A 137,977-nucleotide genomic window follows, 5' to 3' on the forward strand; every position below is an offset into this window, starting at 1 on the left:
CTTGCTTATAGGGAATGAGAAGTCCACCAGTGTTGCTGTAAAAAAGATCCTAGGGAAGACTGCCTAGGATGACTTTCTGCATTCTCAGCAGCTCTGTAGGAGTACAGTGATGATACATAGCAAATATCATCATAGGTGGTATTACCTGTAAAGAGATGGAAATAAAAAAGATAAGATTCCTACCAGGGGATGTGGTGGTTTGCTTTTTTTTCTTTTTAAACGCATGTGCAAAGGGTGTCTAGTTCTCTGAATATATCTAGTCTTGTTCTCTTCTCTCCCCTGCCCCTGCCTAGTCATCCTTAAACTTTCTTAAAAAGAAAAACTAAAATTGGTCTTGGTTAATGGGCAGGTCTACCCTTTGACAGACATGCAATCCCCCAACTACATACAGCAGCTGGTTTCCTCCGAACCACGTCAGAGTTCTGACTAGTAGGATGGTTGCTCATGGTAAGACACCAGCCCCACCTTTTTTTTTTTCAGCAAATAGGAGTTTTCAAAATTTGGCTGTACCATCTCCTTTAAAGTTATGGGATACCTCCCGTAGACGTTAAATTATCTTGACTTTGCCATGATTGTCTTCATGGTTTTGTAGGGTCACAGATTTAGAGCTGAAGCGGATCAGAAGTGATCTAGTCCAATCCCTTCATTTTGCAGGTGAGGAAACAAGGCACACAGACGTTAAGTAGCCTGTCCAAAGTCAAGAGAATAGTAAGTATGAGAGTCAAGATCCAAATCTAGGTCCTTTAACTCCGAATGCTGTGATCTTCCACAATACCACATGTTTGAAAACTCTTTTAGAGCTCTTAGGCAGTGTTATATAGCGGATGCAGTGCCAGGCATGGGGTCAGGGAGACCTGGGTTCAAATCCTACCTAAGCTCAGTCTGAACTCACACTCATATTCCACCAGCAGCAGCAGATACTCATCCTACTCAGCCATATAAGAGGAAGGGAGAGTTGGGATGGGGTTTGAGGGGGAGGTGAACTGAAGCATGTGTGGAGATGGAGGCAGTGTAGGGAGCAAAGCAGAGACAGCTAGAAGACAAAATAGCACTGGTTGCTGAGAGAAAGGGGACACTGGGTTTTCAATTTCCCTCCCCTAGATTTTACTCAGGGCAGAGACTTTGGTAGGCCAACATCTGCACCCTTAACATGAAAGGCTAAAGACAACTACTATGCCTCAAATCCCTGTGTTTTCTCGGACCAAAAAGACTTCTCCCACCCCCTATTCTGAAGCCTCTAGTAGAATAACCAGGGCAAGAACACTAGAACAAAGGGGAGCCTGAAGTTCTGTCACTCGGAACATGCAGAGCTTTCTAGCTACCTGATAGTGACTGAGTTTAGTAGCAGTCTACTAGAACTTCAGCCAGGGGTAAAAAACCATATGTGCTTGTTGACCTTTCTAGAAATGATGCCCCACTCTCTGCTCTTCTCCTTCCTGGTACAGAGACAGTTCAGTCTGGTAGCTAAAATTACCTACTTCTTCTCCCTCAAAAGGACTTGAAGTAGGTTCTCCATATTTTTTCTCATTTTATTTTATTATTTTTTTTAGGCAATTGGGGTTAAGTGACTTGCCCAGGGTCACACAGCTAGTAAGTGTCAAGTGTTTGGTCAGAGACCAGATTTGAACTCAGGTCTTCCTGACTTCAGGGCCGGTGATCTATCCACTGTGCCACCTAGCTGCCCTTTTTCTCATTTTATTTATACTTGTTTCTAATATTAAAAGTACTAAGGATACTTGCTTTCAGATGCCAAAATCACTTATTAAGAGGTCAAAAATTATGGTAACGCAATAATACATACCAGCTGTTTTGAAATTTCATAGCAAAAAGGACCAACCAAGATGGCAGAGTAACAAGACAGTATAGCTGAGTTCTCCCACACAACTATTCCACAAAGATATTAAAAACATGCCAGACAGAGACCTGACTGAAGGGAAAAAAATCAAAATGAGTAATTTTCCCAGCCCAGTTCAATACAGAGACACAAAGAAGTCTAAAGATGCTGATGTAGCATCTTGCCAGGAGCAATCCCCACAAAGCTTTCCACCATATGAATGAATGAGGGAACTTCCTGTGATTGTTCATCAGGAAAAGAAAAGGGCCTAGACTCACACATAGGAAACTACTTTTGTTGAGGGAACACAAACAATTGACAACTGGCAGCTCGGTCACTGCCCAGTGCTGGGTCACAGATCCAGTGCAGGACTGAGGAGAGGACCTATGCCTAGGGAAGGTTTAAGGGCAAGGAGTGGTCTCTGGTCCTAGGCTATATGCTAAGCAAAGAACAAATACAGAAGAGAACACCAGCTGTGTGGCTGTGTGTGTGGCTGTGTGGCTCAAACCCCAGGAGTAAGGTCTGAATTCTAGGTTCTGGCCTATAGAAGAATAACCAAGGAACCTCATAACAAAGGGGAACCTGAAGTTCTGTCACTCTGACCATGCAAAGCTTTCTAGCTGGCTGATAGTGGCTGAGTCTAGCAGCAGTCCACTGGAACTTCAACCAGAGGTAATCCCATAGTTTTGTTGCTCAGAATCAAACCCAGGTCAGGAATTTGCAGAGCTCAGACCAGGAGAGCAGCACTCAGACTTTGCTCTGCATCAGACGAATTTAAGAGCACTTAAAGCTTGCAGGTGCCCAGCCTGAGCTGTCTCTAAGATCTATCTCTAGAAAGCAGTAGCAGGACCCCCCAAAACACACACACACACACACACACACACACACACACACACACACAAGTGTGGCGCGGACATTCCCTCTAGAAATGCACATTGGCTCTTAAAAAAATCCTAAGTTCAGAAATAGTGTGGAAGAATGAGCAAATAAAAAAGAATCCTATCATAAAGAGCTATTATAGTGACATTGACACTCAACCCACAACACCCCCCCCCAAAAAAGAGAATGAGTCCAAAATATAAATAAGCAAAAGCCTCAAAGGAAAACATAGTTTGGACACTAGTTCAATTAGAATTCTTGGAAGAGATGAAGCAAGAGCTTACAAAAAAAAAGATTTATAAATGAAATGAGAGCTCTGGAGTAAAAAATTAGAAATGAGCCCTATAAAAGAAAGGATTGTTAAGAGAATTGGCAAAAGTAGTACAAAACTTTACCCAAGCAAGAAACTGCCTGAAAATTGGGTGACCAAATAGAAGTTAATGACTCCACAAGACAGCAAAAATATTCAAACAAGATCAAAAGACTAAAAGACTGAAAAAATAAAACAAAATGTATGGTAGTGTAAGGAAAAACAACTGCTCTGGAAACCATTGAGGAGAGAGAATTTAAGAGAAACTGTATTGCCTAATACTTAAACCTATGATCAAATAAAGAACCAAGATATATTTAAAGATAGCTGCCTAGATTTCTTACAAGCTGAGGACAAAGTGAAAATAAAAAGAAAACACTCACTTCCTTAAAGAAAACCCTAAATAAAACTCTCTGTAACATTAGAGCCAAAATCCGAAACTTCCAAGTCAAGGGAAAAAAAAAAGACTGCAAGCAACCAGAAAAAAATTCAAGTGCTGAGGAGCCATAGTAAGGACCACACAAAAATTAGCAGCTGCTACTACTATAAAGGAGCCAAGAGCTTAGACTATGATTTCCCAAAAGGCAAAAAATATAGCTTTACACAACCAGGAATAATGTACCCAGCAAAGCTGAGAATAATATTAAAAGGGGGTGGGGGGGAGAGAAGAGGTGTGTGCAGTGGAAATGGATCTTTGATGAAGTAGAGGAATTTCAACCAGGGGTAATTCCACATTATGTTGCCATTTTGATGAAAAGACAAGCTATGTAGAAATTTTGAAATAATAAAAACACAGGAGTCAAGGAAAATATAAAAAGATAGACAAACATAAGCAAGCTATCATCAGAGACTAAATAAGGATAAACTGTTTACATTTGAACATGGGAAAATGATACGTCTCTTAAATTCTCTCTCCTCAATGTTTTCCAGAGCAGTTGTTTTTCCTTACACTACCTTACATTTTGTTTTATTTTTTTCAGTCTTTTAGTCTTTTGACCTTGTACATGTCAGAACCCTATCATCAGGCATTATAGAAGAAGTTGAATGGTAGAAGGCCTGGGGGTGGTTTCGTTATGTTTGGATAATCTTGAAGAAAGGGAGGGGAAGAGGAATACAGGTAGGGGAGGGTAGGAATTGGAAGGATGGGAAAAATAATCTCATAATCAGTATGTGCAGGTAGAAGATCATATAAACAAGGAATAAAGGGGGGAGCAATTGCCATTTGAATCTCATTTTCATCTGTGCTGGCAAAAGGAGGAACAAATACATAAACACGCAGTTGGGTTCAGAAATATGTTTCACTCAGCAGGAAAACAGGAGGAAAAAGAGAGAAGGAAGAGAGGGTAGAATAAGAGGAAGGGTAGATTAAGCAAATTAAAAATTAATTAAGCAAAACAATGACGTCACCTATAAAATGGAAGAGAATAGTAGCATGGATTAGAAAGCAGACTCCAATAACACGTTTATAAGAAATGCATTTGAAACAAAAAAATGAGCACAGTTAAAATAAGTGACTAGAGAAAAATCTATTATGCCACAGCTGAAGTAAAAAAAAAAAAAAAAAGCAAGGGTAGCAATCATGATCTCAAAGCAACCACTGAAAAATAGACTTAAAAGATAATCAGGGAAATTACATTTTGCTGAAAGGTACCATAGACAATGAATATCAATATTAAATTTATATGAACTAAATGGCATAGCATCTGAAAACTTAAAGGAAAAGCTAAATGAGTTACAGGGAGAAATAGTAAAACTAAAATAGTGGAAGGCCTCAATTTACCCTCCTCAGACCAAGATAAATTTTTTTAAAGGCTTTATACTTACTTGGAATTTGAATTCTAGTCCTTGCCTTTTTTTTTTTTTTAGTTCAATTTTATTTTCTGTTTCAAATTTTCTAACTCCCTTCTTTCCCTCCTCTGAGAAGACAAGAAAAACAAAACTCATTACAGATATGTATAGTCAAATACTTTCCCAGGTTTGTCTTAAAAAAAAAATAAAGAAAATATGCTTTAATTCGGACTCTGAGACCATCTGCTCTGAAGGTGAATAAATAGCATGTTTCATCATGAGTCCTTGGTCATTGTGTTTACCATAGAGTTACAAAGTCTTTCAAAGTTGATTATCTTTACAATGTTGCTATTATTTTATAAATTGTTCTCCTGGTTCTGCTAATTTCACTTTGCAAGTCTTCCCAGGCTTTTCTGAAATCTCCATCATTTCTTACAGCACAATGGTATTCCATCATGTTCATATCCCATAACTTGTTCATCCATTATCTAATTGATGGGTATCCCCTTAATTTCCAATTCTTTGCCACTACACAAAGAGCAACTATAAATATTTTTGCACATATGGTCCTTTTCCTCCTTCTTTGATCTCTTTGGGGTGTAGACCTAGTAGTGGAATCACTGGGCCAAAGGGTACGCACAGTTTAATAGCTTTTTGGGCATGGTTCCAAATTGCTTTCCAGAATGGTTGGACTAGTTTACAATTCCACCAACAGGTCATCTCAAGGGAACTAATAAAAAAAAGTCAAAAGGAAGGTAGTTTAGCACATCTCAAGCTATACTACAAATCAGTAATCATCAAAATAGCCTGGTATTGGTTAAGCAAGAGATTGATTATTGGAACAGATTAGTTACACAGATTAGTTGTATAGACATAAATGAGCACAGTAGTATAGTGTTTGATAATCCCAAAGATCCCAGTTACTGAGGTAAGAATGCTCCACTAATTTGCTTATGATGTCACCCTTTATATCTAAATCAGGTATCCTTTTTGAGTTTATCTTGGACCAAGATAAATGTAACCAAAAGATAAATGAAATAAAAAGACCTGAACAAAATTTTAGAAAAGTTAAATATGAGATATCACTTGAAATTATTGAATGAGAATAGAAAGTAGCATACATACTTCTTAGTTGTGCATGCCAACTTCACAAAAACTGACCATGTCTTCAGTCAAAATGACTTCACAAATAAATGCAGAATAGACAGAAATATTAAATGCATATTTTATGGACTACAATGCAATAAAATAATATTCATTGAAGGGCTACTGAAGAAATAATTAAAAATTAATTGGAGACTAAATGACTTAATCCTAAAAAAATGGAAGGGTCAAAGGACAAATCATAGAAACATTAAAGACAACAAAACAACACACCACTCAGTCAATAAACATTTATTAAGAGCAAACTATGTGCCAGGCACTGTGTTAAGAGCTAGGGATACAAATATGAAAAAAGGAAGTCCTTATCCTTAAAGAATTTACAATCTAATTGTAAGGAAGGGGGAAGTCAATGTACAAAAGGAAATTGAAGGGGGTGGTAGGGGCGGGTATCTGGCAGCATGTTGGAACTCTATAGCCTGGTGGGAAATGAAGAGACAGCTAGCCTGGGGTTCCTTTAAAGGAGGTTTGGGGATGAGGTCTCCACCCTCAAGTTAGAGGGAGGGGCCTCAGGGGCATGACTTACTGAGGATGTTTGAGCTGAAATGATCTTGCAGTTATGAGCTGGTTCCTGGGGCATGATAGAGGAGTTCAGAGTTCAGCTAAGAGGGAAATGGTAGAAGACCATAACTAGCTGCATCTCCACATATCACCACCCCCCACCTCAACCTCTGCCTTTCTTTCATGTGGCTGGACAGAATTTGTCTGCTGTTTATTGTAGGTTGTGGGTTTGAGGGGGGCAGAATTCAAATTGAGCTTAAGTGGGATTTGAACTCAGCTCTCCCTAACCCCAAGTCTGGTACTCTATCTTCTAAGCAACACTGGCTAAGAGCTCTAAGAGAGCTTTCATACATATGGTGCAGTGAAAGACCACTGAATTTGAAGTCAAAGGATGAGAATTTGAAAAATTAATGTGAGCAAAATTGCAGTATATATAATAAATTCAAATAAGTCATCAGCATTTTTATATTTATGAAAACCAAAAATAAGAGATAGAGAAATTCCATTTAAAATAACTTCAGAATGTGTAAAATACTTGGGAGCCTAACTGCCAGGACACTTACAGGAGCTATATTCAGAAACATATACAGGAACAAAACATTCATCATACAAATAAAGGCAGATCAAAATAACTGGAGGAATATGAATTGCTCATGGGTAGACTGATGAATTTACTTATTCAGTGCCATACCCAATCAAACCACCAAAGGATTACTTTATAGAGCTAGAAAAATAATAAAAACTAGAAACATAATTTAAAAAATAAGACAAACAGAAGGTCATCTCAAGGGAACTAATAAAAAAAAAAGTCAAAAGGAAGGTAGTTTAGCAGATCTCAAGCTATACTACAAATCAGTAATCATCAGAATAGCCTGGTACTAGTTAAGCAAGAAATTGATTATTAGAATAGATTAGTTACACAGATTAGTTGTACAGACATAAATGAGCACAGTAGTATAGTGTTTGATAATCCCAAAGATCCCAGTTACTGAGGTAAGAATTCATTACGTGATAAAATCTGCTAGGAAAACTGAAAAGCAGTTTGGTAGACATGAGATTTAGACTAATATCTAACACCATATGCCAAGATAAGTTACAAATGAGGAATGATTTTAGACATAAAGAGTGATATAAACAAGTTAGAAGAGCAAGGAAGAAATTGCCTGTCAGATCTATGAATAGGGAAAGAGTTCATGACCAAACAAGGGATAGAGATGACCACAGAGGTAAAAATAGACCATTTTTAAAATATAAAATTTAAGAGTCTTGCACAAACAAGACCAATGTAGCTAAAGTTAGAGGACAAGCAGGTAAATGGGGGAAAAAATCTGAAACAAGTTTCTGAGGTACATAAGAAATTTAAATTTATGAGAATAAGTCATTCCCCAATTGATAAATGGTCAAAGAATTTGAACCAGTGATTTGCAGAGGAAGAAATCTAAGATATTAATAACCATATGAAAAAAAATGCTCTAAATCAGTAGTGACAAACTCATCGAAATGGAACCATTAAACTGTACTTCAGGATCCCTCTGAGACACATAGAGAAAAAAAAACCATACACATAAGAGTGCTATGGCTTACATATGGCCTCTTGGCTGCATATTTGATACTGTGCTTTAAATCAGCAGTAGAGAAATTAAAGCAATTCCAAGGCATCATCTCACAGCTATCAAATTGGCAATGTTAGCAAAAAAAGAAAATGACGAGTGCTACAGAAGATGTAGGAAAATATTTATATTAATGTACTGTTGGTGGAGCTGTTAATTGGGGTAGCTATTCCAGAAAACCCATTGGAAATATGTCCAAAAAGTTATTAAACTTTATACTCTTTGGCCTAGTGATACCATTACTTGGTCTATAAAGAGATCAGTGAAAGAGGAAAAGGACCCATATGTAGAAAAATATTTATAGCAGCTCTATCTGTGGTGACAAAGAATTGGAAACTAAAGGGTTGCCCATAAATCGGGGAGTGGCTAAACAAGTATATGAATGCAATGGAATACTGTTGTGCTTATAAGAAGTGATGAAGGGAAGGGTTTCAGAGAAACCTGGGAAGACTTGTATGAACTGATACAGAATGAATTAAGCAGAAGTAGAATAGTTTATACAATAATAACATCATAAAGACAAATAACTTGGAAAAACTTAAGTACTCCATCAACACAATGACCAAGCACAATTTCAGAAGACTTACGATGAAACATGATAAGTACCTCTTAACAGAGAGGTTATGGACTACGTACAGATGGAGAAACATTTTTTTTGGACATGGCCAATGTGGGAATTTGTTTTGTTTGCCTATATATATTTGTAATAAGAGTTTTGTTTTTTTTTTTCTTTTTTAATGGGAGGGAGGGCAGGTGGGAGAGAAAAAAAGTGGATTTTCATTTGTTGTAACTTTTTTTTAAAAGATGGGACTCCAATTCAGATAATTGCTTGACATCATTAAAAACATTGTACATTTTCTAAAAGGCAATGAACAAATTGTGGTATATGAATGTAATGGAACATTATTTTGCTACCTGGAAAGACTAGTATCACTTCATTCAGAGCAAAGTAAACAGAACCTAGAGAACACTTTATACAATAATGATAGTATTGCAAAGAAAATAGCTTTGAAAGATCTCAGAACTCTTATCAATACAATAACCAACCACAATTCTAGACTATTGATGGGGAATCGTGGTACTCACCTGCTGACAGAATTAATGGACTCAGACACTACTAATGTGGAAATTTGTTTTGCTTAGCTGCATATCAGTTACAAGGGTTTTCTTTTTTCTTCCTTCTTTTTTTTTTGTGGAGGGGAGGGGAGGAGAGAAGGACTAAATATAAGGTTATCATAAATTTTAAAAAGAAAGGAGGATCAATGAAGCATTTTTAAGTACACAGAAGAGAACAAGAGGAAGACCAGAAGGAAATGAGAGAATTATGATAGCTTTAAAAGTTACATGTTGAATGTATTATTAAAGGAAAATGAAGGTGTAATAGATTCACAGTTTCATGTATAACCCTCTCTGTTCTACTATATATATATATATATGGAAATGCTCATTTAACTAGTGTTTGCCAAGTTAAAAAAATTTTAAATTAAATTTTTAAAAAATCTTCAATTAAGAGCTCAGCTCATTGTCCATTTGCATTTATTCTTTATTAAATTTGACAAACACTTATCTTCTTCAAAAAAGAAATCCATGACATTCCAACAAGAATACTATTCACATGCCATTGTAAGGTGGTTGTTCTCATCTGAACTAATGAGCTTCATCTCTTAGATGGCCTTCAGCTAGGTTTCTTGCCCTCCTGTTCTGGGACTCATTTCTATAAGTAAAGTCAGTTTTGAATAAGATGGGTTTCAAGGCCAACAACCACAGAGGCCAGCAACCTTTCACATACAGGTTTATCTACCCAATACATTCTGCCTTTCATTTATCACACACAAACATATACAATCAAGAACATTATAAAGAAAAATAATCAGACATTACATTATAAATGCAGTAACACCCATCATTCTTAGATATTACACATAATAAAAACAGCCTTCTTTTTCCCACTTAATAATATTTTATTTTTTCCAATTACATGTAAAGATAGTTTTCAACATTCACTTTTTAAGATTTTGAGTTCTAAATTTTTCTCTCTCCCTCCCCTCCCTCCTCCCCAAGACAGAAAGCAAACTGATATACACTATACATGTACAATCATATTAAACATATTTCCACATTAGTTGTGTTGTGAAAGAAGAATCAGAACAAAAGGGAAAAACCATGAGAAAAAAAAAAAGAGAGAGAAAATAGTATGCTTTGATAGTATGGCTCCATAGTTCTTTGTACTGGCCGCGCTGACCTTCTGCCAGTCACAAGCCATACCCTCTCCTCCTATAATGAGCAGGCTACCAGAGTCATACTCACTTCCGAGTCTTCGGTACTCAGCCGGATAAACACACAGAGACGAGCCATCGGGAGGTGCCAACACCAGAGCTTTATTCAGAGGCCATCACAGCAAGCCATCATAGCAAGCCCAAGCAGCAAGGCCAGAGCAACAGAGCAGGAGCCAAGAGAGAGAGCGCGTGATCTGACCACGCTTGTTCCTAAATACCTACCTAGCCCCTCCTCCCCAGCCCGCTTACTAGCCAATGATTGTAGGGTCAGATACCAGAAGGGGCTGTCTGAGTTTAGCACACCAAGGGGGAGGGAGTGACGTAGGAGGCTAGGACCGGATACAGGGAGGAGGCATCTGGGATTAATGCATAGACAGAGTACGTGACCTAGGAAGTCAGACTCAGATACTGGGAGGAGGCGTCTGGGGTCAGTGCTACACAAAGGGACCCAGGAAGTCAGGAAGGTCACAAGATGGAGGCGTCTGGGGATGACGTAGCATATAGGGAGGGGACTAAGCAAAGGGAACTCAGTCCTCTGCTGTCCCACTCCCACGTGGCACCGCCCCTTGCCTCAGGAGCACAAGCTCCACTACTTCCTTGTACCCAGCTTATCTCACATAGCACTGCCCACTGCTTCAGGGCTTCTCCGTATCCAGCCCATCCCAGTTCACCACGACTCTGCCTACCACAGCCCCTGTCTCGACTTCCAAAATACCCAGATCTTACCCTACTCTTGCCACAGCGCCCAACCTGGTAGCTGCCAACATCAGACAGTCCCTCACAGTTCTTTCTCTGTATGTGGATAGCATTTTCTATCATGAGTCTTTTGGAATTGTCTTAGATCATTGCATTGTTGAGAAGAGCTAAGTCTATCAAAGTTGGTCACTGCACAATGTTGCTGTTACTGTGTATGTTCTTCTGTTTCTTCTCACTTCACTCAACATCCGTTCATATAAGTCTTTCCAGGTTTTCCTGAAATCCTCCTGCTCATCATTTCTTACAGCATAATAGTATTCCATTACACTCATATACTACAACTTGTTCAGTCATTCCCCAATTGATGGGCAGCCTGTCAATTTCCAATTCTTTGCCACCACAAAAAGAGCTGCTATGAATATTTTTGTACATGTGGGTTCTTTTCCATTTTAAAAACAGCATCCTAACAGCAGGTAGTTATTGTAGGCATGGATATACTTCATATTTTTCCTTCTTTTCTCTATCATTATACATAAGTATCATATGTGTAGCATCCACAGGCAGCCCACAACTCACAGCCCCCACCCCTAGATAGCTCTGTGTGTGAATGTGAATTTGCTAAATCCAAAGGTCATGAATCTGCATGATATCAGTTCAAAACAAAGGCACTTCATGAAATGACAGAGTAAGAAAAGTAGCAATAAAACATTTCCACTATGCCCTTCTCCCTGAAAAAATACACTGTTGCAATAAAAATCAGTGATCAAGAGAAATTGAGGCACAAGGTACTGAACATGATCAATTTATTAGTAAGACTAGCAATTGCTAATAAAAAGAGATCCAAGACTTTTCATTAGTCAAGGATCCCTTTGACAGTCAGAACAGCCTTTTTCTTTTTTATATAGTTGAAAAGATAACAGTCTGTATGAGGTGCTAAAAATAATTCTGTGATGAAAACTAAACTAAGACAGTAATTGGCTGATATCAGAGGAAAGACTACATTTGGCCTGATTCACATAAGGGGATCTTTAGGAACCATGGCAACGGGGAAAACACAGTGCTGACCAACATTTTCTGGAAAGCCATGTATTCGGCAACTCCCTACGCTAGAGTGGTGCGGTACCAGGCTTACGATCAGGTACCGGATCAGATCTTATGACCACATTAGCTCATCCTCACTCCTCCCTTCTGGGGTAAGATGGATTGAATCCAGGCTGTAGTCTAGAAAAATAGGTAAGTTAAATTATAAACTCTAATATTAAGGCCTGTAAAATTAAATCTAACTCTAATCCATAAGAACTGATTTTAGCAATTAGATGCAGTTCTCAATAATGCAAAATAAAGTGGGGTATCAATTTTCAATTTCACAACCCCATCAGTGGGAAGAATGGAACACATAGGGAACAGGTATAGAGGATCACACATGTAGGAAAAATGTGTAGCTACGATCATGGAGGATCAACATACCTCCAATGGATTACTTCCAGGAGATCAACACAATGCCATCTACAAATAGGAACATTTGAAGTATTTTTTTTAATCTGTCATATATTATATACAGCAGATGTGGCAGAGGAGTAAAGTCCTTTTTTGTTGTTGAGGCAATTGGGGTTAAGTGACTTGCCCAGAGTCACACAGCTAGTGAGTGTTATGTTTGAGGCCAGATTTGAACTCAGGTCCTCCTGACTCCAGGGCCAGTGCTCTATCCACTGTGCCACCTACCTGCCTCTAGAGTATTTCTTTTTTAGAAAAAAATTTTTTTAGTAAATAGCATTTTATTTTTTCCAATTACATGTAAAGATAGTTTTCAACATTCATTTTTTATAAGATTTTGAGTTCCAAATTTTTCTCCCTCCCTCTCAGACCCCGTTCCCAAGATGGCAAGCAATTTGATATAGGTTATACATGTGCAATCATGTTGGGCATATTTTCACATTTGTCATATTGTGAAAGAAGAAGCAGAACAAAAGGGGAAAGCCATGAAAAACAAAAAATAAAAAATAGTGGAAATAGTATGCTTTGATCTGCATTCCGACTCCATAGTTCTTTCACTGGATGTAGATAGCATTTTCTGTCATGAGTCTTTTGAAATTGTCTTGGATCATTGCATCACTGAGAAGAACTAAGTCAATCATAGTTGATCATCACACAATGTTGCTGTTACTGTGTACAACATTCTCCTGGTTCTTCTCACTTCACTCAGCATCAGTTCATGTAAGTCTGGCAGTTGGGATATTTTATCACATATACGGAATCCCTCTTAGATTTGGATGCTCTGCTGGATATTATCCATAATGGTGACAAAGATCTTTAGAAAATTACCTGGTAAGTAGTCAAAGAATATGAACAAACAGTTCTCAGAATGAAAATGACAAACTATTAACAATATGAAAGAATGCTCTAAACCATTAACAATAAAAAATGCAAATCAGAACAACCCTGACCTCATACCTAGTAAACTGGCAAAGATGACAGAGGCCTTGAATAGTCAAGGTTGAAGGGGTTGTAGAAAAAAAGGCACATTAAGAGCAGCTAGGTGGCACAGTGGTTAGAGCACTGACCCTGGAGTCAGGAGGGCCCAAGTTCAAATATAGCCTCAGACATTTGACACTTACTACTTGTGTGACCCTGGGCAAGTCACTTAACTGAGATTGCCACCCCCAAAATGGACACACTAATATGCTATTGGTGGACTTGTGAATTAGCATAACTATTTTGGAAAGCAATTTGAAATTATGTCAAAAAATGACTAAAACGTCCATACCTCTGACCCAGTGATTCCTCTACTAGGTATATATTCCAAGAAGATCACTGATCATAATAAATGTTCCATATACACCAAGATATGTATAGTAGAACTGTTTGTGGTAGCAAATAACTTGAAACAAAGTAAAAGCCCTTTGATTAGAAAATGGCTAAACTAATTGTGGTACATGAATGTAATGGAATACTCATGTGCTATAAGAAATGATGAACATGATGAATACAGAGAAGCATAGAAAGGCTACAGGAACTGATGATTCTCAGATCTACCTGTCAAGCCCTAATCTCTCTGCTGACCTTGAATCTCATATCTGCAACTACCTTTTGGACATCTGGAACTGGATGTCCAGTAGAGACCTTAAACTCAACATATTTAAAACCCAATTCATCATGTTTTCCCCTAAATCCCCCCTCCTCCCAACTTCCCTACTGTTGCTAAGGGCAACACCACTCTCAGGCTTACAATAGGTGTTATCATTCATCCCTCATTCGCTTTTCTCTCATGACTCAAATCCAATCTGTGGCCAAGGCCAGTCAATTTCACCTTTGCAACATCTCTCCAATACGGCCCTTCTCTCTTCTGATACTGACTGCTATCAGCCTGGTGGAGGTTCCCATCACTTTATGTTTAAACTATTTCAACTGCTTGTTGGTGGGTCTGCCTGACTCAAGTCTCTCGCCACTCCAATTCACCCTTCATTAGGCCACCAAAGTGATTTTCCTAAAGCACAGGTCCTACCATATTATCCGCCTATTCAATAAACTCTAGTGATTCCCTATCACCTCCAGGATTAAATACAAAATCCTCGGTTTGGCATTCAAAGTCCTCATAACCTAGATCTTTGACCTTTTCAGTCTTTTTATACCTTATTCCTCTCCACATACACTTCGATCCAGTGACAATGACCTCCTTGCTCTTCCACAAACAAGACACTCCATCTCTCAGCTTCAGGTATTTTCTCTGGCTGTCCCCCATAACTGGAATGCCTCTCCCTCCTCATTCCTACCTATTGGTTTCCCTGTATTCCTTTAAGACCTAACTAAAATCCCATCTACTGCATTTCCTAATCCCTCTTAATTCTAGTGCCTTCCCTCTTTTATTTCCTATCTTTCCTTTATATAGCTTGTCTGTACATATTTGTTTGCTTGTCTCCCCCATTAGATTGTGAACTCCTTGAGAGTAGGGACTATCTTTTGCCTCTTTTTGTATCTCCAGCACAGTGCCTGGCATACAGTGGGAATTTAATAAATGTTTAGTAGCTAATGACTGTTGAGCACACAGAAATCTAGTGTAGAAATACACTCAATTCAACAGGGAAATTGATGTGGACAAGGGCAGACGGGTCTGAGAGAGAGAGAGAGTAAGGAATGGGAAGGAAGATTCTTAAGTAAAATAAACTTCAATTTCAGAAGGCTGATCATAGAAGAGAGATTTAAAAGAGAAAAAGTATGAGAACCACTGATCTGAGGAAGGTCAGAGAAGTATGATCCAGCTACTCCAGTTATAGATTACTAGTACTGATTCCATTCCTTATCTTTCCTGAGCTTTTTCTTTATAAAGAGAGCAAAAAGAGGAAAAATTATAATAGGATATAAGAGAGAGGAAAACATGAATAACAATCTTAACTATGAATGGGATGAACTCATATTTATGTGTGAACAAACAGGATGGCAGCAGAATGAATTACAAATACAATCCAACATTATGTTGTTTGCAATAAAAACACTTGAAACAAAGATTTGCAAAGAATTCAAATGATGGGCGAGGGTAGAATTTATCATGGCTTAGGCAAATACAAAAAAGCAGGGCTGGAAATAATGATATCAAAGCAACAGTAAAAATAGTCATGGTTAAAAAGAGATAAGCAGGGATAATAAGACTGAGGTTAGGACGTGATGTGAAAAGTCATAGAGAAGCCCAGATGTCCCACAGGAACCCCAACAAATATCTGAAAATGCCTCCCCCCCACAAAAATGGCCAGATGAGGGTAGAGGCTGGTAGAGGCTCATAACCAGGAAGCCAGCACTAGTTCAAGCAAACCCAGAAGTAGCTAAGGCAGAGATTGGGTTGAGCCAGAAAATCCTTGCCAATTCTAGTAACATGGCAGGAATCTAGCAGAGGAAGGGTAGCCAGTGCTAATTCCCATGAACTTCCATAAACAGTCCTGAAAAGTGCCAGTGCTCTGAAACAGAGTAGTGTTATAAACTGGTGCCAGCTCCAATAATGGAATCTGAAGCCAGATCTTAGCTCTTGCCTGTCAGAACTGAAATAATGACAGACCAACACCTCACAGATAACTGTTCAGGAAACCAGAGCTCAGCAGTGTGTCCCATAGAACACTGAAAGTCAAAGAAGGAGATGGGGCCAATTCAGTGCCTGGCCTTCAGATCCAGAGACTGTACTAAAAGCCCAAGACCTGCAGCTTCTCTGGAAAGCATCTCAGTGGGGCCTGTCAGGGCAACGGAAGAGGACAGTACCTATTTCTTTTCTAAAAAATAGAATGGAATAAACATAAATCAATTATTCCATGACAGCAAGGAATTATTAGAGCAAAGTCAAAAGTATGAGAAAGTAGAAAATGTAAGATGTCTATTATCATAAATAACTGACCATAAGACAGGTTGAGGAGAGATAAGTATCCTTGAGGAATATCTTTAAGGAATCCTTGAAAACCATGAGCAAACATAAATCCAGAATCCGTATTTCAAGAAATCATAAAAGAAAACCACTTCGAACCATTAGAACCAGAATGACAAAATAAAGAATCCACCAATCACTGCCTGAAACCTCAAACTGAAACCACACAGGAATGTCATAGCCCAAATCAAGAGCTTCCCAGTCAAAGAAAAAATAATACAAGCAGCCAGAAGGAAAGAGTTCAAGTGCCAATGAACCACAGTCACAACCACCCAAGACTTTGTTTAAGTCATTTTTTCAGTCGCATCTACCTCTTCATGACTCCTTTTGGGGTTTTCTTGGCAAAGATGCTGGAGTGGTTTGCCATTTCCTTTTCCAACTCATTTAACAGATGAGGAAACTAAAGCAAACAGAGTTAAGTGACTTGGTCAGTGTCACACAGCTAGTAAGTATCTGAGGCTGGTTTTTGAATTCAGGTTTTCCCCGCTCCAGGCCTCCACTTTATCTACTGTGCCACCTAGCTGCCATATGAAACTTAGCAGTAACTTAAGAAGAGAAAATCTCAGAATACCACATCCCACAACTCAGAAAAACAACCCTGCAAAATTGAGTATGATTCTAAAATGGAAAATGTGGATTTTAATAGAATAGAAATGCTGAGTAAAAACTCAGAAATGCAAACACAAGAGTTAAGAGAAACCAGAAAAGTAAATACATTTAGTAATTAGAAGGGGATAAATGATGAAGTACTTACATTATAATAGAAGAAGAAGCAATAAGGTTCTCTTCAGAATTCTAATGTCTTCAAAAGTCACAGAATGAGGTAAATAAGACAAACACAGGGCCTGGATCTGGGTTTGCTTGGTTTTGTTGGTTTTAGGAAAATAAATACAAAGGAAGGGAAAATAATATGCTATGGAAGAAATGAGGAAGAAGAGGGAACATCTTACTATTTTGCATAAGTGGGGGGTATGAGAAGAAGGGAATACAAACATGGAGGAAACGGTAGGGAAACAAGCATGTCATGCCCTTATTTGAAGTATATAAAGATGGGTTGAACATTCAGACTTACAAACACATACAGAGATTTAGTACAGAAAACATATTAAACCCAAAAGTAAAATAGGTGGGGAAACAGGAGATGAGAGTTTAAGGAGAACAGACTTCCAGAGGGAATAATCACCAGCAAATAAAACTTGAACTTCAGAAAGTTAATCATAAGTGGTGATAAAAAAGAAATGAAGAAAATATAAGGAATAGAATTGGAGACCAGATTGGAAGAGATAGGAGAAATGGAGGAATAGGAACAGATCACTTTAATTACAGGTGAGTGGTGAACAGATTCTTCCTCTTTCTCTATCCCTTCTATATAAAAACAAATATTGAAGGGGGCAGGAAGAAAAGAGTTAAAAGCATAAGAGAATATGAGGGAAAAGAGCCCTTATGTTCAAGTAAATTCTGAAAAATAGGAATTATCCTGCAAATCTTGTTACCTTCACTGAGGCCAATAAGAGTTTAAAAATGTTTACAGTCAAGATGGGTTCAAAACATGCCTCTGATGCTTATTTCATGACCTTGGGCAAATCACTTATTTTCTCTGGGCCTCTATTTCCTTATCTTTAAAATAATGAGGGTAGACTAGCAAGACTTCTTGGTTCTCTCCATCTCTGTCTGTGATTGATCTAGACCAAAAAAAAAGAAAAAGTCCTCAGAAGTAAAAGTCTGAGTAATGCTGTCACCCACAAGAGGTGTGTTCTAGTAAATGGAAAGATGGCTTTATTTTAGGAAGAAAACCATTGCATATTTGATAGATTGTTGTTGTCGTGCTGACTTTTTGACCCCATGTGGGATTTTCTTGGCAAAGATACTGGATTGGTTTGCCATTTCCTTTTCCAGATGAGGAAACTGAGGCAAATGGTATTAAGTAACTTACCCAGGGTCACACAGCTAGTATTTGAGACCAGATTTGAACACCTGAAGATGAGTCTTCCTGACTCCAGGCCTGCCTCTATCTACTGTACTACGTAGCTGTCCATATTAATTGAGGTTCTCTATCCACTATATCACCTAGCTGCCCATATTAATTAAGCACTTACATCTTGTTACTGTGCTTGAGAATGCAAATACAAGCTAGCAAGACAGTCTTTGCCCTCAAGGAGTTTGCTTTCTAATGGGGGAAGGCAATCCATAAAAGGGAGCTAGAAAGGGGGGAGGCTTAAGGAGTTACAACTTGACGTGAAGATGATTAGGATGTGTCACAGACACCTGGTTCTGGGCAAGATAAGGCAAAAGTTCATCTATCAGAGCCTGATGTCCCAGGGATAGAGTCCAAGGTTTCAGAGACGGGGTTTGAGTATGATGGCAGGAGTTCTGGCAGAATTGTGTGGAAATGACTGGGAAGTCGGTCACCTAATTCACCTGGTCATTGATCAGATTACAGTAGAAAGAATAGGTGGTGGGTTGAAGGTCTTGGGCCTCTTGTATAGTCTCTGGTTCTGGAGGCCAGGCTGTGAGTTGGCCTTGTCTCCAGCTTTGGCTTCCAGTGTTTGATGGAGCGCACTGCTGAGCTCTGCTTCCTCCCACAGATGACCTGGGTTCAAATCCTGGCTCTGGTACTATCTATGTGACCTTGGGAAAATTGTTGATCTTCAATTTCCTTATCTGTAAAATGAGAGCATAGGACTAGACCATCTCTAAGAGCCTGTCTAGCTCTAAATCTATAATCTTAATATGCTAAGAGAATCAGTTTATAATCTTGGTTCAAACCAATTTTCTTAAACCTGATTACATATTATATTATAGGCAGCTTCTTCATTCTATGAAAAGGTATAAAATATTGCCCCCTTTAAATTCAGCGATGTTAACCTCTGCACTATCAGTTGCCTGTATAAGTATTTTATTATTCAAGGAAGTGTGGTTTGGAATCATCTGATGTATGAACCTATGTTTCAATAAAGGATACTGCATTCAAGTACTCACTTTGTTTTTAGTACATTTCATCCAGTGTCAATTTGTCTTTAGTCCCCAAGCTTCTACTGTAGTGCCAAACTGAAACCTGATCTTTAAAAATAGAAAGCTATCACTGACAAAACTGAATTCAGCCTCTGCTCTTACATATTCATTCCTCCACTTGAATTATGTAATGTATATACATTTAACTGGGTGACAACTGGAAAGGGAGGCTGGAAATAGAGTAAGGATTTCATGGGTAAGGGTAGGTTGAAACTATTCTATTTGGCTCTAGTACTTTGAGTAGGTCAAAATACTTTTTCACTGAATTAATCAGAACTGAATGTGAGCAGGGTCCGTATCCCTCCTTGACACAAAGCCATTGGGTTAGAGATTGGGTCAGCCATTTGTATATAAGGGAGGAACTATCTCAGAATGGGAAAAGGAAGAGATTTTGAGTGTCTGGATTCAATGTTAGAGCAAGCATGAATCGAAGGCAAGACGATAGTAGCAGAGAATGGAGACATCAGCTCTTTGGGTATCTCTAGGAGAGGAGGATGCAGGATGAGAAGACTGCCTCCCCAAAAGGTTTACTCTTTCCTTAGCTTCCCCTCCCAAAGCCTTTCTATCTATAGACATCATAATATAATCTGCTGTTTTGTTACCCAAATGTTTCCAGTAAACTGAGATTTGCCTCAATTACAAAGGGGCTAGAGATTAACTAGAGATAGATATAGATGTGAGGTTATGCAGAGATGCCAACCTCTGCCTGTGTGTTAGGAATTTTTCCTAATTAGGGGCTCAGAGTTACAACTGAACTTAAAATTTTTCATCAAAAATAAACTCCCTAAAGCTGAAGAAAAGAAAACAAAGTGAACCTTAGGGACCATTGTACAGCCCCCCCTAAGCTTAAAACAAGCTAATTATTATAATAGCATATTACCCACAGTAAAACACCTTTTCAGATCTGTTATTACTTAAAATAGAATAAGGCTTCCACCCAAGATGGCTGCCTATACCTACTCCTGTAAAACCTAAAAAAAGTGAATAATGATTAATTGATTCAATGAGAAACTACAGTAAATGGCATGTTCTCCAGAACTGCATAAAAAGTCAGTCTGAGGCTCACAGGCAACAGAAAAGGGGGCTGCCAGCAAAGGCAGTTATCAGTGAAGGCTTACAAACCAGCAGCCTCCTAGCATAACCAGACATAGGCCAAATGTAGCCTGCAGGTCTGTGTCTGGAGTCAGCAAGAGAAACTGGGATGCAAGCATTACAAGATGGAGCTACATAATAATAATAATAATAATAATCATTGCTAGCGTTCATATAACCTTAGAGCTTTACAAATATTATTTTATCCTCAGAACAACCAAAGGAGGTAGGTGCAAATCTCTTTCTGTGTTCTGATGTGTATTATGTAAATGCTCTCTTTTTTGGGTAAGTTCCAAATAAAAAAGCAATAAAGCAATAAAATAAAAATATAGTAATAAAAATTTTAAGTGGAATAAAGCCAGATGCTACTGGAATGTTAACAGACAGACCCTCCCAACTTTGGCACAAGTCAAAAAAACAAGCACAAACCCCTAATTCTGGGGGCTTCTTAGAGAGAGGCTCCATTTTGACCCTCAACACACCTGCCCACCCCCACCCCCCAATTTTCTACTAGTGATGCTGTGCAGGAAAAGGAAGATGAGGTTGCTGCGCTGGTGTGGCCTCTGCTCGAGGGTAAAGGGCTTGATCAGGGTCCGGTGCGGGGGATGGGGGAGGCGGGGCGCCCCCTGCAGGGCGGCCCAGGCAGGCCTCCCACCCCACCCGCTCCCGTGGGCTCCGTCAGGCCCTGGTGTCCTCTGGCCGCTCCCTCCCCATGGCGGCCCCATCTCTCTCCAGGCTCCTTGGACATCTTGGGGTTGTCGGTCCCACAGGGCGTCCCCTCTGCCCGCCGGCCCGTTGCTAAACACTGACTAGAAAGTGACAGCGCCCCCCGCTGAAGGCGGGGGTGGGGCGGCTGTGGCACCCAGGCGCAGACTGACACACGGGGCGGCTCCCGCGGTCCCGCCTCCCACGCGCCAGGGGGCCCCGCCCACCCCGACCTCGGCCCAGAGCCCACCAGGTGGCGGCAAAGACGTGCCGCGGATGGAGTGCGGGACGACGCGGGGCGTCCTAGGAGACCAGCCCGTGAGGAAGTGTCTGGGAAGGAGGGCGGCCCTTCATTTTATGTCTTTTGTTTGTTAAAGAGGGAAGGAAAGAGAAAGAAGGAGGAGAGCGAGAGCCGGATGCGCAGGTGCATCCGAAGGAACGTGGGAAGAAGGTCTGGCGGGGAGGAGGAAGCCTAGACTGCGCAGGCGCGCCCCGGCCCCCGCCTTGCCTCGGGAGCCTGTGGCCCGGGAGCAGGGGGAGGAGCGCGTCGGTCCGCACTGTTCCCGGGAGCTCGAGGTCTTGCTCAGCCGCGCCGAGGAGCAGGGGAACCGGCCACCCCGCGCGGGTCAGTCGGGCCCAAGATGCCGGTAAGAAGCAAATCCTCGCCCCGCCCCGTCCGGCGGCCGGGGCCGTTGCCATGGAGGCACCGAGCCGGGAGGGCCTCCCCGGGGAGGGGCGGCCGAGGTCCAGGCCCGGCCGCAGCCCCTGCCCAGGCCAGGTCCTCGGCGGAGGCTTTCCCAGGGGTCCTCGCAAGGAGGGCCGAGAGAGGCCCGGCCCGAGCAGCAGCTTCCTCAGGAGCTTCCCCCAGGAAGGATGGGAGAGGCCGGGGCGGGGCGGCAGCCTTGGGGGTCTCCTCCGGGAAGGCCGAAAGAGCCCCAGCTCCAGGCCAAGCTGCAGCTTTCTTCGTACGTGGGAGAGCCTCGGCCCAGCCCAGGTGCCTCCTCAGGGTAGGGCGAGCCCAGCCCGGCCTTCTAGAGGAAGGGAGGTTCTGTTGGGCTGGGAACCTGGAGAAGGGACAGCGCTGGCCACGGCCTCTTTGTCATCACGCGCAGGGGTTCCCATGGAGCCCTGGCTTCGGGCCTCCTGCCCTTAGGGGTGCTGGAGATGACCCCGGCCACCTCGGGGTGTGGCGCTGGGCTGGGCCGGGCGGGGCGGGGTTGGGGCGGGGAGGAACCTGGCCCAGCCCTCCTTTAGGTGAAGGGAAGGGACTCGAGGTTCCCAGAGTCTTGAGGTCAAGCCACTCTCTGCTGCCATCTGACTCTCAGGACCAGCACCATCCTCCTTTGAGGATTTCATTGTATTACGTAGAGTAAGATGAATCAGATGCTGCCATCGCCTCAAATTATTGACAAGTCCCCGTTCCCTTTAGCGGATTGTTATTGCTCCTATATCTTTCCAAGGAACTCTGGTTCCTATTGTTCTTTAACTTCCAGTCAGTTATTTGCTAATGTCATATGAATATGGTATGTCATAGAATGGTGGCTATTGAAATTTCCTGGGATTTTCGTCTCAGATCAGTAGTTGGAAAGGCCAGCCCTCTCCTTTTACTGATGAGGAAGCTAGAGGTGTAATGACTTGTCTAAGGTCACACAGCTAGTCAGTGGCTTAGCTAGGGTACTGTAGCTTGCAGGATTCTTTACCATCTGTACCATCTACATCTTGTTATTTCACAACATAGTAAAAGTGTTAAACTTGGGGTAGATGCTACGTCAGCTTTAACCATATACAGCTTGATTTCATGCAGAGGAATGGGATTATGCTCGCTGCAGGCTCTTGATTCCTAAAAATTCAGTAACTGAGAATTTTAGTGTAGTCTTAAGTGAGAAACTGTATATCTAGTACTCTGTAGACTTTGCTGCTCTGTTTAAATGTGAACAATTATTGTTTTTCCCTAATTTTAAGAATATTTGAACTGGTTTTTCCTGAAATAGAACATTTAAATTTTTCTAGGATGAGTGCCACAGAAATAACTTATGGATACTGTACAATATGGAATAACCATTTCACTTTATATGCATGGTATAAGAGAAGCCCTAAATTCGTAAGGAGGGGTGAAAAAGTGGAGGAAACTAAGGGATCGAATTCCACATGCTTTTTGAAATTTACAGTATTTACTGTGGAAGAATGTGGAGGAAACAAGATTCATTAGAGCATTGAACTTGTAGAGCAAAACTTGGAATAACAGAATCTTAATTCAGTGGCTGTCTCTACCCTTTACCTGTAAGACCTTGGGCAAGTCATTTGATTTCTCTGGGCCTCAGTTTTCTCATCTGTAAAATAGGAGAATTGGACTAGATGACCTCTAAGGTCTCTTCCAGCTACAGTCAGTTCTCATTTAATATAAATGGACCCTTCCTTAGACCTCCCTATGTTTTCCTGGAGACCTATGTGGCCCCTCTGTCTCTTCAGCCCTAACAGCCAGAGGGGCCTCAGTGCCTGAGATCCTGCCACCCAGAGACTGAATCAAGGACCCCTGGCTCCAGGCCTGTGGTAGCTGCTGTAACCGCCTACAGGAAACCTGGGCCACTGTGCAGTTCTGCCCACCTTTGTGCCTGGGAGTGGAATTTGCAAAATGTGAAACTAAATGGAGAACTGTCTACATATGATACAGTGGTTTAGTGTATGGAGAGCAGGCTTCAGAATCAGGAAGATATATTTTGTATTTACTTTTATTTGTGCAAGTGTAATAAATACCAAACACACTAGCATAAGGTATGGGACAAGGTTTATGATCCAATAAAGAAGACTGATGGGGGCAGCTAGGTGGCACAGTGGATAGAGCACCAGTCCTGAAGTCAGGAAAACTTGAGTTCAAATCCGGCCTCATACCAAACACTTAAATTTACTAGCTGTGTGACCCTGGGCAAGTCACTTAAACCTAATTGCCCCCCCCCCCCAAAAAGAAGACTGATGACAGGAAGAACCAATGTATCTTTCTTAGACTAGAGCAGAAAAGTAGAGAATGGGCAGTGATGTAGAGGTTTGGAAATGGAGGAGCTTAAGATGTATGAACTTCATCTTTTCAATACAATAGGAAGAGAAGTTCTCATTTGGAGTGGCAAGTATAGATTTGGGGACTTGTGGAAAGAGTGAAGGTTTGAGATTTCTGTTAATAGGAGTGTGAGAAGAATTTTATTCAGAGATGAATGAAGAAAATTTTGTAGTTGAACTTCTGAGAGCTTATGTAGGGAGAAAGAGAGAGAGAGATTGAGAAAGATTAGGCTAGGGAGAGAGCTCTGGGATACATATATTCATGTATAGGAGTGGGATAAGGCCTGATGTTCCTGTTGTAAAGGAGACTTGACTTGTGAGAAAGGAAGTAGGAAAAAGTCATGTCATGAAATTCCAGGGGAGAGAGTTTCAAGGAAGAGGTTATCTAAAGTGTCAAATAATGTAGGGAGGTCAAGAAGGATAAGGATTGAAACTGTGAAATTTGGCAATTAATAGATCATTTGTAACTTTGAATCCAACTTCAGATGGTAGTGATGTCACAAGCCAGGTTTTAAAGAATTTTGAAATGTCAGGTAAGGAAATAAATGCAACAGTTACTGGTAGTTTTCCCAGTTTCCTGAATTGTAAAATGATAGAGTTGGACTAAAGTCTCTTCTAGATCTCTTTCCATGAACCTATAAGGCTCCTCTCTGAAGTCAACTGACTTTGTGACTCAGGGTAAGTCACTTAACTCTCAGTGCCCCAGGCAGTACTCTGAGACCTTCATTTGCTTTTCCTAATCTTCATTGTTAAGCATTTCCTCACCAAACTTCCCTATCCAATAAAATCCTAGTTCTCCTTAAAAAACAACAACCAGAAACTATGTAGTTGTGTGACTTTTTGCAAGAAACTGACAGATGATTGCTGTGATTCATTCCTCATTCATTCAGTAGGACTCCATTTCCCAGCTCAGTTCATTTTCACTGGCTCTCCGTCATGCCTGAAATTCTTTCCCTCCCCCATTTTGCCTCCTGGCTTCTTTCAGGTACCAGCTAAAGTTTCACTTTCCACTAGAAGCCTTTCCTTGTCTCACTTATGTAGTGCCTTCCTTCTGTTGATTATCTCCAGTTTATCCTAGATCTATATCTTGTTTGCACGTGATTAGCATGTTGTCTTCCCCATTTGACAGTGATCTTGAGAGCACGGACTGTCTATATCCTCAGCTTTTAGCATAGTGCCTGGCACATAGCAGGTGCTTCATAAATGCTTGTTGACTGATAGACAAAGCCTTAAGCTTGAGGCTAAGAAATACAGAGATTTAAAAGGACATGATTCTAGTGTATAAAAAAAATCAAGTGGTCTGCAATTTACTTATCAAATACTAAAGCAGCAATTAATAAAAATAAAAATCTTGACCAGAAGCTTATTTTTTTTTCAATTAAGTAGTAGTAGGCACTTAATAAATGTTTGTTCTTGGCGCTGTGTGTACAAAGACAAAATTGAAAGAGTCCCTGTCTTCAGATAACTTACCTTCTAAGGTGGAGGAGAGAGCAAAACAATAGATACACAGAGATAATTTAAAGAGGGAAAAAATGCTAACAACTGGAGGTATTTGTCTTTCATTTGGAGGTGGCATCTGAGCTAACCCTGGAAGGAAGCTAAGTGTTCCTAGAGACTGGTAAAGCGAGTCTTTTTTTACATAGAAAATGGAGGTACCCAGTCTATTTTTCTTTTTAGCTCAAGTAACAAGATTTGAAAAGTATATACATGATGATTGTGGAGAAACATTAATCTTAGTGACAAGAAAGTCTCACATTGAAAATCATTCATATATGTGTTAAGATTAATGTTGATTTTTTTGTTTTATTTTGGTTATTAGATCAATAAATCAGAGAAGCCTGAAAGCTGCGACAATGTCAAAGTTGTTGTTCGATGTCGACCCTTCAATGAAAGAGAAAAAGCAATGTGCTACAAATTATCTGTTACTGTGGATGAGATGAGAGGAACTATTACAGTACATAAAACAGATTCTTCAAATGAACCTCCAAAGACATTTACATTTGATACGGTTTTTGGACCAGATAGTAAACAACTTGATGTTTATAACTTAACAGCAAGACCCATTATTGATTCTGTTCTAGAAGGCTACAATGGTAAATAACCTCATTTCACTTTTGAATTAAGAGGATTATGAATTTTTGAAACGTAGAAGCTTGCAATCCTATTTGAGCATTATAAAAGGATTTTTTACCTATTGAGTTTAGTTATTAACCTACCATATTATTATTCGACAAATACTAAGTTTTTGCTTGTGTATATACTAGTTCTGTAAATATAATAACAATAGCTTAATAAATAATGGAAATCATCTTTTTTTTAAACATTTTTTATTTAGTGTTTTATTTTTCTCCAGTTGCATGTAAAAACAATTTTTAACATTTGTTTTTAAAACTTTGAGTTCCAAATTCTCTCCCTTCCTCCTTCCCCCCCCCCATTGAGAAAGTAAGCAATTCAATATAGGTTATATGTGTGTAGTCATGCAAAATATATCCATAATAGTCATGTTGTGAAAGAACACATAGACAAAAATGCTTTAGAACAATAGAAAGTAAAAAAAAGTATGCTTCACTCTGTATTCAAACACCATCAGTTCTTTCTCTGGGGATGGATACCATTTTTCATCATAAGTCCTTCAAAGTTGTCTTGGATAGTTGTGTTGCTGAGAAAAGCTGAGTCACGTACAGCTGATCATCTTACAATATTGTTGTTATTTTGTGCGCAGTACATTTCACTTTGCATCAGCCCATGCAAATCTTTCTCGGTTTTTCTGAGAACATCCTGCTCATCATTTCTTACAGTACAATAGTATTCCGTCATAATCACATACCACAACTTGTTAAGCTATTCCTCAGTTGATGGGCATCCCCTTAATTTCTAATTCTTTACCCCCAGAAAAGAGCTGCTATAAATATTTTTGTACATATAGGTCTTGGAAAATCATTTTGATAAAGGATATGAACTTCTGCCCCTCACAGTTTGTATTTTGTTTTATGATATATATTAGTCACATGTGGATTATCCATATTGTGGATCATGCATAACTAGTATATAATCCTCAGTTGGCTTTCCTCCATTAGACTCCATTGCTTTAGTTGGTACATGTTCAAGAATGGTAACCTTAAAATATAAGATTCTGTGATGAGTCTGAGCAAAACAATTAGATACATCTCTTCTGAAAAAGTTGTGATGTATTCTAAACCTAAATATTAGTGATTTTTGTATTATCACTGGCCATGCTGACTTGAAGTATTATAATAATTTCCTACCAATATTTCATCCACTGTCTTACTTTGCACATGTAGTGCTTAGTATTTGTTGGTGATGCTATAACAGAACGAGTTGAATTTTTCATTTCATTTCAGCCTACTTCCTTAAGACAGAAAGATGTCTCAGTAAAATTTATAAAAAAGCATTGCTATCATACTACTAAGATGTGAACAACACTTAAAGTATTTTAGTTTTGTTTTTTTTCCCCACAATGGGTTTGCCACCAGAACACAGGTGTCATGAAAGTTTTAGATAAAGCTAACTAAAATGGGCAAGGTAAAGACATTAATCTAATCATCATTGGACAAATAGACTATGGCAAATGCGTGACAACTGACTACCTCACCTATAAATGTAATAGGATTGATAAGAAAGCTATTGAAAAAGAGGCTGCTGAGTTGAGAAAGGATTCCTTCAAATATACCTGGTCTTGGATAAACTGAAGGCTGAACCTGAGAGTAGTATCAACATTGATATCTCCTTGTGGAAATTTGAGACCAGCAAGTTTTACATGACCATCATTGGTGCTCCTGAACCCAGAGACTTTATCAAGAACACAATTACAAGCACATCTCTGGGGACAGCTAGGTGGCGCAGTGGTTAGAGCACTGGACCTGAAGTCAGGAGTATCTGAGTTCAAATCTGGCCTCAGACCAAACACTTGACACTTACTAGCTGTGTGACCCTGGGCAAGTCACTTAACCCCAATTGCCTAAAAAAAAAAAGAGAAACCTAAATCTAAAGATGTCTACAAGATTGGTGGACTTGGTACTGTACCTTGTTGGCCATGTGAAGATCAGTGTTGTGAAACTAAGTATGGTGGTGACTTCTGCTTCAGTCATTGTTGTAACTAAAATAAAGTCTTTTGAACTGCACCATGAAGCCCTGCCTGTGAATGACGTTGGTTTCATCATCAGGGATGTGTCAATTAAAGATGTCCTCTTTGATAATGTGGCTAGGGATAGCAAGAATGACCCACCAACAGAAACAGCTAGCTTCATTGCACAGCGAAGTTCACATATGTAAACTAGTCAAATTAGTGCTGGTTATTCACCTGTTCTAGATGATCACATTGTTTACATTGTTTGCAAATTTGCTGAGCCAGAGGAGAACATTGATTGATGTCCTGGTGGGAAGCTGGAAAATGGCCCTAACCTCTCTTTTTTATTTTTTAAAGTTTTTATTTTCTTTGGAGGCAGTAGGGGTTATGTGACTTGCCCAGGGTCACATAGCTAGTAAGTGTTAAGTGTCTGAGGTCGGATTTGAACTTGGGTCCTCCTGACTCCAGGGCCAGTGCTCTATCTACTGTGCCATCTAGCTGCCCTGCCTAAATTCTTGATATCTGGTGATGCTGCATTGTTGATGTGATTCCAGGCAAGCCCATGTGTGTCAAAAGCTTCTCTGATTATCCTTCACGTGGTTGTTTTGCTGTTTATGATATGAATAGACTGTTGCAGTTGATTTCATCAAGACAGTTGATAAGAAGGCTACTGGACCTTGCAGGGTCACAAATTCTGCCTGGAGATTCAGGAGGCAAAATATTTGTTTGTTTATTGTCTCCCCCATTAAAGTCAGGGACTATCTTTTGCCTCTTTTTGTGTCCCCAGCATTTAGCACAGTGCCTGGCACAAAGTAGGCATTTGATAAATGTTTATTGACTGATTAAACACCTGCCACTCTAGTCTTCTTACTCAGTGATCAAAGAACTGAGAACATTTTGTCTCAACTGACAACTGATTTCAGAACTGTTTGTCTCAACTGGCCAAAATGCGTTATAAAAGTTTCAGGAGGAAAAGAATGGTTTTTTGTGGACCATTTGTTTCCTTGAAGTTTTAAGTTACTAGTTTTTAGAATAGTAATTTTTAAATATAAACAACTTGACCCAAAATCTAACACATAATTTTACCATCTTTAAAAAAAAGTTTAGTGCAAAAAAAGTATTTTACTTTGCTCTGTATATTTTTTTAATGTATTACCTATGCCTACAAGGCCTTCTTCAGCTGTTTAATTCCCACCCAACTGACCCTTCCTTGATTTCCCTGCCCTCTCAGACCTGACATAGCACTTGGTATTGTACCTTTTTAATGTGTAATGTTGTGTCTTATTTTATTGTTATCTTTGTGCTTAATCCTTCTGTCAGTCAATAAGCGCCTTGAGAGCAGGTATTGTTTCGTTCTTTGTATTTGTATCCCCCATCTAGCACAGTGCTTGGCACATGTAGGGACTTAGTTTATAAATGCTTATTATTTGTGTGAGGCATTGTACTAGATTGTAAATTTTCTGATTGCAAGGAACTTACTTAGCTAATGTTTGTATTTCCTTCAGTGCCTAATGCAATGTTCTATACACATTAGATGCTTAATAAAATTAATTGAATTTAAATTTTGAATATCTTTGGAGTAAATCTTTTCTTTCTATTTCAGGTACTATATTTGCATATGGACAGACTGGAACTGGAAAAACATTTACCATGGAAGGTGTACGAGCTGTACCTGAACTTAGAGGAATTATCCCAAATTCATTTGCTCATATATTTGGTCATATTGCAAAAGCAGAAGGGGATACAAGGTAAAAACAAAAAAGACTCTTTTTTTCCACTTCCCTGCTTATTTTTAAGTAAAATAATTTTTTTATGTAGGTAGATGTTGATTTCAGGGTTTTCGTTCATATATGTCATTGTACTTGCCATTAACCTGATTATTTTCCCAAGTATTTGGCCTTCAATTAAGCCATCATATGTTAAGTCCCTACTAAAGTGCCAGGTATTGGGGCTGAGGTTTTAAAGACAAAAAGAAATAAGCTTGTTCTCAAGGAGCTTACATTCTATTATATGTATACAATATACTACATATACACAGAGAGGTAAATACAAAATGCAGGATTTCATTGCAGTTAGTTTGAAAAGATAGCTTAGAGCTAGGAGTAGAGACTAGACCTTCTGTTTCACTAATATCGTGAATTCCTAATTGATGAGTAAACTCCTACCAATATAGCTTACTTAGAGTCTTACAAGAGTTGCCTAGAGCACTGTGAAATGCACAGCTAGCTCTGGACCCATGCTTTGAAACTTAGGCACCTGAAGAGGAAGGACTATTTCAGACATGGGGCATAGGCTGTGAAAAAGTGTGGAAGCAGGGGAGCAGCTAGGTGGCACAGTGGAGCACCGGCCCTGGAGTCAGGAGGACCTGAGTTCCAATCCAGCCTCAGACACTGAACACTTACTAGCTGTGTGACCCTGGGCAAGTCACTTAACCCCATTGCCTAGCCAAAAAAAAAAGTGTGGAAGTAGGAGACAGACCATCATGTAGGGGGGAATGAAGGTTATTAATGTGAAATTGGTCTGAAAAGAGGTTGGAGCCAGATTGTGAAAGAACTGCAAGCCGGAATTTGTATTTTGTCCTAGAGCAATAGGAAGCCACTGAAATTTCTTGAGCAGGGGAATGGAATAGACTTGTGCTTTAGGAATATCAGTTTGGCTGGTCTGCGGAGAATCCACTGGAGGTGGGAGATTCTGGGGGCATTTATATTATTTAGGAGGTAATCGCTATAATTTAAGTGAGAAGCTAAGAGGGTTTGAACCAGGGTGGGAGTGCTATGTGTAGAGAGAAGAGTATGGTTGTGTTGGTGGATTAAGAGAACTCAAGATAGATACCTGAGTCACCTGCATAGAAATGATAATTTAAACTCCTGGGAGCTAATCCCCTCACCAATAAAGAGAAAAGAAAAAAGAAAAGAAAAGGACCCTGGATTGAACTCTTAGTTAGGCAGATGATTAGCCTGTATGTAGCCCTTTTAGATTGAGTAGGAGCAAAGGCAGCAAGTGGCAGGGATAATTCAAAGTTTGGGTTTGGCAAGAGGGGCAGAGGACAATGTAAATTTGCACTGGCTAACCATAAAGTCAAGATTAGGAAGAGAGAAAAGTGAAGTCAGAGCAGGAGTCTTGTAGGAATTGGAGGTCATGGTGACGATAAAGAATAGGTTTAGGAGAAATGAAGCACAGAAAAATAAGAGGTTATGGTCAGTTAGAAGCTTTTCCTATTTCTCAGACGTGGAAGAGAGAAACTAGGGCTAGATATAGATACGGGACTCTCTGAGGAAGAGAGCTCCAGTCTCTATCCTATAGGTTAGCTTCTTAACGCCTTTCTCTCCTAATCATATGATGCTGGGATTGTCCCTCTCTGACTGAGGTGGAGTGAAATTGAAGGTCATGGAAGGAAGTTGAGGAGGTTGATGAACTGAGAGGCCAGGATGTCTGTGAGAACATCAACTTACATATTGAAGTTCTCTAATATAAGATCAGAATCTGTGGTGGACAGAGACTCTGAACTATGCATTTACCTCTTCAAGAAAGGAGGGAAAATGACCCAGGGACCTCTAGTGTCTGGATAGGATGACAAACGTGGATGAAGCTAACCTCAAAGGAGGAGAGGCTACTCAGTAATGTTAGTGAGTAACAAAGAATGTGCCTGCTTTTCCTTGTCCAGTGTGTTGGTGGCGTGAGAAAAAGGATATCCTTGAAGATGGCCAGAGATTCAGGGTCTTCTGAGGGGAGCCAGGTCTCTGTGGGTGCCAGGAAATGAAAGAGTGTAAGAGAAAAAGGTCTAAAAAGAAAGAAAGTTTGTTCATTGATCCTAGAACCCTAACCCTGTCTTTTCTTCTTTTTCTTCCAAGACCTCTAATCATTTGCGTTATCAGATAAAACTGCATGGAGGTGACTGTCAGGAGGGGGAGGGCATCTGGGGCACATGCAGGCTAGTGAGCCCAATGGATGGAACAGAACTGAAACAAGGTTTGGAAGGGAAGGGCAGAGGTTAATGGCAATAGAGAATGGGAAGTGATAACAGGGGAGAGGAGTGGCTTTTGTTCAGGCAATCACAGGTTCTGCATCATGTGATTAGGAGAGAAAGGCATTAAGAAGCGAAGCTACAGGATAGAGACTGGAGCTTTCTTCCTCAAACAGTCCCCTATCTATATCTAACCCTAGTTTCTCTCTTGAACTCTAATCCTATATCATCCGGGGCCATCTCCAGTCCTCCTGACCACTGGGCCCAGATGGCTGCAGAGGAGAAAGTGAGACCAGTGACCTTGCACAGCCCTCCCTCACTTAAATCCAATTCACTTGCAAATTATGGCATCATCTTCCTGATGTCATGGTCCTCTTGAGAATGAAGAACAAACAGTAACAATAATCCCACACCATAAATTGTCAGTTAAATTTTTTTTAATCCCACTATTTTATTTTATTTTTATGTTGTATTTTTTATTTATTTTGTTAATATTTCCTAATTAGATTTGAACATTTTTTCCCAATTGCATGTAAGCAAAAATTTTTAACATTTGTTTTTTTTTTTAAATTTTGAGTTCCAAATTCTCTCTCTCTCTTCCTGCATTCCCTCCCCCCACCTCCCATGAGAAGGCAAGCAATTTGATATACACTGCAAATGTGTAGTTATGCAAAACATTTCCATATTAGCCACATTGCAAAAGAAAACACAGACTGAAAAAAGAATAATACAGAAAATTTAAAAAGTATGCTTCAGTCTGCATTCAGACTCCATCATAGCATTTTTCATCATAAGTTGTATGGAATTGTTTTAGATCATCGTAATGCTGAGAATAACTAAGTCGTTCCCAGATGATCATCATACAGTATTTCTCTTACTGTATACGATGTTCTCCTGCTTCTGCTTATTTCACTTTGCATCAGTTCATATAAGTCTTTCCAGGTTTTTCTGAGAGCATCCTCCTTGTAGTTTCTTACAGCACAATAGTATTCCATCACAATTATATACAACAACTTGTTCAGCCATTCCCCAATTCATGAGCATCTCTTCAATTTCGAATTCTTTGTCACCACAAAAAGAGCTGCTATAAATATAGCAAATATATTAATATATATATATAAATAAAGCAAATATTTAATAAATAAAAATATAGTAAATGTAGTCTTATTTCTGGTTTAGGTATCAGAACCATATTTGTATTGTAAAAGGAATTTTTTGCCTACTTTTCCAAATAGTTTATATAGTATTAGTATAGTATTAGAATTAATTGTTATTTAAATGTTTGGTAGAATTCACTTGTGAATCCATCTAGTCCTGGGGATTTTTTTCTTAGGAGCTAATTTATGACTTGTTGAATTTATTTTTCTAAGATAGGGTTATTTAAGTATTCCATTTCCCCTTCTGTTAATCTGGGCAATTTATGTTTTTGTAAATATTCATCCATTTCACTTAGATTGTCCGATTTATTGGCATGCAGTTGGGCAAAATAGCTCTTAATTATTACTTTGGTGGTGAATTCACCTTTTTCACTTTTGATACTGGTAATTTAGTTTTCTTCTTTTTTTCTTAATCTGATTAATCAGTGGTTATCTATTTTATTGGCTTTTCTGTAAAACCAGCTCCTAGTTTTATTTATTAGTTCAATGATTTTCTTTCAGTTTTATTCATCTATCCTTTGATTTTCAAGATTTCAATTTGGTGTTTAATTGGGGATTTTTCATTTGTTCTTTTTATAGTTTTTTAGATGCATTCCCAATTTATCGATCTATTCTTTCTCTATTTTGTTGATGTAAGAGTTTAGAGATACACATTTTCCCCTAAGTACTACTTTGGCTGCATCCCACAAATTTTGGTATGTTTTCTCATTATTGTCATTCTCTTTAATGAATTTGATTGTTTCCATGATTTTCCATGTTTCCATGATTCTTTGACTCTACTCATTCTTTAGGATTAGATTATTTAGTTTCCAATTAATTTTTTGTCCATGTTTCTGTAGCCCTTTATTGAATATTTTTATTGCATTACAGTCTGAAAAGGATACATTTAATTTTTCTGCATTTGGTTATGAGGTTTTTATGCTCTAATACATAGCTAGTTTTTGTGAAGGTGCCATGTACAGCTGAGAAAAAGCTATACTACTTTTTTTTCCCATTCAGTTGACTCCAGATCTATCATATCTAACTTTTTAAAAATTCCATTCATCTCCTTAACTTCTTACTTATTTTATAGTTAGACTTATTTACTTCTGAGCAAGGAAAGTTGAAGTGTCCCCCACTAGAATAGTTTTACTGTCTGTTTCTTCCAATGAGCCATTTAACTTTTCCTTTAAGAATTTGAGTGCTATACCATTTGGTGCATATATGTTTAGTATTGATATTACTTCATTGTCTATGTCACCTTTTAGTACAATGTAGTTTCCCTGCTTATCTCTTTTAATTAGATCTATTTTTACTTATGCTTTGTCTGAGATTATGATTGCTACCCCTGCTTTTTTTTTAACCTCAGTTGAAGCATAATAGTTTCTGCTCCAGCCCCTTGTTTTTTCTCTGTGTGTCTCTCTGTTTCAAGTGTTTCTTGTGAACAACATATTGTTGGATTATAGTTTTTAGTCCATTCTGCTATCCACTTCCATTTCGTGAGTGAGTTCACTACATTCACAGTTGTAATTATTAACTGTGTGTTTCCTTCCACCCTATTTCTCTCTCCCCCTCCCTCTCCTCCTTCTCCCCCCTGACTACTACTTCTCCCAATCCTCCCTCCCTGTTATCAGCCCCCCTCCTCTTTTCTTATCCCCTTCCCCTCCTACTTCCCTGTAGGGTAAGATAGGTTTCTGTACTACTCAACTGAGCGTGTATATTATTACCTCTTTGAGCCAGTTCTCGTGAGAGTAAAGTTCAAATGTTGCCAGCCCTCCCTCCCCCTGCACTGTAAAAGTTATTCTTTTCATACTTAGTTTATATGAGGTAATTTTCCCTGTTCTTCCTTTCACTTCCTCCTTCTCCCAGGGCATTCCTCTTTCTCATCTCTTAATTTTATTTTTTTAAGATATCATCTTACATCTGTGTCTTCTGTCTATGTATACTTCTAACTGTCTTAATGATAAAGCTCTTAGGAATTACAATTACTTTTTCCTGTATAGGAATGTAAACATTTTAACCTTATTGGTTCTCTTAAGATTTCTCTTTCATGTTTACCTTTTTATGCTTCTCTTGAGTCTTGTATTTGAAAGTCAGATTTTCTATTCAGTTCTGGTCTTTTCATCAGGAATGCTTGAAAGTCCTCTATTTCATTAAACATACATTTTTTTTTCCTGAAAGATTATCCTCAATTTTGCTGAATAAGTGATTCTTGGTTGTAATCCTAGCTCTTTTGCCCTCTGGAATTTCATATTCCAAGCCCTCTTTAATGTGGAAGCTGCTAAATCTTGTGTGATCCTGACCATGGCTCCACTATGTTTGAATTATTTCTTTCTGGCTCCCTGCCGTATTTTCTCCTTGGCCTGGGAGCTCTGGAATTTGTCTGTAATGTTCCAGGGAGTTTACGTTTTGAGATCTCTTTTAGGAGGTGATCAGTGGATTCTTTCAATTTCTATTTTGCCTTCTCGTTCTAGGATATCAAGGCAGTTTTCTATGATAATTTCTTTTTTTTAGTGTAGTCATGTGTAGTCATGTAAATCATAATAGTCATGTTGTGAAAGAAAATATAGACAAAAAAAAACTCAAGAAAAATGAAGAAAATAAAAAAAAAGTGGGGCAGCTAGGTGGTGCAGTGGATAGACCACTAGCCCTGGAGTCAGGAGGACCTGAGTTCAAATCTGGCCTCAGACACCTGACACTTACTAGCTGTGTGACCCTGGGCAAGTCACCTCATTGCCTAGCAAAATTAATTAATTAATTTTTTAAAAAGTATGCTTCAATTTGTATTCAGTCACCATCAATTCTTTCTCTGGGAATGTATAGCATTTTTCATCCTAAGTCCTTCAGAATTGTCTTGGATCATTGTATTGCTGAGAATAGCTAAGTCATGCACAGCTGATCATTTTACAGTATTGCTGTTACTTTGTACACAGTACATTTTTTTTCTACAGTATTTATTTTTTTTATTTTTAGTTTTCAACATTTACTTCCACAAGATTTTGAGTTCCAAATTTTCACCCCATATCGCCCCTCCCCCCCAAGATGGCGTGCATTCTGAATACCCTTTCCCCTAGTCTGCTTTCCCTGCTATCTCTTCCCCCCTTCCCCTTCTATTTTCCTGTAGAGCAGGATAGATTTCTGTATCCCATTTCCTGTATTTCTTATTTCCCAGTTGCATGTGAAAACATTTTTTTTTAAAACATGTGTTTTTTAAACTTTGGGTTCCAAATTTTCTCCCTCCCTCTTTCTCACCCACCCTCATTGAAAAGGCAAGCAACTCAATATAGGCTATACGTGTGCAGTTATGCAAAACACTTCCATAGTAGACATGCTGTGTACACAGTACATTTCACTTTGTATTAGCCCATACAAGTCTTTCCAGGTTTTTCTGAGAGCATCCTGCTCATCATTTCTTATAGCACAATAGTATTCCATCATAATCACATACATAACTTGTTCAACTGTTCCCCAATTGATGGGCATTCCCTCAATTTGTAATTCTTTGTCGCCAGAAAAGAGCTGCTATAAATGTTTTGTACATATAGGTCCTTTTTCTTTTTTGTTTTTTATCTCTTTTGGGATATAGACCTAGTAGTGGCGATAATTTCTTGAAAGATGATGAATACGCTCTTTTTTTGATCATGGCCGTAGGGTATTCCAGTAATCCTTATATTTTCTTTACTGGATCTGTTTTCCAAGTCAGTTGTTTTTCCAGTTAGATAGTTCACTTTTTCTTCAATTTTTTCGTTCTTTTGCTTTTATTTTATTGTTTCTTAATGTCTCATGAAATCATTAGCTTCCACTTGCCCAATTCTAATTTTTAAGGAATTATTTTCCTCAGTGAGCTTTTGTACTTCCTTTTCCATTTATTCAATTCTGCTTTTTAAGGAATTCTTCTATTCAATGGATTTTTGTTTCTCTTTTTACCATTTGGCCAGTTGTGTTTTTTAAGGTATCATTTTCTTCAGTATTTTTGTGCCTCTTCTACCAAGCTGTTGACAATATTTTCATAATTTTCTTGCATCATTCTCATTTATTTCCCAATTTTTCCTCCACCTCTGTTATATGATTTTTAAAATCCTTTTTGAGCTCTTCAGGAATTCTTGTTGGATTTGTATCCAATTTGCATTTTTCTTTGAGGCTTTCTTGAACAGCTTTGACATCATTGTCTTCTGGGTTTTGTATCTTGCTCTTCCCCATCACTGTAGTAACTTGTTGTAGTTTGGTTCTTTTTTTGTTGTTTGCTCGTTTATTCAATCTATTTCTTGACTTTTAACTTTATGTTGAAATTAGGCTCTGTTTCTAGGGTGGAAGGGGCACTGTCCTAAGCTTCAAGCATTTCTTGCTCCTGTTTTTAGAGTTCACTCTGAGAGTCTGTAGGTTTTCAGTGATTATGATCTAGGGAGAGCTTTGGTTAGCTCTCCAGGCCTGTGCTTTTGTCTTTATCCAGGAAGGGACCTTGTTCGTTTGTAGCCACCAGTACTAGCACTCCTGGCCCTGGGACTGTGACTAGGTCCCCCCACTCTCCTGCAGCTGCAATTGCTAGTGTTCCTCTCTGTCTTGGAATTAAGACAGGATCTTTTCTCCCCCGGGTGACCACAAGCTCTCCACTCCACCCTAGAACTGCAAACCAGGGCCCCTGCTCCCCTGTGGCCACAAATGCTAATGTTCCTTTTGGCCCTGGGACTGAGATCCAGAACTGCATATGGGCAGTACAACAGGGTCCTGAACCCAGTGCCAATAGAGAGTTCCTTGCAGTCTCCTTCTGACCAGTTGTTCACTGGTCATGGGCTGAGAGCTCCTGAAATTGCCACTGCCAATGCAGCTGCCTCCAAGGCCTGCTGCTGGTGCCATGGTGTGGTTTGTGCCATAGCTTGACCACCTCCCTGGTGAGATAAACCTTTCTTGCCAGATAAGTTGTCTTGGGCTAGAAAATTGTTTCACTCAACTTTTTGTTGGTTCTGCTGTTCCATAATTTGATTTGAGATGTTATTTTAGAATTTTTTGGAGGGAAATTTGGGAAAGCTTGGCTGAGTTCTACTCTACTCTGCCATCTTGTTTCTACCACTTCCCAGCTAGTCCTGATGAATATTTTGAACCAGATGTTATACGTGAATCTCAAACTCAACATATCCTCATTGAATTTATTGTTCTCTTCTCTTTTCCTATTCCACCCCTAAAGCCCAATCCTTCTTTCCATTTCCAAACGCATCCCTCTTCCAAACTTTCATATTATTATGAAGGACACCACTACCTTTCCAGGCACCCAGGTTTGAAACCTCAGTGTTATCTTCAACTCCTCTTACTTCCTCCACAAATCCAGTCAATCACCAAACCTTGTTCTTATCCCCTGACAACACCTTCCCTCACCCCCCTCCTCCCAATCAACATACCTCCCCCCACCCAAACTTCAGTGGCTCTTTATTGCCTCCAGGCAAACTTCTAGTTTTCCAATGCATTTGGCTTCAAAGCCCTTTATAGCCTAGCCCCTTTCTAACTTTCCAGTCTTCTTATACCTTGCTCTCTGCCAAGTTATCTTCAATCCAGTAACACTGGCTTCCTGGCTGTTCCATGAACATGATACTCCATCTCCTAGTTCTGGTAATTTTCTCATGGGCTGTTCCCCATGCTTGGAAGGCTCTTCCTCCTCATCTCCACCTTTTGGTTTCTGTGACTTCCTTTAAGTCCTAATTAAAATCCCACTTTCTACATGAAGCTTTTCCCAAACTCTTAATTTTAGTGCTTTTCCTCTTTTAATTATTTCCTATTCATCCTCTATATAGCTTGTTTGTACATATTTATTTGTTGTCTCTCCCATTAGATTGTGAGCTCCTTGAGGGCAGGGACTTATATTTTGCTTCTTTTTGTGTCCTCAGTGCTTAGCACAGTGCTTTGTGTATAATAGGCATTTAATAAATATTTATTGATTATCTGACATCATATATCTCACAGATATCCCATTCTTTCCTTGTAGCCATTATCCTAGTGGAGGTGCTCATCAGTTCTCACTGGCACTATTACAATAGCCTTCTAATTTGTTCTCTTTACCTTAGGTCTCTCTCCACTCCAGTTCATCCTCCACATAGCTGCAGCTGCTAACGTGATTTTCGTAAAGTGAAATTATCTTTAGGATCAAATATAAATTGCTCTGTCTTTCATAGCTCTTCACAGCATGGCTTATTCTTCCTTTGCCAGTACGTATTACACCCTCTCTATAAACTCTACAGTCTAGCCATATTGGTCTACTTATTCCACACACAGTACTCCTAACCTGGAATGTACTCCTTCCTTATCTTCACCTCTTAGAATCCTTGGTTTCAATCAAGGCTCAACTCAAGTACCATCTTCTGCGTAAAATCTTTCATCATCTCCCTAGCTGCTAGTGCTCTCCCTTACAAAATACACATGTCATCTCCTTCATTAGAATGTAAACTTCCTGAGGGCAGGAACTGTTTCAGTTTTGTCTTTGAATCTCCAGGGTTTAGCTTAGTACCTGATATATATTAGGCATTTAAAAGTGTTTATTCATTAATTGGTTGGTTTTAGGTACTGGGGAAGAAGGGAGATTGGGCTTCCTCTCATTGGCCCCTCCTATAGATGATATCCTGACAGCAAGAAGTTGTTTGTCTAAATCTTTAGTCCTTCCTGCGTCAGGACCCCTAGTAGCTGATGAGATCATTGTGAGGGAGAGAAAAGGAGAGGTCCTAGAACAGAGAGCCCTTGGGTATAATCACAAAGACAGATCATATCTTCACAAAGGATTTGGAGGAAAGGATTGGACAAGTAGATAGGCAGGAGAGAGCAGAGTCAGGAAAATTTAGGAAAGGGAGAATATCCAGGAAGAGGGGGTATTCAACAGTGTCAGATGTTGCAGAGAGGTCGAAAGGATAGGGACTGAGATCGTTGGATTTAGCAATTTAGAGATCATAGTTAACCTTTTTGCTTGGCATTGGTGTGGGAATTCAGTTTGCAGTGACCTGAGAAGTAAGTAAGTATTTATAGGAAATAGAGGCAACAAAAGGTAGTCAGCTTTTTCACATGTTATTTTGAACCAGATACTATATGTGAATCTCAAACTCAACATGTCCTAACAGAACTTTTTATTCTTTTCCCTTCTTAGGTTTTTGGTTCGAGTATCTTATTTGGAAATTTATAATGAAGAAGTGCGTGACCTTCTAGGAAAGGATCAGACACAGAGATTAGAGGTGAGGCTACTTTGAAAATTTGAATACTCTGAGGTAAGAATTATTTTTCCATAGGATTATACAGAATCATCATGTTAGAGCTAAAGGAAACCATCAAAAACCTCTTTATGATATAGGGGAGATAAGGAAAGTTAGATACAAAAAAGTCAAGTGACTTACTCAAGGTTATATATTAATAACAGAGAGAGTTGGAACTCCAACTCAGGTTTCTTTACTCCAGGTCTAGCGGTCTTTCCATGATGCTAAGCATCTTCCTCTTATTTAGTTTTAAGAGGACAATTAAATAAATTGAAGTTTTAGCTACTTCAGTATAAAGAATTTTAGTGTTTTAGCTTAAAGTTGAGCTTATGACACTCTACTGACCTGTACAATTGTTTTCAGCTTAATCTAGTCTAATTCCTTTTATAGACAGTATTAGAGATTAGTTGGAACTATGTCTGTTAAAATTCAAAAGATATTGCAATGATGTATTCTTATTTGTTTTGCTCTAGTTTTATAATACCTCTTCTGGCATTTTACTTCATCTTGCAAACTTTAAATTCCTTTTTAAAAAAAGAGTTTCATTTGCAAAGAGCATTTCTCAGTTAGCCTGATAGTGACCGATCAAATTTGCTCCCATTAAAATCAAGTTTCATGCCGCATGCCTTATGAATGCTATACTTTGCATAACTAATAATTGTTTTTCTCTAATGGATGCACTGCCCGATTTGTTTTAAGTAATAACATAAGGTTGTGTAGAATCAATCACTTTCTCACTTGCCTATATTCTGCTGGGTCAAGCTATGAATGTTGACTGGATGAAGAGTCACTCCTCAGTGTGAGGAATAATGTGAGGAAGTGCTTTTCTTTCATGTCATGACTATGATGATGATAAAAAAAATCCTCTCTCAATTGAGTTGGAGTAATAGCAACCTATGTACTATTCAAGTTTTCCCAAGCAGGCCAATATGCCTCTTGTTGTCCTTCGATTCAGCTCACCATTTCTTTTAAAATAGAGAATAGTCTAATGAAGGGATGGGTAGTTAGATGAATAAAATATCTTCCTCCCATTTTAAGGGTTATTATAAATTACTTATACTGACATTATACCACTGCTGTAGTAATCTATAAGCAAATACAAGGAATATTGATTTAGAAAGCATTGTATATTACCAGAGTGTAATCTTATTTTTTTTAGGTTAAGGAAAGACCTGATGTGGGAGTTTACATCAAAGATTTGTCAGCTTATGTGGTAAATAATGCAGATGATATGGATAGAATTATGACGTTAGGCCACAAAAATCGTAAGTACAGTCATTAATTGGCAATAAATCTTTAATGTTGAGTAGATTAGTGTGAAGGTAGTAATGTAAGTTATATCACAGCTTGATGCCATGTGAAAGAGACATGATTTTGAGATAGCTCAACAGTTCTTTCTGTAGTTGTTTAGGTGTGTCTAAGCAGTGAACAAAATACTTTAAGGTGGGACAAATTTCTTTTCAGTCCTAGTCTATTTTATGCCATACAAATGGTAAAGTCCTTTAGAAACTTCCACATAATTTCATCTCAAAAAAGAAAGGGAATGTTAACAGAAAATAATTTACAAAATTTGTATATGAAATCAACATCAGTGCTCTTTAAATTTTCCATTTCTTGCTTAAATAATAGTTTCAGTTTAAAGTTAAAGCTATTTTATAAATAAAATGTGGATATTTAATTTTTTAAAAAAAGCAACTAAGAATGTCACCATCTATGGTGTTTTGCTTTAAAGAAAATCCAAAAAGAAAATCCACTACTACAAAAACTGTATGTTTACATTCTGTTCTGTGTACTTTAGTCTATGAAATGACTGTGGATCAGGAAATAGCACTTTATTAGATTCTCACTTTATGACATAAATCAGATACTTGCCTTTCTCAGTACTTCAGGCATCTGTGACTTCATCTGTTTGAATATTCTCTTTACCAGATTCCAGTGCCTCTGTGCTTTAGTAGATGGTTTAATGAGTTGCTGTGACTGAGCCTGACTTAGTTAGGTTGCTTCTTAGAGAGACATACAGTTGGTTGCTGGGTCTGTATATGTAATCCTCTCCAATTTAATACAGGAACTGCCAGAAGTTTGTGTTTTTCTGGTGCTAGGTGTTTGGGATACGAAGTGTCACTTCCATTTCATAATAAGGCATCCCAGTGGGCCTTTGGTGAAGGCTTACCTTTTGTTGTTCTTAAGTTTTATTATATCTTCTTGTTGGTTACTTCTGCATGAATTTATGAAATAAGATCTTAGAATGAGATCATTATTTTGGGATAAAATAAACATAATCTTAGTGCCTTTTAAAAGCACAGCTAAATTAGTTGGGATGTTGAACTTTATGTATAACATACCTTCTTTTTTAACTTTCACACTTTGCCTAATAATTTTAAAATTTTAGTTTGAATATGAACAGTAAAACGTATTCCTTCATAATCAATATCAAAACTTTTGACAGAAAAATTTCTAATAATGTTGAATAAATCCATTGTTACCTGTGTAATTCAGGAGTGGATGTGTCTTTTTTTGCCTTGTGTCTAATAAAATTACATATTTTAAGTTAGTATTTAGTCGTTTAATTTGTCCTTTCAGAGATGCTTGAACATTACCTTTTCAAAGTGATTTTCTTCTCATATTAAAGGTTCTGTTGGTGCAACTAATATGAATGAACACAGTTCCCGTTCCCATGCTATATTTACAATTACCATTGAATGTAGTGAAAAAGGTATTGATGGAAATATGCATGTTCGGATGGGCAAACTACACCTTGTAGATCTTGCTGTAAGTATTAAGATGCTAATTGAGGAAGATATTTTTCTCTAGTAATTTAATGGATAATTTCCACTTTTATTTTCAAAACTATTTATACAAATGAGAAGTCAGTGATGTTCTTAAATTTTTTTGAGTTTTTGTTCACTTAATTTTCATTGAAAAATTTTATTTTAAAATTTATTGAAAAATTTTAAAAATTTAAAAATTTGTTTTGGACAATTTCAAAATTTTTTGTTTTCTCCTGAATGTGCTTTGTTTTTGCATCTTAACTCCTCTCTGTTCATTATTAGGGTTCAGAAAGACAGGCAAAAACTGGAGCTACTGGACAGCGATTGAAAGAAGCAACAAAAATTAACCTTTCACTCTCCACTCTGGGTAATGTCATTTCTGCGTTGGTTGATGGAAAAAGCACTCATGTACCCTATCGAAATTCAAAATTGACTCGTCTTCTTCAGGATTCCTTAGGAGGAAACTCAAAAACCATGATGGTAAGAACTGGATGGTTGATGTATTTGACTCATTTATACATGACTTTTTGATTCAGTGGTGAATTTCATCTCACAACAGACAAGTAAATGTGTCCTTTTTTTTTTTTTTTTAAACTATGTCATCATTCTGTGTGAAATTTCCTACATCTCCTGATAAAAGGGACAGAATCTAATCTCACTCCCTCCTTATGGCATGGAGACATAAATTCTTGGTGTAGTGTACTTTTTTTTTGTTTTGTTTTGTTTTTTGAATTTTATTTTATTTTCAGTTCCAAATTCTCTTCCTCTCCTTTCCTCCTCTCCCACCCATTAAGAAGACAAGGAATTGTATTCTTTACATATATGAATAGTCATAAAAAACAATTTCTACATTAGCCCATGTTCCAAAGGAAAAAAGCAAGCAAAAAAAAATGGAATGCTTCTTGAATTTTCATGTCATCTTTGTGTGGGGCCATATATGTGCTGCTGAAACAAGTATAGGGTAAGTTCTTAAAGGTTATGCCAGTGAAGCATAAGACTTATATATGGTCTTAGTGATAGAATCTGTTGGAGGAACTATCTAGTAAGGACATAGTGACTCGTCACATAGATTTTTCATTAGGTAATGATCAGTTCTTTGGTTATGGCTGCTCATAAAGCAGAGAAAAATTAAAAGTGGGCCTCAGTCCTGCATATCGCCCTTCCCCAGTGATGGTGGTAGAATGGCTTGAGAGGGCTACTAAGAATCAGTATGTTAGACCATCCATAAACATATAGAAGGATGAACAGTGTGGTACAGTGGACAGAAAGACAGTCTTGAAGCCAGTAAAGACTGGGTTTGAGTCTGGCTTCTGACACCTGCTTTGTAACCTTGTGCAAATTACTTATCCTCTTCCTCCTTTAGACAACCCTCTGAGACTCAGTTTTCAGAGAAGGTGCTGACCTACATTGGTAGATTTAATTTTTTCAGTTTGGAAATCAGAAGGGGATATGAATAGGGCATTTCCCTTCAGTAGAGGGAATTTCCTCACCCTGTTCCAGTGAAATCACAGGTCCATTCTCTATTCTATAAGCATTAGTTAAGTGGTACTCTAAATATGAGATGTTTTTCCTGTGACCAATAGAATCACCATGCTTTTAGAATAAGAATTTCTAATCTTTTTTGTGTCATGGATCATCTGGCAGTCTGGTTAAGACTCTAAATTCCTTTTGAAGAATAAGTTTTTTAAGTTCATAAAATAAAAGACAAAAGGATTATAAACTAATCCAATTATTTATTGAAATAATTATGTAAGTTTTTTTCCCATAACATTGCACAGACTCCCCTGGAATCCATCCATAGGTGGTTGGTGGACCCCAGGTTAAGGGATCCTTGGACCCCCTTAGAGATTCTCTTTAGATGAACCTCTTTAAGTTCTTTAGAAGAACTGAACCATGTCAATATTGACACTTTTTATTTTAAAGTTGATCATCAAAAAACAAGCATTTCAGTGTACTAAAAAACAAAACCGAAGATTGTATGTGAAAGTAAACTTTTGTTATGTATAGTTTTTTAAAGTATCTAGTAAATTTAAGAAAGTAATGATGAAATTCTCCTATTTGTGTCCCCTTCTGAATTTTGTTTTCTTCTGTTTTTTAATGTTGTATTCATGTTCTTTTAAAAAAAAAAAGCTTTTTATATATCTATCACTAATAAGTAGTTGTTTCCCTCCCCTCTTTTTTTTTTTTTTTTTTTTTGGCGATTGGGGTTAAGTGACTTGCCCAGGGTCACACAGCTAGTAAGTGTCAAGTGTTTGGTCTGAGATCGGATTTGAACTCAGGTCTTCCTGACTTCAGGGCTAGTGCTCTATCCACTGTGCCACCTAGCTGCTCCCCCCTCCCCTCCCCTCTCCTCTTAGGAGAAGTCCTTCCTTGTAACGAAGCATAGCACAATCAAAACAAATCAGCACATTGGTCATATCTGAATATATCTCTTATTTAGCGCTTGTAATCTCTCATCCATCACCTCTATGCGAAGAGCTGGGAAATACATCAAGATCATCATTTGTCACTGCTTTGATGAGAATTCTTGAAGTGTTTCAAAGCTGTTATCCTTTATGTTATTGTAGTCACTGTATAAATTGTTCTCCTGGTTCTACTTATTTCATTCAGCATCAGTTGACGCAAAGCTTTCCCAAGTTTCTCTGGATTCATCATATTCTTAATTTCTTATAGTGCAGTGATACCCCAATATATTCATCTATCACAGTTGTTCAGTTAGCAATACTGGCATCCTTTCACTAAACATAACCAGAAAACATAAAGATTTACAGTAAGTGAAAAGATGGATCAGTTTCTTCTTGAAGAGACAAAAGAATTTTGGGGTTGAATTGATAAATGTATCCAAAGGCCAGAACAATATTAAATGGTACACTTGATCGTCTGATTTTGTAGTACTCATGATGCACATAAACAAAAAATACCGAATAGGAACAAAACTGCAGTTTATGCACCAATGTTTGCTACATAAGATGCAGAGGCAGAGAAATTCTTTGAAGAACTTAACAAGATCTTGCAAATCAGGGCAACAAATTCTTTGATACTTGGTGGCCTTCTCTGCAAAAGTGTATCCAGGAGAGGATCTTGAGAAGTATTTTAGGAACTGTATTGAGATTTAAGTAATAAAAGAAGGTTCAGGGTCATAAACTACTCAGAAAACCTCATACTTGTATATAATAAATTTTTTTTAATAGGAGAACTGGGAAGCACTGTCACAATTTTTTAAATGAAATGTTGATTTTTTTTTCAATTGGCAAAAATCTGCCTTGTCTTTATTCCATCCCCCCCCATTGGAAAAAAGGAAAAAAACACTGTTACAGTAGAGCAAAACAAATATCCACATTGATCATGTCTAAAAGAATGGCAAGGAAAGCCATAAATGTGTGTGTGTATAAATTTTGCACTCTGAGTCTTTCATTGTCAGTCAGAATCATAATTTTTCATTCCGCTGATCAGAGTTCCTAAATCTTTCAAAGTTCTTTGTCTTTACAATATTGTTTTAATTGTATAAATTATTTTCCTAGTTTTTACTCACTTGGCATCCTTTCATACAAGTCTTCAGTTTTCTCTGAAACCATTCCCTTTATCATTTCTTACAACACAGTAGTATTCTCTTCACATTCAGATGCTATAATTTGTTCAGTTATTCCCTAGTTGAAAGGCATTCCCTCAGTTTCCAGTTCCTTGACATTATAAAAATAGCTATCATATTTTTATGCATCTTTTGAGTTTGTTTTGCTTAGGACTCATCCCTCCCTTAATCTACCAGCCCCTTTTTACTTCTCTCCTTTCTTTCCTGTTTCCCTGTTGAGTGAAATGTTCCCCTATACCTGTGTATATCTTCAGTCTCTCTGTCCACTGGCTACTTCCTCACTGCCTTTAAACATGCCCATGTCTCCCCCATCCTCAAAAATTCTTGACTTGATCTTTCCACCCCAACTATCATCCTATATCTCTCTTTCCTTTTGTGGCTACACTCCTTGACAATGCCATCTATAATAGAAGCCTTCTCTTCCTTTCCTTTCAACCAAGACTGCTCTCTCCAGAGTTACTAATGTTTTCTTAATTGCCAAATCTAATGACCATTTCTCAGTCCTCATGTTTTTGTTTTTTTTTTTAATTTCTCTGCAGCCTCTGACACCTTTACTCATCCTCTTCTTGATAGGCTTTTCTCTCTTTTTTTTTGTGTGACTACTCTCTCCTCATTCTCCTTTGTAATGTCTCTCAAATACACACCCTTCTGTCTTCTAACATTGTCACCACCTTGGTGCAGAGCTTCATCACTACTTGAGTGGACTATTACAGTAGACTGCTAGTTGTCTGTTTTTCGTAAGTCTTTCCCTCTACAATCCATCTTCCACTCAGATGTCAAAGTTATCTTCCTACTCACTAAATTCAGTGGCTTCCTATTGCCTGCAAGATCAAATTTAAAAACCTCTCTTTGGTATTCAAAGCCCTTCATAACTTGACCCTCTCCTCTATTTCCAATCTTTTTGTTTGTTTGTTTTTGTGGAGGCAATTGGGGTTAAGTGACTTGCCCAGGGTCACACAGGTAGTAAGTGTCAGGTGTCTGAGGCTGGATTTAAATTCAGGTCCTCTGTCTCCAGGGCTAGTGCTTTACCAACTGTACCACCCACCTGCCCCCAGTCTTCTTAAACCTTACTGCTCTCCACATACTCCTCAATCCAGTGTCACTAGTTTTCTTGCTGGTCCTTGAGCAAGACACTCCATCTACTACATCTGGGCATTTTTATTGGCTGTCTCTTATGCCGGAAATTCTCTCTTTCCTCATCTCTGCTTCCTGGTTTTCCCAATTTCCTTTATGTCCCATCTAAAATCCCACCTTCTATAGGAAGCCTTTCCTCGTGCTTTTCCTATATTGTTTGTTTCCAGTTTGTCCTGTATATAGCTTGTTTGTACCTAGTTGTTTGCATGTAGTGTTTCTTGTTAGACTCCTTGAATACAGTAACTGTCTTTTACCTTTCTTTGTATCCTTAGCTCTTAACACAGTGCTTAGAACATTGTAGTAGTTGTGTCTGACTCTTTGTGACCCCATTTTGGGGTCTTATTGGCAAAGATACTGGAGTTGTTTGCCATTTCCTTCTCTAGTTATTTTACAGGTGAGGTACTAAGGTCAACATGGTTGAGTGACTTGCCCAGGGTCACACAGCTAGTAAGTGTCTGAGGCCACAGTTGAACTCAGGAAGATGAGCCTTCCTGACTCCAGGCCTGGCTCTCTATCCATTTCACCACCTTGCTGCCTTAGCACATTATAGGTGCTTAATAAATATTTGTTTACTAGTGAACTCATTGTATTCTCCCCTCCTTTGACTCATTAAGTTGAGAGTGATGTTCAAATGTCAGCTGTACCTACCAACTCCTTGTTGGTTTAGACTTCTTTTTTCATGCCCTGATAATGTGAGATAATTTTCACTGTCTTTCTTATCCCTCCTCCCCAAATATATTCTTCTTGATCATCTTTTCCATTTTTCTTTTAAGATCATCAAAACATACAGAAACACTCCTATATCTTCTATTTAATTAGATTTTCTCAATGATCATTCCGAGGGGTCACATATATCATCTCTGCATATTAGATTGTAAACAATTTATCCTTTAGGCCCATATGATTGTTCATATTTACTTTTTTACATTTTTCTTGCCTTTTCTGTTTGTGTTTCAAATTTCTCCACATCTCTGGTCTTTTCATCATTAATGCTTGGAAGTCTTCTCTGTCATTAAAGGTCCATTTTTTCCCTCTGTAGAATTATACTCATTTTTTAATGGGTAAATTATTCTTGGTTGTATCCTTTGCTTTCTGGAATATTGTATCCCAAGATCTCTGTTACTTTAAAGTAGTGACTGCTAAATCATGTGTGATCTTGACTATGGCTCCTTGGTACTTGAATTCTTTCTTTCTGACTGCATGTAGACTTTTTTCTTTTAACTGGAAGCTCTAGATTTCGGTTATAATGTTCTTGAGAGTTTTCATTTTGAAGTTTCTTTCAGTGATTGGTGGATGCTTTTTATTTCTTCAACAAACATTTATTTATTTATTTTTAATTTTTCCCCAATTACATGTAAAAACAATTTTTAATATTCATTTGAAAAAATTTCAGTTCCAAATTCTTTCCCTCTTTCTTTTTCCTCCCCCCCTACCCTGCCACCAATGAGAAGGCAAGCAGTTAGATATAGATTATACATGTGCAGTCATGTAAAACATATTTCCGTATTAGTCATATTGTGAAAGAAAATACAGAACAAGAAGAATAAGGAAGGTAAAGAAAAAGTATGCTTCGAGATCTGCATTCCATCAGTTTTTTCTCAGGAGGTGGATAGAATTTTTCATCACAAGTTCTTCAGAATTGTTTTGGATTGTTGTATTGCTGAGAAGAGTTAAAGTAATTCACAGTTGAAATCATCATACCGTATTGCTATACAGTGTTCTCCTGATTCTGCTCATTTCACTTTGCATCAATTCATGTCTTTTCAGGTTTTTCTGAGAGCATCCTGCTCATCATTTCTTATAGTGCAATAGTATTCCATCACAATCACATACCCCACCTTGTTCAGCCATTCCCCAGTTGATATATATCCCTTCAGTTTCAAATTCTTTGCCACCACTAAAAGAATTTCTATAAATATTTTTGTATGTATAGCTCCTTTTACTTTTTTTAAAAAATCTTTTTGTGTTACAGACCTAGTAGTGGTATTGCTTGGTCTAAGGGTCTGCATGGTTTTATAGCCCTTTGGCCATAGTTACAAATTGCTCTCCAGAGTGGTTAGATCAGTTCACAGCTTCATCAGCAGTATATTAGTGTCTCAGTTTTCCTACATACTCTCACAACATTTGTCATTTTTCTTTTCTGTCATATTAACCAATCTGATAGAGTTGTTTTAATTTGCATTTCTCTAATCAGTAGTGATTTGGAGCATTCATGTGACTAAAGATAGCTTTGATTACTTCATCTGAAAACTGCTTGTTTGTATCCTTTAACCATTTATCATTTGAAGAATGGCTCTTATTTCTATAAATTTGACTTAGTTCTCTATATATTTGAGAAATGAGGTCTTTATCAGAGAAACTTGCTGTAAATTTTTTTCACAGTTATGATTATTATGTATTTCCCTGTATCCTATTTTTCCCATTTATCTTACTCTCTCTCTCTCCTTTTACCCTGTCCATTCTCAGAAGTGTTTTGCTTCTGAATTTTACCTTCTCCAATCTGCACTCCCTTTTATCAATTCTCCTCTCTTCCTTTCCTTCTCTTATTCCTTTCCCCTCCTATTTTCTTGTATGGTAAGATAGATTTCTATACCCAACTAAGTATGTTTGTTATTCCCTCTTGGAGCCAATTCCAATGAAAGTAAGATTCAGGTGCTACCCTCCTTCCCTTTCACTATAAAGCTCTTCTGTGCTTCTTTTATATGAGATAATTTACCCTATTCTACTTCTCCCTTTCCCTTTCTCCCAGTGCATTCTTCTTTCTCACCCCATAATTTTTTTGAGATAATTATCTCATCATATTCAACTCACACTCATGTCCTCTGTGTGTACTCCTTCTAACTGCCCTAATAATAAGAAAGATTTTAGGAGTTACAAGTATCATTTTCCCATGTAGGAATGTAAACAGTTTAACCTTATTGATTCTCTTAAAGATTTCTCTTTCCTGCTTACTTTTTTTATTCTTCTCTTGAGTCTTGTATTTGAAAGATTTTCTATTCAGCTCTGGTCTTTTCATCAGGAATGTTCGACAGTACTCAGTTTCATTAAATGTACATTTTTTCACCTGAAGAGTTATACTCAGTTTTGCTGGATGGGTGATTCTTGGTTGTAATCCTAGCTCCTTTGCCCTCCGGAATATCATATTCCAAGCCCTCTGAGCCTTTAATATGGAAGCTGCTAAATCTTGTGTGATCCTGACTATGGCTCCACTATATTTGAATTGTTTCTTTCTGGCTCCTTGCCATATTTTCTCCTTGACCTGGGAGCTCTGGAATTTGTTCATAATGTTATAGGAAGTTTTCATTTTGGGATGTCTTTTAGGAGGTGATCAGTTTCTATTCAATTTCTATTTCCCCCTGTGGTTCTAGGATATCAGGGCAGTGTTCCTTTATAATTTCTTGCACGATAATGTGTATGCTCTTTTTGATCATGCCTTTTGCATGGTCCAGTCAGTCTTAAATGATCTCTTTTGAGATCTGTTTTCCAGGTCAGTTTTTCTAATGAGGTAGTTCACATTTTCTTTATTTTTTCATTCTTTTGATTTTGTTTTATTGTTTCTTAATGTCTCATAAAGTCATTAACTTCCACTTGCCCAGTTCTAATTTTTAAGGAATTATTTTCTTCAGGGAGCTTTTGTATCTCCTTTTCCATTTGGCCAATTCTACCTTTAATGAATTCTTTTCTTGAGTGAATTTTTGTACCTCTTTTTCTTTTTGGCCAGTTCTGCTTTTTAAGTTCTCTTCAGGGAATTTTTGTATTTCTTTTTCCATTTGACCTGTTCTGTTTTTTAAGGTGTTATTTTCTTCAGTATTTTTTTGTGCCTCCTTTACCAAGCTATTGATTTTTTTTCATGATTTTCTTGCATCACTCTTATTTCTCCTCCCAATTTTTCCTTTTACCTCTCTTACATGATTTTGAAAATCATGTTTGAGCTCTTCCATGGCCAAACACCAATTCATATTTTTCTTTGAAGCTTTTGATGTAGCAGTTTTGCCTTTGTTGTCTTCTTCTGAATTTGTGTTTTGATCTTCCCTGTCACCATAGTAACTTTCTATAGTCAAGATCTTTTTCTACTGTTTGTTCATTTTCCAGCCTATTTCTTGACTTTTAACTCCATGCTAAGATGGGGCTCTGCATTGGGAGTGCAGGGGGCTCTATCCCAAGCTTCAGGTTTTTGTGCAACTGTTTTCAGAGATCATTGTGGGGACCTGTAAGTTTTCACTTCTTGCAAGATGGTATGATCTAGGGAGAGGTGTGTTTACTATTCTCCTGGCCTGTGCTCTGGTCTGTGAGTGACCACAAGCAGTCTTTTCTGCCCTGGAACTGTGACTAGGGTCCCAGCTCTCCTGTGACTGCAAGCTCTGCTGTGCTAGGGCTCTTTCTTGCCCTGGGAATGAGATGAAGGACTGTGACCCAGATCCAAGTAAGGGCAATGCAACAGACTTCTGCCCCTGGTGCCAGCAAAGGGACCCCTGTGATTCTCTTCTGACTAGTTGTCCAACCCCCTTACTATTTGTGGGCTCAGAGGTCCAGCAAATGCCACTACCACCACTGATTTAGTAGGCCCAAAGCCTACTGCTGGTTTGCTGGGGCACAGCCTGCCCCTCTCACTCTGGTGCAATGGATTTTTCCTGCCAACTTTCTCAGTTTTCTTAGGCTGGAAAATTATTTCACCCTGTCTTTTTGTGGGTTCTGCTGCTCCAGAATTTGTTTTGAGACATTATTTGAAGTTATTTGGAGGAGTTTTGGGGAGAGCTCAGGCAAATTCCTGTCTTTTCTCCACTATCTTGGCTCTGCGCCCCAACGCTTTCTATCTCTATTTTGCCTTCTGGTTCTAAGAGATTTGGGCAGTTTTCTTTTTAAGATTTCTTGAAATATGAAATCTAGGCTCCCTTTTTTTGGTCATGGCTTTCAGATAGTCCAATGATTCTTGAGTTTTTTCTCCTTGATTTGTTTTCCAGGTCAGTTGTTTTTGCTGTGATATATTTTCTTCTTAATTTTCCTCTATTTTTTCAACCTTTTGACTTTATTTTAATAGTTCTTATTGTCTCATGGAGTGATTAGCTTCTGTTTGGCCCATTCTAACTTAAAGGGAGTCTGTTGCTTGGGTCAGGTTTTGTACCTCTTGTGCCAAGCTGTTAACTCCCTTTTGATTTGTTCTTCCATAGCTCTCATTTCTTTTCCAACTTTTCCCTCTAGTACTCTTACTTCCTTAAAAAAAAAATCTTAGTCTCTTTTTAAAAAACTCTCGCTTCATCTTTCCCAGGAATTACATTTGAATTTGTGCCCCAGCTATATTTGTCTTTGAGGCTTAGCTTTTAGATGTTTTGGAGTAATTTTCTTCTTCTGGATTTCCCTCTTAAGCTTTGCTGTCACCATAATAGCTTTTTATGGTGGGGTTATTTTGTTTTGTTTTGTTTTCTCATCCTTCCAGCCTATTGACTTTAGATTTTGTTAGGGCCAGGCTTTTCACATTTCTGGGGGGAAGATCTGGACTGGTCTACCTGTTGCTGCCTTTTTTGGGCATATTGAGTGTTATGCTATTTCAGGTTCTCCATGATAGCTCAGGCTGGGGACCTGAAAGGTTTTGGTGGTCCCAGGTTGTTTGATCTAGGGCAAAGTCTGATCATTGCTCCTGTGATCTCAGCCCCTTCAAGTTCTTGACCTGGATTTGCATCTGTGCAACAGGATGATGGGCTTGTTCTTTTTGGAGGTTCAGTAGATTGCCATTAATAGCCATCTAGAAAGTGATGCTGGTTGTTCCTCTGCAGGTATCAGACCAGGCTAGAATTTGTAACTGAGATCTTGCACTTTGTCTATGGTCTGAGTCACACTGCTGCCACTAACTTCTAGGCTTGCTTCTTGCTTGGTACACAGCCTAGGTTCCATGATCACTCTCAGCCTAAAACTCCCACTTCAATGCCCAAGTCCTTTGCTTAGTCTGTCCTGGATCTATGGCCCAAAGCTGAGTAGTAAATGATAGAGCTGCCAGTTATCAACTCTTCCTGCACCCAAATAATTTAGCCCCCTCTGTAATAGATCTGGGACCTCTTTTTGCCATGGTGCACAGCCCCTCCCTGTGCATGGTACATTCTTGGCCAAATCCTGTCCACATTGTCTGTAGACCTCTGTCTCCCTCTGCTACCCTGGACTGGAAAAATGACTCGCTAGGATTTTTGTCTCTTTGATTTCTCGATCAAAACTTAGCCTGATATTTTTCTAGGTCTGTTTATAGGAATTTTTAGGGCAAGGGGAACTCACTTTACTTCTTGTTACTCTGCCATCTTGGCTCCCTATCACAATGACTTTTTTTTTTAATGTAGTTGATGAAATCCTTTTATTCAGCAAAATGCTAGATATTACTATAGGAGTCATGTGATCAGCTGTCTGATGCATTCAGACCATTGACTGGTTGGAAAAAAAGTCAAAATGAAAATCAGGTCAGGGAAAGGATAATTCTTGATTGTTAACCATTTCCTACAAACGATATGAAATAGTCTCTACGTTGAGGAGGCTAAAAAGGCCCAGAAATGGCATGTGTATATAAAGTCCTATGAGATTGCTTTATTAAATGCAACCACAGAGAAGAGTCAGTCCATTAAAACTTCATCATTATTAACATTAACATTAATATCAAAAGGAGAGATAAAAACTTCAATATTTCCTAGATGTTTTGTTGCTGTCATGGAGGATGTCCTATAACTTGTATATAAATAAAATTTTGGAACTCGTTCCTTGCTTTTAACAGTCACAAGCTGCTTCCTGGTATAAAACCTTATACACCAATATTTCCCCATATAACTGTGAATCTTTAAAACTCCACAAAGAATAACAGTTTTGGGCAAACCAGAGGTGAATGGAAAGATATATGGTGGGTTCAAGGAGGCTTGAACATATCAAGAATGATTCTATAAAACATGTAGTAATGGATGTTATTTAGGAAATGCTTTATTTGAAAAGGAAATGGGCCAATTTATATAGACAGAACTAATGATAACAGATGCATGACCTAAGTACCACACTAAATATAAAGAGACCTAAACTCAGACCAAACACTTGACACTTACTAGCTGTGTGACCCTGGGCAAGTCACTTAACCCCAATTACCTTGAAAAAAAAGAGAGAAACCTAAAGGAAGATAGCCTATATTTTGGATGGTTCCTCTTCCTGACCTCTGGGAGGACATGGGAAAGAATCCCATAGGATGTTAAATGTGGATGGGGTATGAGGTGAGACACTGGAGGGTTTTACCCACCTTGATGAGGTTACAGATCTTTTGATGCTTTAAAATACTGATAGTGTAAATTTTAACAAGTTGGAAACAAATTTATAGCATTTTTCTTAGGTGAGTTACTTAAAATATGTAACTTAATTTAATTGCTTTCCTCAAGTCTGGTATATTAATAACAGTGGTTATTTTTGTTAAATGTGCCAAATATCAAAGAAATGGTTTTTGTATTCCTATTTTAACAGTGTGCAAATATTGGGCCTGCAGACTACAATTATGATGAGACTATCAGTACATTGCGATATGCTAACCGTGCTAAAAACATAAAAAATAAAGCCAGAATTAATGAAGATCCAAAGGATGCTTTGCTTCGCCAGTTTCAGAAAGAAATAGAAGAACTCAAAAAAAAGCTTGAAGAAGGTAACTACATATTTTTTAATATGGAACTTAGCATATTAGCATACCTGTCAAGAACTGTAATACAGATAACCTGTTGAATGTTTTTTGAAATTTTGAACTAAATTACACCAGAGGTTACCCTTTTAGAAGACATTTCTAGAAGGTAGTGACAATTTGGTACACTTGTATTGTTTCAGCAACCATTTGTGCTTTTTTATACTTCTGTAATACACAAGAAAAATAATTTAATCTTTGTTTTTCAAATTGATTGGTATATTAGTAGAAATTAATATTTAACATTAATAGATAACCCTGTGATGATTATGAGCTTTTTTGTTTGCCTGTCTTTACTGTAAAGATCTTTAGAATTTTAAACCTCTATAGTATATATGTAGTAGAAAGTATAGTTGTGGCTTTGAGTAACATAAAAATCAGTTCTTAGTTATTGTTGATAATGAGAGAACAAAAACATGAATTTCAGTTTATATGGTGTATGTTCCAGAAATTATTTGCATTTGGCTTTGAAAAGTATTTTTGTACTTAGACTTGAAAATGGTTGTAACCCATCACTTGATGGGTTGTGGTTGGATGGTGTTGAGGATTCTTTTTCTAAAAAATAACCAAACTGTATTCTGAAAACTTGACTTAGGAAACTGGGAAGCTCTTTAGTTTTTTAGTCTTTTTTCATCTACTTTGCTCTTTTCTGCAGTTTTATGTTGAGAATAAATGTTTCTGTAACTGATGCTAAGTTTTGATCTTTTCAAATCTTCCATGGAAGAGACCAGAGTTTAAGCATTCAAAGTTTCACATAACACTTTTTTTATTTATCAAGTAAATAAGAAGGAATTGAGCCATTTTAATCATTGTTTATCATTAAGTTAATATAGTCATATGAACTAATAAGGATCAAAGGTATCAACAAAGCAAATATCTTGTAGAAAATATGCTGTATGTAAATTTGTAAGCAGGATTTATGGGATTAAGACAGTTATTTAGCTAGTCTAACTTCAGATAATACATATGGAAGTTTAGGGTTTTAAATTTGACCACTAGGTGGTATTTATAGCCAGTATTTATAGCAAATCTTTAAATCTATAAAATTCTGGAATTCTAATAAATTATAAATAAAATTCTGCATTTATATTTATATGGAACACACCTAGCTATTAGCAAGAATTTATTAAGTAACTGCTTACCATGTGCTAGGCATTGTGCTGGGTAATAGGGATACAAAGACAGAAATAGTCCTTGCCCTTAAGGAACGTACAGTGTTTCAGGGGAGCAAATATGTACAGAAATAAATATGTGCTTAGAAGGGTAGCCTGCATAAAGGCCTGGCATATGTGAGGAATAGCAATAAGTCCAGTTTGACTTGATTGTAGAATGTAGGAAAAAGAGTTACAGAATGAGGCTGGAAACCAGGTAGGTTGGGACCAAGTTATCAAGAGATTTAAATGCCCAATGGGAGTTTATATTTGAGGTGAGACTTAATGGAGGGTTAGTGGAGTTTATTCAGTAGGACAGTGACATGGTCAGGCCTATGTTTTTGGAAAATCACTTTGACAGCTGTATGGAGGTTGAATTAGAGTGGGGAGAAACATGAGGCAGGGAAACTACTTAGGAGGCTGAGTCAGAAGATGATGAGGGCCTGAACTAGGGAGATGGATATATGAATAGTAAAGAGGGGTTGAATGTGAGAGTTGTTGTGGAGGTAGAAATGACAGGTTTTGGCAGTGATTAGATATGTGGGGGGAGAAACGGTCACAAGCTAAGGATAATTCAGGGTTTTGAACTTCAGAGATTGGAAGGATAGTGACCCTTGATGGCACTTGAGGAGTTCAATAAAATTTTTGTTTGACTACTTAGAAGATGTTTGCAAAATATTACTCGACTTCCTGTTTAAATCCTATCAAATGCAACAAAATAAATTGTGGTATTGGTGTGAACAATCCCAAATAGCCTGTGAATTATAGTACAGTATGAAAGATGTGTTAAATATATTTCTGTCCAGGAGAAGAGATTTCAGGCTCTGATATCAGTGGGTCAGAAGATGATGAAGATGAAGAGACTGAGGCTGGAGAACATGGAGAAAAAAGAAAAAAGAGAAGGGGTAAGATGTTTTAATAATAAAATTATAGAAATGAAGTTGGTTGCTTCCTTATGCTAGTTTTTGTAAGTATGTTATATGCATGTAACCTTTACAGCCATCTCCTATGTAACATCTTTTTTTTAGAAATAAAAATAGGTAGTGTTAGGGAAATATGCTACATTAGAGTAACTTTGCATGTTTTTTTCAGAATGATTTCATGATTATGGCAAGTTGATCTACATATTATAATACTGAAACATATTGACCAGCATCAATCAAAATTCCATATATAATTTTCTTGTTAGAGTTTATTGTTAATTGTTATTCTAGAAGACATACCAATTTTAAATGTTGTATGATTTTAGCTGAAACCAATTTTGATTGGATTTTCTAACTGTTCTGTGGAACCCAAGGCTTTTATAAAAATTGGCTAAGATTTGTGGAGTATTTTGTAAGCAATTTGTCTTTTAGTTATGTTTGTGAAAGCTCTAAATTTTTTTTGCATTTTAAATATGTACGTATTTAATTTCTAAATCTAATTCCTTCCTCCTCTTATAAAGTTATACCATTACACTTGCTCTGAACCTGCCATTTATCCCCAAGGGCCTATAGTACAAAAAGTGAAAGCTACCATTTCTCTACATAGAAAATGTGTTATTTTTTTTCCCAGAATATGAAACACAGCAAAAAGAAAGGAGAGATTTTATTACTTCTCCTTTCCAAAAACTTCCTTAATATTTATTTAGATCATATTGTTTTAGACCTTCCTTTTCTTCCCTTAATCATGTTGATAAATATATATAAATTTTACCTCATTATAGTTTTCTCTTATTGTTAAAATTGTGTTCTTTTAAATTTTTATGAATTTTAAAAATATATGGGTTGAAAATCCTATGCCATTTAATTCTAATACAGGGAATGCGTGAAAATGAATTTCATAAGTAATAATTTTTTAAAATGAGAGTAGTTTTCCTCCCAGAGATGCAAGTTGAAAAATTTTCAGCAATAGAATATGAAAATGAAAATCTATAAAAGCTCTGGATTTCACAAGCAGTGTTTCTGAGGTGAGAAAGAAAAGACAGAAACGCTGTTAGACTAAATGAAGGTTAATAAGTTAAAATAATTTTGGTTTTGAATTTACTAAAGTATATTTGCAGTTGTTAAAGTAAAAACTTCCTTTAAGTAATCTAGAGAGATTTAGCAGACTCAAATGTCAGAGGTGGCTCATCTCCATTCCAGCTTACTGAATTAATATGTTTTGGGTGAGTAATGAGTATTAGTAGATTACTAAGTGGATTATTTTTCTAAGATTGGTAGTATGTTTTGGCATTATGAAAGTATAGTGAATGATAGTTCTCTGAGACTGTTTTTAAAGAAAAATATATAGTATAGTCTTTAAAGAAAACTTTATAGGTCTTTCACATTCTGTATTCGAGAACTGAATTTTTCTGTTTTCATTTTCTTGTTTTTTCTTTCTTTGGTTTTCCCTTGGGATCATTTCTTTGTTTTCCAGGCAGTAGCAGCACCAGTAGTTCAGATTCTACATGCTCTGTCGTAGAGAAACCCCTGGATAAATACATGACTAGTGAGTGGGAGCTCTTAAAATCCTCTAACAAAGCTTTGACTTTACCATAACTTTTGTGCTTCATATTACAAATGCTGCACTGCTCCCTGTCATTTAAAAACAACAACAACAACAACAAAAACCTAAGGATTTTTCAGTAGGCCAAAGCATGTGGGGGTTTTTCTCTTTTGATAAACTTCCAACTAAGCAATATTATTAAACTTACACTAAGCTTAAGTTTGAGAGTCATTTCTAAATTCATGCTTTGCAAATGAGATAATGTAAAGAGAACTAGTAAGCTGTAGATGAAAGTTAATTTGTTAGTTATCATCTGTATCAGTGGGTTTTTTAATTTAGATAGTTTCTCAAAGTGTAATCTGAAATTGAAAAGATATTAGAACTCAAATTATGACTTGATTTATTTATCTCTTGTTGTACTAAATAGCGAGCCAAAGCATGCCCCTAAAAACAATTGAGTTTAATAAAAGCTTGATTAACAGCCTGTTACAGTGTTTTAATCCTATGAGGAATTCTGCCAACTTAGCTTTAGCTCTAGATTAAAAATGAGAAGAGACATATATGAGTTCTGAAGCTTTTTAGAAATGCATACAAGATGATCTTGCTTCTTTTGACATGTATTCCATTGTTTAAAAAAGTTTCTAGTAAAAATGAATTTAGTAGCAACTTAAGTGGACAGGGATCCCTATTTGGTAATACTTTAACAGTTTGATACGTGAGAGAAACGCTGAAACAGGCTTAGAAAAGTCACAGAGCTATGGAAAAATTTGTGCAGAATCTGTTTAGACTATACTTAAACAAAGACTGTTTCCTTAAACAAAAACACATTTTAATTTAATTTATTTATTTTAAAAGAAATTCATAGAGAAGAGAGAGGGAACCATGCTTTCTCAGACTAGCTGGTGGCTTACTTTCTTTTAAAACATCATATTTATACTTAACCTTTCCTAAACTAATTTATAAGACTGAATAAACATTCTCATGGTTGTAGGTCTCTGCTAAAGGAAGAATTCCAAGAACATTGACATGATCTTTCTCTGGTGACAATTATTAAGCATTTTACCAAACCAATATTAGCACCTATTTTTTTGGACCAGTATGTGTAAAAGTGATTGCAGATGTATTATACAATGATATTTTGCATTATCATAAAATAAATAAGGAAATATCATCTAAATGGGAAACCACAACCTATAATCTTAATTATATTTGTTGATTGAAAACAATTTCTTTTAGCTAGATTTTAAAACAATAATTTTAGTGAAATATATTTTGGAATGTATTTTATTTAATTCAGCAACTTGATTATAACAACATGTGCCTCGCCTCTGTTAAATTCCTTTTTCAAATGTCTTATAGTGGTATGGAGGCAACTTGGGGTTCTCAAGGTATATACCTATTGAATATGAGCTCTGGAAGGTTCTACCAAGATAGCCTTCTACCAAGGCTTTGGAGAGGCTCATGAAATGATTCAGATGATTAGTTTTTTTGCCACCACAATTCAGTGAAGATCATCTCCTAAGGCAAAGAAAGGTTGTGAACAATGTTGGTTTTACACCAGCAAAATCACAGATCCTTGAAATATTCAAGCATGTGCCTAGCACTTCTGATTAATTTTTTTTCTCACAGATGTATTTGTGTATTGGGGATTAGAGTAGTTTTCCCCAGCATGCATTTGTTGTGCATTCTCCTTTAGATTTATCTTTTGTTTAGGTTTAAAGTGCTTGATTAACTGGTTAAGGTTGACTTCTGTAGTTGCATCATAGCAATTACAATTAAGCAATCTACTAATATACTGAATGTAATTTGATGACTTGTGACATAGGGGGCATACCTTTCTGTAATATTCTTCTGAAATGTAATCTGACAAAATTGTAAAGAAATCAGATTTTGAAAAATTGTGTTTTGAATGTGCATCAAGAATTTACTTCTTAAATTTTAAAAATTTCTTAAATTTACTATTTAAAGAAAACCAGAAGTGAAAAGTTTGTTGAGGCAGAGAATCCTTTCTTAATGCAGATGACTCATAAGCTAATATTTCTGTTTTATAAGTTTGAAATATCTGATTTTCTTCAAGTAGAACACATATTTTGTTATTATCCTGTCAAGGAACATTAAAATTGGGAATTTATAGAAACAAAGTATAAGTAAAATGGGCAGTTTTGAATAAATGTGCAATTTTGCACTGCTTTCTGGGCATTTATCTTAACATTAAGTTTTCTGGCTTCATGTGTAATATAGATACAATCTCATAGTACTAAATTTGATATTGGTGAGCTTTTTTGGTAGAGTGAGCTGCTGAAGTTAGATTTTTTTTTTTTAATTATAAGCTTAAAGTAAATGAATATCCTCTCTACCCCTGACTAAATCATAACTTAACCGTGTGTACAGGCATACCTTGCATAAAATTGTGTCCTAATAATACTGTTTTATAATAACGATAATATATTACAATTAAATTCAACTGCTAATTATCCATGCATAATACATCTGTAACATTGTTCCTTTGGATTGATTAATAATAAAATTATTTCATTTGTTCGCATTTTTTGAGAACCACGAAAGGATGTTAATGGGGAGGTATGCCTGGAATCTGTTGCCTTAGTTTTATATGGGAATCTCTTTTTGCTTTGGTAATTATTTTATTTTTTGCTATAGCTACAGTATAGATTAATGCCTTTACATATTTTATTGTTTTATAAAAGAAATAATGTTTCTTTTTTCCTCCTCATCTCTATGCACATGCTTCCTGTCTACGATTTACTTACTTCTGCTTATTGCAAGATCAAGCAGGTTGGTGTGATTGATTTGCACTCCACATGGTACAGTTATTGATCTTGTAAAGGACTTGTTCAAGTTTTTTTTTTTTAATTGAGAAGAAATTACTGAGAATAATTTATTTTGGCAAGGTAAGTATTTGATATTTTAATTTTTTTCAGGGAGAACTTAAATCTTTTTTTAAGCTTTTGATTTCTAAATTCTTAACTCAATTTTTACATTATAAATGCAGATATTATTACCTCCAGCCATCTTTCCATTTTTCCTAGGTAAGGAGGGAGTAAAACTAACTCAGTTAATATTAATTTTTATTTCCATTTTCAGTTCAGTTGAATAAACATTTAAGTAAGTGCCTACTATATGTAAGGCTTCACTCCAAGTGCTGAAGATATAAAGACATAATGAAATAGTCCCTGCATTTAGGCGTTTCACATTTTGTTAGAATGAAATTTTTGTCCTTCTTTTGTCAACCTAAATAAATAAGGGATAGGAACTGTACATGTGAGTTGATTAATAGAGGGAATCCTACATAAGAAAACTCCTTCACCTAATGTAAGTTGGCACCTTCTTTACAACATATTGTCTTAGAAAGTGCCCCTCCCCGCAAAAAAACTCTCTTTATTCTAATACTGTCCAATGTAGATTAGCATAGGACTTTTGATAACCAAATCTAAAATTTTTTAAATGCTTCCTGACCTAAAACAGTATGATGCTTGTAAAAATTCATGCAGGAAGATGATCAAAACTCTTCCTTCTTTGCTTGAGAATTAATGATTTAAATTTTGACACTTACATTAACATTGACTGTAGTAACACATTATTAAAAAGGGACTTTTTAAAAAAAAATGGTAAATACATAAAATTCCTTGATAAAAATGTTACACAGAGCACAGTATAACTCAAGTTCGCACCATCTGAATATGTAATTGAGCAAATTACCTGGATGATTCAGATTTACCCATGAAATTCATGTAATAATGATATTTAATCTGAATTGCCAAGATAATTTTTTCCCTTTGATGGCAGGCACTTACTGGAATATGAAGAAGTTATTAAAGTTTTTTCCCCTTACTTTTCTTCCCCTGGAATACATTTTACTTTCTCTAGTTACAAATTTAAATGTTTTTGATATGTTTTGAGCCAGGACTGCCCTTGCTACCATTGATCAGTCTTGGGATGTATTTCTCCTCTTTGTTGTCTGGGCATACACTGAATTTTTCTTTAAAGCTTGCCTTGAAATAATCACAAAACTGAATTTTGGAAGTAAAATCAAGTGTACCCACATATTTTTCAAACTAATTTTTGTTTTGTGCTCAGCTTATATTTATGATATAAACATATCTGTATGATTTATATCTGTTTTACATATTTCATTTTGTATTTGCATAAATTATATGATTTATAATTTATTTTTTATCATAGGAGAACAAATACCCAACAAACTTAGTAAAGTTAATACATTCCCAAACAATGGTTATATTACTCCCTTTTTACCATTAATAATCTGCCTTATTATAATATTCTTTATATCAATTAACACAAATTTCATCTAATTCAAATTTTAGTCTTCCTTTCTATGTTAATACTCTGCTTTGCAACTCTTTCACCATCCTTGTTCCTAAGAAAAAGGTAATATAAACATTGAAGTCCTTGAAAAACATTCTTTGGAATTAGGAGTTACTTTATAAAAAGAAAATGAGTTTTTAGCTGTTTGGAATTCATAAAGTAAAGTTAAGGTGACTGGGCCAAAGAGGTCAACAGAGCTCACTTCTTCATTTTAACTTCTGGACTGCAATTAATCACACCACACCAGAGCATAAATGATTGGATCAAAACTATTATTTAATTTCTTATTCATCCTCTTTGTGCTATTGCTCAGTAGAATTTCTTTTTGAGCTGTATGAAATGTAGAAATAGATTGTCATCTTTGTTTTAAATTTTTATATTGAATGCTAAGCTCCTTTTCTCCCTTGGAGACTAAAGATCTCCTTTAAACTTCCTTGAAGAAACCAGAGAAAATGTGTGTTTAGAGACACATAGTCCCCCTGTACAATTATGTTTCACTTGTCTTCTCTATAGTATTTTTTCCTTTTTACAGCGGAAATGATTGACTCCGGGTAAGGAGGTCAACTGTTTAATGTCTATAAATTCTACCTGCTTACCCCTTTCTTTCTGTGGAACTTTAGGCAGAAATCAGTAATAGTAAGCATTTAGGAGTGTCAAGTCTATGAAATCAATTCTATGAAAAATTGTACTATTTCTCTGAAGGAAAGGATATGTCAAAAGTTATGTTACTAGAATTGGATTTTCTTGTATTCATTTTCACTAGTAACTTTCTTTCTTTTTAGTTTTTTTTTTTTAAATTAAAAGGTATATTTTCATTCTAGTTCTTTCATATAGAGCATTGCATTTGGAGTCAGAGCACACCTGGATTTGATTTCAGGTTTTGCTCTTAATTGTCATTGTTACCTCAGGCAAGTCATTTATGCTTCTTGGGCCTCAGTTTCCTCTTATAAATGAAGAGATTGAACTCTAACACTCTTGAAGAGCCTTTGGAACTTTAAATCTTATGATCCTATGTTTTTTATGCTAATATTTTATATTTGTCATTTAGAAGGCCTAATAATAATAGTAGTAACATATTTATATAGCACTTTTGATTTAATGCACTTTAATAATAATTCTTATTTGTTTCTTATAACAACACTATGCGGTAGGTAGTTCAAGAATTATCATTCCTGCTTTAATGATGGTGAAACTGAAAGTCATAGTGGTTAAAAAGTAACTAGACCAGGATTAGAACCAAAATCTTGTGATTCCAAGTCTATTGCTCTTTCCGTTACACCATTCTGTCTATCTGGTAAGTTTATCCATGTTTCTAAATTTGTCATGTTAATAAGTCACAGTAACTGTGAATGTATGCACATGTAGGCCACATGAACAGTAGAAGCACGTAGTAGAATCTTATAACCTCAAAGTTGGAAGGGGGCATTAGAGGTCATCTAGTCCAGTTCATAACAGGAATCCCCTTTGTATCATCTGACAATTAGTCATCTGACTTTTGCTTGAAGACATCCAGTGAGAATATACATATACATCTTATGTATATTATATTATGCTGTATCCTAGGGGGAAGTACAAAGTTTAGATAAAACATAGTCTCTACTCATAAAAAGTTATGTTCTCTAAATTCCAAATCCAATATTCTTTTAACTATATTTTACTGCCTCTGTTTTCTCTTTTTCTTCTTTCTTTTCTCTTATTAGGGCCTATCTCATCTTAACCATATATAATACTGTCTTCATCGAAAACTTATTCCATATTTCAAATAGCTAACTTAACATAAAAACATTTGTAATAACCCATTAGTAAGTTGGAGGTAATCATTAATATAAAATTTATTCACCATAAGCCATCTTAAAATATATATTGTACATATAAAGAAAATTTTACATTTTTATTAAACAAGTTTAGTTGATAGTAAAAAAAAGTTTAAAAATAGTTATAAAAACTAACTAGTTCTTATATTGATTTACATTGAAAATATAACTTTTAACAAGAACAAGTATTTGAGTTGGATATTTAAGTTATGTGCTCTGGCTAAATTAAGAAATTGCTTGGATTTTTTCCTTGTGCTAAGAAAAGGAATTAAAGGGCATGTAGCGTCCATGTTTGGGGCATTTATTGGATCCATATAATTGTATAAATTATTCTTTTTGCTTTTTATCTGTTTTCTTAACCCTATTGCATGATGGGTCTATCTTGCCTCTTTTTTTCCTTGGATGATTTTGGCTTATTGCCTCCTTGAATTTGGTGACTGCTTCAAAAAGGCTATTCTGGGCACTTGTGATATAGAAAATGAAGTATAATTATCCAGTTGGTAAATATTATTTTTTTAAACTGAGGAACATTTCACCATATTATTTTACAACCTTCTCCTTTCTCTTACTTTAGTGATAATCATGTTTAAATATAACTCACATAGGTAAAAAGAAGGTTTCCCCAGATAAGATGGTTGAAATGCAAGCAAAGATTGATGAGGAGAGGAAAGCACTTGAAACCAAACTTGATATGGAAGAAGAAGAAAGAAATAAAGCCAGAGCTGAACTGGAAAAAAGAGAGAAAGATCTTCTTAAAGCCCAGTGAGTATTAAGATCTGCTGTAATTAAAGTCTCAAATGAGATAATGTATGTTAGGCAGTTTGAAAACCTTAAAATTCTATATAAATGTCATTAACAGTAGTTTGTAATCTGGTTTAAACAAGAAAATTTGATCCCAATTAAAAATTTTATTTATCCAACTTCAGTTTCTGTTTTTTTGGAATGGAATAGTTTCATACAGATATTTAAGAATACCATTATATGTGATAAATTCAAAAGTAATTTGTTTTCATTTGTCTATGGGGAAAACATTGGTGTTACGTGTAAAATCAGTTTCATAATGGCTTTGTTTGCCACTGTTAGCGAGACACAGACTTAATACATTTTTTGAAATTATATGTTTTTTCATTCAGCAGAAATCTACCCTCTCATACTTCCCACGCCCAACAAGCCCCATTATAAACATATGTAGTCAATCAAAACAAATTTCCACATTAACCATGTCCAAAAGAAATTATCTCGTTTTTTCACTTCTGAGCCTTTCACACTCTCTATCAAGAGATGAGTAGTATGTTTCAACATCAGTCCTCTTGGAATTGTGGCTGATCATTATAAGCTGCTATAAATAATTTTGTACGTATGGGTCCTTTTCCTCTTTCTTTGATCTCTTTGGGATGTAGACCTGGTAGTGGTATTGCTGAGTCAAGGGACATAGTTTCAAATTACTTTCCAGAATGGCTGAACCAGTTCACAGTTCTTCCAGTAGTACATTGCTGTACTTGTTTTTTCTCGCAGCCTCTTTAGCATTTGTCATTTTCTGTTTTTGTCAACTATATCAAACTGGTGAGTATGAGATGGCACCAACCTTACTTTTTAATTTGCATTTCTCTAATTATTCTTGATTTAGAGCATTTTTTCATATGGATATGGATAGCTTTGATTTCTTCCTCTAAAAATTTCCTGTTCATATCCTTTGACCATTTATTAATTGAGGTTTGGTTCTTATAAATTTCAGTCCGTTCCCTAGATATCTTAGAAATGAGACTTTTATCAGAGAAACTTGCAGCAAAGACTTTCCCCCCATTTACCTGCTTCTCTTCTAATTGGTTTTATTTGTGTAAAACCTTTTTAATTTTATGTAATCCTAATTATCCATTTTGCCTCCTGTGATCCTCTTTATCTCTTATTTGGCTATGAATTCTTTCCTTATCCTTAGATTTAACAGTTATTTTCTTACTTGCTTCTCTCATTTATTTATGATATCACCCTTTATGTCTTAAGTTATATATCCATTTGGAGTTTATCTTGATATAGAGTGCTAGATGTTGGCCTATATCTAGTTTCTAGTCCAGATGATTTTGGTGAATGCTGCTTTTTAATATAGTTTGAAATTGGGAAGTGCTATTAGCAAAACCTTTCTAACTGGTTTCCCTTTCTCAAACTCTCTCCCCATTGTAGTCCATCTTCCATTCAGCTACTAAAGTGATTTTCCTAAAGATTAGGTCTGACCATGTCACTCCTTTTTCTTTTTCTCTCACTCAGTAAACTCCGATGCCTCCTTACTGCCTCTAGGATTAAACATAAAGCCCTGTTTGGAATTTAAAGCTCTTCACAACTTGGTCCCTTCTTACCATTTTAGTCTTGTTACATATTATTCTCCTCCACAGACTCTCCACAGACCATCCAGCTCTGTTGGCCTGTTTTTTTCTTCCTCATCCAGTGGTCCATCTCCTGTGACCGTGCCTTTGCAATGGCTGTGTTCTGCGCCCACAGTTCTGTTCTTCCTCACCTCAACCTCTTGGCTTCCTACAAGACTTAGCTTAAATCCTATTTTGTGCAGAAGCCTTTCCCAGCACCCTCAACCCCTAATGCCTTCCCCTCTGAGATTATTTCACATCTACTTAGTGTATATCTTGCATGTATGTAGTTATTATGTGTTGCCTCCCATGTTAGAATTCAAACTCCTTGGGGCCAGTGAAGGAGAGATTAAAGTTGCATGTGAGGGAAGATTTTATTTTGCTGGTTCAAGGTCTTGGTGGTGGTAGCAGGGAATCAAGGGACTTATAGATAAAGGGCATAAAGAAATTAGTTTTATTGAATAGGGTTATCTCTTCTGTGACTACAGGTAAGAGGATGAGAATGGGTTGTGATTCACTGACGTTTGATTGAATGGAAAAAGGCAAGGGAGATGAAGGAGCTCAATAATTAATATTCCAATTTTGAGACTCTCTGTTTTAGTTTTTAAATTTAGTAAATCTTCATGGGTTTAAATTTTTTTTTACTGGAAATCATAAATGTCAGAATAGCAGGTATTGCACTATATATTGTATTCTTATCTTAATAAACAGACAAGAACATCAGTCACTTTTGGAAAAATTATCTGCACTAGAGAAGAAGGTGATTGTTGGAGGTGTTGACTTGTTGGCCAAGGCTGAGGAGCAAGAGAAACTTCTGGAGGAATCCAATATGGAACTAGAAGAAAGAAGGAAAAGAGCAGAACAACTTCGAAGAGAGCTTGAGGAAAAAGAGGTAATGGAGACTTTTTATTCATGGTTGGATAGTTTGCTTAGCAGGGAGCTTTTTCGATGAAGAACTGAGTATGTTAAATTTTAAAGCATATGTATAGATCTCATTCAAAAATGATAATTGGCAGGTAGTTTTATAATTTTTGTCATTCCTTATTGACAAAGAATATTTTCTGAACTTGAGCAATTTTTGCCTTAGCAAGAACGCCTGGATATTGAAGAGAAATATACTAGTTTACAGGAAGAAGCTCAGGGAAAGACCAAGAAGTTGAAGAAAGTTTGGACAATGCTAATGGCTGCCAAGTCAGAGGTCAGTATCTAAAAATAACATGTAAAAATTGTTATTGGGGTTTTTTTTTGTTTTGTTTTTATATTGTCTAAATTTACACCTATGACAAAAGTTGTTCTGGAGTCCATTAACTTCATGGTGCAAAAAACCAATCAGAGATGCAAAAAGAAGTTAACTGCAGTTAATTCACTCAGAGTGAGACACTTTCCATCAAAAGTCTATGAGCATGTGTATCTGTTATAATTCAGTAAGTGGCATGTATAGCATTCTACCATTCAAGACTACTTGAGGCAAAGAGGGTAGGGAAAGAGGAGACTCCTTGTTGGTCGTGTAGAGGATGCTTATTACTAGTTACAAAGGAAAGAATGTATCTTTATTAGCATAGTCGTTCCCAAGATAAAGAGAAGAAGTAGACCTCTTCCAAGTCTTCTTTTTTCAGTCATAAAGCAATTAGAAACATCCTGATGCAGATTTCCTGCAGTACCTGCTGAGACAACAAACAGCAAAATGGTCAATTTTAACAGACCACTCTTAGCTCATAAAAATCTTTTAACATTCCTGTATCATTCCTCCTTTCACCTCTCAGACAGCCATCTCTTTTTGTTATAAGGAATTTTTTTTAAATCGGCACAACCAATCAGTGCATCAAATAGAAATAATATTAATGAAATGTAACTTTTTCTTTTTTATAACCCCTTTATTTATGTGGTACTAGTTTATATAAGGGAATCAAAAAGTGTTCCTTTAGTTTTAAGGAACAAAATAATTTTTCCAGCTCTTTTTATTGTTGAAGTTAACTTATTTTTTAAAAAATTACTCATTAAAGTGTAATTGTTACCTTCTGTGTTAGCTTAAAAATGTTTATTCTGATTTCCTTGACTTGTTTTTATGGAAAAAAGCTTTTGTAGAAGTGGTAAGGTCGCAAAAAAGTTAGAATTGTTCTTTGCTATGAAATAGGACTGATTTTACAATTTGTTTACAATATTTTCATGACTATAGATGGCAGATCTTCAACAGGAACATCAGAGGGAAATTGAAGGTCTTCTGGAAAATATTAGACAGCTTAGCAGGGAACTTCGACTTCAGATGCTTATTATTGACAACTTTATTCCTCAGGATTATCAGGTAAGTAGTGAGGGTGTCTATAATTTTTTTTTAGTTCATTTAAAACATTTATTAAGCACCTCCTTTATGAAAAGCATTGTGTTAGGCAGTGGAGAAAGATTAAAAAAAATTTAAGACTGGCATTATTCTGCTCTCTTGAACCTCATAACCTATTAGATATACAAATAATTTTTATATAAAATATAGTAATATTATAATTGGTGACCTCCATAGAAGATGTCTCTATTATAAGTCATCTTTTGTTTTAACAGCTGTCATTCCCACCACCCTTTATCAGATAATTAGCACACTATCAGCTTCCTCAACAGGTCAGGCCTTTAATGACCCCCTTACCAGGCATTTCAGTTGTTTTTAAGTAGTTTTTTTTTGTGCATTATTTGACTCTTGTACCCAAGGGAAATAGCTACTTCGTTAAGGTAATACTTTGAAGTAGGGAAATCCCTGAATGTGATGAATTCGGTACAGATTTGCTGAATGCCAGTATGACTAAATTATGATTGTAATTATAAAGTGCCCCTGACTATTCTCTATGCCTACATGCCTGGGGACATAGGCAGTCAAGAACTGATTTAACTGTATTATTAGCCAAAAAAAAAAAAAAGCTTCCAGAAATCCTTATTTGTGATTTCTGAATGACAAAAGATTTTGAACTAAGATTCACTAAAACACTATGAACTACATTCCAGATTGATTCAGTATCTGGTCACATATTCAAACATTAGTTAGATTTTCCTACACAGGAAAAGCTTTACATAGTATGGCTAGGTTTACTCAAGTCATTTCCCAAATGGCAAAATATGAGACCAAAGAATAAAAATAAAAGTTTAACATTTTCATTGTTTTTGATTATAAAGAATTTTTTTAAATGAAGCTTAAATTTTCAGTTGGACTCGTACTTCAGCATAATCTTCTTTGTGATACTGATATTTTTAAGGAAAATTGGCTTTGTTTGACCACCATAGCCACTCCACTTCAGCTTATAGCATCTTTTCTCCTGAGTGCATTGCCCTTCTACTTTGTCAGTTTGTGAACGTGGTGCTTCCTTCATATTACCGCAATGTGTTCTGCATGTTTAGGGGACATTTGCCCCGTTGGTGGCAGAGTTGTCAGAACCTAATGGAGGTTGTTCAGTCTTGATAGAAGTGATATGTAAAACGTTACTCTTTGGTTTGGGGACTAAAAAGAGCATACAAGGAAGAACTATTAGAAATCAGTCATCATTTATTAAGTACTTATACTTAAGACAGACACTCTCGTAGGCTCTGAGGATATAAAGACAAAAGGGAAACAGTCTCTGCCCTCAAGGAGCTTACAGTCTTTCAGAAGAGATGTATACTTAAATATTTACAAAATAGATTCAAAATAAAAAACGTAATTTTCTGGGAGAGGCACTGTCAGCTTTGGTGATAAGAAAAGACTACATGTAACAGGTGGTACTGGCGATGAGCTTTAACAGAAGTGAAAGTATTCTATAAGGGATCAGAGATGAGTAAGGAATACATCCTGAGCATGGGGGACAGCTCTGTAGAGAGGCTATTTGTGAGAAACAGCAAGAATGCCAACTGACTAGAACATAAAATGTAGGAAAGGGAGTAATAAAGTTAGGTTGAAGCCAGGCTTTGAAGGGCTTTAACTGAGAGACACAGAAGATTGTTTTTGATCCTAGATGAACTAGGGAGCAATCTTTGTTTATTGAGTAGGAGAATGACATGATCAGACTTTTGCTTTAGGAATATTTGGCAGTGAGATGGATGATGGAATGGACGAGAGGGAGAAATTTGGGGGCGAGAAGACCAATTAGGAGGCTGTTACAGTAGTCTAGACAGGAGATGATGAAGTCCTAAACCATAATTGTGGCCTTGTAAGTAGAGAAAAAGGAATGGATGCAAGAGATGTTGTGAAGGTAGAAATGACATGTCATCTAATTAGCTGTCAGGTTGAGGGAGAGTGAGAAGACAAGGATGACTCCAAGGTTGTTGTCTTAATACAGACTCAATGTTCAGGAGATATCAAAGCCCAGTATAAGGAGATGTGGAGCCTGCAATAAGACAGTAAAGCAAGCTAGATTTATTGAGGATAGATACTCTTAAAACAAAAGGCTGTCAGGGAGAATGATGGGAAAAGATCCATTGGGACCACAGGTGGAATTGGGTTTCCCGCTGGAACATAGAAGGAATGGGCTATCCCTTCTCAGTAAAGTCTAGTGGGTTTTTATCCTGAGTCTAGCAAAACCATACCTTAGGAGAAAGGAGCAAGGAGCCTGGACCTGGGGACTGGTGCTGATTCATGTTGGTTGGGGGAGGAAAGATTCCTGGGGAATTGGAGGCTAGTTGATATTCAAACTAACATCTGGGAAAAGGAGCTAGTCCAGGGTGGGGAACCTGTGGCCTTGAGGCCACATGTGGCTCTCTAGGTCTTCAAAGGCAGCCCTTTGATGGAATCCAGACTTCACAGAACAAATCCCTTTAATAGAAGGATTTGTTCTGTAAGACTTGGACTCAGTCAAAAGGCTGCACCCAAGGACCTGGAAGACCACATGTGGCCTTGAGGCCACAGGTTCCTTACCTAGTCTTACACTCCAGTGGGGTGATTCATCTTCCCTGTTGGGTTTTTGAGCTTTCCAGGTGACTTTTTCATTTTGCAGGTCTGGGGAGTTGTGGATCTGGATGACTAGAAAGATGGTAGTACAGTAGATATGGGAAAGTTAGGAAGTAGCATGGGTTTTGGGGAAAGATAAAATGTTCTCTTTTGGACATGCTGAGTTTGATTTGCTTACAGGATATCCAGTGGGAAATGCTTGGTGTGATATGGACTGGACCTTTAAATGTATAGATCTGGAGAATCATCTGCATAGAAGTGATAATTAATCACTTGGCCGCTGATGAGGACAGTGTGAGAGGGAGAGAGAGTGGAGAGAGGTATAAGTAGAAGGGGATAGAGAGAAAGAGGAAAGGAGAAGTGGAGAGAAGAGGGCCCAGGACAGAACTTTGGAGTATACGCATGGTTAGAGAGCAGGATATGGATGATGATACAGTAACATTTATGATTGTCAGTTGTAGGTGTTTTTGTTGTTTTTTTTTTTTTAAACTAAGATAGGCATATAGTTCATTCAGGAGAGATTTATTAAATCTCCTCTGTATACAAAACACTGTTTTAAGGAGAGAGAAAAAAAATTAAATAACGTATCATCCATAGGGAGATAAGACAAAACACGTGGTATCTATAGTATACTATATTAAGTATATTAGAGTTACAAAACAAATTGCTACATGTAATCCAAGGAAGGTTTTTATAGACTGGGTAGATCAGGGAAAGTTTCATGGAAAAGGTAATATTTGAGTTAGATTTTAAGGAATAAATAAGAATTCATCCAGAGATGATGTGAAAGGAGGACATTCTAGCCATAGAAAACAGCATAAGCAAAGGGAGAGAGATGGGAACGTGTGTGTTTGGGAGACAGAGAATAGTCTGACTAGAGCATCAATTGTGTTGAAGAGTGATATCAGATAGAGTGGTGAATCACCGAATGGTGCAGGGCCTTAAATTTTAGGCAGAGGATTTTGAATTTACTCAGAAGGCAGTAAGGAATCATGGAAAATTTTTAGGCAGAGGAGTGATACATAAAAAAAGACTGTCCTGTGGCAGAATGTACTTTCATGAAAATGACACTGTGTATTTCTTGGAGAAGTTAGATTTTAGTCATGCTATACACTGGGACCTTATTCCCAATTGCTGCTAGTTAGAACTATTATGGATCAATAAAGCAGCTGATAAATTTTTTTTTACAAGAGATTATCCTCTTTATCTATATGAAGGTCAGATTAAAGTGAGGTTAGGCATACTTGTTAGGAGACTTTTATAGTCCCAGCAGATGGCAATGAGGGTCAGTATTAGAAGGGTTGCAGTGGGATTAGAGAGAGAGAAGAATGTGAGAGGTTGCTGAGGCAGAATCTATAAGACTTGGTATCTGATGGGAAGTGAGTGAAGGAAGAATCAAATTTGATGCCTAGGTTTCAAAGATGGGAGAATTGTGGTGTCTTATGCAGAAATAGGGTCAAAAGTAGAAGCAGGCTCAGGGACAAAGATAATAAACTCAGTTTTAGACTCTGCATTTGAGGTACCTGTGATAAATCTGGGTAAAGATGTGTTGTAAACATTGGGAAATGTGGGTCTGACTCCCAAAAGGAGAGACTAGGTTGGAAAATTACACATTTGGTGTAATCCTCTGCATTGTAGTAGTAATTAGTTGAAGCTGTGTGAATGAAGGACATTGCCAACAGAGGTGCAAAAGGAGAAGAGAAGAATGACAAGGACAGACTTAGGGGTACTTAACCTGAGATCTACAGACTCCCCCTGTGACATATTTGAGGACCCAGGAACTTAAATGGGAAAACATATCTTTATTTCAATGTAGTTTGTTTCCTTTGTAATCCTGCATATTTCATTTTATGCATTTGTGCATTTAAAAAACATTTTGAGAAGGGGACCACATAGGTTTCATCATACTATCAAAGAAGTCTATGAAACAAAAAAGTTGGGGACACCCACATTAAAGAGCTATGAAAAACTGGAGAAATAATGAAGAAAGGAAAGAAGGAAGGAAGGAAACAAGCATTTATGTGCCTACTATGCGGCAGGTACTATGCTAAATGCTTTACAGATATTATCTCATTATTATCTCATTTAATTTTTGCAACTCTTGGAGATAGGTGCTATTATAGGTGAGGAAACTGAGGGAGACAGCAGTTAAGTAACTTGTCCAGAGTCACACAGCTGGTAAGTGTCCAAGGCTCCATTTGAACCTAGGTTTTCCTGGCTGCCAGCCCAGTGCTGTCTGCTTTGTCACTTAGTTGCCTCAAACCAGGGGAGTGTCCTGGAGGGGTTATTAACAGTGACAAATGCTGCAGGATGGTCAAAAAGGAATGAGAATTGAAAACAGGCTGTTAAATTTAGTGGTTAGGACAAGAGTTCTTAACCTGGATTTCAACATAATTTATTTCCTTTACAATCCTATGTGTTTTAAGCATTTAAAAACATTCTGAAAAAAGAGTTCATAGGTTTCAGCATACTGCCAAAGGAATCCATGACACACACAAAAAAAGTTAAAAATCTCTGGCTTAGAATGTCATGAGTTAACTATGAGAGAACAGTTTCAGTAGAGTAGTAATGGGAACAAAAGCCAGAAAACAAGAGAGTCCATTTAGGGAAGAAGGAGGGGGGAATTGAAATGATTGTGATACAAACATAAAGGGCATCAATAAGATGTATTTTAAAAATTAAAACAGAATCCTAACTTCTTGGCCTATAAACATTAACTCATAGCACAAATGAAAGAACTTCTATTCTTATTGAAGGATCTTTCCATGTAGTATTAACCTAAAATCAGGAACCAGTATTACATGTAATAGGGATAAATTAAAGCCTTTCCAATAAGATCAAGGGTAGAGCAAGAGTGTCCATTGTCACCACTACTTTTTCATAAAGTACCAGAAATACTTGCTATAGCAGTAAGAGAAGAAAAATAAATCAAGGAAATAAGCCTAGGCAAAGAGAAAACAAAATTACTGCTTTTTGCAGGTGATATGATAGTTTATGTAGAGAACCTTAGAGAGTCAACTAAAGATCAATTGAAATAACTTCATCGGAATTGCCAGATATAAAATAAACTATTTCTAAGTATTTCTCTATATTGCCAACAAAATCCAGCAGAAAGAGAGATGGAGAAATTCCATTTAAAATAACTAAGGCCATATAATTACTTGGAAGTCTACCTACCAAAATACATATGGGAACTATATAGGTATAACCACAAAAGAATCTTTAAGGAAATACAGATTCTAAATAATTGGAGAAATATTTATTATTCATGGATAGGCTGAGCCAATATATTAAATATGACAATACTACTTAATTTATTCATTCAGTGCCATTCCAGTCAAACTCCCAAAGGATTACTTTTTAGAGGTAGAAGAAAAAAAATAAAATACATCTAGTGGAGCAAAAGGTCAAGCATCTCAGTGAAAATAATGAAAAAAAAAATGGGCAGGAAGGGGACCGAGCAGTGCCAGTTCTCAAACTGTCCTAAAAAGCAGTAATTATCAAATGATTTGCTACTGGAACAGATTAGATCCTAGTTTTCGATAAAACCAAAGACTTGATCTATTTGGGTAAAGACTTACTTGCTGTCATTGACAGTACTGACATTGGCAAAACCTCATTCTGGAAACATTCTCACCTTGGTTTCAATCCTTCCATCCTGAATCTCTTATTTCTAAGGTCTTCTTCTCCTGCCTTTTCATGAGCTCTTCTTGACCTCTGAGGTGGATGTTCATTCAGAACATTCTGTCTTTGCCACCTCTAAGTGCAGGCTCTCTTGACAATATGTTTCCTACCTCTTCAAGGATCACCTTTATGTAAATAGTTCCCAAATCCATTTCTTCAGTTCTGCCATTCACCATTCCAGTCCCATATCCAGCAGTACCCATGGATTGTCCCACCAGTACCTGACATTCAGCCTGTCTTTTACAAAAATTTACCTTGTTTTGCTTCTCCTAACTTGGTTGTATGTGTTAGTGCACCACCATTCGCAATGTCATGTATTCAAGATAACTTGGTGTTATGTTAGCAAGTCCTTTGCATTCTGATCTATCCCCTTCTTTCTCTTCCCACTGCTTCCATTACACATAACCCCTCATTACCACCCATCTGCACAGTTGCTTTACTTCCAGTGCCTCCAGACTGTTGTTGGCGCCACTGCCAGACATATCTTCTACAAATAGACATTAGAGATAGGATCTTGTCATTAAACTGCTCAGACCCTTCTGTGGTTCCTTATTGCCTAAAAATGCTTTTTCCGGGTATTCAAGGCCCTCTATAATCAGATGCCTTCCTAATTTGGAGCTTTATTTCACACTTTTCCTTTCCACCTGTTCTTCACCCTGGCCAAACTGGAATATATAGTTTCCCACCTGACTGAATTTATTGTTTCCTCCTCTTTGCTTGCATTTTGCTCTTTACCCGGGATCTCAAACCATTCTCTCATTTCTAACTAATCCTTGCTTAGTTTCTGAAGTCCAAGCCATCCTCTAAAGCCCAGCTTAAATGCTGCCTTTCTAGAAAATTTCCGTAAGGCCCTGTTGTCTGTAATGGTCTTTATTCCCTGTCACATGGCTTTTTGTTGCACTCACCATTTCTTTTGTGTGTTCTAATTATTTGGTTGTCTCTACCAGACTCTCAGGTCTAAAAGAGCAGGGACCCTGTTTTAGCCAAACTTTGTATCTTCCCTAGTACCTTGCATATGGTACTTAATTAAATCAGTGCATTTGCAAGTCAAGACAGCACTTCCCTGATGTCACAGTTGTCTTTGAGAACAAAGGACAAACAACAACTTAATGTTTGTTGAAGTGCTGATCCCTTGTCATATTTATAATCTTTCATCTTTTTTTAAAGTTCGATTTTTGAAGAAAACATTGAAAATAAAACATTTTGAGGACTGTTTTCTTGAAAATAATCATGAAAGGTACAGATGAAACCAACCCTTTTCCCCCATAAACTTAAAAAAAAAATGTTGTTTAACATTATAAGTAAAATATCTTTACATCTTTTCAAAGGAAATGATTGAAAATTATGTTCACTGGAATGAAGACATTGGAGAATGGCAGTTAGTAAGTATACCTTTACAAGCATTAATCTTAGAATGCTTTAGAATAATCTGTTATTTTTGTCTTAGTCCCATGTTTGCTAATTAATACTTTTCTTTTTATTCAAGAAATGTGTTGCCTACACAGGAAATAATATGAGGAAGCAGACTCCAGTACCTGATAAAAAGGAGAAAGATGTAAGCATTTGGTTGCTTTTGCAGCTACCTCTGTTGCTTTAAGAATGTGGTTTATTGGGGCAGCTAGGTGGTGCAGTGCACAGAGCACCGGCCCTGAAGTCAGGACGACCTAAGTTCAAATCCGGCCTCAGACCAAACAGTTGACACTTACTAGCTGTGTGACCCTGGGCAAGTTACTTAACCCCAATTGCCTAAAAAAAATAAATAAAAAAGAATATGGTTTATTACATCATTCAGACAGCCATTTGGCCATACTGCCTTTCACCCAGGAATGGAGGCCTTTTGTGTTGTTTGTAGTTGTGGTAGGGGGAATCCTCAGGGGTAATAGTTACCATAGTCAAGGGCACAGGGGCAATTAGTGTGTCTCAGTGACTTGACTTTATTCCTCTTATCTCTACCTGTAGACAGAGGATCATGGGACTGTTTTGGAATCTGAAATGTCTATGATGATTTTTTTTTCATTGCTGCTTTGGTCTAAGGCCAACAGGGAAATGCAGCAGTGATAGAGGGAAGATTTTGTTATTTCTAAAGAAATGTGTAGCTCCTCAGGGCTTTTTTTATTTTTTGCCCCCCGAGCACTTGGTGATCACTCTTTATTCACTAGGCTTTGGATAAGAATGTCAAATTGCTTGTGTAGCAGACATCTATTTGAATTACTTTTTTAGTGACTTTTATAGAGTTTGATATTTTAAGCAAAAAAGTACATTTATGGGAATGGCATTAAAAATGTTCTATGTTTGTTTCTTTTACTTAGCCCTTTGAAGTGGACCTTTCTCATGTTTATTTAGCTTATACTGAGGAAAGCCTGAGACAGTCTTTGATGAAATTAGAGAGGCCACGCACTTCAAAGGGAAAATCAAGGCCCAAAACTGGAAGAAGGTAAGAATATTGTTAAATCTTATAAATCCTGAGCTTGAGCTATTCTAGTCATTAAGACACACATTTTATTTTTATTTCTGTTAATACAATCATGATCTTGGCTGAGACTTTAAGGATCTCATTTGAAAATTAGTTTCTTTAAGAAACATTGCATTGATTTTTCTAGCCATAGCTGTACTTTCAAAAGTGTATCTAATCAAAGGACAAAGGGTAGAATTTAAAGGGAGAGTCTTGTGTGTCTTCAAATTTTTCTAGTCCTCTTGAGTTATCTAAGGCTATTGCTTAGTCTCACTTTGTTCTTTGCAAATACCACAAAAACTTTCTGCTCTGTCTTAGTCTCAAAATCTTTTGAGTCATGAGAACTAACTAGTCACTAATCTCTTCTGGTGAGATGCCTCTTTTTCTAAATAAGCTATTCAGGAGAGGTATTTCCCAAGAGACCACCATGAAAGCCTTCATCTAATAGTCTTCCCATTTTCTGTCAGCTTAGGGAAACGTCCTTGTTCATACCTATGTATTTTCTCCTTTGAGTTTTCAGCTACATTTGTGTCAGATTGAGATTGTATTAACACCCACATCATCCATCAGCCAACTGGTGTAGAGATAGCTTATCAAGAAAAGGTTGGGCCCCACCCCCCCAGTTAAGCTTTCTTTTTTTTTTTCCTCCAACCCCATGTCCAAAATGGTCCTGGGTTTTGTTTTTTAACATCCTGTAGTGACACTAGCAGGACAGGAAGTGATGAGCTTGATTTTCCAATATTTTGAAAGATAAATATGATTATGCACTTTCATTTTTTGAGAATTGAACTTAATGAAAAGCTAGTTATGAGTACATGTTGAAGAAGTACTAACTTTTATGTATCCTAGACTTAATGGTACTGGATGCCTCTAAGGAATAGAGAAGTAGTGTATTTTTTATTCTAGAACCCTCCCTTCCCTTCCTTCTTCTCCCTCCCTCTCCCCCCACCCAGAATTCAGCTTAGTAAAAGTAATAATTTTAAAGATTATCTGTTACGAAGTATGAAATATATATCACACTGTAGAAATGCTTGTATTTTGGCCTTTTGAGAAAACATTCATTTTCTTCTTGTTTTTCCCTCCAAAACAGAAAGCGTACTGCGAAGCCTGAGACTGTAATTGATTCTTTGCTTCAGTAAACGTTTACAAATCTGAAACCACAATAAAATTAGCATATGTTCCAATGGTTGGCTTAGATATTTAGTTTACCTGAGAATATTGAGGATTTTTCTGTAATTTGATACAGCCAGGGCTATAAAATAATGCCTTACTCTGGAGTAAGAATTAGAAATGATCTTTTGTCCAAATACTGTTATGCTGTATGTGTTATATTAACATAACATGTTCAAACAGTGTAACTAGTAGTTGTTAAATTGTTGTAATGTGCACTACTACTATTTGTTTTGTGCAGGAAAATTTGAAAGACCATATTGCACAGTGACAGTGTTAGATGTGTATTTAAAGTCACGAGCTATTTACCTAATACCTTCATCGAGAGAAACTTAATTTTAAGACATGAAAAAGCTAAATATCATGTCATGTCTTGCACATAGAGACTGGCAGCTTCAAGTATCCTGTGTTGTACTGTTGTGTTTGAATGTGGTAGCTTTCATCTATGATATGGCTCTTTCTGAACACTAAATCTCCTTTTTCACTATTTAAATACTTTCTCATTGCAATGGTAGTATTTGCTGTAGTTAATGTATGAAATGAAGCAACTCATCTAAAGAAAACAAAACACATCTTTATCATGTCAACAAATAATGTACACTGACAATTTACTCCATCCTCCTTTCCAACCTTCCTGTACCTCCATTGTCTTACTGCTCATTTAAATTCAAATGAAACATACATTTTTGTTTGGGCTAATAAAGGTACCAAGCCTATGGATTTATATTTTCAGTGAATTGTCACTAATTTAAGGGTGCCACGTTTTTCACCATAAATAACTACAGATAGAGAAATTACAGGAGATCAAATAAGTTAGTAATTTAAATGACATTGTATTTCCTATGCTGAGATCCCATTTGATGTATGGGTAGGTGAATTGTTATTTTGACTGCATCTGAGTCTTTATTTGATTTTAATTACTCTTTACATTTTGCCTGAAAGAAGAGTTCTCATTCTTCAGAAAACCCTACACACTTAATGAATAAGCAAACTTAACAGAAATTAACCATTGACAAAAGATGTCTATTGAGAGCTTTGCAGATCCAACTGGTGTTGCCTTTGAGTAAGAAACTAAACAAAAACACTCACCTGGAAGATGTTTAGGGGAGAATAACTTCCTTCTCCAGCCTATTCTTCAAGCTGGAGACTTTAATTTCCCTTCTTCAGATTTCCTGTGCTTTGGAAGTGTGGAGCATACAGTTTTACCTCTTCTCACATGGTCATTTGAATGAGGCCATCTCCCTATTTAAAACTGGTTGCTTTTTAGTTATGATTAAAAAAATGTACAAAGTACTGTATTAGAAACTCATTCCTCTAGTGGTTGGTCAGCTACTTACAAAATTGATAGTTACTTTTTTTAAACATTGCACTTCTACTAACCACTAGCATTTTAATTTTTTGTGTGAATTTTTAGACTTAAAGTATTGTTAGCTAATGCTAAACCACCATGGTTCAAATGTCTTAAATCTTCAAAAACCAGTATTTATTAACTTAACATGATTTCAGTAAGCATTTTAGATGTTCATTTATGATTTTTTTAAACTAACTAAAGGGGTGGAAAATTGGTGAGTTACCTCCGAGAAGGAAGAGCACTGTGGTCCTCAAGTGTGATGAGTATAATCTGTGTTCTCTTTGTAGTGTTTGAGATGTTTTAAAATCTTTAATACTTCTTCATGTAGGATATGTGGTTAAAATACTGTGAAGGCTTTAGTTGAATTTGTGTCCTGAAAAACAGTGTTAGTAAGATTCCTTAAAAGTTGACATGTTTGTCAGAGACCTATCAGGCACTGGAGGCCAGCTGGCACTGAGGAGAGAGCAGTAGATCTGGAGTCAGAGGGTGTGGGTTCACAGCTACTAATCACCTTTGTGACCTTGAACAAGCTGTTTGACTCTCTGAGCCTCAGTTTTCTCATCCATCAAATATGGGTGTTGAATTAAGTGGCCCTTTTGGTCCCTTCCACCTCTAAATCTAAGCTTCTGTGAACTCTGGAAATAATTTCTGCAGAGAAATCTTTATTGTCCAGTGGAAGCATAGTTAGTATTTTTTTCCTTTTAAGAATACATTCTTTTTCAGTCTTTAACTCAACGAAAAAATTGTTTGCTATAATAGTATCTTTGATTATAATAGTATAACATACAATAGCTTACATTTATAAAATGCTTTAACGTTCCCAAAGCACTTTATATACATTTTCATTTGGTCCTCAACAACCTTTTGAGGTAGGGAGTATTCGTATTGTTATTCCCATTTTATTGATGAGAAATTTGAGACTCAGAGAGTTAGGCAGTATTTTGCCTGATGTCCCACAAAGCCAGGATTTGAATCCAAGTCTTCTGACTCACAATTCTTTTCACTGCACTAGATTCTACATATGATTACTTTCCGTGTCTTTTTTCCCTCAAGAGTACAACTTAAATCCATAAAAGCGAAACTGTTATATTTTCAGTGATTAAGAAAAATTAAAGTGTTTATGTTAGAACTTTTGTACTAGATGAGCATTAGTTTCATGAGATGTTGACATTAGATTTATTGACCAGGCAAATTTGGAACAACGGAGGGACTGAATTTTGGGCCATTCAGTAGTTATGATAAAGTTTACAGAACTGTTATGCGAACATGAAGTAAACTCATAAGGCTCACTATGTTTAAAATCCACAGGCTGTTTGTAGTGACTTCAGTGATAATTCCATGAAAGTGCACAATACATAGACATTCTTAAACTGAGTGGACTTATCCACTGTATGGATAAACTTGGTCTAAAGTATAAATAATTAGGTTCTCAAGTTACTATTTCTTCTGTTCTCCCTTTGACTTAAAAAGTAATAAGAATTATTTATTGAAAGTAGCATTGACAACATTGATGGGGTGGAGGTTATTAGTTTATAGTTTGTGATTTCATAACCTTTTATTAGGGTATTAAAATATAGTGGCATTCTCCATACTTTTCATAAGTCTCCATTGAATTAAATACTAGTAACTAACTACTAAAACTTCTGAATATGCACACAGAATGTTGTATATTTTTCTCATAATCACAATTGTTAGTTGGCATGTCAGTCAAAACCTTCTGGGTGGGTGGGAGGAGGGATAGTTTTTTATTTTTTACTTCTCCAATAAAAACATTTTCATATTTAAAAATTGGGTTCAATAAAAGCCGTTAGCCTTGAATGTTTTGCTTTTCCTGTGATCCATTTTAGTTTTAATATTTGTTAGGCCTTATCTCTTTTCTTTTGCTTTATAATCTGTTTTTAATAATTTCTCTTTCCCCTGAAATCATGTTTTAGAGAATCACCTCCTCTTCCTTCCAAGGGTGAGTTAAGGAAAGATCTGTTTTCCCATTAGAACTTACTGGTGTTTGGTCAAGTTTTAATGTATGTTTATATTTAATGTTATTTAATTATTCCTGGTTCTAAAATGCTAGAAAAGACATCTCCCTTAGTGCCTTTGATGAATTTACACTGTAGTCTAAATATAAACTTTTAGCACACAATGCTGTTTATGAGCCCTAACTAAATGTTGTACAGTTAGCTTCATTTGTATTATTTCATTAATTTTGAAAGTAACATTTGTTTAATTTTTATGTAAAAGTTTTATTTATGTTGTAAATACCAGTATTATATGTATACTTGCAGCATGTTCATCCTAATGAATAAAAATATTAAGGTTAATGTAGGTCTGATCCTTATCAATTCTTTCTATGCATATTTTTTCCTAGCTTGGATATTTATAGGTATTAGATATTCTTTATGCTTAATATATCATTTTATTGGGGAAGGAAATAAGCATTTATATAGTACCTACTCTGTGCCAGGCGATGTGTTAAGTACTTTACAAATATCTCATTTGAGCCTCACAACAACCCTGCAAGGTAGGTACTATTATTATCCTGATTTTACAGTTGAAGAAACTGAGGCAAACAGAGGTTAAATGGCTTGCTCACAGAGCTAGTAAGTTTCTCAGATTGGATTTGAACTCAGGACTTCCTGACTCCAGGCCCAGTGCTGTGCTACCTAGCTATTCCTAGAACAGTAGTGGTCTAGGAAAAGGGGCCAGAATCATTTTAAATCCAGAAGTTCTTACTGGTTGTTGAACTTCAAAAAAAAAATTGTTCAGAAAATTATACTTTAAATATCCATTGTATTCACAGCTCTGTCATACAACAGTACTTTGAGAGGATTTTTCTTCAAGATTGCTAGCTTTTCATTCACAGATTCTAATATCCCATAATATATTTTATTTGTAGGATTTTTTCATCTTTGAAAAAATCAGTGTGCTTGCAAGCGATTAGCCAAGTAACTTTATGGCCCAGATAAGCCTGAACATCTAATAGACATGTTGTCTTTTTTTTTTTTTAAAGGCAATTGGGGTTAAGTGACTTGCCCAGGGTCACACAGCTAGTAGGTGTCAAGTGTTTGGTCTGAGGCGGGATTTGAACTCAGGTCCTCCTGACTTCAGGGCCGGTGTTCTATCCACTGCACCACCTAGGTGCCCCCATGTTGTCTTTTTGTAGGTCAAACTTTTCAAATGGGCCTGCTTAAAATATTTGTCAGTTTCACCGACATTCCCCTAGTCTTTTATGTTCAAAACCTTGTTTTTGATTCATCACTCCTAACATTTTTCACATCTAGCTACTGCTAAGCCTTATTGATTGACACATTTCCCTTCCGTTTTATTCCATCTTGGTATAATAGGCCTTTTAACAAATTTTTCCAACTCTACATTCTTCTTCCCTGTTCTCTCCCTGACCACCCCAATTCCATCCTTCATACTGTAGTTCTAGAGTAGCTTGCTTATGCATAGATGTAGTCATCTCATGCTGAACAAAATCCTTGGCTGGTTCCCTAGTCACTAAATAAACTCCAAACTCCTTTCTCTGGTGTACACTACATGCATCAGATTACTCTCTTTTCCAAACATACGCTGCCATGTTGCCTGTGGTTATGCTGTTCCTTATGCTTGGAACACTCCTCCTCACCCTTTTCAGTGGAAATTCCCCAATAGATAACCTCATCCATAAAGGATTCCCTTGATCCTTCATTGATCTTTTCTATTGGGTACCTCAAGTAATACTTCATTTTGCACCTCAGAGGGTAGTCATCATACATTATTTTGTATCATAGCTATTTGTATATATTATTTTCCCACCAGACTACAAGTTCATGAAAACATATCTGTACTTTCTATCTCTCCTGGGGCTATGTCCTGTTTGGTTACTTAACAAATGTTTATTGAACTTAATATGAAAAGTTAAAGAGTAACAAAATAAGTTAGGTTATTACTATTATTGAATTCACTGAAGTCAGTGAGTTCATCTTATTTTTGAAAAGCCTTGTTAAAAAACAAAATAAAACTTTAGACTACTAAACTTCTAGAAGTGTTGTGTATGCAAAGGGCTATTCTCAGAACCATTTAAATGAGCCTTCATTCTACTTTTTCGTGCTTACTACCATAAGTGAAATTTCATGTAGACTTAGAACCTGGAAACACAAAGAACTGCCCTAATTCATACAAGACAGTAAGTGAGCTGTGATTTATAATTATAAAAAGAAGTAGCACATTGAGGTCAGGTTCTAAACCTAAAATTTTTTTAGAGTTTTTTTATACTAACACGTTTGGTAAAAATTATTTGAACTTATGACGTTAAGTTGTTCCATTCTCAAAGGCAGATATTCAGTCCTGCTTTGGAAGCTAAATAAGTGAATGTGTGGGAAAATGAATCTGAAAAGGCTACTTCAAAAAAAGCTAGTTTCCTCTTAGCATCTGCTAGGCTTCCTGTGACCCAATCTTCATTTCTTTTATCAATGTTATCTGAACATCATATTGTCATACTCAAAACATGTATGACTTTGAATTTCTTTAATAAAGATCAGTTACTCCCACTTTTGGAGGTTGGAAAAATTTTAGTCTTTAATTGGAGACAACTTGCATTTGTGTAGAAAGGTGCTTAACTGAGACTTTACAACTAATAAAATGTTTATCAAAGTTGATAAAAATCTTAGCAAGAGGATATTGCCTAACCGAAAAATACAAGCTGTATTACAAAATAGTCATGGGGACTTTGCTTTCTATTCCATTGTAGGTAAATGAGGGTTGAGCCTGTAATGATTCGCCCAGTACCCAGTTGTGTGTATTGTAATTGCATCCTTTTTATTATCAGCAAAAAAGTTGATTTGTGGTGGTTAGTAGAACTGTTAGGCTGAAGGTGAAAACATTATAATGAATCAAAAGTTGATTACTTTCCTCTGAACCTCTATAGTACTTAGAGTTGATGCCATTACAATCTAGCACCTCATTACGTTGCCATCTTGTATTCTGTAGTCAGCTTGTCTCCCCAACAAAACCATAAACTTCCTGAAGTCAAATATCATGTCTTAATGCATTTCTACCTTGCTGAAGGTATTCAGTGTATTTTTGTTAATCAAAATTCCGGGACAATGGTTTGACTCATCCAGAAAACTGAGACAAAAAGAAATGATTATAAGAAAGAACAAAGGAGGTGAGCTAGAGAAGGTGGGTAAAGCATTTCCATTCAGCCTTAAGTTCTTCATTTGAATGGGGAAAATCCTCTTTGCTTGCTTAGATTTAAGTTCAGGGGATCCACGATGTTCCTTTGGTGATATCTTCCCTTATTTAAACTTTGCATTTTAGTCAATTTGCCTTCTCCCTTCTTTTCTAAATGAAATAATGTATACAAAATACTTAGTGATCTTTAAAGCACTAGACAGACTTCAGGTGTTATTTTCGTGATATTTCTATGTTGTCCTTCCTCTTCTATGCCCCAACTCCATTGCCCATTTCCTAACAGGTCCTGAACACCCCCCTCTCTCTGGTAAATACGGACTCCCGCTGGAGGTACTCAGAGCCCCACTCCACTCCAATCCTTGGGTTCACTATCCCTTTCCCATTTATATGTTGTTATTTACAGGTTATCTTACCCAACTAGACTGTATGCTCCTTGAGGGCAGGAACTGTTTTTTGTTTAGGATCTCCATCACTGAGCACCATGCCTGGCACATAGTAAGTGTTTAATAAATGCTTGTTGACTGATTGACATCGCTGTGCACTCTGCTTAGATGAACAGAGAATCACTGACTGCAGTCCTGGTAAGATGGTGAACCTTGTCATTTCTCTCTAAGGTCCACTGTGCCTTAACATCTGCTCTGATGCTATGCATTCTGGATCCCTTGTGTTGCCACCTAGCCCATTTTTTGTCATATTCCCTACCACTGTCCCCTAAGGAACTCTGGGCTCGTCCATCTGTCCCTTCAGTTGAACCCTTCTGTGTGTGTTGTCTCCTCTAACGTCAGTATCAGCCCTTCTCCATTTGTATCACCACTGTGCAGTGCTTGGCACATAGTAAACACTTAATAAGTACTTTCTAGTTTTATTCAGTTATTTTTGCTTTAAGGGTTTTCTTCTCCCACTCCCCATGTCTTAGCTGGGTAAAACAGGGGTTTTTCTTCTGTGTTGTGGATGCTATTGGCAGTCAGATGAAGCCTATGAAACCCTTCTCAGAATAATGTTTTTTCATGTTTGTTTTTTGAGAGGCAATCAGGGTTTAGTGACTTGCCTAGGGTCACACAGTAAGTGTCTGAGGGCACATTTGAACTCAGGTTCTCCTGACTCCAGGGTTGGTGCTCTATTTACTGTGCCATTTAGCTGCCCTTAGAATAATGCTTTTAAATGCATAAAGTAAAATACAGAAGATTAAATTAAAAACCAGTTCTGTTGAAGTAGTTATAAAAGTATTTTTTTTAAAAAACAAGTTCATAGACCCCAGTTTAAAAAAAAGACAACAACCTTGGCTTAATAGCAGCCTAAAAGCCACCTCCTTCCTGAAGTTTTCCCTGGTTCCCCTCTCTGCTATTTTCCTTCCTTTGAGCCACCGTAATATTTTTCAATTCTTATGGCATTTTATTTTGCCTTTTTACTGTGGTTACTCACTGTAAAATCCTTGAGGTTAGGGACTTATTCTTATCTTTTTATCTTGCTTAGTACCTTACACATAGCCTGTAAATTAAATTTGTTTACTTATTAGTGTGGATATTCCCTCCACTAGTGTAAATTGCAGCCCTCCCACACCTCATCCTGTAAGATTCTTGTTTTTGGTTTTTGTTGCGCTAGGCAATGGGATTAAGTGACTTGTCCAGGGTCACACAGCTAGTAAGTGTCAGGTGTTTGGTCTGAGGCCGCATTTGAACTCAGGTCCTCCTGAATCCAGGGCCAGTGCTCTATCCACTGCACCACCTAGCTGACCTAATCCTTGTTTGTGTTTTTTCCTAAATCTGACAATTATAAGCCCTCCTTCTAATAGGATTAGGAGACCCCAGAGATGGTGACCCGAGAAAATGAACAATGAAGACCCAAGACCGCTACAGTCTCTGGATGAACTATTTTGTTCTAGCTAACTAGCACTGTGTGTTTTGACATCTGTTATGGTTATTTGTGAAACAAGTCTTATCATCCCCCAATAGATAATGAGGTCCACTCAATGCCAAACTTTGTGTCTCCTTCCCAGTGCCCTAGTGCTCTGCAGCACCTAGAGGCAGCTAGATTGCACAGTGGTTAGAGTGGGCCTGAAGTCGGGAAGACTGCAGTTGAAATCTAGTCTCAGACCCTGACCATGTGACCTTGGGCAAGTCACTTAAATCTGTTTGCCTCAGTTTCTTCAACTGTAAAAAAGGGATAATAATAGCACCTACCTCCTCAGGTTGTTGTAAGGATCAATTGATATAATATTTGTAAAGTGCTTGGCATGGTGCCTGGCACACAACAGGTGCTTAATAAATGCTTGTTTCTTTCCTTCCTTCCCATACTGATTCTTAAGTGGTTGACAGAGGAATTGAAGAATTAGAAGAAAAAAACAACACTTTCATGTGAACTTTCTCATTCTGGTCCTAAGAGGATGGCTTTCTCAATTCCTGGTTGCATAATCACTTGCCAGGCTGATCTTTTGTGGTTAAAGGGTTAGTTTCAGTTCTTTTTTTTAATTGTTTTTATTTTTCCCCTTCCCCTAACTTTTGGAGGGCTAATTATTCCTCTTTTTAAAAAATACTATGATTTTATTACTTACACTGGTGGCATTTCGTTCAAAATTACACCTAAGTGTTTTGCAGATGTTACAAATTAGTTTTGAATTGGGCCTTGTGGTTATAGGAGTATGTGGAGTAAGAAACCATTTGCCTGTTGTAACTCAAGGTGAAAAAAGAGCCCTGATATTAGACCTATTTTTTTTCTTATGAAAGTGTACTTAAACAAACAAGTTTCTAATGACTTGGCATCCCTTGAATTCATTGATGTCAGTCCTCTCAGAGATTTATTCCTATGCCAGACTCTTTGATGGTTACACTATCTTGTAAACAGTTTCTAATTTTATCTGTTTTATTTCCTCAACTAGATTTTAACCTCCTTAAAGGCAGGGACTGTCATAGACATTTTTTTTTTTTTGGTCCATCATAGCACCTAACCCAATCCTAGATCCATAATAGGCACTTCAGTAATTACTTGTTGAATTATTTCTCAAAGAAATGGAAACCCTTGACTCCATTTGCCAAATAAAAATAGCTAATACTGATGAAAATGAAATATCAATCTTAATATATACTTTAATGATACATTATAAATATATAAATATATTTAAAATATATAACTATTAGAAACTTATAAATTAAAATTTATTCTCTAAAACTGTGTGCTTTTTGAAAATATCTTCTGATTGATGGTTTTTAGTTTGCTCAGGAAATCTTGCAATTTAGTGATCTTGGTTTCATTCACAGGACATTTGGTCTGTAAAGGGAAACATTATATATCAGCTTATATCATTATTCTATTCTTGCCAGTATCTCTGTTTACTTGGGGAAAAACTTATTTTCTGCCCCTGCCTTTTGGACCCCCCATGGTATCTCCCTTAAAGCTACAAGTAGAGGTGTTCCAGGTTATTACAAATTCATTTTAGTTGAGCGTCATGTCTCTGCTAGTGGAATAGCAGGAGGCCATTTGCTTGTGTTTCGTACCAACAATTTTGTCTGCTGAAAATGACTCTCATATTTACATCAAACATATAAAACAGCTGATTGGCTATGATTTAATATACCATGTCTAACAATGGCAAATAAAATCGTGTATACAGGACATTTTGAAGGGTAACTTTAAACCCCTCTCATATTCATATATACTTCACAGGTACCTCCATTAATATTCCAAGAAATATGCTATTGAGAATGTGAGTGACTTGTCCTGTTAACCTATAAAAGCCTGAGGGAAAAATGCATGGATGGTCGGGAGAACCTATGGAATAGCAGTAACATAAAGAGTCAGGCATTTTAGAGCAAAAGAGACCTCAGAGGTCATCTGCCCCCTGCCTCCTAACTTTACACATGAGGAAAATGACTTGTCTATAATAAGGAAATGACTTGCCTAAGGTCACAGTAATATATGGAAAATATTTAGATGGTCCTTCTGAAAGTAGTGATGTGTTCTCAGACTAAATGATGAAGGTGGGCGGCAAAAGTGCCATCACTGACCTGATTCACTAAGTGCATTAGGTTCCTAAGCATGTTGCTTAGCTTAGGGAATGGGCAGCTGATGGAGACCTGTTGGAGCACAGTGACAGCTCTGCATAATGTTTCAAAGTCATTCATTGTCTAGAAAGAGAAATAGTTGTCACAGAAGCCCATATGCTCTCTCTCTGTCTCCTCTGTCTTTCTGTCTCTATCTTTGCCTGTCTTTGTCTCTCTGTCTCTCCCCCCCCCTTCTTCCCCCCCAGGCAGGATTTGTTTTCAGACCATATTTCATATATCTTTAAGGAAGACAAGTGGAGAATGAAAGTCTGCTAAACCAAACATCAAGTATGTTTTGACTGCCTAAAGTCTCCATCTCTTACACATACACAGAGGAGTGTCCAAAGTTTTTAGGATAAAAATAGAGTTAAAGGATTGTATATACTAAATGAAAAAAAATGCTTTAAGGGGGAACTTTAAAAAATCATTTTCCTTAAATATTGTTAGATTTATGTCACCCCAAGGATACACACACCATCTTGGTAGAGTGAGGTGAAGATCTATTAGCCAAAAATCACTTTGATCTTTAGTTTAGCTTGTCCAAATCTGGAGCCTTCTGTTTCTGTAATTAGAAGGTAGGAGTCTCAGAACTTCACCATCACCATGTCATGGAGAAACTGGCATTAAAGAACACTACTTCAAATGATGTTAAGGAAAGCAGCTTTAAGTATAGGCCAGACAGTGTGGAATATGACCACCCATGGGGTCCAACATTAGTCATATATCATATTTTGATTAAACCTGGGCTCCTGGAGTCTCATTTCAGAGCCAAAATAATTCACATCTGTATCTGGTGATTTTGTTCTTGAGCCTCCCTTAGCACTGCCATTCTGTCATCAGTGCTATCAATGTTAGCCTCAACAAATGGAAATCTTCTGAATTTGAAAAGCAGCTCTCTGATGGACTGGAGTTTCTCCACTGTGAATCCTTTCAAAAGGATGGATGTATTAGTTCCATTTGGTGACAAATCCTGTTGTATGTTGAATGAGTATCTCCGAATCAAAAGCGACCTCAAAGCTCACCTAGTCCAGCTTTGCACTTTAACATGCATCCTTTTGAGGCACACCCATGCTGAGTTGTCATCCAACAGTCTCTGAAGACCTCCCATGAAGGGGGAACCCCCAGAGCAAAACATTCTTCTTTTGAATAGCTCTAATTTTGCTTATCTCAAACCTAAATTCACCATTTCACAAATTTAGTCATGACTTGCTTTCTAATTTGCTTATTTCACTTCTTTTGAATTCCAGGGAAGGCTATGACTTCTAGGTCCTCAAGTCAAGTTAGTAAGCAATTATTAAGTATTTCCTATGTGCCAGGCAAGGTATTAAATATTGGAGATACAAAGAAAGGCAAAATATACAGTCCCTGCCTTCAGGTAGCTCACAATCTGATTTAGGAGACAAGCAGCAAACAAATATGTACAAATAAATAGGGAATAACCAAGCGAAGGCACTAGAATTAAGAGGGCTTGGGAAAGGCTTCCAGTAGAAGGTGGGATTTTATCTAGGACTTAACACCTCTCCTCAGACCATAATCATCTTCCCCACTGGTAACCTAGACTGCACCAGGGTTCCTAGGCTCTGATAAGTTAGCTTTTGCTGTATTTCACCAGGATGCAGGCCTCGGTGTCACTTGTTGGCCTCCTCTGTGTCATGGCCCCACAGGTACCCCAGTTATGTGCTGTCTTTCCCCAGAATGTAAGCTTCTTGAGAGGACTGCCTTGCTTACGTGCTTTTGTGTCCCCACTACTTAGCACAGTGTCTGGTGTACAGTAAACATTTACTAAATCTGTCTACTCATTTCTCTACCTATTTATCTATTGTAACACTATGAATTGTACCTCCTATTAGACGAGCTGTTGTTCTTTACAAATCACTACTTTCCACAGAAATCAGATACCCGAGATTATATCAACATGTACTCACCATGACCAGCTGAGAGCATGATGACTCCTTAGGAAACAATTTTGGAGTACTGGAATTCTTGATACACACAAACACACACACACACACAAATCCAAAAATTGGATTATTTAAAGATATTCCTTAGGAATATTAAAAAAAAACACTTTATCCTACAAATATTGCCTTTCTTGGATACAATGAGGTATTTTGCTTTCTTTGAAATAAACTTTTTGTTCCAGAAATTAATCCAATTTAAAAGAAGACAAAAATAAGACAAGGATGAATGAAAAAATACTCTGGAATTCTTTTATTTTTATTTTTATTTTTTTTTTTGCTTTTTGGTGAGGCAATTGGGATTAAGTTACTTACACAGCTAGTAAGTGTCAAGTGTCTGAGACCGGAGTTGAACTTGGGTCCTCATGACTCCAAGGCCACAGCTCTATCCACTCTACCACCTAGCTGCCCCTACACTGGAATTCTTTTAGAAGATGTCCAGCAACTTAGGGGCTGTTAAAGAGAGGGATCTCCAAACTGGCTATCCCAAAAAATGAGAACAGTACACTGAGGTTGGAGGGTGGAGTTATGAGTTACAGCCACTATGTGAGTGGACCCGCCAAAGTCAGTAAATTCTTATCTCATATGTAGTTGGAAGAGAAGTGATAGAGTGGTGGTGTCAAATTCAAAGAGAAACAGGGGCCATTAAACCATACATGAGGAATACTGTGAGTCACATATTGACTTAGAAAACCACGTATTAACATTATGCTTTATCATATTTTTGTTTTGTTAAATGTTTCCCAATTAGATTTTAATCTGGGTTGGGCAACTTAGTGGTCTGCATGTGGCCCATCCCTGCTATAGAAGCTTATATGGAACCACTCTAAGATCTGATATCATGTATGAGATTTAAAATCATGAATAATTTACAGTTGCTTCACTGACACACTTTTAAAATATTTACTGTATGCTAGGCCCTATTTCCAGAAAAGAGAAGAATGCAAAATTAAATTTGAGACATAGTTCTTACTCTCAAAGAGCTTCTCTTCTAGTGGGAGAAATGAGAGGCACAAATTATCACCATGGTGGAAAGTATCTGTTTTATAAGTTAAGTATGTACTTAGATATACAAGTTTATCATTGGATTGGAATGGAAGCATGCTGAGCGCATAAAAGGGGTTCTAAGCAAAGGGTGCTCAAATACAATAGTCAATTAATATTTTCCTACTTTTAAACCTTTGATTTCAAAAAAATGCTGACTTGAGCTCACTGTTTACAGTGGCATGGTAAGAAGGCTGGCTGGGGTCAGGAAGATCTGTGTTCAAATACTTCCTTGAACACGTGACCATGGACAAGTTGCTTAACTGTGCAGTGCCCCAAACTATTAAGTTATATGCTTAATAGTCTCTCAAACTATTAAGTTATAGACAATTGACTGATCAGTATCAGTAAAGAGAGTTTGATACTCTTTACTGAGAGTTCTTACTCTTTAGGGTGGACTAAATATATGCATATACACATATATTTTCCCCTACTTCCACATAATGCCCTAAATTTGCACTATGCTATTTATTTTTATTCCTTAGAAAATAACAATTTATTTGTATAAATCTAACAATCCAGCAGGGAGAAATTATAACTTCCTTTCTCGAATGGATTGTCTGTCCACTGCCTGCCACACTTGAGTTATATCTCCATATTGACAGACAGTTTGTATGGTATGATCCTAAAACATTCTTTTGCCCTTAAGTGATGGTACCTGGTCCCTCAAATTTGCTTCTCTACTTTTCCCCTGATTTTCACCTCTTCATAGAATTTTTTTTTCTGACTACCCAAGATAAAATCTCAATTGGCCTAATTTTTAAACCCCATATACCAGAAGTGGGGAACCTGCCTCATACCTGTGAGAGTCCTCCACAGCTCATATGTACTGAGAATGATAGGGAAAGGGTGAGATGCTATTCATCTTTCAAAGCATCATTATAAATGTTGTTATGCCATGTTCACAATAACCCTGTGCCATAGTAGGGCTGGTTTCATTCCTGTTTTAGAAATGAATAAACAAAGAGGTGAGGTGACTCACTAAAGGCCACAGGTTAATGGCAGAACTTAGATTCAAACGAGGTTGTTTTGTTTCTAGCGCAGGTCAATCATATCATGTTTTCTACCTTGTCATGTAAAAAGAAGATGAATTGGATATCTGTCATACAGTTTACATAAGTCTATTTCAATGCCTCAGTATCACCATTTGGAAGCTACAGATAGGATGCTCTTGGCTTCAATTAGACAAGTTCTAGAATTTTGTTCCTTATCTTTTTTTGTGATGTTGTTTAGAAGAAGGGACTTAGAAAGCAACTTTCAACTGCCAGAGCTGGGTAGAGGGACCTGGTCTTAGCAAGTTTTGTTTTGTTTTCCTGCATTGGTCCAGTCACAGTTGAACTCTGATCAAGAGAAGCCCAATGGAAATAAGTGCTATGAAGTCACTAAACATTGATATCATAAAACAAAACATTTTTCTTACAACAACCTTGTGAAGTAGTCAATACAACTACTATCTCCATTTTAGAGATGAGAAAAGTGGGTCTTGAGAAGTTGTGAATTGCCCCAAGATCACATAACTAGCAAGTAAATGTCAGAACCAGAATTTGAACCCAAGCTATCTGACTCTAAACCCAATGTTTTTTCAAAGCTCAAGTTATGGATTGGATATATATATATGTATGTGTATATGTATATATGTATGCACATATATACATATGCACATATATACATATGTGTGTATGGACATACATTTATATATACATATATGTATAGATATATATACATATACATATATATATAGTTACTGTGTAATGCCTTCAAATTACAGTTGAGAAGAAAGTATCAGTACTAGTGCTGTCTAATCATAGGTAATCCTGCCTCAGGGCTCTAAATGGTCTGGCCACCATTCAGGAACACATAGAAAACAAGCAGTCAAATAAGAAACGATGGTAAATTGAGACTTTTGGGCTTTCAGTCTTGGTCATGTTTCCATGAAAACAGGAACTGAAGAGCACAAAACTATTGATACAACTGTAGTGTTTGTCAGAGAAAATTCACTATCAGATGTTAAATCTGTGTCCTCCCACTATAGACGAAGGGGGATTAAGGAGACCACTTTGCACTGCTAAAATGATGGATTTTTAAGATTCTCGTTTTTTCCGTAAAGCTTTCAGAATGTTTTACCAAGACAATTAAAGCCCTAATTCTTGCTCAAGTCAGCTTTGATATAAATGTATTGTTAGATGACCAGAGAGGAAAGAGGAAAAGTGAGAATCTGTCAGTAACATTTCTATTACTACAGACCATTGCTTAGCTAAAGGGAAAGTTCTCTTAACCCCTAACATAATTATCTGCCTCTATTGGTAGAGTTTTGTCTTTGAAAAATTGACAGAAACATCTCAAGTACATTCTATTTGTACTTTGAACAGAATCTGAATTATGATGGATTTCCCTGATCATTCCCCAAAATAATCAAGATAAGAAATAACAAAACCTGTTTGTGAATAAAACTAAATGTCAATATTCTCTTTTACTGGGTAAGAATATCCCCTTTTTCCAAAGGCAGATTCTTCACAATTCATTTGTTGCGTATCTTTACAAGAGATTCTTGGCTGGATACTCTAACTCCAGTATACAGTAGTCTTACCTCTGTATCCTCAAAGATGTCCGGCACTTCCATCTCAAAGCAGGGAAACTAGCAAAGCAGAGAGAAAGAAAGTCATTGAATTACAGAAAGAAAAACATTGAACTACAGGAATCCCCACTTATTCTTTTAAGAAACATTTTTTAAAAACTACTCTGGCTAGGCAAAAGGAAGCAACTTTTAGCTTTTTATCTTTTACTGCTTTAATTGCCAGAAGTGTCCATTGTCTTCTCTAGAAGCTGTTGGATTTTCTAAGTAATACAAGAATCACCAGTATTCACTCAGACACCGATAAGAGATGATGCCCAATAGCCATTGCCTAAGTACCTTTTTCACAGTAAGAGAGTTTGCAATGTGGATGATCTCTCTGATAGAGGGTTGACAGGTCCTTCTCCGTCCTTGAACAGCATCACTGGTACATGTTAACAGGCAGAACAAAGTTGGTATCAGTTGGAATGTGAGACCCATGCTCAGATCTCTATCAACAAAGTGGCAACCGTTGATCATTAATTTACCAAGAGAAGCTAGCAGTGTGACTCTGCCCTGAGGTGTCTGTATTTATAGATTCAAAATTGCTGAAAGGAAAGGAAAGAGGGTTATTTTGTAAATTTAAAAAATCATCGGCATCTGATTATCCATCACTTCCAGGAGAGGTAGTGCCTCATAGAAAAAGGTAAAATTTTCCTGTGAAATCAGACCAATAGGAAAATGAAACCTTTTAAAAATCAACAACAAAGTTCCAGTGTAGGAAATTGCACCATATTCTGCTCTATAGATTAATCTTTCTTCTCAGCCTGGGGCTGCTATCAGCTTTTCACTTTGCATAGGAGGAGGAGGAGGCCACAGGTGTCCAAAAGTTTGTTTCAATGCAACTATGTAACCTCCTGAGAAAAGCTACATAGTAATAGCAGGAAAGTTTGACTGATACAACCTTTAGGCATGTTTCTTACTGATGGAAGGAGCACCTCTATAAGCCTGTTGCTGCCAGTGAGACTTTCCCACTTCAGAAAGATAAGAATTCATGTACTTGGGTACCTGCTTTGTCCCAATTTCCAGGGAACTTCTTCCCTGGCACTGAATGGATCCTTCCTGGACTCCAGCCTTAAAACTACCACTGATTTCAGGCATCAGCAATCTCAGGAGTGAGTACCTTATCAATGGATGCAGAGATGAAAGTCCTCATCTGGAGAGAGAAACCTCTATAAAAAAATGATTCATTTATTTTTCATTCATTCGACCATTATCCAGTTGACATCCAAGCCAGACATTGGTCTCCTGGCTGCACCATGAATAAGACACTCCACATCTTGGCTCTGGGCCAGTGTTGGGAGGTACAGAGAAGTGGAATGACTTGCCTGAGGTCCAAACCATGTCCATGTACCAACAATGTCCCCCATGCCTGGAATGCTCTCCCTCCTCTGTTCCCACTATTGACCTCCCTGGCCCAATCTCCTACTGAAAGCCTTCCCTCACCCCTCATTATTCCAGTGCTTGCCCTCTTTTAATTATTTCTTATTCCTGTGTATGACTTGCTTTGTATATATTTGTTTGCATGTAATTTCTTCCATTAAATCATAAGCTCCTTGAGGGCAGGGACTGTTTTTTAAATCTTTTGGTAATCCCAGCACTTAACACAGTGCCTGGAACATAGTAGGTGCTCAATAAATGTTTATTGAATGAATGAATTATTGAGTACCAACTGTGTGCAGAACGCCATTGTTCAGTTCTTCAGTAGCGTCCAAATCTTCATGACCCTGCAGACCATAGCACACCAATACTGTCCATGGGAGTTGCTTTTTTTTTTTTTTTTTTTGGCGAGGCAATTGGGGTTAAGTGACTTGCCCAGGGTCACACAGCTAGTGAGTGTTATGTGTCTGAGGCTGAATTTGAACCCAGGTCCTCCTGACTCCAAGGCTGGAGCTCCATCTACTGTGTCACCTAGCTGCCCCTATGGGATTTTCTTGACAAAAATACTGGAGTGGTTTGATATTTCCTTCTCCAGTGGATTAAGGCAAACAGAGGTTGAGTGACTTGCTCAGGGTCGCATAGCTAGTAAGTGTGTAAGGCCAGATTGAATTCAGGTCTTTTGACTCCAAGCCCAGAGGTCTCTTCACTGAGCCACCCAACTGCCTTCTGTGCCATGCTAAGAGCCAAAGCATTGCTTAGCATTTTTGTATTTGCCTAACACCTTTGTTCTGAAATATTCCTAGTATTTGATGGACAGAATTCTTTTTCAGGTATCTGGAAAATGTTCCCGTCAGGTACTGGATCTTTCAGGTCAAAGCAACTGAAACTCAGAGACATTTTTCATGTCATACAGGTTTTCATCCCCATCAGCTGAGCTGAGCTCATTTTTTTCATTGCAAAATTTTGGAGTTAGATTTCCTAATTTTCAGTACAGGTCACATGCTACCACATCACACCTGAGGAAGTGCAGACATTGATTTAAAACTTCTGTTTTGTGTAGATTCTTTTTTTTTTTAGGCAATTGGGGTTAAATGACTTGCCCAGGGTCACACAACTACTAAGTGTCAAGTGTTTGGTCTGAGGCCGGATTTGAACTCAGGTCCTCTTGACTTCAGGGCCAGTGCTCTATCCACTGAACCACCTAGCTGCACCTGTGTAGATTCTTTTCAAGACATTTTTATAGAGGCAGAAAAGGTTTCTAGCATAATAACAATCTCTAACATTTATGTCATGCTCTAAATTTTCCAAAGCACTTTACATACATTTTTTATCTCATTTAATTTTCACAGCATCCCTGAGAGGTAGGAATGCTAGGTATTATTGTCCTCATATTACAGATGAGGAAACTAAGGCACAGAGAAGTTTAAGGCCTTCTTTGTGGTCCCACAGGGAGTGTGAGGAGCACGGGTTGTGCCCAGGTCTTGTCATATTTCATGGTCAGTTTTTTTTTTAAATATAACATTCTGATTCTCAAGAATCAGTCCCTTTTTTCAGTTAATACAATTGAGGCTGCTAGTCTTGGGGAGAGAAAGTTGGAAGATGAGTGATTGTCTCCACCAAAAACAGGACAAGGAATAAAGTTCAATTATGGAGCAAGGGGTTTGAGTTAGACATTACAAAGAAGACAGTCATGACCAAGTCTGATGGAAAAGAGAACAGATTTCTTTTTGAAAAGGTCTGAGTTCAATTCTGACTACAGATAGCAATAGATTAGAGATTTCTTGTCATTATTGCCAGGATCTGGCCTTTACACATAATTTGCTCAGCTTTATAGAAAGTTTATGACACCCCTTCTCTAAATACAATCTCTGTCTTCTCCCTTTTCCTGTATCTGTCTCTCTGTTTCTCTTCCTTTGCCTGTCTCTATCTCTTTCTGTCTCTGTGTCTCTGTGTGTGTCTCTCTCACAAGGTGTGTGTGTGTGTGTGTGTGTGTGTGTGCACATGTCTGTACATTCACATGCACACCCTTATAAACACATACGCTTTTAAAAGTGATGTCTGGACTTTAGGGACTGAGTAAGGAGAGCTCAGACAGCTTTTTTTTTTCTTAGTGAGAGGGCTGCTAAAAGAGTAGTTATAGTAGAGAATAGGAGAGCCTAGGGGTCAGTGTAACTAACAGTAGGACAGCTCAGTAATTTTATAGATGGAGAAGCTGAAGCTGAAAAGAGGAAAGTTTTTCGACCTTAGGTAATTTCTTCTACCTGTCTAGACATCAATTTCATCATCTGGGAAATGAAGGACATATTCTAGGTGAGTAAGAAGCATATGGAATAAGGAATAGAGTGCTGGACTCGGAGTCAGCAGGGCCTGGGTTCAAATCTCATCTTTAACACTAATGGCATGACTGAGCAATGCATATAACTTCTCTGGGCCTCAGTTTCCTTATCTGAAAAATAAGGGGGTTGAACTAGATTGCCTCCATTGGCCCATCCAGCTGTAGATCTATGACCCTCTGATCATCTGTAGAGATCACCTGATCTCTACAGACTCTTCTAGTTCTGACATTTTATAATTCTAAAAACTGAGGTATTCCTGCAGGCAAAGATTGACCCCCCAAACCAGCAGAATAACTCCAAAGCATAGCTGTCTGAAAAAGAATGATTTCTGTGATCTCTTTCTTAGACCAAGATGAGATGTCTGAGCTTCTAAAGGTTGGTGTTATGAAAGCAGATTACCCCAATTTTTCCAACATGAAAAAGAAATATTCTTACGTTCACAGAAAGCTGGCTGCTGAATTTTCAATGCAAGTCCTATAGAGAATGCATTTCAGATATATCAGATCAGCAGTTTCCCTGCTTTGTTTTGATTTATTCTTTCTCAGTTCTTTTTTGCCTTTGTTAATCAATGAGAGCAGCAGTAATTTTAAAGTAGGGAGTAATACCACCAGGTCCTATTTGAATAGCACTCCTTTGCAAAATAAACACATTCTCTCATTTGATCCTCACAACAACCCTAAGAGGCAAGGCAAGGATTTGAAACCCTATTTTGTAGATGAGGAGAAGAGAATGAAAAATGGCTTGCCCAAGGTCACTTAGTCAACTTAGTAGTGGTGGAGTTTGAACTAAGCTCCCCTGACTCCCAATCCAGGACATTTCCCACAGTCCCAGGTTTCCTCCCAGAAACAGAAGAAGACCATTTTCTCTGAGTCTAGAAAGGAGGAAAAGTTATATGGGGAGAAGGAAACAGGGAGAGGAATTAAGCTGAAGGAAAGAAGCAAGCTCAATTGAAGAGAGGGAGAAGAAGGAGCCCAAGGATCAACTTGATTAGGGAAGGGACCCAATGTCTTTTCTTCTCTTCCCTCAGTCAACTAACTAGCAGATGTTAAGTATAGCTCCAGAGTTGTCAATGAATGCACAATCCAATGACTTTTCCACAGTCATCATCCTCTTTGAATTTTCTGCAACCTTTGACACTGTTGATCATTCTCTCCTTCTTGATACTCTCTTCCCTCTAGGGTTTCAGGACACCCCTCTCTCCTGGTTCTCTTCCTACCTATCTGACCACTCCTTCTCATTTCCTTTGCTAGATCTTCATCTACATTATGCCTGCTAACAGTGGGGATTTCCCCAAGGTTCTATACTGGGCCCTCTTCTCTCTATATACTATTTCTTTTGGTGATCTCATCATCTCCTATGGTTTCAATGATCATCTCTATGCAGATGACTCTCAAATCCACTTGGCCAACGCTTACCTCTTTCCTGACCTCCAGTTTCACATCTCTAATTGCCTATTCAGTATCTCAAATTGGATAACCCATAGACATCTTAAAATAAACCTGTCTCAAACTGAACTCATTATTTCTCTCCCTAAACCTCCCTTCTTTCTAACTTTTCCTATTACGGTTGAGAGCACCACCATCCTTCCAGTCCTCCAAGCTTACAATCTAAGAGTCATCCTCAACTAGTCAATTTCCAGTCCAGTTGTTTCCACTTCCGTACCATCTCTTGCATATGCCCCCTTCTCTCCTCTGACACTGCTACGCCTTGGTTCAGGCCCTTTAATAAGGTAATCCTCATGTCTGCACTTTGTGATATTCTACTGATTGGTTTCACTACCTCAAGTCTCTTCTCACTTCAGTCCATCCTCCACTCAGCTGCCAGACTGATCTTCAAGTCTGACCATACCATTTCCCTATCTTCCTCCTATTCAGTAAACTCCAGTGGCTCCCTATTACCTCCAAGATCAAATATAAAATCCCTATTTGGAGTGCAGAGCTCTTCATAACCTGACCCTTCCTACCCTTTCAGTTTTCTTATAACTCTCCCCTCCTCAACATGCTCTATAATCCAGTGCCACTGGCCTCCTTATTGTTTCTTGTACATGATGCTCCATCTCCTAACTCTGGGCATATTCTCTGGCTGTCCCTCATGCCTGGAATGATCTCCCTCCTCGTCTCTGCCTCCTGGCTTCCCTGGTTTCCTTCAGATCTCAGCTTAAGTGTCACTTCTGCAAGAAGCCTTTCCTAGTCTTCCTCAATCTTCATGCCTTCCCTCTGAGATTATCCTCAATTTATCCTGTCTAAATCTTATTCATAATAGTTGTTTGCATGTCATCCTTTATACTGTCTGCTCCTTGAGAGCAGAGACTGGGTTGTTTTTTTTTGTTTTTGTTTTTGTTTTCTTTTTTGCCTTTCTTTGTATCCACAGCTCAGTGCCAGGCAATGAATAAACCCTAGTTGACTGACTGCCTTTTTTTAGAGGGATATTGAATGTTTTTATTTTTCAAATTTCCCCATCTGTAAAAAGGAGAGTTAGATTAGATGATCTCTAAGTCTTCTCTAGTTTCATGATCCTATAATTCTAAAACCATGGCACAAAGGACCCAGGTGATTTTGTAGGACATCACACTTATCTTGGCTGCCCTACAAGAAGTCTACAAAAACCTTTCCATCAAACAACAAAAGAACTGTCATGAGCTCCATACTTGTAGGCACATTGGCTCCAATGAACATATCAAAGGAAAATGCTATTAAAGGAATATAAAAATAACAGCTATCTGTTCTGCAAACAGACAAATCACAACCATTTGAACTTCTACCACATCCCATACTCAATACTTAAAGAAATTAATTCAGACTATTCACTGAAAGGTCAGATCCTGAAGCTGAAGCTTAAATATATTGGCCACATAATAAGAAGAGGAGACTCATTGGAAAAGACTCTGATGTTGGGAAAGATTGAAGACAAAAGGAGAAGGGGATGGCAGAGGGTGAGATGGATAGAGAGCGTCATGGAAACAACAAATATGAGCTTGAACAAACTTCAGGGGATAGTGGAGGATAGAAGGGCCTGGCATGTCCATGGGGTCATGAATGATTAGACAAAACTGAACAACAAACCATAGTCTTCTCATGTCCCATCCCCCATGAATATTACTTTGAGTCTCTGGATAAAGAATCTTTCCACAACAGGGGCTACTACCATCAAGTCGACTGTATTGCCATGAATCAGTGTAATCATTCTATTGGCTAGCTTGCCTGCCACTGTCCAATCAGCACCTGCCCAACTGATGCTGCCCTTTCCAGACACCCAATACTTTTCTTGGGTATGCTTATGCTAGCAGAGGAAAACTGACTGCTTTTCCTGATCCAGGGATGATTATATTTTTTCAGCAGGATATAACCCAAATCTATCCAGGGTTCATGTAATTCAAACAAGGTGGGACCCTAACCAGTCAGGGCTCATTCTGTAGACATCTATGCAGTTGTTTATCAGAAGAGAGATTTCCTGCCTTGTCTCATGTCCTGACCTAACATAAAATGGTAACAGCCTTTGATCTGTGCTAAGAGAACATTGGTCTAATTTTGAAATAATACATGCCAAAAGACTGTAAGGATGATAAGCTGTCTTTCTCATAAGATTTGTTGAGATTTGTTGTTTCCCTCCTGGCCTAGAGTTCAGCCCATTAGAAGGCAGAGTAGTACAGGGAAATGTGTACAGTAGTGTGAGAGGTCCTGGATTAAAATCCAGCATCTGACACTCACTATTTGTGTGACTTTAACCGCTCTGGGCCTCAGTTTCCTTATCTGTAAATGAGGGGGTTGTACTAGAAGGTACATTCTAATTCTAGATCTATAATCAGATAAGATATTTGGATTACAGTTTTAGACCCTGTATGACCAGTGGTTTGACAGAAAGATTTCTGAAGGCTTCCCTCAGGAGCAAGTCACTTATTTACGAGGGAAGCTATTTTGCATAGTAGATAACTAGCCTTAGAGCCAGGAAACCCGGGGTTCAAACCCCACCTCTGATACATACAGGCTGTGTGTCCTTGGGCAAATCACTTAACCTCTCAGTGCTCTAGGCAGCTCTCTTAAAACTTAATTTGTTTGTTTTACATGATTGCACATGTATAACCTATATCTAATTGCTTACCATCTCAGGGAGGAGGGAAGGGGAGGGAGGGATAGAATTTGGAAGTCAATACCTAAAAAAAATGTTAAAACAATTCTTTTAACATGCAATTGAGGGAAAAATAAAATATATATTTAAAAAAAGACTTAATTTGTAGACTAAGCTCCTTCTTGGGAGCTCTCTAACAGAAAATAAAATCTCAGGTACAGTTCCTAGCCTTATCTTTATCATTTTCACATAGTCTGATGACTACAGCTCTTCGCATTCAGGTCTGGGAGTCTGAATAAAGAAATCCAGAAGGAAAAAAAAAAGATAATCAGGGCAGGGGGTGACAAAAATTTGCTTGTACAGCCACACAGATTCTGTTGTTATCTTGTCAAAGCTCTGCCTTTCCTCTAGTCCACTCCCTGTGGTAATCCCCATCTGTTCCAGTAGGGCTCCATGCTTTACTTCTTTATTAGGGTGCCAGTAAGACCCTAACTGAGTCACAGCCCAGCACTCAATACATTTAGTCTCAGATGATTCAGATGTCAGTGATGATGGTTCTTGGGTTTATTCCACAGGGGTGGACAAGGCCAGAGTCGTTGCTAAAATTAATCTTGATATGTGCATCACCTCTTATACAATGGAGTGGCGGGGGGAGGTTGAGGGGGTTGACAGGGCTTTTGAGAGAATCACTTTCCATAACAGGAGGCAGTGGAAGGAAACAAAGAGAGAGCTCTCAGAAAATGAAGTCGTAAGTAGAAAAAATTACTTCTGGGATTTCAAGCAGCTTCATCATGGGTCCTGCCTAACTGCTGAGAAATCAGTCGATCTGGGAAAGTTTGTGGAAAACCAGCCACAAGCGATTGGGTCATTTGCCCCATGGTTCTGGGTGGAGAAATGAGATCAAGATAACAGACTTAGCTACTTTTATTTTCATATCAGAAGCAGAGAACAGGTAGAGTCACAAAACACTGGGCCACAGCTCCTTCCTGACTCAGAAAGGAGTCCTCAAAGGGCCGGGGAGCAGATAAGAAGCTAGTGATCTGTTCGTTAGCCAGGGAACCATAATTCCTCGGTGGCCTGTCTCTGGCTGAGGCAAGAGCCTTTCTTGCCAGGGAATCAGTTGAAGGTGTGAGGGAATCTCTATTTTTGCCACGTGTATTTTGCCAAAAATTAACAAAATATATTTAACATGACAAATGAGTGACAAAGTTTCCCCAGTGATCAGACTGATGATAAGCTGATAGAATTGATAAGTATTTTAGCTCCATTTTCAGAAAACTAACCGTTACTTGTGCTACTCAGTCAGATGGAAACAAGAACCTCAGGGTGTGAGATCTCCTCTGAAGGGTTCTTTTTTCTTTCTTTTTCTTTTTTTGAGCTACTCAATGTGGCTGGCCCATAGAATCAGAGGCAAAATGTTGTTTAGAGCTTTTTTATGAAACTGCTAGTGCCTGAGCCAGCAAACAGAGGTGTTTGGTGAAGAGTTCACCGGAAACTCACTCATGCTCTCGCTTCTCACCCAAGACCTTTTTCTGGCTTCCAGTGTAGGCTGCCCAGGGAAGAGGAAGCCCTCTTAGATGCCCTCTCCCGGCCTTCCCACTGCTAGCTCCTTTCCTCCCTCCTCCATGTCCTGGGCTCTCTTCCTGCCTGTGTCCATGCCACACTTCGGGTTTACCTTGAGCGGGAGATGGGAATTTAGTCATGTGGACTGGAAGAAGATACCCAGGTGATGAAGGGTGGTTAGACTAGGCCTTTTTGCCTAGCGGATGGGAGATATGTAGATAGAGAGGAACTGATTAATATCCATGAATCCAGCACCTGACTCCAAAGGGATTTTGTCAATGCCCATGTTTAGTTTTATCTGATCTACTTAAGTTTGGTATATTCGAAAGAGGTTCCTGCACCCAGCTGACATGGGCCCCATCAGCTGCAAGCCCTCTGGGATGGGGCCATCGGTCTGGATAGAGCTGGTCTTCTAGGACCGTGCATCACTTCATCTCTGTCTGCCAAGGGAGAGACACATCTGGGCTACCCTACCCAGATATCCACAAAAACCTTTCCAAAACCCCCAAAGGCAGGCAGGAACTTTTCACTTGAAAGCATTTCACGTCTCACTTTATTCCCTATCCTGAGCTGTCCTCCTGATTCCAGAGCATAGCCTGAAGGTTTTAAGCCTTTTGCTTCCAGAATTTATGCCCTGATCTCCACCCCACCCCCATTGGTGACAGCCTCTAGTTCTGGCAGATCTCAGTCATGGTTTACTTCCTTCTCTACCCTCTGGCCATCTTCTGGTCTCATTGCTGTCCTCCTACCAGGGAAGTGTTGAACATATAATTGGCTTCAATAGGCTCTGGAGAGCCCACTGTTAAATTTTCAGTGGGAACATTTATACCTCCGAAATGAGCAAACACCAGACCTTATTTATTGTTTTATTGATTGCCTAAACTTAATAAAGTCTTGGAGAAAATGTTAATAAATGTAGATTAACCTTAAAGTATGTTGTATGTTTGCAGAACATATTGTTAAAGTGGCACACCTCTGACTACTACTCTCATTCCCCCTGTTCTTTCAATTCTGGGACCATGATCAAGTCAGCTCTGCCATTGTTCCTGGAAGAAATGTGTCAGTCAGCTCCCCAGTGGCCACACTCCCCACCCTAGAAATTTTTTGGGTCAAAGTGCCACTCTCTGGCCACCATCCACCTGTGTACTGTTTCATTCTTACAGAGGTTTCCAAACTTATTTGACCTACAGCCCCCTTTAAAAAAACTACTCAGTGCCCCCCTGGGGTTAGGTTAGGTTAACCCTTATTTTTATTCAACACCCCCCAATTGTACCAAGGCTACTACCGCTCCCCCCCACCCTTGATCATTGCAGTGCCCTTCCGGGTGGGGCAGTATCGCCCACTTTGGGAACCTATGATTTTTATTTATATAAGGTCCTGGAGGAGGGAGTGTGTGGCCAAAAAAATTCTTCTGCATTTATGTTCCTCAGCACTTAGTACAGGGCTTGACAAATAGTAAACACTTAACAAATGTTTATTAATTCTTGACCATGAGTACTTAACAAAAGAAATATTTTTGGTTTTTGTTTTGTTTTTGTTTTGAACATAGTTTCACATTAGTCATGATGTAAAGAAGAATTAGAACTAATGGGAAGAACCACAAGAAAGAAGAAATAAAACAAAACAACAAAAGAAAAGGAGAGCAAATAGTATGCTTTGAACTGTATTCAGTCTCCAAAGTTCTTTCTCTGGATATGGATAGTATTTTTCATCTTGAGTCTTTTGGAGTTGTCTTATATTCTTGTATTGCTGAGATGAGCTAAGTCTGTCAAGGTCAGTCATTGTACAATGTGGCTATTACTGTGTACAATGTTCTCCTGGTTCTGCTCACTTCACTCAGCATCAGTCCATACAAGTCTTTCCAGGTTTTTCTGAAGTCTGCTTGCTCATCATTTCTTATAGCACAATAGTATTCCATTACATTCATATACCACAACTTGTTCAACCATTCTCTAATTGATGGGCATCCCCTCAATTTCCATTCTTTGCCACCACAGAAAGAGCTGCTACAAATATTTTTGTACATGTGGGTCCTTTTCCCATTTTAAGGATCTCTTTGGGATATAGCCCTAGAAGTGCTATTGCTGGGTCAAAGTGCATGCACAGTTTTATAGCCCTTTGGGCATCGTTCCAAATTGCTCTCCAGAATGGTTGGAACCATTCACAACTCCACTTCATTAGTGTTCCAATTTTCCTACATCTTCTCCAACATTTATCATTTTCCTGTTTTGTCATATCAGCCAATCTGATAGGTTTGATACAGTACCTCAGAGTTGTTTTGATTTGCATTTCTCTAATCAATAGTGAGAAAATGTTTTCAAAAGAATGGAAAAGCAATAACTAACGTGTTCTGCAAATCGGCAAATCACAGCTACCATTAAATTGCTGCCATTTCCCATAATCTCCTTGTGTCTCCAGTGAATATGGAGATTCTCCAATTCCCCTATAACCTCTGAATGAAGAATCTTTCCATTCCATGGTCTTCTGTGATCCACAGACTACTCCCACAGAATCCACCAAAGACATAGGTGGTACCATCAACTGGTATAAACATTCTACTGCCTTGTTTCTCCTTTCTGACTATATCCATAGATGCCCTATAGGCACTAAGCCATCTTTGGGCTCCATAGCTCAGAAGGAATCCTCAGTCTAGTGCCCTGAGTGACTGTTCTATTTCAACCATGGGCTAGTTGTATGCCTTTCATGCAGCTTAAAGTTCCTCTGCCTCCTTTCCATCTTTAGTTCATTTTCTTGCTGAATGTGGTGCCAGCCAGTGGCTGAGGAACCAGGGACATCTAGTGGAAAGACGAGGAAGGGCTATTGTTGGCGTTAAGGGTTAATCTTCTGGCTCAAATCTTCCTTCATAAGGTCATAGGGTTCAACGCTAGATGATGAACTTCGAGGTGATCGAGTGCAACCCTCGAATTTAACAGGTAAAGAAACTGAGGCCCAGAGAGAAGTGACTCACCTAAGATTGCACTGATAGTAAGGGACGGAGCCAGGATTTGTTTCCAGGTTCTCTGACTCCAAAATCATGGTTCTTTCCCTCAGGATTCTCCCCTCTGAGCTCCCACTCTGCAAAAAGTGGTCCTTGGATGCGCAAAAAAAAAAAATTACCACCATTCCCCTTCTCAACCCTTTTTCCTGAAGGATTCACATGGAACTTGATTGCTGGAATTTCTTTTTGGTTTTTTATCTACTATCACTCTCTTCTAGAAATAGCAGAAGGGAAAAAAAGTGAGTGGAGAGAGGGGAATGAATGCTTGAAATGCTTTAGAGGTAGAAACCAGAAGACTTGACAACTTATTGGAGATGGGGGGGAAGGAAAGTGAGCACTGGAGAATAACACTGTGGTTACAAACCTGGTTGACTGGAAGCATGGTTAGTGACCTTTATAGAGAGAAAAAATTTGGAAGTATTTTTTTGGGGGGCAGAACTCAAGCCCTACCTTCTCTGTGAAGCCTTTACTGATGATTGTGATTTCTCCCCATTTCTGACCTCCCATAGCACATATGTCTTTGTTATTGCTTTATGAGGTAACATTATTATTTTTTTTTTACTGCTACATGATCATCTTATGACTACATATGTTGTTTTCCTAACAAGATCATAAGCTCCTTGAGAACAGGGACACTGTCTTTTCTAACATTTTCCACAATGCCTGGGAAAATTCTGGGTATACTTTTCAATTCAGTTCAACATTTATTAAATACCTGCTATGTGCAAGTAAGTTTGCTAATTCTTGAAGAGGCAGCATGGTTCAGTGGAAAGACCTGTGAGGAGTCAGGACCTACCTTTACCAATTAGTTGTCTGTGTGACCTTGGGCTAGTCACTTAACTTTACTGGTGAAGTGGTTAAGGTTCCTCAACTGTAAAATAAGAGGGTTGGATGGTTTCTAGGGTCCCTTCCAGACCTAGATTGATGGGTCTATGATACTATTATCCTAAAATCCCTTTTCCAGTACTACATTCTATAATTCCTTGTGTTATCAAGAACTGAATGACTGAATAATAGCTCCCTTTACTTACAAGTGGTGGCTGGTCTGTAATATGGTTTGGAATGTGATGTGCAAACTAGACACCCACTAAAAAAAGAACCCACTAATAAGAGCAGTAGTGAACATTTTCATTATCATTTTAAGCTCAAATATATACCTTCTTTCTTTTGCTTAACTCTCCTCTGCTCCTGAGAGGGGAGTGGGAAGGGAATACCACCCTTGCAGGAAATATCTACTAAAATCTCATTTTAATGTTTGTCCAGTCCTTCCATCAGAGGCTTCTTTTTCTTCTTTTCTTTTTTTAATTTGTATTTTTTCTTTTTTTTAGTAATTTATTTTGATTTATCAATAATCACTTCCATATGCTTTTGAGTTTTGAATTTTTCTCCCCCTTCCTCCCCACCACCCTCCCCAAGATGGCACATAGTCTGATATAAGCTGTACATTTACATTCCTATTAAACATATTTTCACATTAGTGATATAAGTAAGAATTAGAACCAATAGGAGGAACCATTAGAAAGAGGAAACAAAACTCAACAGAAGAGAAAAAAATAGCAATTCAACTTGCATAGTTCTTTCTTTGGATGTGGAAGCATTTTCCATCACAAGGCCTCTGAGGATGTCTTAGATCCTTGTATTGCCAGGAAGGGTTAAGTTTATCAATATTAGTCATTGCACAAAGTAGCTGTTATTGTATACAATGTTTTCTTGGTTCTGCAGAGGCTTCTTTTTCTCATAAGGGACCCGTATCACTTTGGGAATTCCTCGCTTCTCTGGCTTATCTATTCCCACTCGAGTGTCACCTGGGAATATCAGTGCATAGCATTCCCTTTCAGTATATCCACAATTTCCCCATAAAAAGCCCTCGATCTCACAATGCAAAGAATGAATTTTTTTCACAGCATATGTGGGATGTTTCCTTTGTTGTTTAGTCATTTCAATCTTGTCTGACTCTTTGCCATCCAATTTGGGGTTTTCATGGCAAAGATTCAGAACTGGTTTGCCATTTCTTCCTCCAGCTCAGGAAACTGAGGCAAACGGGGTTAAGTGACTAACCCAGGGTCACATAGCTAGTAAATATCTGAGGCTAGATTTTAACTCAGGAATATGAGTCTTCCTATCTCCATGCCCAGCACTCTATCTGCTGAGGCCCTCAACTGCCAAGGATGTTTCCTACTTGCTTAATGTTTTCCACAGAATGATGAGCTTCCAAGATCCTTCTCTGCCATCTTATTACCTATCTTTCTCGAGGGCCATTGGGCCAGGCCATACAAATCAGCTGCATCAAGAAAGCACTGGAAAACAAAATGGGGTAAGGGACAGTCATTGGTTTCCAGGCAGGTGCTTGTGACAAGTGTGTATATATATATGTGTGTATTTGTGTGAACAAACCTGATAATTTAAAATCTGTGACAAAACTCTTAACTATCAGTGGATAGTGGCTGTGGAGGTTGTTTAGAAGTGAAAGCAGTCATGAAAACCCAAAGTTTTTATTTTAATAGTCTTTACCAGATAGATCTGGTCTAAATGGGGATAAGACTAGTCAGTGCAGGAAGTGTCAGATTTAGGCTACAGGGCCATGTAATCCTTGTGTGCAAAGTTCCCTTCTGATAAAGTGAACACTGGAACTCTTTGGAGGCACAGTCCATTTCTCTGGCTCATTTTCCTCAATTAAATGATCCGTAAACTTTAGGATCTGATCCACCTCCTCTGAGTCACAAGCTCACTTGATCTGTCCATCCTCGCTAGCTAACCACTGGAATCTTTTCCCTTTTGTGGCCAAACTCCCTAAGAAAGTCATCTACAATACATCCCTCCATTTCCTTTCCTCTCACTCTCTTCTCTCTACAATCTGACTTCTGAATTCATCATTTAACCAAAAATATTCTCTCCTTAGTTACCAGTGACCTCTTAATTGTCAGACTGATGGCTTTTTCTCAGTCCTTATCCTTCTCTGCAGCCTTTAACATTGTTGATAACCCTCTGCTCCTCCAAACTCTCTTTCTTTAGGTTTCCATGACTCTATCCTGTTTCTCCTCCTACCTCTCTGAACATTCCTTCTCAATCTCCTTTGCTGGATTTTTGTCCAGGTTACCTGCTAACCATGGATGTTCCATAGGGCTCAGTCCTGGACCCTCTTCTCCCTCTAGACTATTTTGCTTGGTGATCTCATCAGCCCCCATGGGTTCAATGATCATCTCTATGCGATGACTCTCAGATCAGCCTAGCCTTAACCTTTCTCTTCTGACCTCCAGTTTCACATCTCCAACCGCTTATTGAACATTTTGAAATGGATATCTCAAAGTCATCTTAAACCTGATGTCTAAAACTGAACTAATTTTTTTTCCGCTCAAACCCTCCCCTCTCTCAAACTTCCCTATTGCTGTCCAGGGTACTGCTATCCTCCTTGTCACTCAGGCTTGCAATCTGTCATTCTCAACTCCTCATTCTCTTTCCCCATATCCAATCAATCAGTAGGGTCAAGTTGAGTTATTTCCTCTCTTCTATGTGCCCCCTTCTGTCCTCTGACACTGCCACTATCTTGGCACAGGCCCTCAGCCTCTAACACCTGGACAATTGCAGTAGTTTTCTAGTTGGGCTCAGATTCATATAATCTAGCCACTGCTCAGATTTTTACAATCTAGCCAATACCTCACAGGTGCTCAGATTCCTTGAGTCTGCTAATATGGCGGATCTTTAATAAACCTTGTTTTTGGCTGAAAGAAGGCTTGGGTCAAATTCTTTCAGGCAGGACCCATGTGTTCTGTTTTTAGGCTCCCAGCACCCCTAAACCCCTAAACCTCAACATTTTGGTGGCCCTTACAGGGAAACTGCCTAACCCCAAGTTCTTCTCCAGCCAAGACTGAAAGGAGAAGAGAGTTTCACCTTCCCTCCCCCCACCTTTGAATATGCCCTCCCCCCCCTCCCCAGGAAGGAGGAGGAAGCAGCAGCAGCTATAGCGTGGGTCTCACTGGCAATGGCCTCGGGCTCTGGGGCAACCTCTGCCTGGAAGCATCACCCAGGTTCAGCACATCCTGCTCAAGGTAAAGAAGCTGGCCTCTGAACTTGGACTACAGGCCATTCACCTACAGTTGGTAGCAAACAGCAGGTACCAGCCAATGTCACCCCATCATTCCCTGGATGCAGACTGTGCTCGGTTCCAGTTAACCTCCTCTTTGGGACCCCCTCAAGGCAGGGACAGCTCTACACCCCTTGTCAGCAGGAAGCAGTTTCAGAAGCCAAGACCTTCGTGCCTTACCCCAAAAGAATTTGGGTCCCATTTGTTTGAGGGGGAAATGATGAGGGTGGTATCTGGACCCCAGAAAGGAAAAACCCTGGACTTTCCCACATGGCCAAATCTCTTTCTTTGCCTGGGGCTATAATCAACTGGACTTTCATTGTGGCTACATCCAATCTCCTAATTCTCTGTTACCCTTAACCTAGCCTAGCCCTCCACTGTTTTACCTCCCTATGGCCACTTCCCACCTTTAATCCTATCTAGGATCCATTCTCCCTTGGCCACATGGTCCAGATCCCTGGAGTTCCATTACCTCACAGTCCCCACCCCTCCCTCCTCACAAGACTACTTGGCCACTCCTAGATCCCTCCCATAGACTTTCTGTATATAACCTTGTCTCCATTAAGGTGCTCAGATTCTTATAATCTAGCCACTGCTCAGATTTTTACAATCTAGCCAATACCTCATAGGTGCTCAGATTCCTTAAGAGTCTGGCTAATATGGCAGATCTTTAATAAACCTTGTTTTTGGCTGAAAAAGAAATAGTTTTCTAGTTGGTCTCCCTGCCTAATTCTCTCCTTACTTCAATCCCTGCTCCATTCAGCTGTCAGAGTGATCTTCCTACATGTCTGAGTCATCACCCTATTTAATAAACTCAAGTGACTGCATATTACCTCCAAAATTGAATATAAAATCCTCTGTTTTGTATTTAAAGTCCTTCATAACCTAGCCCCCTCCTACCTTTCCAGTCTTCTTATACCTCATCCGCACATATCCCTCCTGTCTTATCCCCACCTACTCTACAATCCAGTGTCACTGGCTTCCTTTACTTTTTTTGGGGGGGGGGAAGGCAATCGGGTTTAAGTGACTGGTCCAGGGTCACACAGCTAGTAAGTGTCTGAGGCTGGATTTGAACTTAGGTCCTCCTGACTCCAGGACTGGTGCTCTATCCACTGCATCTAACCTTGCTGTGTCCCCCTTCTTTGCTGTTCCTTGCATAACGCATTCTTATCTCCTGACTCAGGGCATTTTTATTGGCCACCTCCCATGCCTGGAATGCTCTCCCTCCTCATCTCTGTCTCTGGCTTTCCTGGCTTCCTTCAATCTCAATGAAAATTCTATCTTTTACAAGAAGCCCTTTCTGATCCTGTTTAATATTGGCACCTTCTGCCTGAGATTTCCCTTAATTTATCATATACATATATGTACAAATATACATACACATGTACATGCATATATACATATATATATAATGCACATGCATATTTACTTGTATGTGCTTATGTGTATGCATATGTGTGTGTATAAAACTGTGAACTCCATGACAGCAAGAGACTGTCTTTTGTCTTTTTCTGTAGCACGGTGCCTGGAACAGAGTAGGCTCTTAATAAATGCTTGTTGACTGACCAACTAATTGACAAATTCCCTTTACATGCACTGTTTCAAAATATGTACAATGGTATTTAAGAATTAGGGCAGCTAAGTGGCATAGTGAATAGAGTGCTGGGTCTAGAGTCAGGATCTGGCCTCAGACACTAGGTGTGTGATGCTGGGCAAGTCACTTAACCCAGTTTGCCTCAGTTTCTTCATCTGTAAAATGAGCTGGAGAAGGAAATAGCAAACTACTTTGGTATCTTTGCCAAGAAAACCCCAAATTGGGCAACTAGATGGTGTAATGGATAGAGCTCCAGCCTTGGAGTCAGGAGGACCTGAGTTCAAATCTGGCTGCACACACTTAACCACTTACTAGCTGTGTGACTCTGGGCAAGTCACTTCACCCCATTGCCTCACAAAAAAAAATGAGGTCACAAAGAGTCAGACACAACTGAAAAATGACTAAACAACAACAACAATTTACAGACCAATGGAAACAAATAGGACTTATCTGAGGCCAAAGGAAGTAATAGTAATGCCCAGAAAGTAACTTTCCCCCCAGATACCTGTCCTATCTCAATGACTTACAATATTGTCCTGGGTGGCATTCTAGCAGAGGGTGGTTAGGATTCTCCCCTGCATGTTGGTATTCCCTTCTACAGCTTTTCTGTGGACCTGTACTGAGTTACTTGTTTCTAGCAGTTCTTTTTTAAAAATCATATTTATTACTACCTTTTGATTTTATATTACTAGCATTTCCAAAGTATCCTTCCTTTCTCTTCCTCCCAGAGAGAAATCCAGTATAACAAAGAATTAAAAAAAAACAGGAAAAAAATCCCAACCTGTTCAGCAAAATTAACCAACACGTCAAAAAGTCCAACCTCTGCAGTGTTCCACAGGCACAGGACTTCACTTTTTTTTTTTTTTTGGTGAGGCAATTGGGGTTAAGTGACTTGCCCAGGGTCACACAACTAGTAAGTGTTATGTGTCTGAGGCCAGATTTGAACTCAGGTCCTCCTGACTCCTGGGCCAGTGCTCTATCCACTGTGCCACCTAGCTGCCGCCTAATGCTCCCCTTCTACAAAGAAGGGAGTTGTTTTCTCACTTCTCTTCTTTGTGGTCAAATTTGGTCAATACAATTTCACAGCATTCAATTTCAGTTGTGTGGTTGTTGTTCTTTCCATTTACATCGTCAAAGTCATTGCATATATTGTTTTCTTGGTTCTGCCTCCTTTGTTTTGTGTCAATCCCTATGTGTCTTTCCTGTGCTTCTATGTATTCATTATGTCTTCTAGCACAGTACCACAAAATATTTAGGCAGCCTTCAAACAGTGGGCATCTGTTTTGTTTCCAATTGTTTGCTGCTGCAAAAAGTGCTGCTAAAACATTTTGGTGTGCCTTTCTAGCCTTTCTTTTTATCCTTGACCTCCTATTTGGGGTTTCTTAACTTCATATGTTCTCAACAGGTATCACCAGTCACAATTCTCTATCACTACTTCATATTTTATCCTCTGCTGCTATGCTTCCTGCAGCCCAGCAGGCAGTGGTCATTTTATTTTAGTCCTTTTTTACTCTTTCTAGAAGCTCCACTCCCTACAGTTCTCCTCAGTTCCTAGCAGGTGCATTTCTTGTAGGCACGTTCATTATTCTCTGTTACTTTCCTTATCTGCGTCCTGAAACTCTCTCTTTCTCTGAAGTGTTGCTGTTCTGTGCAGCTCCCAGAAGATGGTGCTAGTTCCCTTTACCAGGGAACCAGCCAACATTCTTGACTCTAGCCTCACAGGGAAAATAATCTTGCTGTGGATTAAAAAACAAGACAAAACACCAAACCTGTGATTTAATTGTGGAGTGACTCCTTGACATACCTCACCTTCTTGGGGAATATTCAACTGGCATTCCAGCCAAGTATTGATCAGAGGAAGGTCTTGAACTCATATCTTCCTAATCTAAGGTTGACATTCTCCATTATACAACATAACTTTTCAATGTTTTACTATGACACAATGTGCCTCTTGTTGTGTTTATAGCACAAAAATATACCTCTAGACCCAAATGTCTCTTTGTTCTGAAACCTTCACTGGCTGCCACAACCCCACGCTTCACACAGAAGATGCCTTTCTGGAGATTCAATTCTAGCTTTCATTCATTCTTCCTCTCCTCTGGTAACTTGAACTTTACCTGGAAACCACCTTGGGATGTAACAGGTGAGCTTTCACCTTAATTTGCCCAGAGTCAACCCTCTACCTCACTTTACAGCCACCATTGCCAAACCATACTATTATTCCCATAACCTGGCATCCTCTCTTTTCACCTCCCTTTTATGTCTTCCTCCAGTAGAATATAAGTTCTTTGAGGGCAGAGGCTGTCTTGCTTAATTGTATTTGTATTCCTAGCAGTGCCTGCCCCTGTTATTAAGTGCTTACTAAATGCATTCTCTCTCTCTCTCTCTCCCTCTCTCTCTCTCTCTCTCTCTCTCTTTCTCTCTCTCTCTCTCTCCCTCTCCCTCTCCCTCTCCCTCCCTCTCCCTCTCCCTTTCCCTCTCCCTCCCTCTCCCTCTCCCCCCTCTTCCTCTCCCTCTCCCTCTCCCTCTCTCTCCCTCTCCACCCCCCTCCCTCCCTCTCTCTTATTCTCTCTCTCTCCTTGCTGTTATTTTTATTCTCTTCTTCCAGTTCCTGGATAGTATGTCTCCCACTTACAATAGCATTTCCCACTGGGTTTAGAGTCTCTGGGAATAATCCACTCTCTCACCTACTCCCTTCTATATTTGTCCTTGGGCAGCTGGTCACTTATTCAAATTGCCTGGTACTATTTTGTAAAATAATTGTCTAATACAGAAACTGTCATCTGAAATAGGGTACCATCTAATCTAGGACACCATTGGGACACTTCAAGGTTATGTGCCATCTTATTAGATGGTAGACTAAACATTTTCTCTGATATTCATGACCTCTCAAACCACTCCAAAACAGAAATTATGAACTGCATGGGACTCCACTAAACTTGATGAAAAGAGCTCAATATCTAGCTGAAGCCAGTTCTGTCCACCTAAAAGTTACTTGGGGTAGAGACTGAGATGCTTTGTAATCCAACTTCCAAGAAAACCACCTTAGAGGGGAGGGAGTCAGAAAGTGAGTATTAAGAGAGAAAAGACAAATTACTAGGGAGAAGAGTTTTGAGGCAAATGGAGAAAAAAAGGTAACCAGGGGAGGGTATTGATCAATGGTGGACTGTACAATTAAGAATGGGGGGGGGCTACTATGGGGGTAGTGTCCTCTCTGACACCTGCAATAATTTACATTGTGCTGGGAGTGAGGCACAGTGGGAAAGGGAGATCATCAGAATACAAGGTAGTGGAAGAAACTCCCTAGTGGGGAGAGCTCAGGATAAATATCATAGAAGTTTTGATTGTATGAGAAATAGAGAAAATAGAGAGAAACTAGATAAATATGAACCAGAAAATGAGGGTCTAGAGGAGGCAAGAAGAGAGGGTAGATAATGAAGAGAGTGAGAGAAATCCTTTTGGGAAAGGGACACCACACACAAAAAAAGGAATTTTGAAAAACTAATGGAGGACTAGTCAAAAGGGAAGAGAGGAAGGGGGAATCTACTTGACTGAGGAGAAAAAAAGGGGAGAAGAATTATATAAGCAGATAAAAGCAGGAAAGAAGAAAGAACTAATAAGAAAAATCCCCAAAGAGAAAGGGGTAAAAAATGAGAGAAAGGGATCAGGGATGAGGGGAAGAAAGCCAGTGAGAATGGGACCACCTTAAAAAAAGATTAAATTAAAATAACTGAAGGAATACAATTTGGGTTTACTGTAGAAGAGGGAAAGAAGACTGCTGGGACCTGTGGCAGCCCCTACTTCAGGGATGTATTCAGATAGATACGATTTGGGATATGGTCCTGATTTCAGGGAGACTATGATTTCCATAGTGGTGGGGAGCAGAAGGAGGGCAACAGCCGGGCATTCATTCCTTCATTATTCTATCACCAAGAAGGATATTAAACTAGAATTATTACTATCTGCTACAATCAGATATTTTCAGTCTACGGATATGATGCTTTGGGGGAGGTTCAGGATGAAAGCCACTTTCTTTGATTGCTCCAGGTGACACACCAGACTGGGAGGGTAATAGTTAGCTTACTCTTGGCCAACTTAGCTCCCTCTATTCAAAGATGTGATATTCAAAAGACAATCAAGTATAGTGAGCAAATCTATCTATCAAATCACATAATTAAATGATATTAGGAAAAGTTATGCAGATTAGTTTAGAAGATGGAATAATACCCAAAAGAAAAGGGGTTCATCAACTCAGGAGTAAAATGGAATTGCAACTCAACCAAATAGTGAAGGATCTCACCCAAGAAGTCTGTTCTTAGCAGTCTCTGGAGGTGAAGGTGCTAGGAATCCAGGTACATGTTGAGGTGCTAGCTTTACCAACTAGCCAGCAGCTCTGGTGGGTCCTACCCATCATTCAAAGGCCACACTTCCTCTCCTGTCCATTATTTCTTCTCTGTTTCTTTCTCTTAACAGTCTCTGAAATACCTCAACCAATTCAAAGTCACATCTCCCTCCACGAATGCTCTGTGCATTGTCACAGGGCTGTCCTTTAGGGAATCACCACAAGCCCACTTTAACAGGCTATATCTGCAAAAGGGAGGATTAAAAGCAGACTTCTTTCAGTGCCATCCACATATCAGGAAGAGAAATATCTGCACTTCCTGCTTCACATAAACAAAAATAAACTTATCTAAATTTCTTTAAGTTTATTCTCTTATTTCTTTTTTCCCTTTTTTAAAAAGATTTTTATTTAAAGTTTTGAGTTCCAAATTCTATTCCCTCCCTCCTTCTTTCTTCTTCCCCCTCCCTGAGACAGTAAGTATTCAGATATAGGTTATACATGTGCAATTATACAAAACATTTCCATATTAGTCATTTTGTACAATATAATAAAGAATAAAAGAAAAAAATGAAAGAAATAAAGTGAAAAACAGCATGCTTCAGTCTATACTTAATCAATATCAGTTCTTTCTCTGGAGGCTAACAGTATGCTTCATCATTAGTCATTTGGGATTGTCTTGGATCATTGTATTGTTGAGACTAGCTAAGTCATTCACAATTCTTCATCAAACAATATTGCTGTTACTGTGTACAATGTTCTCCTGATTCTGTTCACTTCACTCAACATCAGTTCATGTAAGTCTTTCCAGGTTTTTCTGAAATCATCCTGCTTTTCATTTTTTATAGCACAATAATATTCCATTACAATCATATACCACAGCTTGTTTAGCCATTCCCCCCAGTTGATGGACATCCCTTTGATTTCCAATTCTTAGCCACCACAAAAAGAGCTGCTATAAATATTTTTTCTACAAATAGGTCCTTTTTTCCTTTTTTGGACATCTTGAGATATAGACTTAGCAGTGGTGTTGCTGAATCAAAGGGAATGCACAGTTTTATAGACCTCTGGGTATAGTTCCAAATTGCGATCCAGAATGGTTGGATTAGTTCACAACTCCACCAACAGTGCATTAGTGTTCCAATTTTCCCATATCCCCTCTGATAGCCAACATTTTCCTTTTTTGTCATATTAGCCAATCTGATAGGTGTGAAATGGTACCTCAGTATTCTCTTATTTCTAAGAGAAGTTTGGCTAAGTTTCTCTCCAACCCAGCACCCTTTCCAGACTAACTTGTTACTTTCATTGAAGTTATTTTTATCTCTGCCACTCAAACTTAAAAATATTTATTCTATATATCTCCTCCAAGGTTAAAATCTTCAAGAAAATTGTCTACATTCAGTGCCTCCTCTTATCTCACTGTTTTCTAAACCCTCTGCAATCTGGCCTCCATGCTATTCATTCAAATAAACCTATTTGCCAATGATATCTTAATTGCTTAAACTAATTGCCTTTTTGCATTCCTCAATCTTTTACTGGATGCATTTTAAGAAGAGCCCCTGGAAACTTTTTGGAGCACTTCTTAGAGAACATTTTTATTAGCAGGAGGATGAGCACAATGCTAGGTCTGGCTCACCAAAAGACAAAGACTTGCTTGTTGACTGACTGGAAGGAATTGTGTGAAATGCTGATTCAGTAGTCCTGCAAAATCCTTCATGTTTTAATTCCATGTCTCAGTCACTTAGAGGATAACAGTTACTATAAATTATTGATTATTTAAGTCTTATCAATGGATACTTGTGAGTCTTTTTGTTTAGTATTTCTTTTATTATAGAGGAAACAAATAGCCATCTTAAATCTAGTTGATATTGTACATGGAATATCTTTCTACCCTCCAATTTGAGACTCGAGACATGAGCCCAACCTAAGCATTAAGAGATTTTCCCCTGGGGCTTCTGAGGTTGGGGACTAAGGAGCTAAAGTGTGAGAGAAAGAGCCTGACCCTCAAGAACTGAACCCAATATATGTACATGGTTCCAGCACTGAGAAAGGTCCCTAAGTGGAGATAAGGGTGAGTGCTCTAGCTTCAGTTTTATGTGTGATATTGTTGAAAGGATATGGAATGATTTTGAGGTATAAATGAAAAACACTTTCACCTGTAAGACAGTGCTTTATTCTACTGAATAAAATGCTTTTTCATAATCTATAAACAATGACTGCAATGAGATCTTATATTCTCTGCTCTACATCTTTCAGCCATTTGTGAAGTGGCAAAGATGTGTTTCATTGTAAATGTCACTCATGAAAGCTTGTTTGTTTCCTACAAATACTCACATCGAGGATACCTTTAATTCATGCATAAATAACATGTATAAATACAACATAAAAATACAACAAATAATAATAGTATAAGACAAATTATATACTACACAAATATAGTATATAATACATATCTATGATATAATACATAACACATATATAATAAATATATATAATATATAAATATATCTATAATATAATAAAATAAAACATTAAAATATATTGGTGGGTGAAAATGCACAAAGGTTAATAGTTGCTGATATTTTCTTCAGTTGCCTTGTTTTTTGTGTTTTTGGGGTTTTTTTTGGTACAAAAAAGGTCCTAGATTTTTTTCTACACCATCGGTATCTTTCCTTTTTTCAGATGTTTCACATACCAACCCCTTAGCGTTCTTCTAATTATGTCTTTTCCAGTAAGGAGAAGACACCTCTATATACATTTGGTCCAATCCAGTTATTTTTTTCTCTTTAGTACCATATCTAGCTTTCCTATAAGCACATCCATAACTGTAATGTTAGGGTTAACATATCATAGTTCCATAGTCTTTGGTGGGAAAAGCAGCTTGTTATAATAATCTTTATGTATCCTTTCAATTTTCTTTTATTTGTTGTTCTTCTATCCTCATCCTTAAATGACTTGGGATGACTTACTTACTTGGATCCCTTGCCAAACTTTCTTCAAACTGTATTTACCCTATACAGCTTCTCTCTACTTTATGAGAAAATTATTGCTCTTATTGTTCCATACTCTTTATTTATAAAATTTTACTAATAAGTTTACATCTAGTGTTACCTTTGACTGCCATCTCTCTAGACTTATGGAAGCAAATCAAATGTTTTTTAGACTAAGTTGTTTTCTGGGTTCTTCTGTTTTTGTTTTGTTTTATTTTTTGCTATGGCAATAGCAATGAAATTATTATAGAGGTGACGCAGTATAGTGGATAGAGAGCTGACCTCAAAGCCAAAAAGACTTGCATTCAAATCCTGTATTTGATATATAACTGTATGTGATCCTGAGATAGTCACTTAATATCTCAGTGTTCTAAACAGTTCTCCAAGACTATAAATTGGACAGAAAGTGTCACCTGCACTGATTGAAGGAGTTTTCTCACAGCAGAGTTCCCTGTATTGCTGAAATGATAGATCAGTTTCTGTTTCTATTAAATTATTGTAATTGGTGCAAATGCCATTTTTGGTGTCCATTTCCCATTTCTCATTGCTTGTTATTTCTTTAAATAGCTCATGAGTAAGTTGTTTTAATTGTACAACATATCTTTTTCTCATTCTTTTTTCTTCTTGCTTTTTTTGGAGGCTAATTCTGATCTTTTGCCATTTTTTTTGCATCCCTAGCACTTAGCACAATGCCTGGCACATAGCAGATGTTTAGCAAATGTTTATGATTGTTCATTGATTTGTTGTGACAAGTTGGTAGTCTGAATATATACAATTGACTTAGGGACAACTCCCTTCTCACTGAAAGTCTTTTCTTGTCTGCTAATATATGATCCATTTAATTCCTACAGTGCTATTAGATGGTTGTTAGGTCCGGCACTTCTTTTCTCAAAGAAAACGTCTTTGATATAAAAGTGTAGTCCTCAAGTCTTTGGCCATTGTAGCTCCTTTTTAATGAAACATACTTTCCCATAGATTTCTCACTATTTTTGCCTTTTCCCACTTCTATAATGAAGTCACAAAATATGAGTGTTCATATAATTTAGAGAGTCTTATCAAATTCTCCCTAGGATTTCTCTATAGCAGCAACCAGTATTGGTGCATAAACTGCAAGTATTTTCATGGTGGTCTTTTTCACAAATGTTACCATAAAATATGAGATGATCAATTATCTCATGAAAAAAGGCCTTTGGATATATAATAAAATCAACTCCACCAATTCTTTTTTGCCTCTCCAGGGAGTGCTCATGAGCCATCCTTTTATTTACCTCCAACTTCCCTCTTTCTTCTGATTGTATTTACTGCAAGAATGTTCAGATTGATATGATTTAGCTCCTCCAGCAGTATGCCCACTTGTTGGTTTTTGGATAACAATTTCTCACTTAGAGTCAACAATCAAATTAAGGTTTATAGATGGCTTGTGATTCTTAGCACTATCTGCCCTCTTTTCTGCTACTCTGTCTCTGTTACTGCAGGAGTCTTTGCAGCAGGATAGAAGTTGGCATAGTCTATGCTCTGTTAGCCTTCAAGAACACAGGGTTATCTCCATAGCACAATGAGGCATTGGAGTAGGGCACTACAGAGAAATAACCCAGTTCAACAGCCCTGTCATCAAAACATGAAGAGAGGCATAAAATAAGGAGATGCATGCTTGCCAAAAAAAGTTTCTTGTCATAATGATGGAGCTCCAGTGAAGAGTCTGAATTGAAGAAGATTCCCATTGTGGCTGGTGAGGTCCTTTTTGTGGATGACATTGCGTTGGTCGCATTATGCCCCAGAACACTAGAGAGATTCTTGAAAGAAATCTGCAACTACTCAGAAGAGTTTACTCTGACCATCAATATAGGAACAACTGAGTAGATGAAGAATATTTGTTGTCCAGTTTATGGCGTGCATCTAAATGGAAAATCTAGAGAGCTCACCTACCAGTCTGTCTTTCTGGTACAGAGAGTACAGGTAGACAGTGAGTTGGGCACAGAGCTGAACCAGAGGAGGAGAATGGGCTGGATTGCCTTTTGAGAAATTATAAAGCTCCTTAAATGACCCTGTTTTAGCCCAGGTTCATGATGATTCCAAGTGTGATTGAGATCTGGAAGGATTAAGTCATTGAAGATAAAAATGAAGAATAAGAAAGGATAAAAAATGAATGAATGAACATACACACTGTGCTATGTGCTGGGGAATACAAAAATTAAAAAAAAAAAAGCAACACAGCCCCTGTTCTCAAGGGGGCCTGGGAGGAATGTTTGGTCAGGAAAGTCACAGAACCCATGAGTACAGTCATTAAATAATTGATTGAAACAACATGACTATTATGTTTTGCATGACCACACATGTATAACCTATATGAAATTGCTTGCTTTCTCAATGGGCGGTGGGGGAGAAGAAGGCAGAGAATTTGGAACTCAAAAGTTTTAAAAACAAATGCTAAAAATTGTTTTTACATGTAACTGGGGAAAAATTAAATAGTAAATAAACAAAAAAAACAAAAATGATTGAAATATTCTTTCCAGCATTATTATTATTATTATTACTATTATTGATTCCATTATTGTTCCCCAAGCTAAAGATGGAGGTGGGGTGGGGCATAGGGTAGACTGCAGGATGCAGTGAACGTGGCCAGGGAACAGCAACTTGAGAGTCTGGTGACAGCTTGACAATCAGCTCAAGGACCCAGGGAGCTCAATGGAGTTACCTCTTGGGGACAGATGCATTCTATTTCTCATTCTAAGAAAGGCCCATTTATTCTTATGTTTTGGGGTATTTTTTTTTAACAAGACCAAAGCATTCTTATGTATTTCCAAGTACGTGATAATACGTGTAACAAATTATATTGAAAATGTTTATAGTTTAGTGCCTGTTTAGGTGCTTACCGGTCCTCTTTCAAACCCAAAACAATAAAGAAAAGAAAAAGGAAAGAAAAACCATGCCCCACTCCCCTCTTTCCTTGAAGTTTGATATCTGCAAACACCCAGAACATTTGAGGGTCTTTCTACAGGGATTAGAGACTGGACTAGAAGTTGTCACCCCTTCACCCTCAAGTGAGAAATCAAATTGCCCTTGGTGAAAACTCTCCCCTGATTTTTAGTATTCAGGATAATACAATGAAAAGTTCGGAAAAAACACCTCCAAGTTTCCTTTTCCATACAAGGCACACTGAATGTCTCCAGGAATCCTTTTCACTTATAAAGTAATCAAAGTGGAAGGCCAGACAAAATTTTCCTCTGGGACCTTTTAGCATGTTGTTGTTTGGCTGTTTTCAGTTGCATTAGACTCTTCATGGCCTCTTTTGGGATGTTTTTTGGTGAAGACACTAGAGTACTTTGCCATTTCCTTCTCTAGCACATTTTATAGATGAAGAAACTGGCAGAGTTAAATGATTTGTCCAGGTCACACAGCTAAGAAGTGTCTGAGGCTGGATTTGAACTCGGATCTTCCTGACTGTAGACCCAGCACTTTATCCATTGTGTGCACCCAAAATTTCCTGTTTTGGGGTATTTTTTAAAAAACTTAAATGAATGCCACATTGCATTTTGAAATAGACTCTAATTGCCTCCTCTACCATTTACCTCTTCTACCAACCCTGAGCAGTCGCAGGTTTCCCAGCACAAGCTCTGAGCACAAGCTCCCAGCACAGAGAGTCAATCTTCTATTAAATATGGATAATTATGCATCGAGGATGAATATGGGCTATGTATGCAGCTTTTAAAAAATTTTTTTAAATGCCATTATAAAGTTTTTTTTTTTGGTGACTTCATTCTAAATATACAGAACACAAACTGGTGCCTGCTCAATTTATGAGGCACCAGCCAGATTACCTTATGTTGTCTTAAAATGGAGAAAGTATCTCAGAGGTATACAATACCACATAAAATGACATTTTTGCTGGGTGGGTAAGGGAGTAGGATGGAATAGTAATTATCACCAACACGTAAGACTCTATCCAATCTATTGTCATTTATATACATATTTTATTTTCCCAATTACATGTGAAAATAATTTTCAACATCCATTTTAAAAATTGAATGCCAAATTCTTTCCCTTTTTCCCCACCCCCCATTGAGAAGGCAAGCAATTTGATATAGGTTTTATACATGCATAGTCATGCAAAACATATTTCCTTATTAGTCATGTTTAAAAAACAGGCCAAAATAAAAATCCAAGAAAAATAAAGTTTAAAAAAATACACTTTGATCTGTATTCACATTTATATACATTTTGATAATTTAGAAAAAGAGAATTATCACTTAGGCCAATCCGAGTAAGTTTGACAGAATATAATCTCAATCCCATTGGTTGGGGACTGTCTCCTCAATAGTGGAAATGAATGCTCTGCATGAGGGGGTGACAGGGCACGGTGGAATTGTTGAAAGGGGATCTTCCATCTTCTCACTGGAATCTGGAAGACAGAGGGGCCCATACTCAAACCTCAGAAGAGAATTGAAGAGCTCTCATCTCTCCTCTCTCAAGAGCTCAGCCAAGCCTTTCACCCCTCAGGCAGGGGAAGGGATTCATCTCCACAAATGAGAGAGTCCCCTATCAATGGGCTTTGGGCTGGGGTTACATACTTTTTTAAAGGATGTGGCTAGATGTCTCTAATTGCACTGTTGTTTATTCATTTTAGAAGTACTTGAAACAAGTGAAATGACACACTATCTTCAGAAAACACAACTCACACTGAATTAAAGAGAAATAATGTGCTTCCTGATTCATTTTTCTAATCCGCTTCTGTCTGCAAAGGAATAAACTAATTACTTTCAAAAACAAAATTTTTCTCCACCATCCTCCCAACCGCACCCCTACACACATTAAAAAAAAAGAGTTGGGAAAAAAAGGATGATCTTTTTTTTTTCCTTTCCTCTATTAACAATGCTGATTCAGGTAAATCCCATGAATTACAGTTTCTGTGAATGTTCATGTTAAACTGTTTTTTTCCTTCCTTTTTTTCTTTCTCTGTGTATATGCTGGATTCATTTGGCATAGATTGAACCATGTAATTGGTGTGCACACCATGGTGAAGACAGTGAGCTTCTCAAACATAGAACAACCAGTTTTCCCTGAGGGGCAGGCCCTCCACTCATTCATGATGAAGTTTTGGCTTTTGAGCCTTCAGCTACTACTGGAATGTTTTCTTCCAGGAAGAATCCTGACTGGGGGCAGCCCCAGTCAGAGATGGTAGCATCTCTCTGCTCTACTTAGTGTTTGCTGTAAATTATAATGGCAGAGGGTTTATGGCTATGCATCTTAATTACTGCTTTCCCAATAAGGGTTGAACTAAAGGAGGCTAAAAAGGGAACAAGGAAGTGTCCTTCCAGATCAAAAGAAGGCTTGGAATTGAAGCACAAGGCAAAATTTCAGAAAATCCACTCTTTGGTACTGAGAGAAATTATTATTAATAACTACTGATTTGGGGAGATTCAGAGTTCCCTCTTTTCTATTTTCAAGACCTCAGTCTCTAAACGTCAAGCTAAACTTCTCCTCTATCTGGCTCAACCCAACTCTACTAGGAATCTCTAGTCTCAGGTGAATTCCATTCAATCAAGCTTGGGTGGAGACAGATCCTTTTGTCTAGATAGCTCAAAGCTGGGGGTGTTCTGAGTATAGAGATAGTTTCCCTGTCTAAGGGTGACAAGATGCCATTTTCAGCCCCTCATTTTAATATAGCTCACCTCCTATTGGGTTAAGCAATCAGAGTCAATTGCCACTCCTCTTCCAAAAGAACATATAAGCTCTGAACCCACCCCCATAATTGTCTTTGGTCTAAAAGAGATGGGCAAATGACCCTCCTTTCACTAATAATGTAATGACCTTATTAATAAAATCATTAAATTAACCAGAAAGTATGTCTCTTGGAATTATTTTAATCACCACAGTACCATGTTCTGGACTATTTGCTTAGCCTAGGAGGCAAAGTCTGGTGCAAGATCTGCATGTTCCAGCATCTCTTCAGATTCTTGATACTACTCCTCAAGGATGTATGGGGTGTTCAGGAAGGACTGCATGTCTGGTGTGAGGGCTTGCCACGCCCCTTTCAGAGCTTCTCATCCACCTTTAGCATCCAACTGTCACCCCTGATTCCAAGAAGCTGTAGCATGCACAGCAGCCACACCCTGGTAAACCTCAGTAGTTGGGCTAAACTGACAGCCCTCAAGCCTGTCAGTGAGTTAGGGGGGTGTCTACCCCAAGCATGTGAAAACTTCCCTGGGTAGAATGGGTAGAGTGTTCCAACAGCTATGAAAGGGGCTGAAGCAGGTGTTATGGGATGCTTAGAACTTGGTCAGACATTGAAGATGACATGGTCATCCGCTGCACCCCAGGCTATCACCAATTGTCTTGACTTTTGACTTGGCATGGAATCAGGGTTAAGTGACTTGCCCAGGGTCACACAGCTAGTAATTCTGAGGTCAGACTTGAACTCAGGTCCTCCTGACTCCAGGGCCAGTGCTCTATCCATTGCACCACCTAGCTGCCCAGCTGCCACTGGACTTTGATGACTCTGGAAAAATCCAAGGACTTTGTGCAACTCTGCCTCACTTGAATCCACTTCACCTGTGAGTCAAGACATTGGTGATGTCATCGGTCCGTTTTGAAAATGAAGAATGAACAACAGCGATTACTCCTCACCAGTATGGCCCCTGATGGCTAGGCCACCCTGGTCACAAAAGAAGGGGAACTCTCTGCTCTCTGCCAGCCAGGCCTAACTTTTGAAATGATGATCCATCAAGAAATAGATCCTTGGATATTCTCTGCATCTGAACAAATAATCTGATAAGGATATGGTGGCTCTGAGAAATTAGCTGAGTTACATTCATAAATAGCTAGTGTAAATGAAGTTCTAATAGAAACTGCTAGGGGGCACAGTAACAAGAGCACTGGGCCTGAAGTCAGGAAGACCTGAGTTGAAATTTGCCCTCAGAGATTTACTAGCTGTGTGAGCCAGGGCAAGTCCTTAACCTCCATTTGCCTTGGCTTCCTTGGAATGTAAAATGGGATTAATGATAATTAGCCCCTATGTCCCAGAATTATGTGAAGATCAAATGAGATAATTTTTGTAAAGTGCTTAGTACAGTTCCTGACACATAGTAGGCACTTAATAAATGCTTATTTTTTTTTAATAGCAGCTCTTTTTGGGTTGGCAAAGAATTGGAAACTGAAGAGATGCCCATCAATTGGGGGTTGGCTGAAGAAGTTGTGGTATATGATTGTGATGGAATACTGTTGTACTATAAGAAATAATGAACAGGATGGGTTTCAGAAAAACCTGGGAAGACTTATATGAACTGATGCAAAGCAAGGTGAGCATAGCCAGGAGATCATTGCACACAGTAATAGCAATATTGTACGATGATCATCTGGGAATGACTTAGCTATTCTCAGCAATACAACAATCCAAGACAATTCTTAAGGACTTAAGATGAAAAATGCTACCCATCTCCAGAGAAAGAAATGATGAAGTCTGAATGCAGACTGAAGCATACTTTGTTACTTTCTTTATTTTTCATCTTTTCTTTTCTCTGGTCTGTTTTCTCTTTTGCAATGTGCCTAATACGGAAATATGTGCTGCATGACTGCATATGTATAATCTATATCAAAGTGCTTGCCTTCTCAAGGATGTGGAGAGGGGAGGGCAGAGGGAGAGAGAGAATATAGAACTCAACAATTATTTTTAAAAATGTTAAATGTTGTTAATAAAAGTTGTTTTTACATGTAATTGAGAAAAAATTAAATAAAAACATTCTTTGAAAAAAATTGAGAAAAATGCTTATGTCTTTCCTTCCTATGTGTAGACCCAGATAGAGCAGAATACTATATAATCCTGTTCTAAGCTCAACAGAAATCAGAATTCCTAAGCCTACCCAGTAGGCACACCATACTATCTTATTCTTCACTTATCCCACATACTGTTGACATGTGCCTTTGGTAGAATATATAGCTGTAAGCAGAGCAAACGGTATTAAAAGAGGCATGATAATGCTTCAATGATGTCACAACTTTATGGTCCATCCCTTCAAGTTTATTAGTATTTCTAGAGAAAAAAAAAGGTGGCTGCCTCCACAGAAAACCTTCTGCCTTTCTTTCTCCTCAATCCCACCATGTTTTTTCAGTTAATGAAAGAAAGATGAATGAAGTCTCTGTGATGCTGGTATTTGGATCATCCCTGTAAATCTCCCTTTGTGATTTCCCCAACCTCTGTTATCACAGATCAGTCACTCTGGTGTATGTGGCAGCTACCCCAGCTCCAGCTTTCCTGATCTCCAGATGTACAATATGGCCTCATCAGCCCCTAAGAACCCAAGGCTGAGGAAGAATAAACAACACCCAGGAAAGGTCCCAAGCTTCCCATGAAAACAACAACTCATCTTTTTAATACCAACATTCTATAGGTGTTGCTATATGACAGCAAGATGTGGAATATATGTTTCTGAAGAATTAAAAATGAGAAAAAAAAGAATTAAAAATGAATATAACCCTGAGAGAAATGGAGAGGCACATAGAGGGTTTGAGCAGAACAGAACATCTAACCAACGAGGAGCTTCAAAGTAGAACAGGGTCAAGAGATATCATCAGAGAAATAATAGTAATAGCTAACATTTGTAAAGCACTAACTTTGTGTCAGGCACTGGGCTAAGCTCCTTTTGATTTTTATCTCCTTTGATTTTCATGACAACCCTGGGAGGTAGGTGCTGTGATCCCCATTTTACAGATGAGGAAACTGAGGCAAACAGAGGCAAAGTGACTTGCCCAGGGTCAGACAGCTAATAAATGTCTAAGATGGGATTTGAACTCAGGTCTTCCTGGCTCCAGTACAAAAAGACAAAATGTGCTGGGTGAGATGGAAATAGGACAGGTGGACAGTCCAAGTGCTCCATTGATACCTTCACAAAGTAAAACACTGGAGAACAGATTGGAGGTGGTGGATAAGTGTTGCCCATATCACAGATCCATTTGAGTTTTTGAATAGATGTGTTCCACAATATATGTGGTCCATTGTGAGATGAGAAAATGTGTGTATGAATTGCAGATTTGTGAACTAAATCACTCTAAAGGCACTTAGGAAATCTGTCAGGAGGAACCCGTCAGCAGGAATCAGAGTGTGTTCTCTCCTCTCCCCACCACTGGGCACGACCACCCTAGAAATGGAGCCTCAGGATTAAAAGGAGCCACTGAAATCCAGAATAGGCAGCCTTAGGTTAGAACTGGATGTAGCAGCATCACACAGTCCTCTGAATCTGGTATAGTACATGTTGTGCGTGGGCTGTCTGGTAGCACAAGTTACACCCTGTCAAAACAAGACAGCCCCTTGTGAAAACCCCAATTTACCACAACAAAGACATCAAGGGAGAAAGACTCAGATGCCTTCCCACCATCAGCTAGCCTCTCCACCTACACTCTGTCCACATATTGTTATCACTACCATGTCAATGTAGAGGCGTTGTGCAGGAGGAACCCAGGGAGGCCCGTCTGAGTCTCTCTGGTGTCTTATTAGTCAGATACTACATTCCCTTGATGAGCTTCTGCTTTGATAAGAGTTTACTATATGTTAGGCACTGGGGATGCAAATACAAACAAAAAGAATGATGGCCTCTGCCCTGGAGGAGCTTATTCTGATGGGAAAAGACAACAAATACATAAAAGGGAACCAAATTGGGGGGGGGATGAAGGTACCTGGTTCTAGGGCATGGTTTTTAAGTACAGAAGTCAAGAGCATGGTTGGGAAGAGAATGAAGGCTGGCTCAGGAGCCTCAACAAAATGGAGGCCCCAGAAGGAACTCGTCAAGGAGAGAAGGGGACTGGCCTTGCAGAGGGAGAGTCCAGGAGTGGTTGGATGAGAAAGCTGCAGGAGTGGTTGGATGTTCCAAGGTGGGGAGGCCCAGGTGCTGAGGGAAGTCCCAGGAGGCAACAGCAGAATCTGGTTTTAAAGTCCAGAAGTCAGAAATAGAGCTGGGAGGGACTACAAGGAAAAGCAAAAAACGCTCCCTGACCTAAAGGAGCTCACATTCTAATGGGAGAAACAACATGTAAACAGACAACTACGTACAAATAAGATTTATGAGTGATAACTAGAGATAATCTCAGAGAGAATATGGTCACCCAGCTACTGAGTATCATTGAAAGAGTTCAAACTCACATTTTATTGATTTCAAGTCTAATATTCTATCCAAAGGTATTATGGGAACAGCCCAGGGGAATTTTCATGTGTGAAGTCTCTGTGATGCTGGTATTTTGATCATCCCTGTAAATCTCCATATCTACCTCCATACGCAACAGTATCCCATTTTTTCTTTTTTTAGGGAAAGCTTTGTCATAGACAGATCTGTGTTATTAAAAAAAAAAGACTGTTTTAGGCAGGCCTTTGTTGTAAGAAAGTCTGTATTATAAGGACTCTATGTTATAAACAGGGCATTATTATAGGGAAGACTATATTATAGATGTGGTTATGTTGTGATGGTTATACAAAAACACCTATTATGGGTACTAAGTCAGAGAGACGTCTTAATTTTAAAAAGTGAATAGATCCTCATTGTTTTAACCATGATGTGAATTAGAACTAAAATATGGCTATGGAAAGGTATAGCTTATTTAGAAGGATCAGAATAAATTAATGGAAAAGACTGATAGAAAAAATAGATATGTATGTATACATACATGTTTTTATTCACACCCTTTGTTTTTATATCATCTACATTTCTCACTTTGTCCCTTCTCCTACCCCCTGCCAAAGAGCCATCTGGAAAGGATTAATTTAGACCCCCACTTTATCTAGAACCCTGGTTAACTTCCAATTATTATTCAGTTGAGTTTGATTCCACAGGGGAAGTTATTATTACTGTTGTACTTGTCAATCTAGTGAATCTACTTGCTTGACCAATGCCTGATGAGTAAATGAGCAAGCCCAGTGTGGCAAGAGGGTGACTTTATGGCATGGAATGTCCTCCAGCTATTTTTTGGTTGTACCTCCACTCTCTTCACCCTTTGCTAGGGAAAGGGCCCTATGATACTTGGCCAACAGGTCCTATGAGTACTTGACCAATGGGTGACCCTCTCTGGAGCTGCCTGCAAAGCTATTCCCTCATCTATTGCCCAACATGAAGCCAATGAAAGACCATCAGCTCTGTTCATGTTTGGATATGCTCTACCAGCTAATCTATTACAAACATGAGCTGCAGATTCTTCTGGAAGGTCAAGATATACATTTATCAACCAATGAGACTATATGTTTTACTTTGCTTCTTCTGTATCCTCTGGGTATCAAGCATTATAAAACTAAGGCTGTAAGAAAAGGGGACACCTCAGATCATGAGAAAGATCTGAGGTCCATTTCATTAGAGGGGGCCATGGACCCTGTAATAAAATTCTGTTGGCTCAGAGCTCTGCTTCAGTTTCTTTTACTGTAGTTTGGTCAAGCCTGGACCCCGAATATACTTTGTAGTCACTTTGTAAGTCACTTTGTATCAGTTCACATAATACTTCCCATGCTTTTTTGTATTCCTTATATTCATTGTTTCTTAGAGCAGTCATGTAACATTACTTTCATGTGCCACAGTTTGTTTAGCCATTCCCCAACTGATGGGCACGAACTTTGTTTCCAGTTCTTTGCTACAACAAAAACTTTCACTATTTCTTTTTTGCAAGGGGCAGGGCAAGCCAACTGGGGTTAAAGTGACTTGCCCAAGGTCACGCAGCTAGTAAGTGTCAAGTGTCTGGGGCTGGATTTGAACTCAACTCCTCCTGACTTCAGGGCCAGTGCTCTATCCATTGAGCCACCTAACTGACCCAAACTTTTGCTATTTCAATGCAGTGCAATTCAATAAGTATCTATTAAGTGCATTGTGCCAGGTACTATAAATATTTGGTTGCATATGGGGTTGCTTTTTTGGTCACTGACTTTCTAATAGTATATGCATTGGAATCTCTGGATCAAAGGATTCAGTAGACATCTTAGTCACTCTCTTCACAAAATTCTAAATTGCTCTCAGAATGGTTGGACCAATTTTAATGTCTACCAACACATTCTCTCTGACATTAGTATTATCATTTTTTGTTATATTTGTCCATTTTTTGGGTGTGAAATGAAACCTCAGAATTGTTTTGTGCTCCTCTTATTAATGATTTGGAGCATTCTTCCATATGATTGTTAATAGTTTGCTATTCTTTTGAGAGCTGTTTGTTATCTTTTGATCTGTTCTCCATTGGAGAATAGCTTTTGGTCTTCTATATTTTTGTTAATTGACAGAAGCATTATATCTTAGAAGCTATTAACAAAGGCAACTATGTGGTGCCGTGGATAGAGCCCTGGTTATGTTGTTCTATTTGGACATGGTTATGTTGTGGTGGTCTAAGCCCAAATCTGGCTTCAGACACTCACTAGCAGTGTGATCCTGGGCGAATCACTTAAGCTCTGTTTGGCTCCATCTCCTTACCTGCAAAATGGAGACAATGGTATTACCTGCATCTCAGGGTTGTTGGGAAAATAAAATAAGTTAATATTTGTAAAGCATTTTATAAACCTTAAAGTGCTACATAAATGCTAGCTATTGTTATTGTTAGGGCAGTGAGGTGGCAAAGTGGATAGAATGGCAAGTCTGGAGACAGGGCTGAGTTCAAATCTGGCCTCAGACTATTATTATTAGCTATGTGACCCTGGGCAAATCACTTAACCCTGTTTGCCTCAGTTTCCTCGTCTGTAAAATGAGCTGGAGAAAGAAATGGCGTGCCACTCTAGTATCTTCACCAAGAAAATCCCCAATGGGGTCACGAAGAGTCAAACAATAACAATTGTTATTGTTATCATCATCATCATCATCATCATCATCATCATATGAAGAAATCTAGGGAAATGAAGAATTCTGTTAAAGAAAAAGGCTTGAAAGATCACAGACCATAACAGCTCTCTCATGACAAAGAGCTAAAAATAGCACCAGATTGAATAATGATCAACAAATCCAAGGATAAATTAGAGTAAGCAGCTCTATTCAGTTGAAGGTTTCACAAAAAGACAGCCATAAGCCTAGAGGATACCTCCATAAGGGAAACCAGTGTGAACTCAGGTGAACTAGCTGAAAGCCTGAAGTTCTGCATTCATAGGGTAGGGAAAAGACTTGAGTGAGTGGAGGGCAAAGACCCAGGGGTGTTTGAAACCCAAAGTTCTCTGACTGCTTCAGGGCCAGAAGCCAGCAGTAATTCTGACTGGGATTCCCCTGAAGGACTGGAAGTCTGTAGCAATCTGACCTGAGATGCTCCAGAGGGTCTTGAAAACTGTAATGCCCTGATTCTACATGACCCAGAAAGGCCTGACACCCACCAGAACTTTACTCTCAGCATTGATACATCAGAGCAGGTAGATAAAAAAGCAGAAGCATAGGTAGTCAAGGTCAAGAACGAATAGGACCTGACTATCCTATCTGAGAGTGTGGGGTAGAGTGTATCCTGATTGTAGCACAAAGTTTTAAGTCAGGATGAGGTTGGTGGGTTGTATGAGTAAACAGAAGAAGACACCAAACACTGTGAAAAATATTACTGGTTAAGAAATGCCCAAGAGAAACAGAACAAAAGAGTTACTGTAAAACAACTAAAAGCAGATCTTCACAGGAAAAAAAAAAGGCTTGGCCACAAGGTCTACCCGACTTGATTTAACCTGGAAGAAATGAAATGAGAGATTTTAAAAATAAAATTATAAGTGAAATAAAAGTACAGGAAGAAATAATTGGAAGGAGACTAAATAGCTTAGGATAGAAGATAGAAAACCAAATCATGGACTCCTAAAAAATAAAATAGAGCAAACACTTCAGTGATTAAATTAAAATTGAGCAAATATCATGAGACAACAAAAAAATATTAGAGCAAAAAGACTGAACAATGGAAGAAAATAATAAATATCTATTATTTTTCAGAAAAGACAACTGACCTGGAAAAGAAATCAAGGAGAGTTAATTGAAGAATTATGTAGCTGGACATGGTGGTGCATGCCTATAATCCCTGCTGCTAGGGAGGGGGAGGCTGGTAGATCACTAAAGCTTAGGACAGGAGTGGATAATCTGGGGCCTCGAGGCCACATGTGGCCTCGAGGCCCCAGGTTTTACACCCCTAGTTGGGATTTCAGTTAATCTGAGGTCTACACTAAGTCCAGTACCAGTAAGACAAATCCCAGGATCAGAGGACCACCTGGCTGTCTAAGGAAGGATAATACAGCCTAGGTGGAAAAAATAGAGCAGGTTTTATAACATCTGTGCTGATCAGTGTTGGGATCAGGCCCACAAATAGCCACTACATTTCTGGTTTTGGATAGCTAGGGAAACAGTCTCAACAACAACAAAAAAATCACTGTACTTCCTTAAAAACATGACCGAACAGAATACCTGGATCCACATTTCAAGAGATCATAAATGAAAACTGTCTAACTCTATTAGAACCAAAGTGAAAAGAGAAAGAATGCACTGATTAACACATGAAAGAAACCCCAAAATGAAACGTTTATCCAGGAGTGTCATACCTGGAATCCTGTGATTCTAGGTCAAAGAAAAAAATCTCGCAGACAGTAAGAAAGAATCACATACTGAGGAACCACAGTCAGAATGACACAAAACTTGACAGCTACTACTCTAATGGAGGGGGGAAATCTTAGAATATAATATGCCAAAAAAACAAGGGACAAAGGCTTACAACAAAGAATATTTTACTCTTCAAAACTGAAGATAATCCTACAGAGAAAGAAAAAAAACCTTTAAGGGACTCTCAAGCATTTCTGATGAAAAGACCTGGGCTAAGAGGACACAAATGCAAACACAGGATTCAAAAGAAACCAACACACTTTTTTGTTTGTTTTTTTCTTGGAGGCAATAGAGGTTAAGTGACTTGCCCAGGGTCACATAATTACAGTAAGTGTCTGAAGCAGGATTTGAACTCATGTCCTTCTGACTTGAGGATCAGTATACTTTCCACTGCACTGCCTAGCTGCCCCTTTTGAGAGAAACAAGAAAGGTAAATATATTTGTGTAATTGGGGAAGGGGTGGGGCTTAAACAATGATGAAATGTTTACTATATTCTAATAAGGGGAAGAGATATAAGTGTCCCTTCAAAACCCTAATGCCTTCAGGGGTCATAATAATACAAACAGAGGGTTTTAAGAGAGGAAAGAGAAAGGAAGGAAAAAGGAGTACTCTAGGGAAGAAATGAGAAAGAAGGGACGTGTGGAACTTACTGTTTCTCATAATTAGGGGGCACAATAGGAAGAATATACCAGCATGAAGAAAGAGGGGTAGAGAAAGTGGGCAGCCCTTATTAAAGGAATAGTTTGTGACCGTTTAGAATGGGAAGCAGTGATCAATAAGATCAATAATAGTTTCATCTACAACAGGTTATGTCTAACTTCCTTTTCTTTTTCTCTTTCGTTCTTTCTACAAACTACCTAGAGTATTATAGGGTATGTTATAGCTGGATTATAGTAGCAAAATATATGGCACAATCTTTCATGTTAATTTTGTGAAGAAGATGGAAAGTAATGGATTAGATGACAGTGTAGCACTTTCTCTGTTAACTTCCCTAACTTACTCACACTTGCAGGTAAGATTTTCAGGGGGTCAAATGACTATTCCCAAGGTTCTAGGGGTAACTCTGTGGAGTGGATATTCTTCTTCCTGTAGCTAATGAGCCCCTACTGGTGATCTTCCCATTAACAATTAGCTAGTATATTAACTAGCATTTAGCAACAGCAGTTACTAAGATGATACAGTAAAAACAGTTGGTATAAAATATTCTCCCCCACAAACAAACAAACAGATTTGAGATGTATCTTCCTACAAATACACACAGACTCTGTGAAGGGACAAACTTAAAATATGATGGTAGTGCAACACAGATAAGATACATGTGTGGCAAAAGGTAACTCTAGCTTACTGTCTTTCATGGCATGAAAGTCTTTTCTCTTTTTCATCTACAGTCATCCTGACCTGTGTGTTGCCACTGGACTCAAATGACCCTAGAGGAGAGAGTGAGGGTGATGACTTTACACAGTCTTGCCTCACTTAAATCCAATTCACTTGCAAGTCAAAACATCACCTTCTTGATGTCATTGGTCCTCTTCAAGAATGAAGGACAAACAGCAATCTGTGAGAAGTAGTAGCTGCCCCACTGGGGACTCAACTGTCCAGTTCCAGTTGAGCAATGATCCTTCCTTCCTTCCTTCCTTCCTTCCTTCCTTCCTTCCTTCCTTCCTTCCTTCCT

The 137,977-nt window shown here is 38.0% G+C and overlaps 2 protein-coding genes across 3 annotated transcripts; one reads left to right on the top strand and one right to left on the bottom strand.

Annotated features, from left to right (window-relative positions):
• The first annotated feature begins 21,804 nt into the window (after window positions 1–21,804).
• Window positions 21,805–80,962, top strand: KIF3A (kinesin family member 3A). Of its 2 annotated transcripts, XM_027849185.1 has the most exons (18): window positions 21,805–21,912; window positions 26,136–26,409; window positions 30,007–30,151; window positions 40,624–40,708; window positions 41,886–41,991; window positions 43,356–43,495; window positions 43,777–43,974; window positions 55,691–55,865; window positions 57,856–57,954; window positions 62,300–62,308; window positions 66,279–66,435; window positions 68,742–68,922; window positions 69,118–69,228; window positions 70,207–70,332; window positions 77,943–77,996; window positions 78,101–78,169; window positions 78,924–79,048; window positions 80,157–80,962. In XM_027849185.1, the coding sequence occupies exons 1-18, from the start codon at window positions 21,907–21,909 to the stop codon at window positions 80,203–80,205; spliced, it is 2,109 nt and encodes a 702-aa protein (XP_027704986.1). In that variant the 5' UTR covers window positions 21,805–21,906; the 3' UTR covers window positions 80,206–80,962. The 2 variants fall into 2 exon arrangements, with proteins under 2 accessions (XP_027704986.1, XP_027704988.1); XM_027849187.1 differs by lacking the exon at window positions 62,300–62,308.
• Window positions 80,963–89,918: 8,956 nt separating this feature from the next.
• On the bottom strand, window positions 89,919–96,850 carry IL4 (interleukin 4). Its single transcript, XM_027849050.1, has 5 exons — window positions 96,710–96,850; window positions 96,386–96,433; window positions 92,722–92,778; window positions 90,761–90,880; window positions 89,919–90,023 (listed from the first exon to the last, which is right to left on the bottom strand). The coding sequence occupies exons 1-5, from the start codon at window positions 96,848–96,850 to the stop codon at window positions 89,919–89,921; spliced, it is 471 nt and encodes a 156-aa protein (XP_027704851.1).
• Window positions 96,851–137,977: the final 41,127 nt, after the last annotated feature.

Source organism: Vombatus ursinus, unplaced genomic scaffold (assembly GCF_900497805.2).
Source record: "Vombatus ursinus unplaced genomic scaffold, bare-nosed wombat genome assembly UNPS02007284.1, whole genome shotgun sequence".
Classification (NCBI taxonomy): domain Eukaryota; kingdom Metazoa; phylum Chordata; class Mammalia; order Diprotodontia; family Vombatidae; genus Vombatus; species Vombatus ursinus.

Coding starts and splice junctions, on each gene's coding strand:
- IL4 (XM_027849050.1), bottom strand. CDS start 96,850: ATGGGTCTCACATTCCAACTGATACCAACTTTGTTCTGCCTGTTAACA. Junction 96,434..96,709: donor ACTCTCTTACTGTGAAAAAG/GTACTTAGGCAA, acceptor CTGCTTTGCTAG/TTTCCCTGCTTTGAGATGGA. Junction 90,881..92,721: donor CATGCTCTCAGCTGGTCATG/GTGAGTACATGT, acceptor TTCTCTTTCTAG/ACAATGAATGACTTTGAAAC.
- KIF3A (XM_027849185.1), top strand. Junction 69,229..70,206: donor TAATGGCTGCCAAGTCAGAG/GTCAGTATCTAA, acceptor TCATGACTATAG/ATGGCAGATCTTCAACAGGA. Junction 78,170..78,923: donor CTGATAAAAAGGAGAAAGAT/GTAAGCATTTGG, acceptor TCTTTTACTTAG/CCCTTTGAAGTGGACCTTTC.